A 144,179-nucleotide genomic window follows, 5' to 3' on the forward strand; every position below is an offset into this window, starting at 1 on the left:
CTAGACCTCCCTTTCCTTTTGGCTGCCATTACCCAAACTAAGCTCATTTGTCCCCCCCAGTAGACCCATGATCTGCCTTTTGTTCGGGCCCCAACCTCCCATTCATGTCCCCCAGGAGAGCAGACAAAAGAGGAAAAGACACTGGCCTGAACCCTTTGCCCAGACAGACTGTGGTAAAGCAACCATAAAGAGATGCTGAGCTTGAATGGAGCTGCGCTGTGACGGCAAGCTCTTTAGCTTTAACTATAGTCTGTCTCTGTGATGATGTCCTCCCCTGTGCACACCATGAGAGCAGACCGCACTAAAGAAAACGCATGCCAAACGCAATCAAATGAAGAAATCCTCTTTATCAACACATATGCAGTAAATATAGAAAACCAAAGACAGAAACCTGCTTCATATACAGACAATACAAATACTGTACAAACAACACAAGTGTATGGGATCATCAAGTTATACATACTGGCCCCAAACAGCATTTCACCCATACGCAATCACTGGAAAAGGAGCCAATGTCAAATGGTTCATATATTTTTTGAGAACTACACACACCTCTAAATGACTCTTTGTATGATCAGAATTTGATCAACACTCAGTGTTGTATGTGTGTTGGTGTGTTAAGAGTCTAGGAAAATTGTTGCAAATAAATTATACAGAGTCAGACGGCTTGGCCGGCTGAAGACTCGATAGTTGTGTTGCCTGTGTTGGTTGTGTTGTCTGTTTGGTTGTGTTGCCTGTGTTGGTTGTGTTGTCTGTTTCGTTGTGTTGCCTGTGTTGGTTGTGTTGTCTGTTTGGTTGTGTTGCCTGTGTGGTTGTGTTGTCTGTTTGGTTGTGTTGCCTGTGTTGGTTATGTTGTCTGTTTGGTTGTGTTGCCTGTGTTGGTTGTGTTGTCTGTTCGGTTATGTTGCCTGTTTGGTTTTGTTGTCTGTGTTGGTTGTGTTGTCTGTTTGGTTATGTTGCCTGTGTGGTTGTGTTGTCTGTTTGGCTGTGTTGTCTGTGTTGGTTGTGTTGTCTGTTTGTTATGTTGCCTGTTTGGTTGTGTTGGTTGTGTTGCCTGTGTTGGTTGTGTTGTCTGTTCGGTTGTGTTGTCTGTGTTGGTTGTGTTGTCTGTTCGGTTGTGTTGTCTGTGTTGGTTGTGTTGTCTGTGTTGGTTGTGTTGTCTGTTTGTTATGTTGCCTGTGTGGTTGTGTTGTCTGTTTGGTTGTGTTGCCTGTGTTGGTTGTGTTGTCTGTTCGGTTGTGTTGTCTGTGTTGGTTGTGTTGTCTGTTCGGTTGTGTTGTCTGTGTTGGTTGTGTTGTCTGTGTTGGTTGTGTTGTCTGTGTTGGTTGTGTTGTCTGTTTGGTTATGTTGCCTGTGTGGTTGTGTTGTCTGTTTGGTTGTGTTGCCTGTGTTGGTTGTGTTGTCTGTTTGGTTGTGTTGTCTGTGTTGGTTGTGTTGTCTGTTTGGTTGTGTTGCCTGTGCTGGTTGTGTTGCCTGTTTGGTTGTGTTGGTTGTGTTGTCTATGTTGGTTGTGTTGTCTGTGTTTACGGTTAGCATACTTATTTATGCTGTTGTGTTGTAAAGTGTCAAAATGTATTATTCAACCTGCCCGTGCTGTTTCACAGTGGGTTGAGCTTTCAGGGCCACCATAGAAGAACAGGGATGAGTGTGTGAGCTCTGTGGTAATATGCTGAGGAAGCAAGATACAGGAATTTAAATTCTTTTTGCTAAGGTGCAACTTTCTTGTGATCCTTGTTGTCAGATTGAATCCTGCAGCTTATGCTTCTGTTATGGTTTGCAGTGCAAATCACATAATATTTAAACCGCAAGCCATATTATTGTAGCTTAGGCTTTATAGGCTTGTCGGAAAACTCTGAACTCCCCGACATGTTAATCTACATAGCAATAAAGTCTGACATATTCAGTAGCTGTGTATCTGTCTCCACCTGTGATGATAAATATGAGCTCGGGTTCAGCTAGGAGGCAACGGGTGGGATCTGCCATACTGTTCTATAGGGGCTCCTGTGCATGGCTTAAAATAGAAGAGATAAGAACCATGTCTTGGGAGCCATCCATGCTGTTACGTATTATTACAAAAAAATATGGTGCTGGCTGATATGTGTTATATGTAGAAATGAGGCGTGCAGCATTGTTAACTGAAAATGAGAGGTTTTTAAATGAGATATCAGCCATCAATTATTATTATTATTATTAAGATAATGTCATATATGTCAAAATAATGTTGGCATGGAAGTAAAAACCAACAACAAGAAGTAAATAACATCCTGGTGTAGCCCTTTCACGAAACATATTGCCCTATATTACAGTACCATGAAAGAAATTCCCCCCAATTAGCAGTGTTTAAAATGAATTCCCAGTCTAGTCAGGCATGACAAGTGGCTTAAAGTCTGCCCATAGGAAATAATAAACTCATGAGTGAAATAGTAAGCTGTTTTATAAATTAATGAAGTAAATTCTCCTCCCACATCAACAATTGCTCATCCTTCTCTACACCATTGTCACTTACGAATATCAGAAACAAACTGCCTGACCTGCCTTTTCTAATGAGATCTGACTACATTGATACACTGCTGCAGTTTGCTGTTTGTGTTGACATACGTCCAACACTTTCAATGGGAGAAATAAAAGCCAACAGAAACATTTCCCCAGCAGACAGTTAATGCTGCCTTATTTTCTGACCTCCGCATACCAGGCCAATTGCTACATAATGTGGGAACTTCATGCCTTAAAACACAGCAAATTTTAAGTCATTGTTGGCCCTCATATTAAAATTAGATTTTTAGTTCAATTAGAGTATCTTTACAAATTTCATGCGGGGACAGACATGCACTTGTCTCTCAGGTTGAGTTAAGCAGTTGCCTCACTTCAAGTAAAACACATTTTTTAATAAAAACATACTGTCTTAAGAGATGTATTTTTTGTCTGTCAGTGAATGATGTAGTGGAATTCATTATCTTCTCCACCTATTCCACTTTAATTTTTTAGGTTTCTTGGCCCTGTGTAACCCTGCAGGAAGACGGAGGAGCTGAAAGATGAGACTCTTGTAACCTGGGTGTCCCAGTGTAGCATTGCTTTCTCCCTGTCACTGCTGGTGAGGTCAGGTCTCAGGGGGTCATTTAAACCCAGGAGGTCCCCAGCTCTTACTAAGCAAAATTCCACTATGTGTTGTCTGGGAATGGACAGGACAGCTGTATTCATCTGTAACACTAGCACTAGGTCACTTCCACTTTCCACACCCCAAATATTTCCTGCCAGCACAGATCATGAATCATCTCTCTTCCAAATATACTTGTACTTGGGATTTTTTTTGATCATTTTTATTTTGTCACTAGTGTAACAGGACTTGCATTTTCATCTTTTGGCTTTTTTAAACATTTAACATGAGCCTCATGTAGCTTACTCAAGTTCCTGGTTATAAAATTCTCAGTCTTTTGTGGACAGCCAGTCAGCAGGAAATGGTTTTCTTGTCTTGACATGTCCTGTTAGACGTCTGTTTGTTTATCGAAGGATGATGGTGTTCAGTGGTTAAAAAGAGCCATTTATTAGAAAAAAAGACAAATATACATAATTGTGCAAGGGTGGAATAATATAGGGGTTAGTGTTTATATGTTTATATGTGGGCTGTAAATCAGTTTGCAGTCTGAAAGGGTTGCTTATATTCAATGTCCTCTTAGCATTAAATTTCATGTGTAGCAAACAGACCCTGAGAGTAAAAGTATCATATGTGAGTGGTCAGCTTGGATGACTGAAGCAGCTGTCAAATGCAAGCGGAGTCAGACAGAACAGGGTGCCAACTGTAGCAACACAAAAGGTGGCTGGAGAATGGTTCTAGGGTCAAAGGTCAGAGACCACAGTACAGATACAAGGTCCTGACACTGTGTTGAGGACATTTATTGGCCATATATATAGACGGGTGCAGCAGTTGTGACTGTGTGTGGCCTAAAACAGTATGAACAAAGAACTGAATACGCTATATATTTTTTATGACCACAGTGTGCAAAGCATGGCTGGCTGTAGTGTGGTTTGCAAGATATAGTCAGTTGCACAGGTTTTGTTTAGTTGTGGCAAAAAATAAATGAACAAATCTTTTTTTCTACTTTTTCCCCCCAGTCTCCAGTACATTTTTCATGAGCTGGTACATACTACTTTTGGGAAAGTAACCACAGCCTGGAATTTCATCATTTTAGGGGCAAGGCCACTTGGCCTATGGTGTTGTCACTATGGCAACACCAATATGGCAATATTTTATCAATATTTTCTAATTTGTTAATGCTAAGAACTCACTTTATCATAACCATCATCTATTTAACAATGAGTTGAACATTTGAAAGTTTACTGTTGGATGTCCTGCCACAACCACGCTGTGATTGGTTGGGTCACAAAAAGTGACATTCATAAGAGACATCGACTCCATGAAAAGTTGTGATTCAACAAAAGGAACCTGGAACCCAAATGTTGCTTATCATATCTCCATTGTCTTCTTTGTTTTTACTGCTTCAGCTGCAGAACCTAACTAATAGTTGAGCTGGTGTTGATGATCTTGCGGAGGGTGTGGGCTGGTGAAAAGTGGGCCCACAGAGCGTCCCGGTGCTCCCAGCGCCTGTCTGATTATGTTTTTTTGTCTTATTGGCCAAGTTTATCAAACTTTCTTACCTCAGCTCAGTCGAACTTTTCTTCCCAGTAGTTCAATCACAGCTTTGCGGCACTGGTACATCAGGATGAGTTTAATTAAGTCTCCTGGTTGATGCTAGATTTGTGTCATAAGTACCCTGGCAGTTCATACCAGGCTCTAACTCGAACCCGCGACTGACTATGTGTGCAGCATTTTACTTGATGTTGACCAGTACGAATTCAGAAACTCAACAAAAGACAAAGTCTAAAAACCGTATTGACAGGAAAGAAGCAGAGAAGAAAATCAGCTGGGGCAGTGTGGGCAGGGCATCAAGACCACTGTGGCTGCAGGGCACTTCATTTTGTTCAGTTTGGCATTATTCCCCATAAGGCCAAACTGAGGGTGTGCGACTGCCATGTCCTCCATTGCCTCTGTGAAATTCCTACCTTGGCCACAACCTTGCAATTCATCATGAGTTGATTGTTGAAAAAAAAGCTCTCATCTTCTCCTGCCAAGCAGACTTTTATATTTAATCAAGCTAACTACCAGCAATCAGTGGAATTATAACAACATTCACTCACTAGAGCACTGTGTGACTGGTTGTAATCAGTCCAGATGTTGACTGACATGTTACCACCTCGGCTCTTTCTGTAGCTGTATGCACTCGTTTGACATAGACTCAGTACTCCTTTGACCGGGGAATACTTTAATCTATAGATTGCTTTACTACCACTCAATATCAGCACATCTTGTTAACTTTTTCTTCACCTTTAAAGGGCACACCTATGACTCGAAAAAAACCCACACTCAAACGTTTGATATATTTACAGGTCTAGACAAGGTTTATACGTCAAGAGTCAAACACTAGTTTGGTTTCCAGCTGGCCCATGCCAGGCAAAGTCACTGTAACCTGCTGTTGTTCGCAAAGAAATAGGTCCAGAACATCACACACACATCACATATTATTCTCTTTATGTACAGGTAAAACAGCTTGAGAGGTGTTGGTAGGCACATTCTCCTCTGCCAGGTTAGCTGTTTCCTCTTCCTCAGGTCTTTATGTGAAGCTAAATCCAACCTGACTACAGTTCCGTACAGACATGGAATTGATATTAATCTTCTCATCTTACTCTTAGAAAGAAAGCAAATAAATTTGTTTCACAAAGTGGAGAGTGGCATTGGCAATGTGGGATTCTACTTCACTTCTTCCTCTTTCTAGTTTCTACACTCAGAGATTTTTCCCAGTGACCTTCAGATCTCAGGCCTGTTAGTCAGACCTTTAAATTACAAACCTTCTTAGATTAGACAATTTCTTTCACAAATATGATGCAAATAGCTGTGCAAACAGCTGCAGAACAGCAAAACAGAAATCCTTTTTTTTCTGTGGCTCCGTGTCTCATGAAAGCTATCGTAGGGCCCATCTTTTCCCTACGTTATGAATTATGGATCACTGCTAATAGCCTCTTTCTCCCTTGTTTAACTTATTGTGGCCACAGGCTTATCGCGGACAGCTGCTTCTACTTGGACTCCCTACCTCAGTGCTCATCACCTACATTATGCTTCCCATCACTGTGTTATTGTCTCATTATTGCATTACAGAAGAAGGGACTTCTGTCGCTTAGGGAGGAGGAGGCAGACTCGGTCTCCGTCCAAGTGACCCTCCCTAAGGACTTAACCTGCACTGTCCCACCTCGCTGCTGCATAATGGATGAAGGACAGACACTGGGAGGGAGGGGAGGAATGGGAGCGGGGCCCTTATTACCTTGTGATTCATTTTTAATGAGGTAAACAGGTCTTTCCAGGTCACCTGCAAGCTCACACACACCCATGGCGGGTGGTGTGTCTTCCCCATCAGCTGCCTTATTGCTGCCCGCTTTGACATCCTCCATGGCTGCAGGGGCTCCATAGTATAATTAGGTCTCACTGTCATTGACAGAACGTGTCTCACTTCCCACGGAGTCCCTTTCCTTTCCTTCAGCTTAGATGCCACCAATTATACAGTGGCAAGAAGACCTTATTATAAGTGCTCCAGGCAACCTTTGCCTCACTTTTCCTCTTGCTGCCACTAGATTAAGTTTTTCAGCAGTGAGTTATACATAGTGAATACCAGCGCCACAATTAAGTTACTGTATATTGTTTGATAATTGATTTCATTGCACTTTACTACTCATAAATTGAATTTTAAGGTTAAGGTTGTGTAGTGGAACCTGTGTTTGAAAATAGCCTGTCCTCCTGCAGTCCCTGATGTTTATGTAACATCAGTGCTATAATATTCAGTGCAGGTAGATGTTGTCTCTCTTTGCTTGGCATGTCATTGTAGCGTCTCTCTCTTTCTGTGTATATGTTAAATGACAGCCGATAAAACTCAACATTGTTGTGCTCTAATGGAAATAAAATGGGCTCCCTCAAGCAGACGTCTGGTTCCGGAGCGGCAGAAATTGGATGACAGGCGAGGATGCACGTACAGGGTGTCATCTGGGAAATCAAAACCCGCTCAGTTCACTTGCTCTGAAAGTCGGTGAACAGGTACGCCTTCGCAAACAGGGAGGTGGAGAACTCCCACAGCAATTCTCTGCGAAACCTGGCGAGGCTGTGAAGAAAGAAGAGAGAAAGAGAGCGAGAGAAGGTGAGAACAGGAACAGATGGAGAGACGCAGGGAATCTACATTTACAGTCATTTAAAAGAAGTGCTATACATAGCCAAGCTTTCAACCCATCATCTCATCTAAATGATATCATTACAGCTTGAAGTCATTAAAAAATATCTTTGCCCCCGGACTGTATAGATTTCCTTCCTCTCCCTGGGGAGCGGGGATGAAAATGAATTTAGGGCCCCTCAAGTCATTGAATTTTCCTTTTATCACCAGATAGCCGTGCTACATATGTGTCATTGTGCTGTATACAGGATTAGAGAGGATCTTTTCTGCCTGACTGGCTACCAGCTCTCAGCAACAAGATGAGGATCATTTCCCCTGCTAAGAAAAGCTCCACTCAGCTTGGATGAAACCCTCAGCACCCCGCGCCCCGCCCCCCTCCTGACGTTCGGTGTGGATCTTCACTAACATACCACCAATCTTTATAAACATGCATTTGATATTGCAAAATCATATTTCCCCAAAGGCTGTTTCACACAAGTTTGAAAAAGATATATTTATTGAGCTTCAAAATGACTTTTTTCCCTGGACGCTCGTCATTAGCAGTTAAGTTTGCAAAAGAAATGATACATCGAGCAAAAAAAGAAAACCCATATTTGTGAAGGTCTTTATCCCACCATCATCCCCACCAGCAAAGGCCTGTATGATCAGTCTGAGAGGTCATCTTCTGACTTAATGAGTGTCACGCCATCCTCCACTCTGGCTCTCATGGAAGATCTTTTGATGCAGATTTCTCTGTCCTTTGAAGTGTGCGTTTTTTCCCCTCAGAACGAGGGGTCGGTAGGAGCTGTGTGGCGCAGGGTCCTCCTGGGCTCTTGGTTCATGTGTTTATTTGAGGCTGATCTGCCTGTTTACATCATTTTCTTGAGAGCAGAACGGCTCGTAATTGCAACCAGTGTATGTTTGGTACCCTGAGCAAACTCTTTTCAAGAGATGGTTACTGACACGACTGTTTGATCAAGCGTGTCAGGTTTCTACTTGGTGGTGGTCGTCTGAGCATTTACAGCCACCATTCAGCTATTCCATCAACATAATCATCACAATCACATCACAATCATATCACAAACAAAATTTGTTGGACTTCTGAGGTGACTAAAGTCAGTGACAGTCTAACAAGTATGTGCTCTCCAGATTATAAATTAAACTAAAGGATTAAGACAAAAGTCCTGATCCTTAAAAGGTGTATTTGTACATCACTGCGTCTCATATTTGTCCTGACCAGGCCATAGACTGTGACTAATTTGTTGTGCACAGAGGATTAAATGAAAGTGGATGGGGAAACAGAGCTTACAAAGAAATGATACTATCAGCCATTTTCGGCTCTTTGTTTAATACTGCTAAGATGGTTTGCTATTGGTTATCAGTGTGAATGTGTGTCTATGCTGACTAAAGCTTAACTCGGCTATAACTAATCACGCAGATTTATTTCACCCTGGCAAGCAGATGCATCGTTCCATTGAAACAAATAGATTTTTTAAATGTGGCTGGGATACAATAAGGATACTGAGGTTATAATCCTTAAGCTTTCAGTCCTTGCTGCCCTTCATGAGTTCTGTAAGTGATTGGGAAGGTGGTGGCAGGGACCAACAACATCATTCCTGTTTCAATTCACCAGGTTATTAACTGCGAGGAAGACAGCCATGTCCTCCTAAGAGTTTTGTAAAAACAGAGGTTAAACTCAGCCAGGGAAGGCCAAAAAACTGTTGACATGCTTTTTGTTGAGATATTGTAAATCATTCACTATGACACATCACTATATAGAAGAGCAATTAGAGAAAGCAAATGCATAGCATGGGGATAGATGACAAAATGTTGACCATAAATGGTATCAAACATAGGGTTTGGTATAATGAATATTTTAAAATAAACACATATTGCCAGTCAGCGCCTGAGCTAACCAGCATGTTAGCCCTTAACTCGTCTGCTACAGTAGTTCACCAATAGTTCACTAGCCCTGCAAGTATTCACTGCATTGTCGACGCCACTTTCTGGTGTAACCGGGCTTTTATACAAAATGAGCAACATTTTCAGAAACTTCATTTTGGAACAATGTTTTCAAACTTAGTCCAGTACATCATTTTTACATTAATTCAGTGTTTACTGGGGTCTGCATCCTCATCAGTCTCACAAATGGAGCAAAGGCGGTCCCTGTTCACTCCCTTCTTTCAAGTTCTTAAATGCTATGTTAATGCAGACCCTGCATTCACTCATATCTTGCTTTCCATTGGCTTGCCTGCTGCAATTTGCTGCTAATGGTCGCCCCCCCCCCCCACTCCCCACTCTCTTTCTCTCAGTCACTCTCTCTCTCTCTTTCCAGCCTTGAGGCGTCCCGTTTCAGCTCCTTCTCTCTCAGTCACAATGCTGTTGAGAGGGTGAATGGGTGGGGGCATTTAAGAGAGCAGTAGGTGGGAGTGGAGTCTGACCGCAGAGGGTCTACTGTTTAAGAGAAAGGGAATTCTCTCTTTCACTCACTCTCTCCCTCTCTCTGCCACTCTCCATCTCTATACCTCTCTCACCCTCTCTCTCTCTCTTCTCACTGGCTGCACAACATCAGCCGGCTCTCTAGGTAGACTCGAGTAAACACTCTAAGAGAACAGAGAGAAGAGGGAAGATGACAGAGCTGTCAGCGCTCTGAGAGATACAGACTGGTGAGAACATTTGTCAGGGCTGGCTGATAAGACTCTCTGCAACACTGCTTCTGCTTCACTTTTCTAATCAGCGGAGAGGCTGTGAGCATTGTGTGTGAGGTAAGTCATCTTCCTTACCTGCATGGAGCTGGTGTGTTTGAATGGGAGCAGAATGAATGGGTGATTGCTTTACCTTTTTAAGACAATTTAAAAAACTGAATTGCAAAGCTCATCAACTTAATAACTTCAACCACATTCTCTTGGCTTTTTTTCCCCACTTGTATACGTTTTGACATTAAAACTTTCTGGAGAAGTCTTTTCGGTTTTAGTCGTTTTATCAAATGCACTGTAGGCCTACAACTAATGAACCAATTAGCAATTTTTCTGTAGGTTATTTATTGTTTAATGCGTGAAAATTGCAGACTTATATATCTAGTGGAGAGGGAAAAAAATCCTTTGAAAATTTAGAAAAATGCTAATCGCAAGTTCTGAGAGTGGCATCTTCAAATTACTTGCTTTGTCCAAATCCCCCAAATATTCAGTTGACAATGATCGAGACATGAGAAAACCTGCAAATCCTGCTATTTGAAAAGTGAAAACCAACCAACATTTGATTTTTTGCTTGATATATTGACTATTTGTTCATTAACATTGCTGTTGATTCATTTTCTGTCAATTAATCAACTAATTGGAGAGCTGAGGCACTGTTTGAGACCAAGCTGAATGCTATATTCTCACCTCCAGTGAAGAATGTGGGTGATGCAATGTTAGCAATAAAACGATTATTTCCACTCATCAAAGCAGCTTCTGTAATTTATCCTCATGTTTTACAAGTGAGGACTTCAGAGACTGGCTTAATTTTGCTCTTTACTGCATGCACCTGGGTGCCAATTATGTTTTACTGTGAAAGTCTTTCTTCTAGCTGTCTATTTTCTATTTATTACCAGAGCAGGTAAAAAGACTGATGTCTTCAGAGATGGAAGTCTATGGTGATCCACTGAATTATTCTGCTTGCATTAAGGCTGATGATGAGTTGTGGTTTGATGGGATAGCAGAGGAGAGATGGGTAGGGTTAGTGTGTGTGTGTCCGTATGTGTTTGTGCAGCTTGCCGGAGTAGGTCCAGCTGCACACTTTATGGTTGCCAGCAGACAGTAGACTTGTGTAACCCAGGAGATAGACAGCTGCTCTGTATTAGATGCTGCTGGTTGGTTCCTCTCCCAGATCTCCAGCATACATACTGCCGGCTGTAAACTGGCAGCTTCACTGACACACACACACACACACACACACACACACACACACACACGCACACACACACACAGTGACTGTTCACCTCCATGTGCTTCCCAGTCTCCTATCTCCAGATCAGCTTCATTTGTTTGTCAGTAGTGTCGCACAAAGAGATTGCAGAAAGAGAAACAGACAATATGAAGGAGAGGATGTTTGATGGATTAGTAAAGAAACTGGTCTTCAATGATATGGCTACTTGCTGCCAGTTGCTGTCATTTTTACCTCATCAATTTTGTATGATTTTTGCTTAGAAAAGTTAAGAATTCAAGTGAGACTGTGCAACTTTGGCAAAACAGCAGCCTCTGTGGTCACATGTGTATATTATGGGATAGTGGCAAAAGCTAAAATGTAGTGTTACAGTAAAGAAGGGTCAGTAAATGGACTCAGGAGTATCCGTTACTCAGCATTATTAGTCCACTAACATTAGAAAACATTAACCACCATAAGCTACTGGTCATACCATACCAAGTAAGGCTGTTGTACAAAATCCCCTGACTGTACTGAATTGAGAATGGGCATGTTTGGCTGCTGTTCAACTTTTCATTTGAAAATGGCAGTTTCTGCTTTCAAAATATACATAGTTTTTAGTATCAAATCTTATTCTTGCCAGTGTGAGCAAGCCTCCAAAAGTGCATCTAAATCAGCATGGCATTCTCCTCTGAAAGCTAATGAAGTTCTTTAAGGCAGGGCAAGGCAAGATTTATTGCAGGTTTCTCAGATATACATTCTTTCCCCTGAAGCTGTTTGTGGAAAATCGTATCCTTATGGTGCCTGATATCGGAACCCCTATGTACATCTTAGCAGGAGGAGCTTAGTGGGAGGGAGAGGGGTAAACGAGCTAGTCAGTGAGGAGAGAGAGAAGTGAATGGAGTGTATAAAGATATGAGGTGGGCTGTGATGGAGGAGACCCACAGGATACCAGGGCAGCATCTGCTGGACGGTAATTGTATATGATGAGATGTGGACACAATGTTTTACTGGCTGTGACTTCAGGTTCACTGCTGACTTGTCAACACATCTCAAATATCTAATGGTTTTTGTCTAATTTTGATTTAATTTTGCAGCTTAATGATATACAAAGATACTGACTAGTTATTCCTACCAGGCGCACTATCCAATGGTAGGTGGCAGCACAAGCACGGTGCATTAATGTTTCATGATGCTGTGGCTACGCATATGAGTAGCCATCGAATGTGACACTCGGCATAACGATGAGTGGGAAACAGGCCTTTGTTTGGACAGCTGTTAGCTCCCAACGCTCCATGCCCTACAAAGCTCCCTGAGAGGGTGACTGTCTTTAACCCCACTTAGCTCCTCCACTGGTAATTTAGAGCAAATAGTAATTGTGACTATTCCAGATTCAGGAGATAGGCAGATATGTTTTGGTTGAACTAAATAAACATCATCTTTAATTCAGGTTCATCCAGACTCCCATTGCTGCCTCATCTCCTGGCCTTCCCTTTGTCTCTCTTCTTCAACATTGTCTCTGGTTTCTGGTGAAATGTCTTTCTGGCTCTAGATATAGTGGTGTTCAATTAAGTTTTGCCAGATTTGGCATATCACCACCTGTGGTCCAGATGGTTCTCAATACCTTGAATCTAATCAACCAAAAGACATTTTCAGTACAGTGAGCATGAAGATCTAATGTTGAGAGAGGGATTCGCTAACATCCTAAACTAAGATGGCTAACATTATACTTGCTTAACATCAGCATGTTAGCATTGTCATTGTGAGCATGTTAGCCTGCTTCCATTTGCATGTACTTGAAAGCACTGCAGTGCCCAATAAGAAAAAGTATTGCACAGCCTCACAGAGCTGCTAGCATAGACTCTCACATAAAAACACCAGTATCCAACCTGTAAGACAAAGTATTATCTATTTGTCAACTAGGTACTTGGGATATCTGCTTATTTTAGGAAAATGGTTACAGTTCAGTTACAGATCCTGTTTTATTACTACGATTAGTGACTGAACGTGAAGGACTGCATCAAAGAGAAGTGTGCCTATTTCCCCCCACTGGCTTTGTGCTCAAATAAATATTTGTAAGGGTCAGCGTTTTCACCAATGTGTGCATTATGACTACATAAGTCTCCAGAGTTTTCCTCTGTCCCAATCAGGCCCAGTCAGATTAGTGATCTGCACAGAACATAGACCCCCCTCAAACAAATCCAGTGGTTTAAACATCCCAGATGGGACAGGAAAGGCGTGGAAGTCTTGGAGCGGTGGGAGCCAGGATTCCTTTGTATTGCCCGGCTCTCCATTGGTGGCATCCAATAGACGAACACATGTGGTAGACACTTCGCTCTGACACTTTGCCTCCACCAGTGACCTTGCACATTGGAATGCATGAGCCATAATGTTCTTGGAACAATATGGGGGCCCTTTTGAGGAGGGCAGACAATTTAAATTGGGGGAAATGGTAAAAAACAGGGGAAGCCAATGAAGAGCCGACCCCGGGGACCGGGGTCATTAGGCTCATACAAGTGTCTGAATGGAAGGCACTCCCAATTTGGACACGCAACACGCTTCAGGCTTTCATCACAGACAAGGACAAACAGATGTCCCGGCATCACAGCCAACATGCTCGCTTCCATTTCTACTGGAGAGAAAAAAGAATCCTTCCTATCCTGTTTGAATGGAAGTAACCAATAAACCTCCAGTGTAAAGTGCTGAAAAACGCAGTCTTTGAAAGGCCTTGCAAAGTTGTCTTACATGTTTACTCAGCATTCTTGGGACTTTATCAAAAAATCTTTCCCTCTAGTGTCTACATTCTTTCTAGTTACTAGACTACGATTCAAATGTCTAAAATATTCCACATGGAGAGGGGTATTTTCTATTCTCTACGTTAAAAATAGATTCCTTTGGTACAAAAAAACAAGCATCTAGACAGTTCTGGGTCACTAAGTATATTCGTTGTTCATGTTCTTTCAGTCTGTAGGTCAACTGATTCTTGCTGTCTGACAAATTTATAAATCCCTCTATGCTCTTCTGAGACTGTGCGCTCACCTTGCAGCTGATTAGCTGAGAGGGAAGGTGTTAGTTACATGGTAAGTTTAGACAAGTCCCAGAAGTTGACATCAATACCTTTGTGTAGCATTACCAGATTTTATTGTAATTGCAGTGCAGTGTGAAAGCTGAGGAGAGGAAGTAAGTAGAACGGAGGGCTACGCAATTACAAGTGTCTGCTGAAAACAGCAGGTGGAGCTGTAAAAGCTACGCATGAGGCTGCCAAGTCTCCACACCACACAGGGGTTAGGCTAATAAACAGTAGGTCACCAGCACCCAGCATGTTAAAAAGCTCATGAACAATGACTAGCATCCAACCTCTCCATCTGGACCCAGCAGCACAAGACAGAGGCACCGCAGGGAAAGAGCCATAAAGAATATTGATGGGCCTCACTGCGAGCCACGAGTCAAATCACAATGCAGTAAAAACTAAATTAAGATTTGACTGTCTGCTGTATGATTGACCCAGCGAGCGCTCTCGTTTGCACAACATTCGTTTTCCCCCTATCTTAGTGTCAAAGTCAGAAATTGGTTTTGGTTGAAGAAATAGACTTTTTGGGGCGGTATCAGTCAGTCATGTCAACTCTGGCTCCAAATCACTCTGGCGGTTCTGTTAGCGCGATAGGGCTCAGCCTTGGCAGAGTGCTCTCTCTGAGGATCCAGATAAGTGTTTCTGCCGGTATCTCAGATCCAGCCTCCCCGTCCGCCTTATCAGCCACAAACACACTAACCCCCACCACTCGCCCGCTATCTGTGTCATCGGATCCAGCGGGGTCACAGGGGAGAGCCAATGAGCGCAGCCTTGGTTTGATGAAACCAGTTGATGAAAACAGCGTATTACCCATTTCATTCCTGTTTAGCAAGTCAAATTGTTATTTCTTTTTCACCATACGGGAAGTAATGACAGAGAGTGTTGTAGTGAAAATATTGAAATGCTTAATTTATTTCACATCAGTGCCTTCAGTCATTGTTTGGTATGAGAAGGAATGGAAACATTTTATTCTTCAAAGGCAAAGAACCTTTAGGCAGAACATTTGTCAAGAGTTAAATATATAATTATAGTTATTACATACATAGACACTCATCAATACAACCACAGTGGCCTGTGTATCTAAGAGTCATCTAAGGTCCTCAGTGACAATAATACTCTAATTCTATTGGGTATCCCAAATAGACACAATTACAGAAAAGTGTGAATGGCTGCCAGTGCACTGCAAATATATAACAGTTTCCAACTAAGATTTCGAGAAAATAAAAAGACTTTAAAGCACGTAAGCGCCAAGGTTTTTGGCCACTGGGTAGCAAACCAATCTATGAAAACAAGATTGACATATTGCCAACTCATAAAAGGCATTATTTACATTCATTTAATTTGAATGATTAACCTGCCAATTTTTTTTCTCAGTTGCCTATACGACAGAAGCTGGAAGGTTTTCCACAGGAGCAGACTCAGAGGAGGCTTGTCTTTACCTAATTAGCTTTGTCCTAATATCATGGCCTGAAGACATCACTGCCATATGTGAACCAAATCCTGAGCTCAGCCTATTCTCACCTGCTTAGTTCCCTCACATAAAACTGATTGACTCTTACTCATGTTTTCTAACACTGCATCTTTTTAGCTATTAAGCAAGCAGTTGGCTTCTTTATTCTGCCGTCTGGGTTTTGTGTAGTTCAGCACAACAGTGAGGCCACATTGGCCATAAAAGGCAGAAAGAGAAAGACAGTGTGTGTCTACCAGAGCATGAGGTGATAAAATTTGAAAAACCTTTTCTGAGGAGCAGCAACAACTGTACCATCGATCGCACGTCAAGCAGTCAACTCAAGCTATGCCTCTTCCTGGAAATTCATTTCTGTGTTTGATGATTATAACTCACAGCAATAGTGCTGTCCTCAGCAACTCACTATCTCTCAGGCCATGACCTTGGTGGAGGTACAGGACCCAAATCAATATTCACCTACCCTAGCTCAGGACATATGTGGGAGGCTTCTTTTACCTTGCATGATTGTGATAAATATGTTCATCAGCAGATTTCAATTCTATTGGATTTATGGGTCTTTGGGATATGACATTGCTCTTTAAAGCGGGATTAGAAAAAGACGTTTATTTCATAATTCGCGACAACGCGGTGAGTGTCTGTGACTGAAGCCCATTTCCTGGTCATTTCCCCCAGTTCCAGTGTGGCAGTGTCTCAAGGTGAAAAGAGCCCCAGACAATAACCCTTCATTAAGTCCTTATACCACGACCCAGATTTGGATTCTGTACCAAAGAAGGCAAGCTGAGTTTTTGTCATGTGTGACCTACAAAACTAGGCAAGCTTGATAAATTCTTCAGAAATGAAAAGAAAGCATGTGCATCCTATCAGACCTGTTTAACATACAGTCCTGGGACTTGAGTTGTAGTTGTAGTCATTGAATATTTACAGCTTTTACGCACCAAGTGGGGCACTCTGCCTCATTATTCAGTTTGTTTGTTGTCAAGTTATCAGACGAATGCTGCATTGTCTGTTCACACTGCTGCCATTATCCACTGATAGTTAACAAATCTTTCTTATCCCTCATAAAATGCATTGACTGCACTTCCATGTTGATCTGCTTTTCAAATGCAGAACGGCAGATAACTGCTGCTGAATGCTTGCAGACTAATAGTTTTCTTTTCTGATTTTTCTAGGACCTGCCATATGGCAGAGTCTCAGCAAAGGTGAACTACAGTGACGATTAAGTTTGTCAGCATGGGGCCCTGGCTGAGTTTAAAAGAAATGATGCCTGCAGTCCCCCCAGACAGCGAATCTGCTTATCAATCTCTCAACCAATTGAAAGTAAAACTTGTGTCTAAAAATGTGAGACAGTAGGAGAAAAAGAACACAGGTAAAGTAATCATCCACTGAAGATTTATTTATTTCCATTGAAACAGCACTGTCCAAATGGAAACAAGAGCAATGTAATAGGCCACTATAATAAGATAGATCTTTGCATGCCATGTTGGGCTGGGGGTATACAGTAGCTTATGGGGATTTGTGCGGACTCTTATCTTTATCCCTTTGGTCTTCCTTTGTGTAAAATAAATGCATTCTCTTGATTGTCCTAAGGATTATGGTTCCAGACTTACTTACACAACATGGAAGCGAAAAGCAGAAGCACCACAGAGACATGCTGGAAAACACTTGTTCTTGCAAGGAAGGACAGAGTTACTGCTGCTTCAGCTAGTTGGATGTGCCATGTTTTTTAAATTAGACTAATGGGAAAATCAGGGATGGATCAGGGATAGAGGAGACTTACGTAAATCAGTGGATTGTAAACTTTGGATGGCACTCTTTCTTAGGGCCTATACAAATAAACAAGTGTACTAGGGATGATCCCAAATATTTGAAGATTCGATGCTTCTATGGGCGAAGCCTGATTTGACTGTCAATCTCACAGTCGCAGCTTCGCAGTGAAACGAGGATCATGCCATTTTGCTGATTTTGGGTGCTCAACGTCTGATTTTACATAAAAATAAAAATATAAGTTTTCTCCCAATGAGTTAATAAACAATAACAATATAAATATCAACGTATAATGCTGTAAAAAGGAAAAAAATATTTTAATAAAGGAAAAAAATATTTTAATAAAGGTTTAAGGTGTGGTGATGGCGCATAGATAAGATGCTTGCCTTTGGTGTGGGAGATCCGGGTTCAATTCCCACTGTGACCCATTCACCACTGTGTCCCTGAGCAAGACACTTAACCCCTAGTTTCTCCAGAGGCGTGCGACCTCTGACGTGTATAGCAATTGTAAGTCGCTTTGGATAAAAGCGTCAGCTAAATGAATAAATGTAATGTAAATTTAATGTGTAACCATAACTCTTAAGGAAGGAGGTCAGTGCGCATGTGTAGGCGCAGCATGTATGTGTGTAGTGTGTAGTGGCAGAAGAGGAACACTTGCTGATGAGATGGAGCACCAGCTTCACTGGTGTCGTGCAGAGACCATATATCACCATTGATGAACCACACAAAGAATATTATATCATTTTTAAACAGTTACTTGGAAACAACCCCTACCCGTCTTTTCGACCACTCAAAGCGCTTTTACACTACATCTGCATTCACCATTCATACACATTCAATCACTGAACCTAAGTGCTCAAACAGAAACTAACACACACTGGTGGAACAGCTACCAATGGCAGTTTGGGGTTCAGTATCTTGCCCAAGGACACTTTGACATGCAGCCTGGAGGAGCCGGGGATTGAACCGCCGACCTTCCGATTAACGCTCTACCTCCTGAGCCACAGTCTGCACAAGACAAGTGAATGGCAGGCATGCAAGAGAAGAGAAAGAGAAAGAGAAAATTATTAACAATATGCCTCAGTTTAGCTGGAAATGTACAGTGTAAGTTACACTGAAGTTACCCCCCAATAGCCGTGCACAAACACACGCAATCCGACTATCAGTCGACTATAGGCAAGACTTGACAATTCTGATTCAACTATGTAAATCCTTTGTCGGGGACAGCCCTAACATGTACATAATGAGAAGGTCCTTCCCAGAGAAAACATTTTAAACTGAACGAACATTTACAAAAAAAACCCATATATGACCGGAATATTCTTCTGCGGGCTGCACGTAAGTTTGGGGGTCTTTTGGAGACATCTGTATGGCTGTTTAATTGATTCAGATTTTTGGATATTTGTAGATATTGTTTTAGGAGTGGGGGCAGGGTTAGGGTCAGGGGTTGCGTTTTAGGGTTAGGGCACCCCTTCACTTTATTCCCGAAACAACAATACCATTAAATTAATTTAACATTCCTGACAGTGAGAGACCTAATCACTTTTGAAATGCACCCCAACTGGATCTTTAAATCCAGCTCTCCGCTGTGTGTTTTCATTGGACTCATTCACAACAGGGTAATTTAGATCAGTTGCACCAAATGTGTGCGTGCCAGCAGGTCTCCCCTGGAAAAATTCGACTTGCATTCAATGAAAAGGCGGACAACAAGCTTTGTTGCTGTTTGAGAAGCTAACTATAGAGTAAAACCAAGTGAGGGAATAACAAAGCAGCAGCAGTCAGATTGTATCAAGTCCATGTCTACAGTGCCAGCAACCAGCTGCATTAGCATAGTGCCAGGGCCACAGGGCGCTCATGAAGGAAGTCCAACCAGAGCAATCAGCTCTGTGTTTCTCAGGGTCACACTCAGCTTCTCTTACTGTGATTGTTCTGCTTCATATTAAACACTAGTAGATGGCAGCTAAGATCACAAAAAAAGATTTTTTCACCAACTGGAAGTCTCTTCTCTTCATCTATTTCTGAATAAAGCAGAGTTTTGCCAGAGCCACAGATCCTCACACAAAGACCGCTTTAGTCTCTCAGGGTTGCCTCGCTCAGAGGTCCATGTGGAGAGCAGCCAGCCTTCAAAGTGAGAAAGCCAACCATCCGCCCAGAACTAAAACCTTAGCAGAAACTCAAAGCAATTTTCTGGCTATTTTGTTGATTTAATCCCTAGTTTGTGATGCTTGAGCACAGCAGTGTGACTGTATTGGTGTGTGTGGACACATGCATGTGTGACATAGTGTGTTAGAGAGTGAGACGGGGGGGGGGGCCTGAGGGCCCAGATCCTCAGCGCTCCCATCAGCAAGCTACATTATCACTTTTACAGTCTTCCCATCACAGAGGCACTCATCCCTACCTGTCTAATCAGGGGTCTGGAGGGTTCGGGGAAAAGGGTGGGGGTGAAGGCGTGGGATCCCTCCAAGCTGAGCTCATCTGTCAGCTTGTCTAATCACACGTCATGCCAGGATGAGGAGACCAAGCACCGCTTCCTGGAATATTACCTGCTGACTGTCAGCCTCCCTGTTCCTGCACACATGAAAAGGACCTGCAAAGACATCCTGTGTTTTTGCTGCATTCATACCAGTGTGACTAAGTCAGATGTAGTGGAGAGAATTAAACTCCTTCATACATATTCCTGCAATCATGCATTTTCATGTTGGCTGCTAACAGCTTCTATTAACCTTTGGAGCAGCCAAGGCACACACTAGTTTTATTAGAGGTAGGAAATAATCGACATCAGCATCTTTGACCAGGTGTGGTAAAAAGTGCTATTATATAAACGCAGGCTGAGCCAGACACTGTAAAAAACAGGAAGTCTATTGCTGCGCACGGAATTTATATTCATAATTTTGTGCTCCCTTTCCCCTTTCTAGTACTGACGGGCCAAGAATTTTACTCTAAATCACTTGTCATCTTTCAGCATATGCATGACCTGAAACCTGATTAGTAGATAAACAACAAAATGCTTCAATCAGTCCTCTTTTTCACAAATAAAAACTAATGTTGGATGTAACAGACCCAGACTCGCATGTAGCAAACAGCATACTTTTAACCAACCTGTTTAATTGAATTCTAAGATTGAAGAGCAAGAAAAAAACAGCAGCTTTTAAGGTTGCTACAACCTCAGCACGTTCTTCCAGCAGTCCTTTTAAAAGAATCATGTCTAAGATGTATTTGGTGAAAGCAATAAGAATCATGTTATAGAAATAAAAGAAAACCCAGTGGCTGTCAGGAGAGCTATCTGGGAAAGCTGAACTGCCGGTTTGCTGGTAGCAGGGAAGTTTCTGCAGACCTCTGTGCTTTACGGGAAGTCGACAGATGGTTTAACCATACACCGGTATTAATCTGTCAGCTTGGGTTGTGGTCTGGACTGGGAGGCTGGAGGCTCCCCACCATGCAGATGTTGCTGTTTGTGGAAACCTGTCTCAACGTGGTCAGAAAGAGAAAGCTTTGGATCCCCAAGGTCACACGCCGTCCCTGCAGTAATTGCTGCTCTTGGTCCCCAGAGGAATTGTAAAAAGAATGACTCAATGTCGTCCTTTAAGTGTGTATCTCCTCCACTCACTGCACAGGGGCTAAAATGGGTGAGAAGCAGCATCAGGATTGGAAGTGGTCCTTTGTTGGGGCAACAGAAGAAGGTTAATTGCTTTTTAGTGGGATATTACAATGTTTCAGACCAGCTATGGTCCTGAGTGTGGATATATGTGTGTGTGTGGTGGGGCTATGTTCATACATCTATCCTGAATGGCAAGGGCAAAGCAGAAATGTGGATATCCAACAGAATTCTGTGTGGAATGCTCTGTGCTGTGTGTTCCTCATAAAGAAGAACAATATGACAAAGTTATGTGCCTGGAAAGTAAATTCTGTATATGAATCAAATTTCCTAATTTTCCCCTTCTGTCTGTACTTTCTTTTACTCTAGACTCAAGACAAGAATACCCATTTGATAGCTGAATAGACTCCATTCTGCACTCAGCTGCTACATCCTCAGAGCCTGCAGTGCCAGTGTGTCATCATGGGGGTGAAAGGCTTCCTCATAGGCTGCGCGACCATGGCCCTTCTCCTTGAGCTCTCCACCGCTGGCCTGGTCAAGAAGATCATCCGCCACCGTAGAGAGGCTCTGATGCCTAAGAAAACCCAAGAGAACCTCACCCTCCCCCACCCCGACCAGCCGGTAGTGTTCAACCACGTCTATAACATCAACGTCCCCTCCACGTCCCTCTGTTCTGTGGACCTCGACTCGCCCGGAGGCACCGAGCTCAAACACAAGACTGCCCCGATGGCAATGCAGAACACCGAGCACATAGAGCACACGGACGATGGCGACAATCAGATTGTTTTCACACACCGCATCAGTATCCCCAAGCAGGCATGCGGCTGCGACAACCAGATGCCAGACATCAAGGATATCCTGAACAGGCTGGAGATGCTGGAGTCAGAGCTGTCTAGTCTGAGAGAACAGTGCAGCAGTGGTGCAGGCTGCTGTGGAGCTCAAATTACAGGCAATTCTATACCTTTGTTACAATGGCAGTGTGTTCATAAATGTAAATGTATACATTTCTAAAGTGCTTCCAATAAACCGTGTTTGAGAGTAGAAAGGTCATGAAAACGGATTTTAAATGAGGGAACAAATATAACACAATTTTAAAAGCTGATCCCAGGTAATCAGTTTTGAAGAGTCCATTAACTGCAAATTGGCTTTTACATGACTGCCATCACTTTTCCAAATCATGGATAAGTTCATAGATTTATCTTCCCACTTAATGCAGTGAACATTGTCTTATTACTATTTATTGTCAGTTGCATTATTGTCAAATGGTGATGCACTTCTGTTGTCAATGCAAAATTCAGACTGTTACTTATGGGCTGTCAAAGCATCCTTGTGTGCACCAGCAAAGATATCTTGGAAACTTGCAACTGCAATATCACACACCAAAGTGTAACACATACATCACAAAGTGCAACAAGAGAAGACAGAGAAGAGTGCCACATCTAAATGCTATGGATTCACCCAGTTTGCATTAACAACGTCTTCCATTCAAATCTAATTCTCACCTTTGTTTAAATACTTGTTTGTCCTTTTGGTAGCTTTCAAGTTGCCTCGTGCAGCTCTTAGATAAGAGGCTACAGTTTATGTTTGCATTGCACATGTTGTTTTTGTCACAACAGGCTGGTTTCAAAATACTTCCTTTTCCTCTTTTGCCTTCCCCAGGTGAAGTGTCCACAAAGCCTTACTGTAATGGCCGTGGGAACTGGAGCACTGACACCTGCAGCTGCGTATGTGAGCCTGGATGGAAGGGCCCCAACTGCACCGAACCTGAGTGTCCTAACGACTGCCAGGACCAGGGCCGCTGTGTGGATGGCAAATGTGAATGCTTTGAGAGCTTCGGTGGGGATGACTGCAGTATTGAGCTCTGCCAGCTGGACTGTGGTGACTACGGGCACTGTATTGATGGGTCCTGCCTCTGTGAAGAGGGCTTCATAGGTGAGGACTGCACCCAGACCAAATGCCTAAACAACTGCCTGGGCCGTGGACGCTGCGTGGACGATGAGTGTGTTTGCGATGAGCCATGGACCGGCTTTGACTGCTCCGAACTCATCTGTCCGAACGACTGCTATGACCGCGGACGCTGCGTCAACGGCACCTGCTACTGTGAAGAGGGCTACACTGGAGAAGACTGCGGTGAGCTCACTTGTCCTGGCAACTGTAACAACCGCGGCATGTGTGTGAATGGCCAGTGTGTGTGCCAGACTGGCTACAGCGGAGAGGATTGCTCGAAGCTCACCTGTCCCAAGAACTGCAATGAGAGAGGTCATTGCTTCAACGGGAAGTGCATTTGTGATCCAGGATTTGAGGGTGAAGATTGCTCCATCCTGTCGTGCCCCGACAACTGCAGCAACAAGGGCCAGTGCATTAATGGAGAATGTGTATGCAACGTAGGATACCAAGGTGAAGACTGTAGCGAGCTCTCCTGCCCGAACAATTGCCAAGACCGTGGCCGCTGCATTGAGGGACAGTGCATATGCGACAAAGGCTACGCTGGGGAGGACTGCAGCATCAAGACCTGTCCAAAAGACTGCATGGGACGTGGCGAGTGTGTGGATGGCAAGTGCGTGTGCTTTGTCGGCTTCAAGGGCAAAGACTGCGGCGAGCTGACCTGCCCCAATGACTGCCTGGACCGTGGTCACTGTGTGAACGGACAATGTGTTTGTCATAAGGGTTTCGCTGGTGAGGACTGCAGTGAGAAGACATGTCCCAAGAACTGTCTTAACAGAGGTTACTGCGTTGATGGCAACTGTGTGTGTTATGAAGGTTTCACTGGGCCGGACTGCTCCATACTGACTTGCCCAGGAGACTGCCAGAACCAGGGTCAATGTGAGAACGGAGTGTGTGTTTGCGATGAGGGCTTCATCGGAGAGGACTGCTCTGACGGTAAGTATACATACTGTGCAGCTTTCGACAGGTTCATTACAGAGTTTCAATAGAATAAACTCTTAGACATGTGCTATTTAGGCCCTATGGTGTGCAGGATTTTATTTCATACTGGTTGTATCTTTGTGTCTTGTGTCTTTTTATTATACTACCAGTGTGTGCAGCAAAAGTTATCCCGTGACTGTGAAGTTGATATAGCTAATCTTTTGAAATGGTACGTTGTTAACATTGTGAAACAACAATTTGGTTAGGTTTAGGCACCAAATGTACTTGGTTACGTTTAGAAAAAGATCATGATGTGGGTTAAAATTACTACATTAAGTACATCAATTAACTCACACAAGTTCCGTAAGAAACCTTACTTGTGTAACTTATGCAACTTACATAACCTACGTAACTTAAATAAAACATTCAATGTTGACTTTTTTATTCACAAAGGAAACTCACATCAGTGTCCTGACTGAAAGTCCGGTTTCTGATTTTTTGTATTTATTTGTGATGAAATGACAAGTCATCATCTACTAATTAGATAACCTGCCATATTTACACCAGGACAATATTCCCAGTGTGTATCCAACAAGTGTGATTACAAAATAAAATACTGCATTAATATCATAATCCGTTAGTACGCCAAGAAGTAAAGATTTAAAAAATTGTTTTTATTTTAAAACAATCTTTACTTATTGCTTACTATATTTTCTTGTTGTCCCCGATATTAAATTATGATTTGGCAAACAAATCAAATTAGGAGATAATTCTGTGATGTTTCATAATTTATTGCCTATTCAATACAGGTGTCTCTGTATATTATATCATCAATCTATGGTTAAAACCTTACATCAGTCACATCCACATGAAATAAGAGTAGTTTGTCTTTTTTGTGTGTGCATATTTTGTTCTGTCTTCATCAGGCTACACCAATGAGCATGCCCAGTTAAATGCAGACTGCTCTACACTGTTAGCTTGTACATTTACATTAAGGCAGAAAGCAGGAGGAGTTTTTAAGCATGATATTCTATGTGTAGCTTTGAAAAAGCCTGACAAAGCGTCGATATCCTGTGTGGATGCTTGACTGCAGTAAATAAATAAATGAGAAAAAACTACTCAAGTAAGAAGTAGAGAGTTAAATTCTGTTTTATGAAATAGTTTGTAGTGGATACTTTCAGCCAAGCCAGAGGAAAAATTAGATAATGGGACAGATTTTTGAACTTTGACGGGTTATCGATCTTGCAGCCCCCTACAGATGCATTCAAACTAGTACAGTACAATTTACTAAAAAGTTACAAATGTTAAAGTGCATGTAACAGAGTAAATGTAACTTGTTACTAACCACCTCTGATCAGGAGATTATTTGGAGTCTTGCTCCTGGTGACCCCAATATAGTAGTCCAAATTTCTCTCTCAAGCTCAGAGCTTTTTTGCTGAAAACAGTTGAATGCTGCAGCTGGAAACAGGGTTTGTGAGAAAAGTGAGACGGAACCAAACATTAAAGTAGCTGGCTGTAAAAACACAAATAATTAACTAAAAGAGACTAGAAATATTCTGTAGAGCTGTGGGGTGCCGCAAAGTGGTTTGACTCATTGTTTCTATAAAAGTATTGGTTAGTGCAGCTTTTAAGTAAAAACAACATACACACTGCTTGATTTCAGATACAACCCTGGTTCAGAGATGAATGACAAAATCACTGAAAATCTTTAATAGCCTATATTATAAAACGACATCAGTCTTCAGTGACATTTACAAAAATGTCAGCATGGCTCTGAATCCTGTCCAGTCTTTAGGTTATATTTATATTTTCTATAAAATTGAGTTGACTTATTTCCACAGAAAATCAATTACAGGCAACCAACCTGATGATATCTTATCTCTTCTTTCAAAATGTCCCTTCAAATGTCAACTAAATGTATCAGCAAGTCAGTTTATTTGCCCATAGACACATTTCTTACCATAAAATAAGTGGAGAAAACTGCCATTACAATGTTACTAATATTTGAAAACTCTCAATGCAGATCACTGATTTTCAGTGTCTCTCCACAGTCTCACCACCTACAGACCTAACAGTGATGGAGGTCACCCCAGAGACGGTGGACCTGTCCTGGGTGAATGAGATGCGTGTGACCGAGTACCTGATCACCTACGTCCCCACAGCCACTGGAGGTCTGGAGCTGGACATGAAGGTGCCTGGGGACCTGAAGATGGCCACTATTAGGGAGCTTGAGCCTGGTGTGGAGTATCTGATCAGCGTCTATGCTGTGCTCAACAACAAAAAGAGTGTTCCTGTCAGTGCTAGGGTGGCTACACGTATGTCAAGTCCTCTCTGTAGCAGTTTACAAAATGCAGGGTATAAATGTAGATGCGATGTAGACGGAGTTTTGTTCTATGCCTCTCAGATCTGCCAGAGCCTGAAGGACTCAAGTTCAAGTCAGTACGGGAGACATCAGTGGAGGTGCAGTGGGACCCGTTGGACATTCCTTTCGATGGCTGGAACCTCATCTTCAGAAACACAGTGAGTCCTGCCATACAATATGTTAATGGGGCTTTTGTATTCCAGGAGGTGGTTGAACTCTAGAGCCCACCGCAGTCTCTGTCATTATCCACATTTTCCTCTGGTTGAAACCATATACGACCCACTGCAGACCCCCTACTTCAAATTCAGTAACTGCCTAATGTGCATACATGGGGATCAGGGTGGGTATCCTGTGGAAAACAGTTTAGCCAAGCCAGAATGCAAAAACACAGCAGTTAAAACTGGTAGCATGTCCTGACATCTCCAATGACCATACAGCACAGAGCGAATGTTACTTTGTTTAATGCTTTATTTTGCTTTTTAGAGTGCTCAGTGAAAGTTCTACTGGGATCTACTCAAAGCCACACTCTATTAATCTGAGTCCCCTGTCAACTCTTAAGTCTAAACGCCACCCAGAGCGCCATTATGTATGATTTGGCTGGTTTTTTTTCTCCCACTCCACACATTATGCCAGGACTAGTCTTTGTAGTGGTTGATGACTGGTGTTTTTTGGTGCTGGCAGAAAGAGGAGGATGGTGAGATTCGTAACCCCCTCAGCCGTCCAGAGACCACCTTTGAGCAGTCAGGCCTGGGCCCTGGCCAGGAGTACGAGGTCAAACTGGTGGTGGTAAAGAACAATAACCATGGACCGCCTGCCTCCAAGAACGTCATCACAAGTAAGTGTACTCATTCACGCTGCTAACTGGCTTATGGTTGTTTTGTTTTAGACTTACTGGAATGGTTTCAGTCCAGTAGGGTGTACATATACTCATTTTGCAATGGGTTCTCTAACTTAACCCTCCACTGCAACAACATATTGTCATATTGTGCCCTGTTGCCTCAGGGCACAATATGAAGTAGAGAGTTAAATTCTGTTTTATGAAATAGTTTGTAGTCGATATTTTCAGGTAAGCCAAAGGAAAAATTAGATAATGGGGACAGATTTTTGAACTTTGACGGGTTATCGATCTTGCAGCCCCAAACAGAGTACTGAAAACAGCCCTGAGTGATTAGCTCATTAGATTTCATTGCATTGTTGTGATTTAGCTGGGGTAGTGAAAAGAAACATGGAATTTCAGCCCTATTGGCAAGTTATGAGATATCTTCAGAACTCCATTAGGCTATAAAGCCTGAGGAACTCAGGGCTGGGCATCAATATAAAGAGAGAAAACAGGCCTGAATGACTTCACCTGCCAGACCAACCAAGAACCACCAGACTATTTTTAGATGTCTTTTAGGTGTCTTGATGGGGGGTGAGTGAGAGGCTAAACTGCTAAAGTTTGTATAAGTAAGGCCCAGTGGCTGAAACCTAAACCTGGACTCAAACTGTGCTGGTAAATTACTGCAATAACTCAGTGTAGAGCACATTAAGGGCCTGTTCTATAGTTTGATGGTTGGATCTCATATTCTGCATTATAATGGAAAATGCACCCTTACCAATAAATCTCACTTGAATTGAATAAGCTAAAAGATTACTTAATTGAAGGACTTTTTAATAAGAAAATTCTTTACAATTGTATGGCGGTAAAATGCTGACAACATGATAACAACCTTTTTGAAACATGAAAATGTTCTGTCACAAAATAAATAGCCTTAGAGAGGTACAATATGAGGTAGGGAAGGTTGTCACCGCTGATGAGAGAGAGGCTGCTAAATTGAATGTGCGTTTAAAGAATGAAGCTGGATCCAGGATGAACTTTGCTTAGCATTAAAACTTCTGTCATCACTATAAGATTGTAACCCCCTGAGAGTAGAGGGACTATACTGTAAAGTAGTATTTGGGGTAAGGAAGGTTAACCCTGGGTTTTCAGTCCTACGTCAGTGGTTCACTTCTTACTGGGATACATTGCCATGGTAACTTCTGCTAAAAGTCCAACCTGCTCCGGAGCAGGTTACGTTTGAGATAATAGGTCAACACTATAAAAACACAGCTTACTGATCAATCAAATGTCTTGGAAAATGGCATCTCCATCCATAGAAGATCCCGCAGACTGTTTAATAGGCTGCTGTAGGTGATGCGGAAATGCTTCCAAATAGCGATATCATCTTACAGATACACCAGAGACTGATTGAAGCACTAAAGCCTTGTACTTGTTACTGCTGACCTACTCACCACTCACGCTTTAATGTTTCTTTTTATGTTAGGCTGAATATTATGAGAATATATGTTGGTATATAAGTTAAGTTTATAAATTGGTTTATTGTAACATTTGGTTGTTTTTCTTTCCCATATTACAGAGGTTGGTCACGTACTGTGCACTTTTTGCAATTTGGCACTGATTTTTCTGTAAAGGTTGAGATACATTCTTTCCACCACTATTTAAGCACTTTTTATGGCATGAATGGATTTTTCCTTTTGTTACTTTATGAAGTTAATTTAGAGCAATGTTTGGAACTTTTTTGTTAAATAAAATTAAAAAATCAGATTTAATTAGAGGTTCTTGAAAGTAAATTGGAATGACCACTTGTTCAGTGCATGCAGCTTTTAATGTGGAAACACAGACACACAACCGCTGCAGCTGAAAGAGTAAGGCTAAAATTGTTATGCACGTCTTAAGAATACATCGAAGCAACCCATTCATTTAATGGAATACACAAATGTAATCTTAGTCAGATCTACTCATGGCCCATTGATGCAGCAGTGATATTATAAGCCTGTTAACTTACACATTCACACAGTGTACAGTTTTCTTCCTGCATGTCGCAGCTCCAGCTGTGTTGCTTTTAACCTGGATTATGTGTTGAACTTCTTCGTATTTGTCTAATATAGTTTTCTCTTCGTTTGTAAAATGTAACAAGAGTCGTGTGACCACGTCTGATTGTGATTGTTAGTGTTAGTGAAGCCAGATAACAAAAGCATATCCTGGGTATGTTGAACTTGTTTCGTAGTATTGGCTATTAGATTTCTTTAACTCTTAGGCTACATCCACACTCCAACATTCTTTACGAACATAATCATTCCTAATGTCTAGTCATCCAGCCAGGAGGCATTGGCAGCATGTTTTCATCTAGGCTAGTGTTTCGCTTTAAACACTGACTGGATCTTTTTCTTCTTTTAGCAACATATGGAAGCTTCTTGTTCCATTCTACTACATACCATCATATCATGTTATAATGAAATGTTTCACGCTTTAATGAGATGACATCATTTACACATTTCTGTTGTGGCAGCAGTGAGCTGCTGGAAAGAAATGCATGCTACTAGTGTGTCTGTGAAAAAGGATTTGCACACTGACATTGGTGACAAGTTAAATGCTTTCTGTAAAAATTCCTTTTAATGTATTTTGAAGAAATTTTGGAATACAAGAGAAAGTAAAGGAGAATGTTTCTTCTGTCCACTGCTTATGCATGTACACACACACACTTATGCCCATGTGTCAGCACTACAGTACTTGGATTAGAAGGTTCAGAATTCGTCAGTCAGGCTCTCTTAATGTCTTCCATTACACCGGTTTGCGGGTGCATACTGTGGGATTTGCATGCTGTGGGGGTAATTGTGGAAAGCGAGTCCTTTCGTCCTCCCCTCTCTCCTCCCCCTCCAACCCAACCGACCATGTGTGGGAGTCGCCAGTCAGTCAAGCAGTCAGGCTCAGAGGGACACCGGCCTCCCAGGAGAATGGTAGCGTGACACCAGAACGACACACTCGCAGCCTCCTCAGAAGATGAATCTGTGTTAAGCTCAAATAAAGATTCTTCATATTATCAGCGCTGCACAGAAGGTTGACTTTCCTAAAGTTGTTTGCGTGTGACAAATCAATTTCAGTGCCTGTGAAAATGCGCCCTTCATGGTGTGGGGATTTGATCTGTAAATAGTTTGAATAACCCCATAAATGCAAGAGGGTTGTCACAATTTTCATCACCTGCATTGCTGAAATGACTGTATTCATGCAATATATATATATATATAAACCTTGACATGTTCTGCCTTTACCCCACACCTAACTCATCGATTTGCTTCCTACCTACATTGCCTATGGTCAGAGTTCAACTTCATCGATGTGTTAAGAACAGAAATATCTTGACTCAAATGCAAGACTCAGCTGAGGTTAGTTCAAATACAAGATTCGTTAGGAGTCCAAAAAACACAGAGGAAACAACAGTGACTAAGAGCACTTGGCCGTGACGTTATACCACATTTGCAAGCTGAACGATCTGGTGAGGACTAGAGTGAAGGGTAGATGTCCTGCAGAGTTTTGATTAGTGGATGAGTCACAGGTGTCCGGGAGGTTGGTAGGAGAGGATGAGGAACAGGTGTGCAGGTGATTAGCAGCAGGAGCAGGATCGGAGTGCCACACCTGGACAGACAGACAGACAGACAGACACACACACACAGAAAACAAACGGGGCAGGGAAAACGACAGGAAAACACAGGAATGACAGAGAGGCAAAGCTGGACGATGACTCAACTAACACCAAAAGTGATATAACCAAAACAAAAGATGTCTACTGCTAAATTCTATCTGGAAAGAAATGAAGTGGAGACAGAGACACAAAATTGGACATCTACTGCGTTCAATCAGCATTCTAGCTGACCATGAGCATAAACAATCCTCTAATGAAAACTAGCAACGTGTGTCTCAGATGTTGACTGATCTCAAAAGTGAACAGGAATTCTAGTTTGATTTGGTAAATGATTACAGCGACGTAACCTGTTTAAATGACTATTGTTTTAAGACAGACTTGAAATGTTGTTATACTTTTAAACTTAAAAGACACACAGAATACTAAATAGCAGACCAGCCCGTTCTCATCTCAGGCCTCATATACCCACGCTGAGAAAAAGGGTATCAAAGCGTAGTTATTTGTGTATGAAACGTCTCCAGGCACGTCTGTATATGATGCCCTGGGGTCAAGATAGCTGGCGAAGTTTGTGTTTAAGGAGTTGATAGTCCCCTGAAGCGCCTTACCCTAACCTTATTAACCATCACAGAAGTTTGTGCCTAAACCTAAGTCAGTGAATAAATGCATGTCAACCTGCTAACCCTATAGCTGTGCACATCAGCTGGTAGGTTTGGCCTCCTTTGTGTTGCAATGCAAAAGCAAACTGCAGCGTTTCATAAGTATGCTGAAGGGTACCTTTTATGTAAAATAACTATGCTGTCTCAAAGTGTGGGTACATAACGCCTGAGATGAGAACGGGTTGGGCAGACAGCAACAGCAGCACCTCTTAATAACTGCTGAGTGGACACTTTTCAGTTCAAATGCTGCAAAGGCAGAATGCCTTTAAACGTAACTGCTCCACAAATTCAACAGTCTTTAGTTAAATACCTTTGATCATATGTGTATAGAAAGGCATTGGAATTTTAACAATATGGGTCCTTTAACATACTTTACAATTTTATCACATATCTCTCCAGTGATTGATGCCCCCAGCACAGTGGACGTGCGTGACGTGACGGACACCACAGCGCTGGTGACCTGGTTCCAGCCCGTGGCTGAGGTGGACGGGGTCAGCGTCTCATACGGGCCCAGCTCGGACACCGCTGATCGCAAAGTGGTAGAGCTGTCCTCCACTGACACCCAGTACCACCTGGGAAGCCTCACCCCCGACACCCAGTACGAGGTATCTCTGATTGCTCGGAAAGGAGAACGGACCAGTATTCCTGTCTACCAGTCTTTCCTCACAGGTACTGTCTGACTGAAATAACAATTTGATGTGCTGTGTTTTAGATCTACCTGAACTTTTTTTACATTAACTATTAACAACCTTCTTCCCAAATGAAAAACTTTCACAGGCATTAACTGTTTATTATAGCCATGTTTAATGAGCTGTGTGTCAGCTTTTGGGGGAGGGGGGATAGACCACACATACTTTACTTATGGCTATATGTTTATGAGGGAGGATATCCTGCTGATGTGTGTACGTGGATGTATGCATTTCTTGTAGGACCAAATTACCTCCGTATAGAATAATATGGAAAATGTCAATATTGTCTTCTATAAGGAACTGCTTCAGGTTTGGGCCTAGATTAGTTATTTAGGTGCATCTATCCTAAGTCCATTTCTGTGTTGTAGACCTGGATGCCCCCAGAGACCTTCAGATGGTGGAGCTGACGGACGAGAGCATCACTCTTGAGTGGAAGAACAGCCATGCTCAGGTGGACAACTACCGCATCAAGTATGGACCTTTGTCTGGAGGCGAGCACGGAGAGCTGCTCTTCCACCCAGGACCCAAGGATACAACCCAGGCCAAGATCACCGGTACCACACACAGACACACACACACACACACACACACACACACACACACACACACACACACACAGACACACACACACAGACATACAAACATCCATTGTCACCAAAAATTTGACATTACAAGCTGACTTAATGGTAGAGCTCTTGTACTGGGGACGGCACAGAGTGAATACTGCAGATAGATACGCCTACTACATAGTGAAAAATATTCTAATAAGGCACCCTTTATCTAGTGTTTTCTTAATGTTAATAAATTATGTATTTATTATGTATAAGCCATTAAAACATTTGGGTTGCCAGGTTCTGAAAAATCTAATATGCCACCACTTTCACTCTAATAAACCATCATTTAGTAGGGGTTTATAAGTTGTAACTAACAGGTTAGATCGAGTATCTTCAACCAAGTTGCCTTGACTATAACTATGACCTGGAGGACTAAGAATCTTCACAGACAAAATGGGTAATAAATAATTTACTAATTCTTTATAGATTATTTATGAGCCATTAATTAGAACAACCTTTACGTTGCCAGGTTGTGAAAAATGTATTTAGCTGGTGATCCTCTCAGCAAGACAAGTGTTGCTAATGGCTTATATCTTATCTAAAACACATTAGTAAAAAAAATATTGACCATAGCATTAGTTACAAGTTAAAGGATTTTGCAGTAGCTTACAGTTGAATTCATTTATGACCCAGCACCCACTCACCATGTCAGATCAATTAGGCTACGACTAGCACTGATCACAGTTACAGTAATAAACAACTATGTCCTCCTTAGCCAAATGGACGGGCTGTTTCACAGCGGACATATTCAGTGTTTTCATTCTTTTGTCTGCTTTGAGTTCACATTAGCACTTTACCACTTTGCATCCAAATGACACAGCTGAAAAGCGTCTGTGTGAAAAAAAATTATACAGTGTGAAGTGTTTATTCTCCTAATTCTTCGGGCAAGTGTTTGTGGCGCTCCCCGTTAAATGGTTAGTGTTATATTCAGCCTGCTCATTTCCAAAATGGGTTGCCTTTGTTTTGTGTTGTGAAATGTTTGCCCGTCTACAAAAGGCCCACTTTATTAGAAAACCACCCAGGGGGGTTTGGCATTCAGACTTTAAATGGAATAACACTGCTGCTTGTTTTACTGTGAGATCTTGTTCGAACAAGAAAAGCAGGCGCGTTTTCATCAGTCTGCACCGCTGACATTATAAAGCCATGCTTTGAGGCGGATGTGTTTTTTTTCTGTTTGTTTCTACACTGTGAGCTGCAGCATGGCAGGATTAGACACCATGAGAAACAAAAAAAAAGCTTCCAAAAACGGTCTAATAGTGTCTTTGTCTGGCCCAATTCTTTGTCCTTGGGAGGCCCATCCCATGGAAATAAAGCACTGTGTCCATTCAGCCGACGTCCCCCTCTGCTCCACACACACCTCAGCACTTCTTTCACACAGTTATTATCTGTAATTGCCTTCACGCTCGTGATTTTATTGATAATGAGTTTCCTGGGCATTAGGTGTAATTTCATGCTGCAATACTCTGTGTGTGATGACCTCTGTGGGAGTTAATAAAGGAATAAGAGGCGATCAGGCCAAGAGAGGGCTTAATTGTAGAGACCAAAGGGCCTCCAGAGCCTGCTGTATCATAGCAAGTAGTGTTTCTACTCTACTCTGCGACAAGAGCCCTATAGATCCATCAATGCAAATACCACACCGATGTTCCACAGTGAGCACAGGCTTACCATGAAATGCAATTAGGCTGCAATCTATTGTGCAATCAAGGCACATGAGAGCGTTTTTGTGTTTGCCATAGGCACTGGATCCATTAGCTGAAACAGCTGGCCACTTGACTACAGAACCTCCCCATCGTTCATTTGGTGACACCAGAGTGGATTTGTACAAACAAAACATGACACTGCTTTTTATTTTGCCCTGTTATGTAGGCCTGAGACCTGGCACAGAGTACGGGATGGGTGTGACGGCGGTGAAAGACGAGCGGGAGAGTCTGCCGACAACCACCAATGCAGTGACTGGTAAGATGCTCTCACATACAAATACCTACTATATAATCACATTATATTGTATGTATGTGCCTCCACTCTTTTTCACATTGTCCCCGTTTGACGTCAGTGCATATCTCCATACTAAACAGAATCTTTTTTGTGATTTATTTTATATTGATGTTGCTATGTAGACAAAAAGCATTCTTAAATCAGAAAATAATAAAAAACTAAATAATAATGTTTAGACCAACAATAATTCAATATTAATAATTAATTAATTAATAATTATACTAATTCTTATATCTTTTAACTTAGATATAATTTTTCCAAAGTTCTACTTGTCCTAAGTTCTATTCCCTCATGATGTGGTCAGACAAAAAGTGAAGCGAATTATTGCCTCATGTCATTCGCTCAAATTTGACCACTGGACCATTTTTATTTATTCGCCCCAACCAGCCAATGTACTGTACCAGATGTGCACACGGACGCACTGACCGTGTCTGTGGGAGTGTGCCTGTGTGCTTGAGTTCATCTCAGCCTCTGACTGATTTCAGAACTCACCAGAGACATTGGTTCTTTCTTTTCCTTCCATTTCCATTCAGTCTCTCTCATTTTTCTCTCTGTCTCTGTACGTTTATAAAGTAGATTCATAAAGCTTTTCTCCCAAGCTGAATCATTTTTAGCTGGTGCGGATGGATTTTCAACTTTGCCTCAAAAATTAGCTTTGCGTTCTGTCTTCTGAAAATACATTCACCATTTTGCTGTTGCAACAATCAAAGTTCACCCCAAGCATAAAGGGGTTAACTGTTAACTGTTTTTTTTTGTTTTATAATTGTATACACTCAATTCATTGTGTTTTCACTGTGTTTCATTTTATTAGAATATTCTGTCCATCAAACATTGTTTTGCCAGTTCTTTCTTCCCATATCTTTAGTTATTCAGTTTTACAGGTATGGTAATGCTTTCTTTGAACTCTTTATTTGAAATAAAACATGGACATAAAACAAATTACAAAAAAACAACAGTTTAATAAGATGGCTACTGTTTGAATTAATATTGTGTTACTGTATGAGAGTTACAGAGAAATTCATATAAAAATTATAAAGATAATGGCTGTAGTTGCTCTGTAGTATTAAAACTTAAACCTCTATTCTTAACCTCTCCTCTACCTCGTTAATTAGCCCTGGATGCTCCCAAGGACCTGACTGTTGCAGAGGTGACAGAGACCACCATGATGTTGGAGTGGAAACGCCCCCTGGCCAAACTGGACTCCTTCAGACTGGTTTACGTATCTGCTGATGGCCACAGGGCCGAGGACGTGGTCCCAGGCACCTCTGAGTCTCACACCCTGAGGGGCCTTACACCGGGCATGCTGTACACCATCAGTATCACTGCTGAGAGGGGCCGCAGGACCAGTGTACCCACCACCATCTCAGCACCCACAGGTCAGCACTGCCAAAAACACACCTTCCATCTTCAAAAGCAATGTTCTTGACATAGCAGCAGTTCCTAATTTGACATTATGGTGTCTGAAATGTCTGGGAGGAATCAGTGGAAGACAGAGGAAGCTTTTTTGGCACAAATGTCTGGAGGTTTATAGTTATCAGGTTGGCATTTATTCCAACATAAAAACACTGACATTTAAGATATTTTACTTTACTGTGGTATTACCCAGATAAGATTTTGGCTATTTTGTCAATTCATCCAACACCTTATTTACACTTATTTCCCAGTCACCTCTAGTGGGAGCCATGGAAATAGTTTTGGCTTTTCAGAAACACCCTGGTTATTCTTACGCAAAGATCTCGTCTCTGATAGTTTTCAGTGGAACTTCTTTCTGTTAAAGAAACTGCCCTATGGAAACCATTACAAATGTGTTTTGTGGGTTATCCAGAGTAGATTAAAAGTTAAAGCTGCACTTATATCTTTATATGGGTCATATGACTGCACATAATATGGAAGGGGGTCAATAAATTGTTTTAATTTTAATACAACTAAAACAGTTTGACTGTTTTGGTTCAGTCTCACTGGTCAATCTTGTTTCAATCCACACAGATAGCGGTCTTCAGCGAAAATGATAAACCTAATGTTCGCTATCCGCCCAGCACCGAACAGCAGACAGACAAAGTTAATAACTAGCTGGTGAACATAGTGGAGCATTTAGCAGCTAAAGAGCAAAATGGTTGGCCAAAACAAAGCTAGAAGGAGACTGGATATTGGACATCTTTCAGAAACTCCAAATTAATTATAATGCTGCTTTCTTTGTGTCTGATGGATTTTCAGTAGCTGTAAAATGTGTCTGAATGTAGCCCACTGTTTCAATGAAAGTTTCTAGCTGGTGGCACGGGGTTGAGAGAATAAGAGAAGTTCTCATTAACCACAGGTTAATTTTTTTTTGTCCTTCAGTAGGCCTACTGCAGCCAAACCGAGGCAATGAATTGAATTAATTGTTAGCTTCTCAATGTAAGTCACTCTGTCTGTACCCCCTGCCCCCAAGGCTCATTTATAGCATGTGGGATTATTTTTCTTTTTTCCCTGTTTTTTTCAACCAAAACAAGAAAAGACAAATGAGGTGATTGTGGCATATTTTTCGTGCTGCGGTCAGGTTGCCTCCAAGCCAAACATTTCACAAGTAAATCTCCCAGTTATGCAACGAGCTACCATTAAATACATGGCTAAGGGCAAAAATCGATATGGCATGAGGGAAACATTGGTAAGTATTGGAATAACTGTCTTTTGTTGCATTTTTTGGGTTGTACACTGACAAGAAGAACAGAATACAGATTTCTGTGTGTGTGTATGTGTGTGTGTGTGTGTGTGTGTGTGTGTGTGTGTGTGTGTGTGTGTGTGTGTGTGTGTGTGTGTGTGTGTGTGTATGTGTATGTGTGTGTGTGTGTGTGTGTGTGTGTGTGTGTGTGTGTGTGTTTGGATGTGGGTGGGTGAGTGTGCACGTGCATGTGTGAGCTCCTTATGTCCACTTGTCTGTGTGGTCATGTGTGGCATGTATGATTGAGAGACTGAGTGGCTTAAAAGACTGAGATAAAGTGAAACTGAGGGTGTGTGTGTGTGTGTGTGTGTGTGTGTGTGTGTGTGTGGGAGGCTGGGGGTTTGTATGGACATGTGTGCGCTCAACACAATGTTCATTCATGTGATAATTGTTGGCGTGAGCCCCGCTCCCCTCTGGTTTTGTGCGATTTGACCACGATGAACTGTGGGTCTGTCAGATAAAAGGCCACATGCTGGGACCTCTGTTAAAACATTGTCTCCGAAATCAGCACCCCTCTAATCCACAGCCCGGCCGATCTGCAGCCTTTATCATCTCCAGACACGAAGTACAAACACAGATCGCGTTCGTTTTACAGGAGGGATTGAAGAAAAGAGGAGGGGTGGAGTGAGGTGAGATGAGGTCTGGATGGAGGTTGGGGGTTATTCTTGTGCCTGACAATCATCAAAAGGATTACAAGAATTTTTTTTGAGTGTTTCAGAGAAGCCACTTAAGTGACCTGCTGAGAATCAATACTAAGCCAAAACGTGCTTATAAAAAACGCGATTTTATAAGCAGAATGAAAGATGTAGAAACAAACCGATGTATATAAAACATGGAAATCAGGAGACAAAAGCCAGGATTATCATAATTTAAATTCATCAGCTGACTGGAAGAGAACAACAGACTGGAAGAGTTGCGCTCAGGGAACAATGATAATATGGGAATGATAACATCTTCAGTAGTGGTCCCAACATTCAATGTCCATATTTGTATAAATGAAAAAGTTTAACAAACATGTTTGACTGCCATTGTACATTACATTGTTAAAAACTCTGCAAAGTGTATATACACCAGTTCCAGCAACAGTCAGTTTGTACATTTGTATATTGCTTTTTGGCACTATGTTGGGGTGTCTTACTTCATATTCCGCTGATTCTCTGCAAAGAAAAACTGGGAACACAAAGCATGAAAATGTCCTGCATGCCTTGACATGATCTGTGCAGCAGTGTATGAAAGCACAGACATTGTCTGGGTTAGAGGCTTGATCTCATTCTTAAGATGAGTGTGCTTGTAATGCTGTAGTGTGATATGAATGAGTGTGTATCAAATGGCAGATATCAGAATGAAAAGGTGATATCTCAGGAGACCATTTGATGTAGTCATGACACACATCTTCAACTGCATGTGACAACCAGAAATGAAGCTCAGCTTAAAGGTTGGTAAAATGGACATTTTACCTTCACTTTAGCTAACTAAAAACGATCATATTTATTTTTATTAAGCTAGCTTTAACAAGAATGTTTCTACGTTTCCCTTTACCCAAATGAGAACTTCTTAAAATGTAAGAGGTCTCTTCAAAAGAATTACAGCAAAATAGAATGTTTGTCTTAAAGGTTACAACCCTATTTAACATTTTTAAGCAGTGTACAAACATTGAATAAATGATTTATAACACAGTATAATGTAGTTATTGTAGTAAAAAAAGCTATATTTGATATTTGACATATTTGATGTTTTACTATATTGTCATTCATTATCCGCAGCCTCCACTTACAAATATATTAACACCTAAATCTGCATACAATTACATTCTAATGGTTATAAACCATTTATTAAATGTTTTATGTGCTTATAAACGCTAAATGGGAGTATTGCTGTTCTTAGTACTCCTGTTTATCTAAAGTTTGCAGCTATGAACACAACGCTGACTCAAATACTCCCAGAAACTGATCAGACACATCATACAGTAATTGCATTTTGCTTGTCCGTGGCTCTCTTAAACGATGATCAGCTAATTCCAGTAAACCCCCGCCTACCCCAACCCATTCCTATTGTCTACCATCCCATTTGCGCTCCACTCTGCCACACAGTGAAAAGAGGATAATGGGAGCCTTGATGTTTACCTGCACCATCTATCTCCATCTCTTTCTAATCTGCTATCTGAATGCTTGCACACTCAGTGGACTCCTATTACAGGCTGCTGTGTGTGGCTCTGCATGGCCTCTCCATAGGTTTGAAGTGGACAGCGTACTTCTGCCATTCTGGCCGGGCTACGCTGCACCTTCAATTGTTAATGGCTCATTCACAGTCATTAATGCACACAAGCTGCATCAGCATGTCTGCCCGCTGCTTTCTGTCTTTAAGTCTTCCCATATGGTGATATAGAGGAGATGACTATAGGCAGCCATTGATAATGAGATTATTTTATCTCTCTGGCCTTTTGTAGTGGAAATAAGGGAATATTTCCACTCCAGACAAAGTAAAGGTCTTTTGTCTTTTTTTCTCTTGACAGGAAAATGAAGTGATTCAAATACAAATGAGAGGTCATCAATGTTGCCCCCTTTTTTTTGCAGCTGATATTGTCTAGGAAGACTCATCCACCTTTGAGCAGTAGCTCAGTCTTGTTTTCACAGTGTACATTGCTGTCAACAAGAAATAGAACCCAAGGATTTTCTGCATATCTGTGTTTGTATGTTGTAAGGTTGGACCGATATATGGAGCCAATTCTGGATTTTTCAACTGGCTTTCAAAAACCTGCATTGGTCTAACCTTTTGTCTTCATTCTGTATGTCTGTCCGAGTCCTGTAACTCCATGTTGATGTGTTTGTCATCACCCAGAGGAGGAGAAGCCTTTGGTGACCAACGTCACCATCAGCGACTTATCATGGGACAGCTTCCTCCTGTCCTGGTCTGCTGAGGACGGGGTGTTCGAGGCCTTTTTGATCGAGGTTACTGATGCGGAGACGGGCGCTGAGTGGCAAAACCACACGGTGCCCGCCGATGCTCGCAGCCTCACCATCTCTGGCCTCTTCCCCACCACCTGGTACAGGGCCAATCTGTACGGGGTGTACAGGGGGGCCGTCTTAGACCCTGTCTATGCAGACACCATCACAGGTATCAACCGCCGCCAACGCTAGGGCTTCGCTTTTTCCTTTGCTTCCTTCTTCTTCAACTGAACACAGTGAATTAATTTTTCCGTGTGGACTTTTCAAATTACAGTTGCTTGCAGTTGTCAAATGGTGTTTGTCAATTCATATAGTTCTGGTGTGGCTGTTCAGTACTGTGTCACGTTGTATTACAATGACTCTGATCGGTGTAATAGAAACACCTTGTTTCTACACTGTCAGACTTAAATTGGCACTGTCGATTTTCCAATGCCCTTCAAAAAAAGTCACTCTTAATTAATCTTACTAATGCGCCACTTTCATTGGCTTCAACAGAGATTTAATTGCTTTGTCAAGAATGTTCAAGAAAAAAAGTTGTCCCGCAAAAGTGGAAGCAACATTATTTACTGAGCCGGGCATTTTTTGCAGACCTTAATTTGACAGATCTTTGTGACTGTGTAACTGTAGGGATGGAGGCTTGTTATACTCATCCCCATAGACATATTTTAATAACCTTCAGCATTGGAAGTACATTTCAAAAAGGTGTATATAAAGACAATCTACCTATCAGCCACTGTGATGGAAATTATTCTTCATGGGGTAAACAAAATCTCCTTGACATTCAGTTGGCTTGCACAGTTCCAATCCACAAAAATCACCCCCTCATCAGCCATCCATCATGCACATACCCTGCCTTTGATGCAGGAAATGGGCTAACACTTTACAGCAGCACCCACACAAAACCCATTCAGTCTATATTAGTCCAGCCCCAGATCCGTGTTTGATCCATCTTTAAGCTGTCAGTCCGCCTGTTGGTACTAGTCCAGCCTTGAAACAGCACCTGGTCTGTTATGTGAACTGGCGGAAACACATAAAAAAGCTCAGCGTGCTGTTTAACAGGGGCACAACAGGTGCGCTGGATTCCCCACCCACTACACCAATCACAGTCATTACCAGTGATTAACATGCTGTGAATTACAGTACGTGCCTAATAAGTGGGTTGTAAACAGTGAAACCAAAATCTGCTAATGATGGCTTATAATGGCCTCTGAGCACCTTTACTGGTAAAGCATAACCAAAACAAAATACCTTTTAAGGACATACATCCTCACCATCACTCTATAAAACCATTTTGAGTACTAGAAGGTCAAAATGAATAGGTTTGGGCTGGTTGACAATTTTTTCATGTCAGCATCTAATCCGCCATCATCATTCAGTATTTCACTGATGAGGATCAGTCAAGTGGAAGAAAGATGGGAGGACTGACAGAGGACAAAAAAAACCCTGAGGCGCTTTTGTCACTTTGTGAGAGGCCTCTCTTCTGTATGCATCCCCAGTTCCCCCAAGCCTGGACCACTCTTCATTCTCATGCTGCCATTGCCCCTGGGCTCTGGTGCTAGGGTGCCAGGGGCTTCTGGGGCCACGCAGAATATGGCATGCGCTCAACATGGCCCATTGTCTGCATGCTAATGGCTGGTGAAACCGTCTTAACATTTTTCATTAGCATCACTTAATCCATAAAACATTCCAACTTGTGAATACAAGCGCTGACTAATTTGATTATGTTATGCACGGTGGTCATCGTCAGTCTACCAGAGGAAGACTTCATAGGGAAAATAAAGTTCTTCTCTAAAAAGGGAGTGAGGAAACTTTGATTAACAGAGGGGGAGTTTTATACAACAACTGACTGATGGAAACACAAAGAGATGTGGACAGCGCCCAGAACAAGTTAGACTCAGTTGTGATTCATATCACCACAAGCTGCTCTTGTAAAGTTATCAGGCAAGACTGGAACCAGCTCTGAGCTTCTGTTTGCAGACCCCCTTTTCAGCAGGTTAGCTGGCGCCGGTGCATACCTCCTCCAATAACAGGCTCCCTTTTGTGAGCGGGATTGTGTTCCCTCAGGTCTTGGGGGTGTGGAGGGATATGGGGTAGAAGCGTAGAAGTGGTAATGGTGGGAGGGTGAAATCAGTAGCAAGCTAGCACATGTTAGCTGATGGATGTGGCCCTCCCTCTCTTCCACTGACCAGCTAAAGCTGCCCTGCGGCTAATGAAGAGTGACAGCTCCCTGGGATTTGTCTGCTCTGCTTCTCATTTCCACCGCTTCTTCTCACAACAAATGCCTCATGCGTTTTCCCTCACAATAAAAAAAGGGGTTTCAGGCTAGTTCAAGGACCCCTGAGAGCCTCACATTTGGTGTAGTGTTTTAATGAGCAGTGGCGCTCGGCTTTATTGAGGCTTTCCTGAGCCCACTTATATCTGCTTCTATCCAGGCTACTTTAAAAGCTCTGTCCGGTCCCTATATCCATCTGTGTTGCTACCATAAGTTCCTCCAGCTAATTAGCTTCAGCGGACTCATCCTCTGGAGAAACAGAGCTTTTTCTCCAGCAGCTGTAGACTCCTGCTGTCTCTCAGCCTCTCTTCCTATCACTGTCATTACTAGCTGCTGCTAATGACTGCTTAACTACCAGCTTTAACAACACCACATGCACACACTCTCATCTGTATGCACATAGTTATATGTCTGCACTGTACTGTATTTGAGCACTATTCTAAGAAAAGCAGCTGTTGTTTGACAAAACCTCTTTATTTTGAAATTGCTAGGAATTGCACAAGAATGAGATGGTCAGACCAGAGTTTGAATGAATCTGAAGAATAATGTAATTTATTCAATTTGATTTACTTTAAGTGCAGAAAAATCAATTAATTCCAAAGTCAACATATTCTCACTCGCAACTTGTCATATATGGACACTTGGTCAAGACCACTTGGTGTGGCTTCTTAACGCCCTGGGTACCAGTTTGCATTGTTATAGGGCTCCACAGTCAAGTTAGCGACAAAAAGTATGCAATGGTCAACTTTCAAAATAAAACTAGTTGTTAATGTTGTGAAACGGCGCAATGTGATTTGGTATAGGCTAGTATAAACAAATCTCCCCACATTTGCTTTGTACTGTTAAATCATTTCTTGCAGGCAGGATAGTAATACAAGTTGCATTAGCTGGTGAAGTAATGTAGAAAGCCATATTATTTTGCACCATGATTTGCAGTATTGTTAGTTTATCTATATAATAAGATGAAAGCCAACTCGGTTTTGTCTGTTCCAAAGTGGAGGTCTCCCCACGACTCAAGTCTTTCTGATGTTGACTGTGTTTTCAACTGAAGTCAATTTGATTCTTGTTTGGCCTGACAGGTTTCAGCACATAAAACTTTAGTGTTGGTTTTTATCCTTAAATGGAGTAGTGTTGGAGTCTATGTTGTGCTCCATCTTGTTAGCTGTGGTGTTGTTGCTGTGTGTACAGAACCAGAGGAGGGGGCAAGAGGCTCAGGAGTGTGTATACTGGAAAATCCGAATTGAAGTCTTCACAAAGAATTAGGCATACTGACCATCAGATGTAACAAAGAAACCCGGCAAGTGGATAATTTTTATGTGGGATTCCAATCCCTTCACACACAGCCAATAAAAAAGTGATTCACTTCATTAAAAAAACTACATATAGCCCCTTTAAAATAACAGCGTTACTAACGTAACTAACTAACTTCCACACTTAAGTCAAGATTGAAAGTCTGGTTTCTGGCGCACCTGTCCACCCTAACCACCTTACTCAGACTTTTCTGTTAAGTATTCCACACCTTCATTAAGCATTAAAGAAATGACAGTACAGGGTTTCCCCCGGCGCACCACAAACTAACGCCAGAGGGCCTTGATCATATGTCCATATGTGACGACTTGGAATCGAGTACGCTATTGTAGCTATTTTAGCTGTGTGGCACTGTCTGCTTTTATTTAATATCCTCTGTTGGAGAGTATAAATGGCTCTACAAAAGGGGAATGTTTTGCAGATAGTTAAGAGACAGTAGTCAATGGTACTAACTATTAGCGCTGGTTAGTTCGGCGAGCTGTATTTCCAATCTTGAATACGTTAACACTAGAACCGCCAGGGTTCGCTGAATACCTATAACCACCAAAGTGGGTAAAATGCATTAAAATGCATTTATTTTGTTATTATTTCTACTACATTACATGTGTCAAACACACTTTGGCAAACATTCAGCACCTTGCCTTTGCATTTCCAGCAAACAGCATCCTCACATTTCAGGCATTCAAATTGTTTTTTCTTTTGACTCCATCAGGCATCCAAACAATTGCATACAAAAGTTTAAAAGTCCAAATGTAGGGCTACAGGCGGTTCCACTGCAGCATTAGTTTTGATGATCATGTAACACACAAGTTACAAATCTATATAGTCCTGCTGTACTGGCTGATGAAAATGAATGCATGCAGTGTTCAGATGCTGATTCAACCCAGGACACATCGTTCAGTCCTGAAACCTCCCCACCATGAGACTCTCCTTCACTCACTGCGTTGAGAAAGTCTAATGCCTGTTTTTTAGTAGACAAAAGGCGTTGCTTCTCTACAGGGGTAAATTTTACTTACTGGCACTTATGAGTATTAAAACCCATGTTTGAAATCTGGCTTTATCTTGCCTTTTTTTAACAATAGGGGGAGCTACATAGCATACTTTGAGGAAAAGCCAAAGACGGGGGACTTGAATATTAGAGGCTACTGAAACAAAGTTACATACAATGGAAAAACAGCCATGGGTAAATCAGACAAAACGATTTACAGCACACAGACACAGGCCTTTAAAGTTTATATTTTTACTAGCGATTCTGCTGACTCACTTGAGTGACAAGCTAATGTCAATGTAAGATTTGGAGTCTGAAAACTGCTTTATGCTTCCTCTCATTACTTCTCAGATGGTTTGGTGTCATGTTTAGCGAGCACACAGCTCATTAACTTTCTCCATTTTGCGGTACTGTGAACAATAGCCTGGTGTTTTGGGTATGTAGCGAATTAGGTAGACACAAAAAACAACCCTGCTGGAGTACAAGGCACAGCCTGTGGCCCTCACACTTGCATTTTTAAATCAAACAGATCATTACAGATCAAACATAAGTTTATTTTATATGTTTTTTCTATATTTCTAAATTTTGAAGAAAAAGCAGCAGCCTACATGTATTGCATTACTGAAATTTTGTGAAAATGAATTCCGGTCAGTCACAAGCTGAATGACTGAATCAGTTTTTCATCATACTAACCACAGTGGCTTTGATAGGTCAGTTAACTAAGCCTAAATGATACTGGATACTTCTGTCAGGCTCAACAACCTACCCACTGTCAGCTCATTTCTTCCTTCTGTGTGTTTTTGCAGTAAAACTCTCATCTTGCCGCTCTGCAAACTCAAGCTTTTTATTTGTTGACTGATGCTGAATTTCCATATAACAATGCTCGCATTTGCACATGGAGTGATACGCTCTCTTTCGCTGCCATGTTCCTAGAATGTCAAAGCACACATTCTTAAATTTCCACAGAGGAGGAAAACTGACTTTCCCCTGTCACTCAGAGGCCGAACCAGAGGTGCAGGCTGTCCTAGTCTCTGACATCACCCCTGAGAGCTTTAGGCTGGACTGGATGGCTGAAGAAGACGCCTTGGACACCTTTGTCATAATGGTCAGCCCGGATGAGAGCCCAGGCCAACCAAGAGAGCTGGTGCTGGGTGGCGAGGAGCGAAGCACAGCCATTACAGATCTTACAGAGGACACCAAGTACAAAATTGAAATCTTTGGGCTCATTTTTGGAAGACGCTCCAAGTCTGTAATCGAGGGGGTGAGAACAGGTACACAGTGAAAGGATAGAAACGAGAAATCAGAACTGTGAACCGAAACTCTGCACTGATCTGATCAGCATAGTCAATGTTCGTCATGCCTTGTCAATTTGGTCTTTTATGGTAACAGCATGACAACATGGTCATTAATACCTGTGTTCTAACATTTGTCTTTTATATCACATGTATTTTTGTCTACTAACCTAGTAACAAAGTGTCGTGGTATTTGTCCAGGGCACGTAACGCTGCAATTTGACAAAATAATAAAGGTTATCTTTAGAAGTTATTTAGAAGCTCTGGCTTCATTGTGTGCCTTGTGTCGGCGGCTGTGTTGGGGTGTTCAGTGTTTCAACCTGCCTGTCAGTGCTCCTGAGTGGTTCCAGTAGAGGGCCTTTTGTCACAATCCAAGTCTACAGCAATATCCGAGAACACACACTCTGGGTTCAGACAGACCACATGGCACCTTACGGGGCTTCTGATCTCATGGCTCCAGACTGCTGCTGGATCAGAATTATGATCCAGAATGGGTTTACGGATATGAACCTTCTATTAAAAGTGGCTCTTGCCAGTCTGATATGATGGATATGAAGTAACTATATTGATGATGCATTATTATTGTACAGTATTGTCCTGGTTGTCATGGAGAATTTAGTGTCCCATGCTAAATGCTGTTTCACATGTTTACTCATCCTTTAATGAATATTTAATTCATAAATGAATGGTCCAGTTGAAAGATACTGAATATTTGCACAAAATCAGCATAGCAGCTTTAATTCAAAACAATTAAAAATGCCTTGAAAACTCATATTGGTTGACCCCCACTCAGGACATTTACTCAGCTCTTTACTCTGCTTCTTTCATTATGTGGTTTACGTCCGGTCATCTACCAAATGTTGTCTCTGACTGTCTGACTGCCTGGCCCCATGTGTCGGAGTCGCTCTTTGTAAAGTGATGGTGGTAGTGGTGGTGGGGGGGGCGCAGTTGTCTGTGTCACATAGAATGGGTGTCTATGGCTGTGTCCTCTGTCCTCCCTGGGGGTAAGGCTTTACTCTTGGGCGCATGTTTCACTTTTGTGTTGCCATGAAATGGGGGCAAGTTAATCTCCTCAGGTCTGTCACGCAAGATACTGTGGCTCGCTGTTCGCTGGGAAGGGTCTCTCCGTGAGCCCGGGCCTCCCCAGGCCCCCTTTGTCTGTCTACCTCTCTGTCTTTTACGCACTCTCTCTTTTGCTCCATTCTGAAACCAGTGCCTTTCAGTGGTGGATCTGCCCTGGCCACAATAACCTAATTCCTGTGTGTCTTTTCTTGTATTCTTGAAAATACTCACTAGTATATGTCTTTTTTGTGGGTTTATTGGTGTTCAGTAACACACATACTCTATGTTCTGTTTTTCAGTCTTCACTAGTCTAAGCAGTTCTCATATTGACTAAACCTTCTGCTTTTTGTTTGTTTTGCCCCCACCTGCTGTTTCTGTCTTGTTTGTGTCAGACATGGGCTCACCCAAGGGCATCCGCTTCTCTGATGTCACCGACACGTCCTCTACCGTTCACTGGGTGGTTCCAAGAGCTCGGGTGGACAGCTACAGGGTCACTTATGTGCCTGCTCATGGAGGTCAGTGTGAATAATTCGCTACAGAGTCAGGGAAGATCTGACCACAGCACTGTCACGATTCAGGAAAATCCCCCAAAGTTAAACTAATCTGGGGGGAAAAATGAAGAAAGGGAGCATTTATAACATGGGGATTTAGCCCCAAACAAGCTCAAAGCTCTAATAGTTTTAACCTCAACTACATCCCTACTTACATCAAGAAAAAGAGATTTCAAGGTTCAAGGTTATGAATGACTTTATAGCCAGTATGGACGTTCTCGCTGCTCTATCAATCAGTTTAATCCTCCATCATCTGCAGTGCAAACTCTTTTTTCCAATGATTGACTGATTCTGCCCCCTAGTGACTTGTTACAGGTATTTCTACTGAAAGAGGCAAAAAAAAAAACATGATGGCATTGACATTAATGGATATCACCCTTTAATGTGCGAAACCTAAAAAGTCATCACTTGCCAGGTAACAGGGAAAGGTACCACACAAAACAATTGTGAAATACAGATGAAACCGGAAGGAAGTGGAGTAAAATAACTTTTAAATATCAATTTATATCCATGTATGCGCCCCCTTTTTTGAAGATACAAAAGTAATCATAATAGAAGTTAATTTGCAGATGTAGAGAACACAGGACAGTGACATAAAAAGGCAGCTGAAAACATTAACCTGAAATCAATATGAACTTCATTTCGTAAATTATTATTTATATTCTGAAATTGATATTTCAAATTGATATTTTATTTTCAATATGAAGCTATAAAGCCGGCCATTTCCAACCAACCAAAAACTGAGATGTCTCCTCAATCTCAGACCCAATGTAAATGATTTTTGACCTGATGATGACCGACACATGTGCTTTGTGTGTTTCAAGAAACTTTGCTCGGAGGTTATCAAAACCGTATTTGGCCTAAAAACGACAAAACTGATCAAATGACCTAAAATAACTACATTTGAGTAAAAACAACACATTATTAGGCTTACTTTTGTGTTAAAATGGGAAAATGTTTAAATATTTTACATTTTAAATTATACTCTCTTCACTGTAACTCCAAAAATATAACAACAAATATTTGTTTTGACTCACAGGTAATGCTAAGACGCTGACAGTGGACGGCTCCGAGTCTCAAACTGTGCTGCCCAACCTGACCCCTGGGGTCACCTATGAGGTCACTGTTATTGCTGTCAAGGGCCAAAGGGAGAGTGAGCCTGGATCAGACAGCGTCACCACAGGTAAGACTTATCTGAGACTTATCCCACCCCCCCCCCCCCACACACACACACACACTCATCCTCTTAAGGCTCGATATAAAAATTTATTTTTGCTTGTATAGCAGCTGTTGAATAAAAATTACATTCACAACAATCATTAAGATCAATCCAAATAATAGCCTATATGCAGCATTGATAAGAAAAAACAAAATATGAATAGAATTGATGGGTTGTTGTACAAGTAACAATTACAAAAGCAACTACTTAGCTAAAGTGAATCACTAACAATGTTTGATTCATGTGTTCATCATTTGTGTTCAAGCAGCAGCATGTCTTAAGGTGGAGAGTTGTCGCTTCCTTCTACAACACAACACAATAGCTGTGTCCATAGAGAGATATTTGAGTGCGATCTACTCATGCTGACTGAGTGTGTGTGTGTGTGTGTCTGTGTGTGTGTTTCTTACAGCTCTGGATAAGCCCCGTGGACTCACGGCAGTTAACATTACAGACACTGAAGCTCTGCTGCTCTGGCAGCCCGCCATCGCTACTGTGGACGGCTATGTCATCACCTACAGTGCAGACTCAGGTATCTAGTATTTACACACACATACACACAATCTAACACAGATAATACATATAGATATATATAAATAAGCATACATACTGTACATAAGACAGCAATTTGATTTTACAATAGTTCTCCCACCATCCACAGTTGAATCATGATTGAGATGTTGAAAAACAGTGATGATCATTATATGACCATGGCTGCCTTTCAGTGAAGAAGAAATGAGAATTGCTTCCTGCCCCAACAAATTTGTTGAGATGTGCAAAGACAAGTTTTCTTAGATGTTTCCAGAAAGTTTTCAAAGGGAAGGGAACAATTTCATATCTGAGTTAGAGGTCCGTGCACCATCCAATGATTCTATTAATCCATTCAGTCTGGTAAAACTAAATAATGGGTCAGATTTTAGTTTTTTGTTGGCTTTATTAAAGGAAAATTACCCTGTCTTTTCTTGGGCAAAATGGGTAATCTAATAATCAAGAACTGAATCAAGGCCTAGCCTGATATGAACATAGTGCACATTGTAACATTTCATGCAGTGTGCAAGGTTTCCTGCATAAAACCCCACCATCCTCCTCACTGATATGTTCTTAAGCATTGGAGTTTAGACAGTTATAGTAAGAGGAGACAATAATGCCTTCTGTAGCCTATAACTTGGGATATTTCTGGTCTAATAATGCCTATATGATTATCATGCAGGCTACAGGCCGTCTATCAACACTGGTGAACCGGATAATAAAGGTTAATATGTGTCATTAACACTACATCACCTCAGAAATCATTAAAATGTCTGATAATATTCCACTTACTCTCGTGAGGTGCTGTGCAGTGATCATTTTTAGTGAATGCGCACCGTGAAGAAGAGTCAGAAATCCACAAATCTGAAAGAAAATCCACCCAGAAAAAAATAGGTTCTCTATCTAATAGTTCACAGTAGTCCTCTTCTGATGCTCACAAAAAACGTAAAAATAAATTCTGACCTTTTATTCCTTTTTTCGTTAGCCAGACTGAATGGTCCAGTCCAAACCAAATTTGCTTCCTGTTGTACACCCAGCCTCTTATCCTGCATGTTCAGCCTTCATGTGCTAACTTAAGGCCTGCTTGTTTGTATCTTCCCAGTGGCCCCAGTGATGGAACGTGTGTCAGGAAACGTGGTGGAGTTTGAGATGAGCTCTTTGACGCCGGCAACACATTACACTGTGAAGGTCTATGCTGTGAGGGACTTGGCTAAGAGTGCAGCCACTACAACTGAGTTTACCACTGGTGAGCATTCTGGCTGAAAAGTTCATTTATTTATTTCCTGAGACTGATTGTTATCTTTGCTGATCTGAAACTAAATCAAAAATGGACATTTGCCAAGTAAACTAAAGTAGCATCTTTCATCTGAAATAAAAGTGCAACCAAGAGGAGGAACTCTGTAGATATACTGTTGTTTGTTTCTTGAATATAAACAGGATTAATAACTAAACATGAATGACATCACACAAAGGTCCTGGAACAGCTGAGACAAAGAACATCCGACAGAGAAACTAAAATATGAAATTGGCTGTTATGTTTTTAGATGTGGACGCTCCTCAGGACCTGGCAGCCAGTAACATCCAGACAGAGAACGGCATGCTGACTTGGAAGCCGCCTCGCGCTGACATCACTGGATACATCCTCAGCTTCGAGTCTGCAGACGGCACCGTCCGGGTGAGCAGACATCAGAACTCCACAGACGCTGGTCTAACTGGTATTACATTAAATTTATAAAATGGGGTTTGGGAATAAAATGTTTGAACATGTTTCCTCCTTCAGGAGGTGGTCCTCAGTCCCACTGCTGTCTCCTATAACATGGCTCAGCTCAGCGCCTCCACGGAGTATTCAGTCAAGCTGCAGGCCATTGCTGGTCCTAAGAGAAGCAGAGTCATCACCACTGTCTTCACCACCAGTGAGTGGACTTATATACACACTGGGCAGGTTGTCTGTTGCAAGATATGTCAAAAAGTATCAAACAGATTTTAGTAGGTGTATTTTATAATGATAATGCAGTGGAAGGGCAAATGACCCCATTTCAAATGACTCCTGAACTATGTAAAACTCCACGAGAAACAAGATCCTCAAAGATGAGCAAACTTTAAGGGCCCTATCTTTGTGCAGTAGAGAAATGCTAACTCTACTTTGGTAGAAGTAGGGACCTTATTGTTAGGGCAGCCCAGAAGTCCAATGGTAGCACTGGTGCCTCACATCAAATAGCTCCTGGATTGGTCCCAGGGCTGGTTGCCTACAAGTATTTTTAGTCTAGTTTAGCTAATTTGACAAGATAAAAAAACACATTGCATGTGAAGAAATTGTTAAGGATAACACGAGAAAGTCCTGGACTTATTTCCATCGTGGTCCTTGATGTTCCATCTGCCATAGCAAGGTGTGCACAGGCGTCAGAAGAACAACGCACATTACAATGGCTGCTTGAACTGGCAGCAATTGTAACTCTTAAAATTGTTCTGATTACACAGTATAAATTACATAGTCAACGACTATTTACTATACCTCATTAGAGGTGGTTCAATGTCCTCCCACAGTCCAAAAATATTAGCATTTTGGGTTAAGTGGAAACTTACCAAATTACTAGCAGGTGTGAATTTGAGTGAGATTGTGTTCATTTACCCACAATGTTATCCTGGTGATCGGCTGGTGACGTGTCCAGCTTCACGTGCCTGCAGCCATAAAAATACCAAAAGTGATCTGCCACTCTTTCTGTATCCTACGCACTGTGCGCTTTATGCAGTCCACCATTATTCACAAAACCAGTAAGAGTCACCAGACAACCTAGACATCCTTTATTATCCTCCTTGTTATGGAGTCTGTTTAGTCCACTTTGTTGATTGTTCCACAAATCATGCGTGTGTTTAGCTGGTGTGCTGTACAGATACCCCAAGGACTGCTCCCAAGCCTTATTGAATGGCGACACCTCATCAGACCTGTACACCATCTATCTGGGCGGAGATGAGAGCCAGCCAATCCAGGTCTACTGTGACATGAGCACTGATGGAGGCGGATGGATTGTAAGTCACTGGCTAACAGGGACACACACACACACACACACACACACACACATATATATAGTATATGTATGTATTAATATTTATGTATTAATATTTAAAGCTGCACTATTTTTACATTATGGGACAAATGACTATTTGTGATGTGAAAGGTATCACTTGTAGTGACGAACCCACAAACAATGATCCCTCAAATTATCAGCTACTCTCAGCTCTATAGAGAGTTTTAGCGTCTTTCAGTGTAATGTTTACTGCTGGTCCCTCTCTACCCAATTACACATAAAAAATAACAATATAATATAATACTAATAATTTATTTTAGCTTTAATATTAGTTAAGAATGAAATCATGGAGAAATTATTGAGATTATTGAGATTGATAATTGCATTTCTCTGGTGATGAGACTATATTCTGCTGTGCATCTATGTGCCAGTTGAGTTTTGATATCCATGATATATATTTTTTGAAAATGTCATTTTGCTTTGAAAACCCATATATAACAGTTATGATTGTCAGATATTTCACATAAACCTAATTTGCATTGGGAATGTCTGGCAATCAGTAAAATCACACAATATTCATTTCTTATTGTCTTTCTCTTTGCAGGTTTTCCTCAGACGCCAGAGTGGTAGACTGGAGTTTTTCCGCAACTGGAAGAATTACACAGCTGGCTTCGGTGACATGAATGATGAATTCTGGCTGGGTAATTTCTAGCAAACATCAGAGCACAACACAGTATTCCATGATTGTATGATTTATACAAATGAACAGCATCCAGCATCACCCATTACTCATGTGATATGTTTTGGGTAATTATCAGGTAATGTGTTCCAAAATTTATTAAGCCCCGTAGATTTTGATCAGACTCTACAAAAGAAGTTGATATTAAATCAAAAATATTCAATAATGGAATAAAAAGCTTGAATCCAAATAGATGTATGAGCCCTCAAATAGTATTTATCCTTAATTCCTTACTTATTTAAATGTAAAATAATGCATTATCTGATAATAATATCTTATCACTGAATTGTTATTGCTGTCCAAACATCTATATAATCTTCTCTGTCACTCAGGTCTTTCCAACTTGCATAAGATCACAGCTGGAGGACAATACGAGCTGCGAGTTGACCTGAGAGATAAGGGAGAAACAGCCTACGCTCAGTACGACAAATTTTCTGTTTCTGAACCTCGAACTCGCTACAAAGTCCATGTAGGAGGATACAGTGGAACAGCAGGTAACGCTGACTTCTGGAGCCTGCAGCCAAACATGTACACAATGCTTTTACTTTCTGACTTCGCTATTCTGTCTGTGGCACTCATCCCCGTTGGTTCCTACTGAAGGAATATAAAATTGTTTTCACAAATAAATACATACAGCTCATAAATATATAGTTTCATATTTATATTTCATATATACTGTAGTTTTGAGCAAACCTTACTCTAACAGGAGGAATAGTGCATTTGTTGGGGACTATTTTCAGCACTTAGCAGTTTGTGTACACACAGCCATACCTCCACACAGCCCTGTGGGAAGGAGCCACCTTGCAAGATTTTGTGTGAATGCAGCCGCAGCCACGCTTCATCCTGTCCTCTCCAGCTCAGCCACTCCTCAGTCAAAGAGACACACAGACCTGCAGCTCTTTATAAACCTATAGTCTCACATAGCCTGTCCTAACTTGTCTCCAAACGTTGTTTTACAGACAGAGAGCAGAGAACAGTAACTTGGTTGCTACATTTTAATTGTCCAAACCTCAGACCCAGCTCGCTGCCAAAAGGCGGATGCCCAGAAAGTCCAGAACACAGCAAAATAAAAATAAAATTATAAAAATACAGGCAGAGGGCACACACCTCCACACACTTCTAGTGGGTCATAAGTGATGTTTGAGAGGAAACATTTTTGCACAAGTCTATACATTGTTTTTTTTTTGTAGGAAAATCCATTATGCCTTTAAACTGTGTGTGTTATGTTATATACATAAACACAGTTTACAAAACTGTATAAATAAAATGTTAAACTAAAGCTGAAAATACTGAGATATACTTGTGCCTTGAAGTTCTGTTATCTTAGTTTATAAATTATGAAAATTTTGTCAATGTTGTCCAATTTGGTCTATTGTTTATATTATTTGTATAAATTTTATAAAGGTAGTAGTTGAAAAGAATGATATCTAGATCAAATTATGTTCAAATGGACTAGAATACAATACTGTAGTGGCCAGGTAGTGCACAGTTTGTACCTGAAATGTTCATCTACACTTAAAGTGTAACAGTTCAGAAACTGAGCTGCAGTTTAATTAGTTGACTCTCTCTGTGTTGTGTGTCTCTGTAGGCGACTCAATGACCTACCACCATGGCCGTCCGTTCTCCACTTACGACCATGACAACGACATTGCTGTCACCAACTGTGCCCTGTCCTATAAGGGAGCCTTCTGGTATAAAAACTGCCACCGTGTGAATCTCATGGGTCGATATGGAGATAACAGTCATAGCAAGGTACAGTATGGCTGCATAAAGCACAGCTCATGATGCAGTTACTGTATGTCATAACATGGATTGCAAATTAGGATCCCAAGGGGCTTCCTGGGTCACTGACTGTCCTTGATGGAGGTCCAGTGAGATGATATTTCAGGATTTCTGAAGAGGGTTCAGCTGTTTTTGAAGGGGTTCCAGGGGTCCCTAATGGGGTTTCACTGGCTTATGATTAGAATCCCTTAGTCCTTCAGTAGTTTTAGAGAGTCTTTGATGGTGTTATTATTCCTTTTGAAGATTCTGAGGATCTGTCATGTGGTTCTAGGGGTCGCTAGGAAACATCGAGGTCAAGAAGAAACTGTACTAGCAGGGTTTACCTTGTTTTGATTAGACCTACTTTGATTAAAGCATGATATGGTCTTATCACGTACATTTGTCTTATGTGGTGGTGATATCAAGGGGGGAATCATATGCTGAACCATAAATCCAAACCTGCACTGTAGGTATTTATTGTGGGCCTGCTGTTAACCCCTTGTGTCAAGTAATCCATCTTAACAATACCTTAAACATAGTTAATTTGTCATAACCACACCTTTTCCCAAACCATATCCATAACATAGTTGCCATATAGAGATACTTTAGAAAATAGGGCTGGACGATATGGCCAAAAATGTTACCATGATAAGAAGTTATAAATCTTTCGATATTGATAATTATCACCAGAAGTATCAAATCATTTAAAGGCTGATTTTTGCTCCTGAGTGAAAGTTGAAGAAACCTGATGGTTAGTTGGGGATTAAACTCTTTTGTTGTTGATCCATATAGAGGACTTGTATAATGTTACAAGGGAACAGCATTGTTTGTGTATTTCACTGTAGAGCTAGTTAGCCTAATTGCATGATATTAAACCTAAAATGGAAAATTAATTACATGTGAATTAATTAATTAATTACATGTTTTTGTTCTAACTTAACCCTTGAATTGTTTGAAAGTTTACTACAGAAAAAATGTACTTGGACAAGGGGTAAGATTGGGGCTATACTTTAGTGTTTGTATTTTCCACTACTACTTTCTACTAATGTGATTTGTCCATCTCCTCTCCAGGGTGTGAACTGGTTCCACTGGAAAGGTCACGAGCACTCAATCGAGTTTGCCGAGATGAAGATTAGGCCATCCAATTTCAGAAACCTAGAGGGAAGGAGGAAACGATCATAAATGATCCACCACCACCACCACCACCACCACCAACAACAACAACAATAACAACAACAACAACACTGCTACAACTCTGTCTGGACTCCCCATAAACCACCTCGACCCCTACACCCACACACCCTGCAGCGACCAAAGCCACTGCCAAGAGCCCCGCTGCCTCCACACAAAACCAACACACCTTCCCTCCTCCCATTTGCTCACAGATCAGCCTCAACTCCATAGCCCCCCTTTCCCCGTTATATGGTTGTAGAGATGCTGCCAGTGCGGAAATTGATGTGCATGTTACAAACTGGACTCTAACAACTGGATTCTACTCACGCACCAAAGAGAGCAAAAACAAACCCATCTCACTTGATTCTGATCCTTTCTCTTGTGTTGCAGCATTTGTGGGGAGGCAAGTGTGCAGCTTGGGCATTATGTTGTGTACAGTAATTAATACAGTTTCCTATTTCACATCCAAGCCACGTTTGGGGTTTTACAGAACAGACAGGCTGATCATAGTACAATGTGGTCTTGTTTAGGTTCAGAGCCTCTTTGCAAAAACCGACAATACAGTGATAATTCAACTGGATTGTCATAGAAATTCTATTCCTTGTACAATACTGTACATGTATACATCTGATTTAAACATATGAATAGGAATATTCCTCAGATGGCACTGCTCAGATGTCAGATATCTCCATCTAACCTGCCATTTGTTTGTCTTTGTGCGACTTAACTCGTGTCAGTGTCACTTTATCCTCCCCAGGTTCCCTTATATCCCGCCACGCAAGCCAACATCTGATGTGATAAAGACGGAAATGAAAACAGAAAAAAAAATTGTATGGAAAAGTATTTTACCCACCACATCCCATGTCCATGTGGATGTTTCCATTCATTATGTGAGCCCCTAAAGGCATCATGCTACAGCCACAGTATTGTGTTTTAAAAGCTAAAAAGAGAGAAAAGAAAAGCTGATGTGTTTTTATTTGTTTTGTTTCTCTTAAGAATCCGAGGCAGGACCTGTTATTCAGTATATAATGAAATGCGGTGATTTTTTTTCTTTGTTTTTGCAAAATGTGAATACAGTACATATATGTGGAACAAGAGAATGTTATGTGTTGTTGACACAAAAGATGTTGATGCTCAAAACATAAAAAAAGGTCAATTCCAATTGAATTCTATTTGACATAGTAAGGTCTCTATGCTTATGTTAATAACAGGCCAAATTTAGTTAAACTAGTTACTGTTTCTACCCTCCCAACCCCTAAACACCCATCACCTGCTACAGCAGCATACTAAACCACTGACCTTTTAAAGAATGCCTGTGTAAATTAAGTTTGTTTTTATTGTTTTGTTTGTTTATAACTGGGTGACAGGTGTTTCTCTGTAAACTGTATTACAATAAAACAGTTTGTTTAAAGGGAAGATGTTCATGTATTTTTATTTTTCAATGTCAGCGATAAAGAAAAGCTGACAAAAATTCCTGACTCAAGGTCCGCTTTCTACCTACTTCCAATCACAGCTCATGGTCTTCCTCACTGGACAGAGTTTGCTCAGCTGTCATGGATATTCTTCATGTCACAGTTCAAGTAAAGTGATGCATCATACTAAGTAGTTGCTTAGTAATCTCTCATCGCTTCACGATTCCCCGACTATTAGTTACCCTTTTTGTGCCCCACCAAGTGAAGTAAATCATGCCCTACAAAACTAAGTAACTTACTATTACACTGAGCAAATTTAAACTAGCTCCTTAATAACAAAACAGAGACAGTCTTTAAATAATCATTTTGATGCCACATATTACTATTCACATGCATGTCATATTTTGTAGCATTAGTGATGCTAACCCAATAAAAGTATGTAGTGTAAGCTTTAGGATTTGACCATGGAGTTCTGTGCAAAGGGATTAACTGCGTTCACAAAGTGTAGTGTATTGACTATTATAATATTTATAAAAATGTTTAATACCTAGCCAATATAATATAGGCAATAGTATAAATACTCACTGGAAGGCTTAGAGAAAAATTACAATACTTTATCCATAAGCTTAAGTGTCACACTCAACCTAAACCCAGCCTATTATTATTATTATTATTATTATTATTATTATTATTAATAATAGCATTATATTAATTATATTATTATTGATTGTTAATTTTTGTTTTGTTTACCACAAACTCAATCATGGACAAACAGAAGTCACCAGTGGTGTTTTGTTGGATGTGACCGCTCTACGTTAAGGCCCGACTGCCGTCATCAATAGCTATAAAATCCACCAATCACAGTGCTGCTCTCTAACATCGTGCTCAGCCAGTGGACACGGCTCTCTTTCCCGCTGGGTCTTATTTAAGTGCTGGGTTTGGCTCAGTCGGACACCACGCCCCTCGGCGTCTTTGGCAGATTTCTATTTCCTGCTTCGCCCTGCTTGCAGTGGCTTCTTCCCCCGGACAGAAATGCTGTGTGACAACCTGACTTCGCGGTTTTACAGTTTCATTTCGGACTTATACCACGACTACCGAGTGAACGGCAGACTTTGAGACAATGAGGATAACTTATTCCTGGAGGTTAGTGAAGTTACTCACTGTTTCAGCTGTGCTCGTCCTGTCTGCTCAGATCTTAGTGAGTAGAGTTACAGCGAGGGAGCATCCGCCAAAGCCAAGTCCTCTTCCTGTGGAGGCGTACAGGGTAATATCACCTGAAACATACCAGTATATTCTCAATCAGCCTGCTGTATGCAAGGACAGAAGCCCCTTCCTTGTTTTTATGGTCCCAGTTGCCCCTGTAGAGACTGCAGCAAGGGATGCGGTCAGGAAAACATGGGGTACTCCAGGTCAGGACACCCTGACTCTGTTTTTTGTGGGGCTCCCTGAGGGGGTGCAGGTGTCAAGCATCCAGGACAAGCTGGAGGAGGAGAGTAGGAAACATGCAGACATCATTCAGATGAATTTCCAGGACAGTTACCAGAACCTGACAATCAAGACCATGGTGATGATGAACTGGCTGGCGACCCACTGCCCAAACGCCTCCTATGCCATGAAGGTGGACGCTGACATCTTTGTGAATGTTTTCTACCTCATCAGACGATTGAGGAGCTCCCCCAGGCAGGGCTTCATCACAGGGTCAGTGATAAGTGATGGCAGGCCAAGGAGGGACAGCAACAGCAAATGGCATGTGTCAGAGGAGCTGTACCCCGAGGACAGCTTCCCCCCTTATGTGTCTGGAGCTGGGTACGTCTTCTCTGCAGACCTGGCCGCCAGGATTTCCTGGGCATCCAGGTTTATCCGGATGATCCCCCTGGAGGACGTCTACGTGGGGTTGTGTTTGCGTGTGCTGGGCGTCCGGCCGGTGTACTCCCGCAGCCTGCTGACATTCAGGAACCTGTTTGAAATTGGAAAGTTGGAGTACGACAGGTGCATTTTTGCCAAACTGGTCATTGTCAATGGGTTTAAACCACCACAGCTGCTGGAAATTTGGCAGGACTTCTCCAAAGGCCACACTAGCTGCTAACAGCAAAGATAACCAAATATGAGAGCTTGAAACGAGATTTCATATAATGAAATTGGTAGCCTGCTGTAAAGGAAAAAAAGCCATTAGACACACAGCCATCAGGGTGTTAAGCTTAAAGTCTGATGGAGTAGTGGGATTAGTTGTTAGAAGGTGGAAATTATATTATCAAAGAATTTAACAAACGGAGAACTTTACAGAGATCTAGAAGAATGTGTTCTGAAATAAAATTAGAAATCATTAAGTTAAAAAATGAATGGCAGCAATTTTGATAATAGATGAATTCTTTAAGTCAGTGGTTCCCAACATTCTTAGGCATCGCAAGACAGGAAATAGACTAAAAGAGTTTTGACAAGTCACAGTAGGAAAAACACAGGTGTAGGTAATAAAATCAACAATGGCTGAATTCCGTTTAGCTGCTTCAGTTTCTGGCTCCTGGCATTGTGCATGCTGGCTCACTGTATAGAACTGAGCCATCAAAAAGCTAATTAGTAACACCTGTGCTTTTCCTACTTAAAACATAGCTATGCAAATTTGATTTATTTGTTGTGACTTTTCTCTAATATTGTAAATTCCCATTGTATTCTGTGGTATTATATTTTAGGTGTACCCATCTTAGAAGGCTGCTGTAGAAATGAAGTTACAAGACATTAATCGATTATCAAATAGTTATACGATACTATAGATGAATTGTTTCAGCTGTAATTGATAATGAAGATAGCTGTTACCTGCAGCCTTACGAGAATGTATGTTACGACCTCTGTCACAAGCCGTTTGCATTAAATGGATTTTAGCCCAAGAAGAAGCAGCAGTGTTTTAGAGACACAATGTTTACTGTAGCCAGTCTAGTGTTTCAGCTGCTTTATCCAAAATGCTGGAAAAATCACAGAATTTTTACTACTGTTGGTCTGTCTGTATTTATTTTACTCTCAAGCCAAAGACTATTTTAAAATACATCCATTTCACTACCATTGGGATTATTCTTCGGTTAGTGTCTGATGGGTTCAGGGTCCACGTGTACAGTAAATTACATGGGGCCTCATTACCCTGTAAACACTGTTTAAAAAAATAAAAATAAAAAAAAATAAACATGAAATATTGACATGATGCGTTGCACTGCTACTATACAAAATGTAACTTTATAAAATAACCTGCAGCTTATTTGCCAGGTTACTGTGCCTATTTATTTACAGTATGTAGCAAATGACAGTGTGCCTATTTATGGATGTGTTGTAGTTGCACATGGCCATCAGCAGGTGGCAGTATGTGCCAGCAGATGAGCAGATGTGGTTATTCTTTACAGTGCAAAAGGATGTTGCTGGTGATTCAGTGCCTAATTCAGTTGGACTATGACAGTGAGAATTGTGGAGGAAATAAGTAACTTTCTCTCAGAAAAGCATTTAATTGTGTTTTTCTGTATTTACCAAAATGCCTAATCTATTTATACCTCATGAATGGATACTGAAGCTGTAGTTTCTGCATAATAATGACAAAATGTGCTGAATCCAGTTATTTTTAACTGTTTATCAGTGTGTCTGTCCCTTACAATGTCTCAGTGTTTGTTGTTGGTTTTTTTGAAAGGAAAGTTTCCATCACTGTTTTATTACTGCTATTATTGTCTTGCTATTACTACTGCTGCTGCTGCCTTTGTGTCCCTGCAGAGTTTTAGTTTGCCTTGCTGGAATAAATGATGTTTCCATCCAAACAAAAAGCCTCGGGCAAATATTGTACTTTGTACAATTTTATTTGTTTGACCAGTTTTACATTTAATGATGTATTCATCAAATGCATACAGTAGCGCAGCATTGAAATGCTTATTTTTGAAACTCAGGGCATTATAAAGAACATGCTTTATCAAGAAAAAATAGAAACCAAGGACAAAAGGAAAGTACAGTATATACAGTGCATTAGGAAGTAGGTTGACGACTACAGGTGTTAAGTAGTTAAGTAAGTATTAAATATGACGTTAGCAGATAATTGTTATTATTACATTCAAATGTAGCAGCTTTCTAAGCAAGGTGAGTGAGGTGGAGCTGATTAGAATTATGTTAAACAGTTTGATGTTATAAAGAGTCTGTCCTTTTCTCAGGACAGTGTGTTCATGCACAGACTGGGCTTGACTGACAGCTCTCTCCTTCCTGTTTGTTTTGTTGTGGGACAAGTTAAAACTTCCCTTCTCACACTTTGCTAACTGCAGTCTGTAAATTCAAATCTGTAGAGTCAAAGAAATACATTACACACAATGTTGTTAAAATATGAAGAACCTAGCATGTTCCTCATGTTTTCACTGAACTATAGGGATGCTTCCAAGGGCCAGGTCCAACCTTACCAGGATCCTGACAATAGAGATAAATTACATTTTTCGTGACTTTTGTTTTGCACAGGCATACATGTAGGTTCAAAATGATATAGGAGAATGGACCTGTATTATCGTTTTCAAATATAATAGAAAGCACAGCTCAACAAAAATATAGCCATAATGATGTTGAGAAAAGAAAACTTCACCAATGTTACTAGTACGTGAAGTCTGGTGTGTGTACTTGTGTCCTGTAATGTACTTAATCAAAAATGGACCACTATGGGACATGAGAATGCAGAGAAAATGAGAGTATGGAAATTTTCAGAATGATGCAATTTCTAGAGGTGAGTGTGAATTGTAGTGTAACATGTAGATATAATTGTTAGCTATTAACTGGTACACTGCTGTTATACAGTATTTCAAAAGGTGTTCAGAAAGTCCTTTCTTTCCATTCCTAATTGATTGCTGATTTGAAAAAGTTGCATATTGAATTAACAGACTGGATGATGGTGAACTAGAGACAGCAAAAGGTAGAATTACATGTTGTGTTATGACTGGCCTGCTGGCTGATGCCTGCAGCAGAGCCGGCTGCTGCTTCATGATTCACCAGTGTGGCTGAGCCTCAGCAGATGGCAGCCTCACAACTAGACAACGCTCTGCAGAAACCAATCCTAGGCTAAGGTCTGCAAGTGTTTTTCTTGTTCTGGGTTGGCAGCAAACCAAACTAAGTCTTTATCACTGGGAGGAGAAGACAGATACTTTTTGTTGTGCCAGGGTTAGCCCTTTTATCAAAATTCTGTAACAGAAAAGAAAGGTGAGTCCAGCCCTTAGAAACTGATTTCATACTAGGTTTGGTAACACTGATATATATATATATTTTTTTTTTACATTAAACTGTCTGCAGGGCTTTCTTTAGTGGTTGCAAACCTGGAGGCTGGGATCCCTCAAGGGGCCCAAAGAAAGATTTGAGGTGTCACAAGATATTTCTCTCACACTCACATTTATTATTATTTTTGTATATGTGTCTGAATATGTACCTCTTCTGGACCTTCAGATGAAAGAATCGGACAATGAAAATCATTGTTTGAACTGAACATGTATCTTGTGTTGTGGGGTCACATCTAGATATTACTTTACTTAAGAGCTCACAAGCCAAACAAAGTATTGCCTTAAAGAATGATAAATGCATATTCTTATGCAATGTTAGTATACAATATACAACATTTGCTGGTAAACCATTGACAGCATGCTCGGGAGGACTTCCTTACAAGCACGCCTGCTCTTACATAGTCAGATCAACCTCTAGCTGAACAGCCTAAATTTGTAAAATTCTATATTGTTTTGTTCCTCTTTCCATTTCACCATGTTAAAGCTCTTCTCCATTTGGCTGTTATTTGTGTACCGTCTGTTCGAGTCTATTCATTTCCCACACGACTGAGTGGGAGTTTGTGCTTTGGGCCAGAGCTCCACATTGTTCAAAACACTCCCACCTCTGTGCTGTGCTGTATCTAGATACTTCTGATCAGCACAAACAGCTTTCAGATGAGACGTCATATTGTCATTGTAAGGCAATATACACAAATGTTTTAACTGTAGACTGAATGCTGTTATTGTAAGCTAAATTTCTCAAGTGTGTTTTGGGGGGCTGAAGGGGTCTTGAAAGGTATCAAAGAAAAAATAAAGATCATCAAATAAAGAACATCTGCTATCCGCAAAAAATGTAATATCACGAAATTCTACATCAGTCCAGCACTGTTCTCCTGACACGACACAGACTCTGCCAAGCCGCCTGTGTGCTGCTCAGCTCCGCCCGGCCTCCTCTCCTCGTGGGTGGAGTTACATCCACCGACGCGCTGGTGAGGCTGGTTTCTTAGACAACCCATAAAACATGTATTTGCATTAGCGGGGCTTGTTTTACCACAGACCGCATCCACAGCGAAGTGAGCTGCTGCAAACTGACTGCCTGGATCCTGCAAGAGACTCGTTAGCAGTTAGAGGGAAAGTGTTAAGACAGCGGGGACTTCTGCACAGACAACACACTACAACGGAACTATGATGCACAGTACTTCACAGAGAACATAAACCTGAGCTGCCTTTTACTCACAACGACGCTGGGACTGAATCCAAGTAAGTAGACTATTTGCCTTGTTATCATGTGAGTTTGTAGAAAGTTTAGAACTAAAGTGCAATGCCTGCTTTATAGAAAATTGTAGGAAGAAATATGGGAGCATATATTATTCCACAGAATGTTGTTTTGTCGACAAGCATGCCACAAATCACTAATGAATTGAATAGAGAAGCTGTAAAAGCAAGCAAATTACATGACTAACTTAAGGTACAAAAAGCTTAACGCTATAGTAGTGCAAACGTATATATATTCAAACTCTCAGGCAGTGGTTCCCAACCTTGGGACAGGACTCCCCAAAGGGGTCAAGTATGGAGGGTCAACAGCTTTAAAGACAGAAAAAGTGTAGCCTATATTTCGAAGTTGGCAATCCAGACCCCTGAAATTGAGCTATTTTCTCTCTTTAGCTTAAATAGTTTTTTTTTTTTTTATGGCTGCTCTAATCAATACTGTTTGCGCAAGGCAGCTGTTCTCAGTGATAAGTGTTAAAAATCCTCTTTATGGCACCTGGCCTGGCATTAAACCAAAGTTAGTGACTTGCGGGTGGAACATTTAGCAGCTAAAAAAGCTAAAGAGCCAGATATTTCCCCCCAGGAGTTGGTGGAAATCGAAACAGGGCTAAAAGGAGCGTAAATATAAATAAAGACTTATTCATCAGGTGACCAGAAACACAACTTCAAATGTGGATGTTGCTCTGTGTCTGCTGGATGTGGAATAGGCAACTACTGGCTGACACATTGCCACATGAACAACAAAGTGACAATATGTCAGTGTTGTATTTACAGATCCCAAACAAGCCGCCAAAAAAAGTAAATGAATACCTGTTTAAATAAATTTGTGTTTAACTGACAAATAGCAAACATGGGGCAGGGTAGTATTCCAGTGCAGAAATAAATTGGATGTGGGAATGTGTGTGTGGGCGTTCTTTAGTGGTCCACAGCTCCTTTTTGGCACAAGGTCCTCTAATGGGTTAATCCATCCCTATCTTTGTCACAAAACGTCTTAGACTTTTTTGTAATACTTGTTTTTTTCTTGTAAAAGTACTGGATACTTGGCCTCTTCAGACTTCTAAGATACCTCTAAAAACAATCTGAGAGGGAAAATAACTATTTGGTTGGGAACTTATTCCATAGTGCAATCCCTGTGGGGTAATTTTATTGTGCTGTGTGAGTTAACAGGGAGATCAATTTGTGGATTTGCATTGTGTTCCTTTGAAGACATCAACTTAGTTTGATTGCACAAACCTTAGTGAGAGATCAATGTCTCATGCAAAGTATTATTACCGTCGTCTTGTCTGTCGTCAGGAAATAAACTCAACTGTGATGTTTTTGAAACAAACAGTGTCTGATGTCTGGCATTTCATGTCGTCATGTTGGTTTTCTATGTTGCTTGCTTGACATGTGTATGTATGTGTTATTTTTGTGAAAAGTCCTGTGTCTGCGCTTTTTCTCATTTGCTGTTGCATGTATGTGGTTCCTCCTCAGTTTCTGCATAGAGACCTCTGGGTTTGTTCCACCATCAACGAGATGCATATGAATAGCTTATTAAATCAATGGAGTAAGTATTGAGAGTTTCTAATACTTTTTCATCTCTTCTGCGTAGGGTTTACATTACATTTCTGACATTAAATGCATATATTTCATGGATTGTGTATTTACCAGGAGGGGATTTTGATTTCTTATCTGTATGTCACATTCAAAAGGAAGTGGCAAAGTAAAATAATCTGACATTGAACTGAGAAACCACAACTTAATCACTTGTCTTGAGCGTGATCTGCGTATGTGGTGCTGTGTTGCTTGATGTCAGTGTCTCACATCGATTACAGCAGTTGCTGTATGTGTTCAATCATTATGTCTTCTCTGTGTTATTGTGTCTTAGATGGACTGGGGCTTTAAGCGGATGAATCTGCCGTACTGTAATCATGTTTAGCTGTGCATTGCTCTGAAATAGAAAGACCTTTGCTCAGAATCCTGCCCTTCTAAACATGCTCAAAGATGGTGTGTCAGAGAAGTGTCCTATTACCTGCCCTCCACGTTGAACACATCCTGTACAGGCTATAGGTTTTCTTTCTTTATGCTTGAGCTCAAGTAAAAGAATATTTTAAAGCAGTAGATAAATATGAAACCCCAAAGTCTTCAATATTAAATAAAAAAGACTATGATAAAATGAAATAAATAATAATATTAATCAATTGTGTAAAATGTATAAATGAACCAACAGTTTGTGAAATAATTGATTAAAAAATCAATTCATTATTATGAAATGTTGTTTCTCTTTTCATTTTCATAATTACAGTTTTATTGGATATTATTTTAATTTCATTATAGACATTTTTATTTCAGAAGTCTGTTTTTTGGGGGGCATTTTTCCAATAATCTGTTTATTTCATAATGTCAGGTTTAATAATCAAACATTTTATTTCATAATGTTTTCACGACAGTGATGTTGTCACTGCCCTCACACTTTTCAGCCAGTCATGTACCCCCTGCCCCTCTTAAACTAGCAAGCTCAATAACTGCTACCTATTTTGACTAGTTTGTTCCTGTTAGCTGACAATGCTAAAGTTATTCATTATTACCCAAGTAGAGGCTGCTGCTGTAAACAAACACTGTACACATACACAGTAACCAATCCTTTAAACCTTGGCTTAACAAGGCTGCCCATGCACACTTTATTTAAATAATCTACTAATTTTATAATTACCTATTTAATTATTTATTTAATAATGAACACTTTGGGGATCCACAGATAAATGCTAGATAGTTCTTTTTTCTCATATAATAATTTTCCTGTGCTCAAGGGAATGTTCTCTTGCTGTTTAATTTAGAACACAGCAGTAGTACAAAAGGTATAAAATTCAGTGCTGACCCCAAGCTAAAGCAGACACCTGCCTCTAAGAATTTACATTTACATGTAAGAACACATGTAACAAAACAAAACAAGTAATATTTTTTGCCACTTGTGCACACAAAGGACAGTGAACAATGCACATATAAGTTTTTCTAGTGCTCTAAGGCACTTTTTATTTATTATGTGAAATGGTCCAGATCAGTAGTACATGATATTGTTTAGCCATTTAGCCTGGGTCAAATTAAGTACATTCAAAGTATGTAAAATTGTAAGTAACTGGTGTAACTTTTTTAATTAAATTCACACAACTGTTACATGCCTGGGAAGCTCAGTGACAAGATTCATGTTTGCACTGGCTTTGTAGTTTGCAGCAGGCCTTTGAAAACAGTTCCTAGCAAGCCATCTGTGTTGTTGATGTAAATCCCTCACCAAAGACAGGCAGTTGTTGTGAGAGTCTGTGCATTGGAGGGATGCAGAAGGGAGGGAATCCTAATGAACCCTCAACGCACTTCTGCTTTTGATGCTGATGCGCAGATTTCACAGGAAATCCTTCAGGCTACGGATCACAGTGATCATCACCTTTGTCATGTGCTCTCAGCCCTAAGCAGATGGTAAACGCAAATAATCTCACCATGAAATATAGACAAATCCTTCACTTCTTAGCATCTTTGTGATGTCTCACCATCAGTTTTTTCCATGAGTGATTTGGGTGTAACCCGCTACAGACACCACATCACCCCACCCTTAGTGGTGCGGTGGCTGGCAGTATGCTGCTATAGGCTAGTGCATTCTTATCGACAGACTGCACTCATCAAATACATTTTATACTGTAGCGTAAAGGAATAGTTCAATAGTTTGGAAATACACTTATTCTTTCTGAAAGTGAAATGAGAAGATAAATATTAATGTTTGTAATAAATGTTCTTTTAGCAGCTCCTGGTTTAACAAGAATCTACAGCCATGCTAGCCGATCTATGAGGCAGTAACCTACGTAAGCATAGCTGTGCATTGAGCTAAATTCTAACATTAGCAACATGCTCACAATCACATTGCTAACATGTTTGCAGGTATGATGTTTACCATATTCATCAACTTAGTTGTGTGTATTAGCCATAGACTTGGACTGATTTGTCACCCATAGGTTTCTGAAGATTGTGAAGAGCAGTGTGGGTTGCTCTGGTTGTTGGCTGACTTGCTTAATACTCGGCCAATCCAAAATTGGGCAAAGTTGTTGGAGCGTCGTAAGAGCTGAGACTGGATGCAGCAGCTAGTCAACTGTGATGGCACCCTGCTGTCATTCAAAGTTAGCCCAATATACAAGTATCTATATATATATATGTATATATACAATTATACAAGAAGACGAAAAACAATGTAGTGACGAAACGTAGCGCCGTTTGTCTGTTTTCAACTACTGTAAAAACATGGCGACGCAACATGTAAGGGGGACCAGCAGTTATGTAGATAGAAATGGCTCATTCTAAGGTAATAGAAACAGTTCATTATGTAAGGTCTTTATGCACCACTGAAAACATAGTTATGGATATTATATTGCATTTCTGTCAATAAATCCTCAGAAATATTACACAATGGAACTTTAACTTAATAAACAATTGCAACTGCTATTTGGAAAACTTCTGGATAATTCTGAGAAAACTTCCAGTAGCTGATAACTTAAAATGGATATTAACAATCTTTGCATCACTCATTTAAATCTTGTTGAGGTTTAATTTAGGCTATCATGGAAACTAAAACTCTACTGGAATCCATAATAATAATAATAATAATACCTGGCTTCAGCTACTACCACCACTACTACTGTGCTACTTGTCATGGACTTTGACTTTGCCATGCTTCAAATGCTGCATTCAGGAATGCTGGTTATCTTTCGCTTTGCAGACATTTTGTCTGCATAGCATGAACTTGACAAACATTGAGGGTTGGCTCAAATACTGGATGGGTTCAGTGTTGTGTTGGTGGTGGGAGGTAGTAGAAAGGGACAGAGATACATTGTGTTGTTTCCACATTTTGTATGACCTCCATCACTGTTTCCAGCCCACTCACCCTTCTCTCTCTCAAGTGGCATGTTGTTCTCAAACAGGATTCTTCTTCGCAGGAAAAAATAGAGCGAAGCATCTCATTCTGCCAACGTTTCCACAGGCGGTCAGGGAGTCACTCTGTTGTGGAATAAAATCAACACTCTTTGTTTGGGTGTTATGCAAAACCACAGAGGGAGATACTGGCTAATGTGGGGAGTCTCTCAAATGGCCTGAATGCATTTAGAAAAAGTCCAATTATTTAGGTTGTTTACAACCAATGATCTACTTAAAGTTTTTAGTGATGATGTGCCATTCCTTTAGACAGCATATAACTTCAAGGGCTGTAGATGTTTGTTGATGTTTTTTGTGATGTAATTGCTACTAGGTGATCCAAAAAATGGACTTTGCCATGTTTCATTTCATGACATGTCTGCATGATCGCCATCACTGTGACTTTAAGAGCCAGCTGGTCTTACTAGAGCTGAACACTAAGATGTCATCTTAATATACAGTAGTTCTTAGGATAATCTGCTGTATGTTGGTATTTCCAGTGCTATTCTGGTAGCTCAGCATAAAAGTTAAATCCATGTCATGTATTTTATTATTATTATTTTTACTTGTGAGCATTAATGCAAATATGCCTCTAATAATACCTTTAAATAGAGATCCACACTTTTTGTTTTGTTCTATCTGTGCTGTTAAATTATTAGGAAGGGAGGTTGAATGTTAATGTTTCCCACCAATATTCATTTAATTAAGACAATGAGTATCTACCAAATCACACATCACAAGTGGAATTAGCACTTGCCAAAAGTATGGCAAACACAACACATTTATGTGATGATTTACCAAACAATCCAGCCACTCTGACTTTTGCAATGTTGGTCTGACCACACTGAAATATTTCAACAACTATTGGATGGACTTCCATGAACGTTTGCACACACATTAATGGTCTCCAGAGGATGAAGCACACTGACAATGGTGATTGCCTGACTTCTAGTGTCACCAGCAGGTCAAAGTTTTCAGTTTTATAAAAAGATGGATAGGTACAAAATTTTTTATAAATATTCATGGCTTCCAGAACATGTATCTTAATGACTTTAGTGTACTTATGAGGTTGACATTTGTCATTTTAAGTTACATATCTCGACCTCTATTGGATGGATTGTCGTGATTTTTGGTCAAGTTATTCCTCAGGCTGTCTGCGTTTTTGTCTAAGATCTTTTACCCTTTGACAGTGTGTTTTCAGTTCCTAAAAATGTCTTGCTCAGCATTCGGTTGTATTAAAAGTTTTCTTCAGGTATGTACAGTTGGTTTTAAGCCTGTTTTTTGCTAGCCATAATTAGCATCTCAATTAATATCACAGTTAACATGAATTACGAATGCACCTCACTAACAGTGAGGTAGCTCCACCCTCTCATCCGAACACGGTCACTTCTAGTTCCAAAAAAACAGCAAAAATGCCAAATTTGAGGCTTCACAATGGTAGCAGACAAACCATTGGGTGACGTCACAGTTATGGCTATGTGACCTTCTTTTGTACAGTCTGTGGGCAGTCCCTTAACTTTTCATCTAGCACCATCATCAGGTTAACATTTCAGTTTCATCTGTGATAAGATTCTTGCAAAACCAACATTCCCATCAGCCTCAGCTGTACCATTTTTTAAAATAACCTCCACCATTTAATATTTTTGAACAGACCGTCAACACATCACTTCTCATCATCCTTAAGTCAATGTGTCCACAGCTGTGACGTCTTCATCTTTGTGGTTTGGTGTCTGGGATGTAACAGTAACCACATTACCAGTTCACCATGGTATTGGGAGGTGTACCGCAGGGCAGAGCATGTTTCCATCATCATGATGGTTATGAATTAAGTGTTGTGCAATCAAGCAATAAATATTATGTACTATTAGTTTGTTTGGTTTGACACTTAAATGTTCCAGTATAAAGACAGTGTGAGTTAGCGGGTGTGGCTCATGAGTTGACCACAGAAATAGTTTCTGCTTTCTGCAATTGGTGTTTCCCACAGCTTTTCCCTGTGTTCCCCACCTTCCATCCCCCTTTCTCCCTTCTCTTACAGGTGTTGTCCTTTCTCTGTGCTGTCTGTTTGTGCCCCCCCATCCCCGTGTCTGCCCCCCTGTCCGGACCGGTGACAAATCAATACATAATTAAATAAATAATAAAACAGACAAAGGAGTATTTTAAGGACTGGTTTAGAAAAAAAACAAAAAAAAAAAAAAAAGTTTCTCCAAGTGAACCGTTGTTAAACAGCTTTCATGAACTGGTTGAATCCCTGCTATGAACTTGAATCAGTGACATTTATATATACTATAATTTCATGAACTGAAAAGATTTGGAAGAAACTGATATTGTTGTTTCAAATTGGAACATTACTAAGGCCAAATGTTTCTTTTGTATTTAATTTCTCTGTAAACATCTACAGGTCAAAGCAAGATGCTAAACTAAAATTGCCCCCCTCACATCTGCAGCATTTTAAGTTAGGATTATTTACGGCAGCAGGCTCAGTCCCAGCCTTGGTCTGTCACTGCAGGCCGATAGACTCAAGAAATATTGACCTTTTGGTTCTTTGAGAATGACATATCAATAACTACTAGAGATGCACTGATTGCAATTTTCTTGGCTGATTCTGATTTCCGATTTTTTTTTAATAGTCTGACCTGCCGATACCGATTCCAGCCAATTGCAATTTTCTTTCTCACTAATAACTACAATTGACACCATACATAAACACTGTTGGATGTTTTCTTTCTTTCTTTTCCGTTAGCACCAGCACAAGCATTGGCTTATTCCTGGGGTCCATTCAATTGTCTATTCATAAGAAAAATGAATAAATAATTTCTAGCAGTATAACATGGCTCAGTGTTTCCCACAGAGTGACATTGTAACTGTGGCAGGGACTATTTCTAGTAGGTTATTCCTTATCTCGCCATTTTAGTTCTACCTAATTCTTCACCTTGCTCACCTTGCTTTTGCCTTCAGACACACACGTACACACCTACATCTGTCTTTCACAGACCGGCTTGCCCCGCCTGCCTCTGTTTCACTCCATGTATGTGTCTGCATTATGTTTAATAAAGTCGCCCAAAATACACCACTTGCGTGTAGGATTTTTTCACCAGTAATGCGTTTTTACAGCGGCAGGTGAGCTGAGTGTGGAGGAGGCTTTTTGTTAAAGAATTAGCCTACTGAAACAATCAAAACCAACATGGGAACGAATGACATCGGCACCAACAGGTGTGTTCGCTGATGCTTTAACTGGTCTGTTCTTCTAAAATCAGATAACGTCTCTTCCTGTTTCTCTGCAAAGTGCTGAAATTGGTCACTAATATAGCCTAGTGTGGTGGCCGTTAATATACCTGGATATGTCCAAGTAATATTACAAATTGCATGTCTTCTTCACTCACGGTGAAGAACGACTAGCCTGTCCTACAGAAAAACGGCTGTGTAGTTTGATTGTTCACCCATATTTACACTTGTTTTTAGTCCGCAACCTCTAGTGACTATATATATATATACTCTATGACTGTAGCAATGGAAAAAGTTAGGTGATGTAGTATAAAAAGCGAGAAAGTCCACTTAAGGAGGTGGAAGAGTTGGACGGGGTGGATGCATGGGTCAAACAAACTCTGGGCTATCACACAGGAGGCCGGCGTTTGAGTCCCATTTGAAACCAAGTCAATGGTGACTTATTTAGATTTACGTTAAGCTAAGTTAAATAGCGTTATTGACTTATGTCATGTGAGTTAGGTCAAGTGATTATAGTGACTTACTTAACGTACTTTTTGAAACCTAAACCATGATGTTTTTCCTAACACAACATAAACCATGTGTCAATGTCACTTGACTAATGTAACATACCTAAGGTTCAGAATGCCTGTTGCTGGAATGGTTCTTTAAAGCTCCAGTGTGTAATATTTTTGAGGATCTATTGACACAAATGCAATATAAGATCCATTACTATGCTTTTCTAGTGGTGTGTAAAGACCTTACATCAGAAACCATTATGTTTTTATTACCTTAGAATGAGCCATTTATATCTACATAACCGCGGGACCCCCTTCCATGGACGTCGCCACATTGCGTCATCATGTTTCTACTGTAGCTGAAAACGTACAAACAGCGCTACAGAGCGCGTTTCGTCACTACGTTCTTCTTGTTCTACTTCTGGTAGAATTCAAGCAGTGCAGACACTCATCACTATGTCGAATATGTACGTTAGAAGAAGAAGTAATAATATACAGCAGTGGACGGCAAATAAGTTTTACATTGGAATTGCAATATTTTCAACGATTAGATGGTGGATGAGAATATAAGCCATAATACTGACTTGCATCCACATGTTGTTTGGTTAGCTCAGTCAGTATGTGCAGAACTTGTAACACAAGGGTTGAGTTTAGTGTTTAATCCCACCATTTAGGGGAATCACGTTCTCTGACCGCTCTTTCAGAGGTGTGTCAAACAGGCTACAGACTCTTTTAATGTAAAAAAAGTAAAGTAAGTAATTCAAAGTAAAACCTCAGTTCAACTTCAAATACAGCATTGCAGTAAACAAGCTTCTTGCGCTTTTATTTTGTCTGCAAAACCACTAAAGAGAAAATTTATTTATTATTGAGATGTCTTCACTATAAATATGAATATGTTACTGCTAGAAGCCAGGGAGCTTAGCTTAGCTTAAAGACTGAAAACAGTGGGTGACAGCTAGCCTGGCTCTGTTAAAAGGTAACAAAATCTAACTACCTGCACCTCTAAAGTTTACTATCTTACACGTTATATCTTGTTTTATGCCATTTCCACTCTTTATGCTAACTAAGCTAACAGGCTGCTGGCAGTAGCTTCATATATTAACCACACAGACACAAGAGTGGTATCTTCTTATCTAACTCAAGAAAGCAAGAAAGCGAAAAAGCATATTTATCGGACCACAAAGCTTTGATTTGTTCATCCTAAACAAATAGTCAGTTTTCTTCTATAAGAATGTTTCTATACGATGGGAACAAGGTTTGCTAGAAGATAGCAAACCTTGTTCCCATCCTATACACCACATCATAGCCAACTTTGGTGCATGTTTGTGCACACCCAAAATATCTCATAGCACTGTTTTGCACTGATTTTGAAAGATTTCTGAGGCACCCAACTCTTGCTAAATTAAAAAAGTACAGAATCAAGTACAGAACACACACAGGACTGAAAGCCATTTACAGTCTACATGTTTGTTTTTAATCTATTTGAATAGTGAGTTTAGAGGACGTTCAATGAGGCTTGTTACATCATGCTCTATTCATTATCTGAAATTAGGTTTTGCTTCCTCACCTCTGAATTACAGAGTATTACGATTAAGAATTAAAATTATGAGTTATCATAACGCTATTGTCATTATTATTCATTGCATACTGTTTACAGGACCAAGTCAGTATTGCATTATTGGGAATGGATGATCTAAATTAGTTCTTCCGGCATCCTCAGGCTTATAGCACAGAGAATGAGGATTGCTATTTTTAAAGCTTTCAGCCAAATTGGTAATGCAGTATGATTTTTGGATGACATCAGCATGGAGGTCTAGCATACCAAATGGCTTCACCTACGTAATGTTGTGTGTCATTGATATGTGGCCTGTTGAAACTGTTGCATCATATCCAAGCACATTTCAGTGCATTTGCTTCCGAACATTGCTGCTGTCTTTCAAATTCACGACACTAGATTAAAACTTAAACTAATTAAAAAGTTTTAGGGGCTTACATTGTATTATTGTATATTAGTTGATGATGTGTAAGACACTATATTAGATGAAATTTTGAAAAATGATGCCACTGCTGTCACTGTCACTGCCACTGTAGTTAAAACAAAATTGCACAAACTGAACAGATTGGTAACACTTTAACACTTTAAAATACAATAAAGTAATTATATAAAATATGTATGACGACCATATGAAAATATTTAAGCATAAGAAATATAAAAACTGGCAGTGGTAAACCGTACATTTAGTCAAGTACTGTATTTACAGCTACAGTTACTATTTACAGATATGTAACGTAGTTGACAGTTAACCCATCTCAATCAACAACAAAATTAGTTTAACTTTAATAAATCAGTGAAAATAATGCAATAATATAATATGTAATATATAACTTTCTTTAAGGGGCCATTCTACATAATATCTACTTTTACTTTTGATAATAATAAAATGAGTATGTTTAATTTGAAAGCTATTCCTCATAGTGATGAACCCACAAAGAATTATGACCTACAGTTTCCCTCACTTTATTGTTTTGGTTCACTCTCACCACTCTCATCTACAAGTTCCAGCAGCACCAAGTAGCTGCTGTGAGTGAGAAAGTGTGGTAAACACACTACATGCCCAGCAGCAAACAGCTAACAGACAAAGTTAGCGACTAGCTGGTAAACATAGTGTAGCATTTAGCAGCTAAAGAGCTAGATATTTTTCTTTTATTTGTCAGGGGACTAGAAACCAGAAAGCTCCGAATGAGTGAATGCTGCTCCATGTCTGTATTATAAAGTATGTCCCTCATTGTGTAAATACATAGTTCATGTTCTGCAACAGTGGCATAACTCGTCATTGCTGCGTCCACCACAAAGTGTGGTTGACGCCAGTGAGGAGCCTCAGCTATGTGTGGTCTAGCCTTGTCCATCCGTCATTGATCTGATGTCGACCCATCTGACATATCACTGATCCCTGCCTGCCATCTCAGCCTTCAAAAACCTGCAGACGAAGGCAGAGCTCCAAGGCTGCTGTGGCTCCGAGATGAGCGTCACTTCACTTTGGAAAATCCATGAACCAATTAACAGCTACTGTGGCTTGGCTCAGGCCAGTTTAAATGCCCAACTTTAATGCATGAGGCAGCATTTAAAAATGTCATGACTAGAGGGCTGTTTAAGGCAGATTAATGCTCTGCTGTGGTGTAGATACCCGCATCGTTTACATACTTAACGCCTGAAATCACTAGGGCTCGGAGGATGCTGTTATCCACACCCTGAGTCCAAATAGAATGACAGTTCGAGACTTAGTTGGCATTCTTTTCCTGTTTTGCTGTTGAGGGCAGCTGGAAATCCCCATCTTTGTGTGTGCACTTGCACATTTTAAGGGGTCTCAGCCAGTCTATGTCCCCTGGGATGTTAGATTGTCATCAAGTTCATTAACACCTATTTGGTGTAAGAACGAGCAGATTGAGCAATCTTTCACATGGTGTGACTTGTATCATTCTGGCTTCATGTGTGAACTCTTCAGTGAGTCACAAACTTGACGTCATCCAGTGACGTGAATCTCCCTGTTTGGGAGGTGGCACGGCCCTTCACGGCTGCTCAGAAATCATTGGTCTAAGTGTATAAACACACACAAACACACATGCTCTCTGCTTTAAGCTAACATCACATCCCAGTCTGATCTTTAGGACATTCCTCAGAGAGGAGCCTTGTGTTAAGAGGCGGAGCTCTGGGGAGAAATCTCGCTTTGGTGTTAACTGACTTGTACTGCGAAACTTTCATGAGCAAGATTCCTTATCAGCTGGGAGGACGTCAGTGTGGCTTTGACTAGCCCTAATTTTCTCGTTGATGGTGTGTGTGGTCAGACGCAGGTCAGGTTCACAGCGGGTTGTGATAACAGCACTTCACACAAGACAGACGTATTTCCTGCATGTTGCTTGTGTAACTTTCCGATTCAACACGAAGCTTCAGCTGTAGAAGAATTACGCCTTGGCTCACGTGTCAGAACTGACGACACAATGGTCAAATTAATTGTAGTTGGTAGAACATACTGTTTTAAATCCTTACAGTAGTCTAGAGCCGTTGATTGTTGTCTTAATACTTACTTGCTCGTAAGATCACGACAAGCACTAAACCCAAATAGCAGTCTTCAAAATGTTCTGAATGACGTAACAGATGTTAATGATGTTAATCTTATTTTCAGATAGTTGAACATATTAAAGCTGCATAAATCTTGTGTTAACCAGAAATTGGAATGACTATGTATAATATGAAAGGGGTCTCTTGTGTCGAATCCAAACAAAATTATGACCCAACTTTTTAGTTCTCCTCAACTCTACTGAGCGTTTTAGCATCATTTAGCTCTTTTATTTAGGTTTTATAGCCACAACCTTATTTTATTTAGTTCAGTCTCAGTGCTCTCATCAACATTGCCTAGCACCAAATGGCAGACAGACAAAGTTAGCAACTAGCTGGTAACATCAGAGGGGCATTTAGCAGCTAAAGGGTCAGGTATGTTTCTCAGGAGTTGGTAGAAACAAAAAAGAAAGCCAAATAAAGAGTTAATATTAGACTACGTACTGTAATCATACTATTGTTGCTCTTCTGCTGCATGTGCAAATAGGAAGCTGTCTGCTGACATGTTTGCCATATCTACTTTATAATGTGATAATGGTATGATGTTGTGTAGAAAAAATACATTAATGTAGGTTTATATGTTAGTAAACTGTTAAGGCTGGATCAATTTATCAAGTAATCTTTTCAAATGACCATAAAGATGTGGTGGCTTGTTTCTCAAGACTTTCCCACCCTGTCTGCGGCACTTCCAAGACCATTGGTTCCTGCTTCAGTTGCAGATCTTTAAATACAAATATATAGATTTGTTTTTTTAAAGGCCAGGTAATGTCCTTAAAGAGAGAATCTTCTCATGGGATTATTTTCAAATATATGGAATATTTCCACCCTTGTCCTTTAAAACAACGGTTCCCAAACAAGCCATTGCATTACAGCATATGTGACGAGGGGCAAAAGTGAGAAGACAACTAAACTTTTTTCCCAGTAGACAAATGCATGCATGTTACAGTAATTAATTAACTGCTGCATTGATTTGTGTGCATAAGGCTTTTCCTACAATGACATGTAAATATGTTCTATGAATCTGATAAATCTGGGGACGATAATGAAAGCTAGCAAGATTCAGGTTGGCAAGATTTATCCAGACACCAAAACAACATGTAAAGAAGAGCAATGGCCATCAAGCACCAGTCAAATCTAAAATATGTTTTGTCATACTGTCTGGCTGCCAAGTTTACTGCCAGTATGTAAGAGACGTTTGTTAGTTTCCCCAATATTGTTACCAGTTGATGAAAATTCCTTCCTTCCAAAGTGACAAACAAAAGAAGGTTTGGGAAACACAGCTTTAAAATAAATATAAACCTACTGAGAGGCAGAAAGGAAGGAGAGATGAAGGATTGAGACAGTAGAAAGTAGACAGTAGAGGGATGGAGAGAGTGACAGCTAGATGATAGGGCTGCGCTGTAAGCGTTTCTCTCTGGCAGTGCTGAAAGTGTAGTGATTGTTTAGTGTGGAGCCGAATGAACAAAAGCAGCATGAATAGCCGGGGTTGATTCCGCCGGCTTGATTGACAAAACCCTGCCAATTGTGTTAGCGTGTCAGTGTGTGCTTTCCACCAGCGTCATCCTAAAGGCAAGAGAGGCTGTTGTCGTGGAAAAAACAAACTCTGACCTTCAGTGTTGTCACACCAGTACTCTGTAGCTAAAATTAGGTTAGGACTACCCCGTTTGTGAGGAGCAAAGAGAAATGAAATATCTCACTGTGGGAAGTGGAGTTTATTGCACATAGATGTTTAAACCCAGCCAAATTCTACTCACTCCACAACAAGTGTGGCCCTTTATGTTATGTGACAAAGGGATTGGTGCATGTATGTAGATTATATTTTATGTTAAGGTTTTTTATTTATTTTAGTTATATAAAGTTGCTATTTATTCTAGTTTTATTCTTATAGTTAACACAAGGTTGTAAAATGAAATGAAAGTTTGTAGTCCCTTTATGTAGTCCCGCGGTGCGCGCTGTAATTAGTTGATAGGCACCTGTTGGTGAGCCGTGGGTGTGTTGGCACGCTGCGTGTCCGTAAAGACAGCCCGGGGTCAGGGCGGCGTCTGGTTGCAGCGTAGCAGGTGGCGACCGCGGTTATGAGGAGAGCCCCATGAACCCGTTAGGAGTAGGCTAACTTAGTCGGGGAAACCCAGGTAGGGATCAGCTGCGTAGTTGGTGGGATTTGAACATGTTTTCTATTATCTTTTATACATACATGTGTACAAAATAATACAAATGCAAAAGCTGTATAGAGTTATGTTTTGTTTAGTTCGGGTTGCAGGTAGTGAGTCACTGCACTGGTGGTTTTCTTCTCCTTGTTTTGTTCTGTTCTGATGGTCTGGCTTAGTGCTCATCCTGCTGTGGGATAAACTTGCTGCTTGCCCATTGATTGTGAGCTCCCCTCGCGCTGGGTTAACGTGTCTGCTGGTCATTATCTTTACTGCATGTCAGCTAGTGTATTTTATGGGCTCATTGATCTCAGCCAACCTGTTTCTTTGTGCTTCACATTGTTTTAATATCTATTTTTTGATTGCTAAATGTTTAGATTTTAATATAACTGCTTTCCAGTCATACTTGCCTCCAGGGTGGTGGGGACCTGTTGTTTGTGGCTCCAAGGGGGGCCTCCACTATCTTCTAATTTGTATTTCACCTCCATTTATTTTATTTCACCTATTTAACCAAGAATGATAGAGCTGGAGACTGATGTAATGAATTTCTTGGGACGACTGGGTAGTAGGATTAGGGTAGTTTAGCTCTTAGGGTTTTCTGTATGTATGTAGGTCAGTAATTATACTGCATGTGCTTCATTTATTTGTAGTATTTACAGTGTATGTATATGTATATGTAGACAATGTGTTAATACTTCAAATATTTGCTTAGTGTTTGGGCCCCTATGTACAAGCTTCAGATAGCTTAAAAAAGTAAATCTGCATTATTTCTAATGATTGTACTTGCATTTTAATGTTTTGTGAAAAAACTAACCTGGACTGAACTAAACTAAACTGACCTTGGCATCATGCAGCGACAAAGACTAAAACTTAAACTAATAAAAACTAAACTGAAACTAAGCATTGTTAAGAAATAAAAAAATAAACTAAACCAGCAAACAAAACAAAAAGTCAAAACAAAATAAAAATAAAAACTAATGAAAAAACCCAAACTAGGTGTGGATCCATTGATGTGTTTTTAATAGTTTTTTGACAACAATGGACCTCTGTGGCACAATTGAAGAAGATATATCAGGCTTTGGAAACACACAATACTTGTTAGTAGGATACATTCATTGTTGGTCTTATTAAGCTTGGTGTATTGTAGATGTGTGAATTTCAACAGCAACAGTATTACACACTACATATATTTCATCACGACATACAGTATATAACGTGAAGTGATCTTAAAAGTGTGCAGTAATGTAGTGGATATTTAGATTATATTTGCATATTTACTTTAATCAGTCTGTTTCATTCTATCAACACAATGTGGGCTGGATTTACTAACACCCCGAATAAAGAGTACTAAGTTGCGTGTACATTGTAGAACCTGTTATGGGTGATTAACTAAGAATTATTGCGTAGATGACAACAGGTGCAAACACAATGGAGGTGGCAGTATTTAAATATGGGTTTTACGTGTTTTAATGGTTTCCGCCATGGAGAGTCGGGAGGGAAAGCAGCCACTGCGTAAAAACCTTGGTTTGTTTCATTCAGTCTGTCCAGAGTATGTGGAAATTGTATGTACCTGCCCATCCTGCCTAAGATTGCACTAAGTACTAGCAGAAACAGCTAAAGAATGCTGGAATGACCAGGACAGGGTGCGAACTACGGGGGAGCCAGGCAGAATAAGACTTGAGCTCCCCTAAAAACATGAATTGTGAAATTTTGGGGAGTCTCTAAGATATTGACAGTATTTCCATATTTCTGTATCATCATGGATCATGTGTAAAATCAGCTTCTTCACCCAGCTACAGGGAACGATCACCGACCGTCCGCACCGTGTCCAGTAGCTCCGAATAAATAAAATAAAATAAAATACTTTTTTTCCCATTGGATATAGAATAACTTTTATTATTTTTAATCTTCTTTCATTATGCCTGTATCTCCTTACAACGATAACAGCAGCCATCTCTGCGCAACACGGTTTGCACCTTCCTTTCATATATCAACATATTAAATACAGATGCTGTTGCACTCACATGAAATTGCTTGTAGGCTTGGTAAATCACATTGCGTGTAGTAAATAAATGTATTTGCACGTTACCCTCCCATTACTTTTCACAATAAAATTGAAACGCCCCAGATTTCATATTCTTTAAGGAAAAAGTACTAAATGAACAACAAGTGCTATCTTGCACTTTTGAAAGACGTCATTCTGTGTGCACACTGTTAGTAGATCAGCTTAAGTGTTAATTTGCTGGTGTTATCAAGTTTGCACACGTTTTTACTCACGCAAACTTTTAGTAAATCTGGCCCTATGTGTTTTGTGTTTCCCCGTGTCAGAGATGAGATACCTTCTCTTGAGGACAAACCTCTGTTAACCACTCTGGAAAGTGTCTGTGACCATTCCTGTTATCCATCAGTCCTGCCTCTATTTTAAGCCTCACATTATTCACGTCTTTGTTTCACTCTGTAAAGTGGAGGCACTCTCCGCTCTACATGCAGCTAATAAGTGGGAGAATGAAATTAGACCTTTTCTGAGCCTCTCTTTCATCCAGGGTCGCTTTTATACTATTAAAACGGGCCAAAATTGCCCTTTTGGTTGTTAAACCGTCTTTAGTGTTGCCGTGATCAGAATACAGATATAAATGTAGATGTAGATATACATAATATAGTGTGTTCTGGTCCTATGGCTTTTTCTTCTTGACAGTCCAGTGCCTGTCATGTCATAGAATCATGAGCTGTCAGATTTTAAACTTGAGTGAATTAAAGGCAGTCTCACTAAAACATGATGGTCCACATAGCCCTTCATCAGATTAAATGTGTTTCACCTCTTTATCTCCCCTCACTTTGAAAGGTTTGTTTCACAAAATTAGTGGTACTAGTAAGGCTGTTGCTTTTTCACAAGCAAAGTTGTAACTAAATTGAAGTAACATGTAATTTGTTTAAATTAAATCAAATCCAAGCCATGCAGTCTTAAAACACATTGGAGAATTAAAGTTCTCTTCATCTAGTTGCCTCCGCTGCCTTGATAGAGTGACAAGCTAATGTTACTACTGTACAAGGCAGTAAGTTAGCATTTTATTTAAGTCATCAGTGAATATGAAGTCAAACAAACTTTATCCATGGTTTTCCATCTATAGTGCTGTGTCCTGAATGCTTCCACACATTATGTCAGATGTTTTGGTCACTAAGTTTTTTTCCATTTTGCATTGGTGTATAGGACATCAATATGCTAGTTTTCTGCTGTTATGAAGAGTGCATTTGGTATATGTTGCAGTGAAAACAGTGTGTAGCGGTTGACTGGTTGAAGTAGCTTGCAAGCAACGCTTCATTAACTAGGTCATTTCTGCTGATTTTAAATGTAATTTAAAAATTTGAATTTATCTCCATTATATTAAAGTACAGAGATCCTGCTGTAGACGCAGAAACTCTGACATGCCAGCTGTGGCTTTTGGCATAATCCTTCCGTAAAATAAAGCAGTGTGAAAGCTGCTATGTAAACCGGCATTAGCCGGCGAGCTAACAGTCAGCCTTTCTGATGTTCACTGTGTTTTTACCCAACATCAGAAAGCTAGAACTTTATAAAACTCTTACAACTCCGACAACCACATTACGCATATCAACTATATTTTGTAGAAACCTGCATGGTGACGATAGAGAAGACAACAATCAATACACACATATCCTGTGTTGTCTCAGTGAGAAGTACAGTACTTACTGTATTGGAATCCTGAAAAGAATGAGAAAGAAAAAGTTAATTGGGGAATCTTATCTCGGAGAATATAAGCCCCATGCCCGCGAGCCTACCCTGCCCTCGCTGTTGCAGAGCGCAGCGGCTCACATTGTACTGTAGCTTATTTAAAGTTGATTAATGTGACACTGCACTCCGTTGGGTCCACAGCAACACCCCCGCCACGTGTGAGGTTGATTGGATGAGCGGTTCTTGACGTAATCGAAATACAAACAGACAGAGATTTCTGCCTTCATTAGAGAGATGATGGAGGTAGATATCTTAGAGAGAGACAGCCCAAGAAAGGAAGTTCATACCAACTGCAGTGCTATGCACTGGGAGTGTCACTTTTTAGTTTAAATATGAGCTCATTTTAAACATGGGGCAAAGTGTTCAGTATTCATTGATCTGTTGAGACAAATGAGGCAAATCAAAACAAAATGTTCTGCAAGTTTTAGGTGAGCCAGCCATTTAAGATTGTTCCTCTACCTGTTTCTACATCTTGCATTGTTGTCTTGAAAAAAGTAAATAATTCCAGCACATACAAATATAACCTTTTAGCAGCTTCAGCCTAACCTGTGTCTACTTTCCTAGCGGACATCTCCAGCATGTGTGATGTGGACGTGTCCTCTGAGCCCACCAGTCCCACCCTGTATGGTGAGTCTTCTGACAAGTACTACCATGTGGACCGGTGGCAGAAGCTCCGCACCGCCGTACGCAAACTGGAGTTCTGGGAAAACTTTACAGCTGAGCTTATTGGGAGTGGCTTCTTCTCCAAAGTCTATAAGGTATTGCTTTTGTCCTCCCCCTTCTTTGCCTTGTTGCTGGCCTACGTGTGAGCTGCATTCAAAGGTTGCTTTGTTGCAGCCACTAATTGGGACATTCTTGTCATTCCGTGATTGGCCCACCAGCTTTGGAGACCATGGAGGCGTAATACTCATCCTCAGCTGAGACCTTACATAACTCCTAATGTGACATCAGGGCTGGAGTGGAGCTACAGGAAGAGCTGATTTTCATATATTTAGGCTTTGTCCCTGATGAAATGAGGTAGAAAGAGGCCACAGGATGGATGAGGGATTGTGGATGTCAGAGCTTTGATGTGTCGACACTGAGTGAGATTGAGAAAGTTAGCTTTAGCTCTCTGATTTTGGACTGATGTTCAAATTTAATCAACATAGGAAACCCAAACAGTTTATTGATTACCTAAAAACGCTTTCAGAAGAAAAAAACTGTCACATTGTCTCCATCGGTTTGCCTCCCCATCACTACTGATACAACTACCACTGCTATTACTGCTTCTACCTCCACTGTTTCTGCTACTAACGGACACCAACGTTCTTCAGGTGATGCACAGCACCACTCGGAAGGTGATGGTGGTGAAGATCTACAAAAACGACGTGGACCAAGACAGCATCGTACGAGAGATCAGCCTGCTGCAGAAACTCTCCCACCCCAACATCGTCAGGTGACAGTCCACTCATGTCCCACTTCTTACTGAAATCTCTGTGGTTGCTCCAATGGGTTAAATTCTACCAAAGCAAAAGAAGCTGCATGAGGATTGCCCTCACAACACATTCAGTCTCTCTTCTCCGTCTGTACAGACTCCACACCCTCCCACACATCACATTCACACTTTAACGCCCCCCCTCCCCTACATCTCATCTCAACTTCACAATCTGTGGTTTGCTATGGCTACCATAGTTATAGAGAGTTTATTGGAAATACCTTTTTAACATACTATTACTTACTTATACTATATTATGTTGATAATGACTGAAACAAGACTTTAAAGTGCACATTCATCTAAATCCGTGCAACACTTTGAATTGTGATCAGTGTTTAAAAGATGAAAATATGCATTATGGACAATATAAATCCTAAATTCCTTTCCGTAATATTTCAAAATCTATTAGCAGACTCCTAAACTTTTTTGAGATGTGTAATCCATCACAGTCAACATTAAGTCTATATGGATTTTTGTCCATATAGACAACTGTTTTTAATCCATGTAGTAACATTATTGCTGCACAGTGATGCATCACTGCTGGACTCCATGGCTGCTGACACTATGGCATGTCAGGACAGACTTGACTCTGATGGATTGTACAACTAATGCAAGTTTCAAGAGCCATTTGATTTTCATGCCTCGTGAAAAATGATAACCTTTCAAAGCTCATAGTAGAGAACCCGATAATAACCATTTGTGCACCAAATACATTGAGAACCGACAGACAACGATGGTTATATTTAATTGATTTAATCAAAGTCACTGCTAGGGGCAATTCAGTAGTCTCTGGGTATTGTTATGGACATGCCTCTACTAAATTCTTTGGCCTCGTATAGTGAACATGTCAGAAGCACTTGCTTATTTACACGTCCAGCAGACACAGAGCAGCATTAGCATTCACTTGGAGTCATGTTTGTCCACCTGATCAAATAAGTCCAATACTCTCTATCATTTTAACTGTGTTTTAGTCTTCACCAACTCCTGAGTAAAGTATCATCACTACGTCTTTAGTCATTTGATCCATTGTTTGTATAAAACCTTTGATTAGAGAAACTTGAAAAATTCCATAAAAAATGTGTGTGTGTGTGTGTGTGTAGTGCAACCAAAAACTCATATAACTTGCCCGTACAGTATTGCTTACTATATTTAACATGACTCAAGCACAGCCTGACTGTGGCTGACAGTAAGAGCTGCAGCTGCAGTCAACACAAATGAAATGAAGTCTTGGTGCTATTTAACACTGACCCTGTCAGCTACAGCAGTTACATAAGGTGTGAGGCCAGGCAGACATAATGTTTGCCTAAGCAATCTTATTTTAGTCATTTAGCAAGGTCGCAGCGGTAAGGTTATCAGAGTGCAGCTTATCTGCTTAAAGTACAGCAGGCTGTGATGAAAGCAAGGTTCATACTGTTAGTACCTGGTACACACCAAACAGAGTGACCAGCTGTTTTAGGAAATTACCAAGCCTTTTTTTTAAATTGCATCTTCGTAACCAGTTTTTAAAGTTTTTCAGTGCTAGATGAAAAGTGAAGGTATTACCAAAAATTCATCCTGAGCACATGAAACATCAAAGTCATCAAATTTCATGGCAATCCATCAAGTAGTAGTTGAAATTAATTAAATATAGAGACTATATAATTATACATGATAGATTTACTTTGGGAACTAAACTAATAAGGAAATTGTAATAAACATATTTCCTCTTATTCTAGATATCTGGGAATATGTGTCAAAGAAGACAAACTCTATCCGATCTTAGAGGTGAGTCCCATTATTTCTTTCTTTTTTTTTGCACATTGTGAGTCATCGTTACTGTGTATGTTCACAGGCTGGCTTCCTTCTGCGTGTGGAAAAACACAACAAATTGCACTGATATGAGTTGATAATGAAATGGTGAGCGAGTTAAATCAGGCGTTTATTGTGTAACCAGACTGGATTTCATTGTTTCAGAGTAATGTCAGACTGCATTTGAGAGGAATTATACTTTCACATAATCTAACATTATCGTATTGTTCACCTGTATGAACTTCAAATTAGCATATGAAATTACTACAGCAAATGCATTGCTACTATTTTACTTCTAAATTTGAATGAATCTATATATTTGTTCTCATTTTATGAGTCTTTCATTTTGACACTATATCTCGTACACTGTATATGTTGGCTGTTTCAGTATGTAAATGGTGGATGTCTGGAGGAGCTTCTGGTCAGGAAAGACGTTCCCCTGTGCTGGAGAGAGAAGGTGGACCTGGCCTGTGATATAAGCAGAGGAATGATCTACCTGCACTACAAGAACATTTACCACAGAGACCTCAACTCAAAGGTAAGACCCTCCATCTGTGCCCCACCCTGCCCTGTTATTTAGCTGCTGCAACAGTTCTGTGTGTCCACAGGGATTTTCCAGCTGCTATCACCAGGGTGCGATTTGCCGGGTTGGATGCGTGGGATTTCCCCCTTTCTGGTTTATATATCCCTGCCTCTGCTGAATAATTTTTATCCCAAAATTTATTCAATGCTATATATCAATGCTACTTCTCTAGTGATGCAAATGATCACAAAACTCGGATTGATCCGTGGTTTTGTTAGGGTTACATTTATTTTAAAATGCGCTTCATTAGCTCTGACCCAGCTGGCTCTCTCTGTCTGTTGGTAATCACCACTGTGTCTTGCTTAATCTCACACCCACGGAACTATCTGATTGGTTAGAAGTCTAGAACAATAGCCTATCAACAGTCACGAGACATTTGCTCCGGTGAGCAGCGGAGCTGTGTGTCGAAGGGAAGGCTGCAGATAGAAAGACTAAAGCTGCAATGAACATCACAATCTGATGATCTGTTTCTTTGATGACGAACAGCCCAGTGTCCCTGTTACACCAGTGCACATGCCCGAACAAACAGCTACGGGGTTTCACAAAGTGACAATCTTGAAAGTGACGCCATTTAAATCAGTCGCTCTTCCCTCACCCACTCACTGCACCTCAGAGTTAAACACAGTTTGCATCTGTCTTTTCTATCTTTTCACTGCAACTATGCATCACAATATCACGTTATGTATTTACTACTTTAATAATTAACAATGGAAGAAGTGTTCTTTTTCTATAAATAACTTAGATAAACTTTGCAATCAATCCACAGTTCACCTGCGGGTGCGGCGAGGCGCACCCTGGCTATCACAGCTACCCCTGCAGAGACCTCACAGGAGATGCACTGTTAGTTAATACTTGTACGCCATAGCTCAACAGCTAAAATATCAGGGTCATAGTCAAAGAACTTCTTAGAGCTAAAATTCCCAAAACAAAGTGCACCATCAGAACCTTTACTCATCTGTGGTGTCCGGCCGGACCTTTGTTGCATGTCATTCCCATTCATCTCTTTCTCACCGCATTTCTTGTCATCTCTCTTCTGTCACTATCTAACTATCGAATAAATGCATAAAAATACCCACCCAAAAAATAATAAAAATAATCCAGTGGAGTCATGTCATATGTTATGATATTAATTCCCTTTTTTTTTTAGCATTTCCTTGTCGATAAAATTTTTAAAGTTTGTTTTATTTACAATATTAGGTTTTGATCAAGTTTATAACATCTTGAGACCTTTTATGGCAGACACACAGCAAATAATAAACATTAAAATTAAGAGTGAATATTTAAATGTAAATGAAAAATAAATAAAAAGAATAGGAAAATATGATTGATATGATAAACATAATTACATTATAGTATCACTTTGATAATAAATTAAACAGTCAATTACATAATATTTAGTTAGCATAACATTTCAAATATTTATTTCATGTATCCATATGCATATACATATACTCTGTGTAACTTGATGCCCAAGACGAATGACTGTGATTTCTTGATCCGAGATAGTTAGAGGGTGCCATTATGCTAATGATAGCTTTATCAGGATTTGGGTGCAAAATGTAGCTACTCAACATGTGAAGACCCATATGAGGTAGGAGCAAGCTAAAAAAATAAGTAAGTCATCAATAAGTCAGTAAATTTAACTTAAATACAGTTTTTGTGGTGCCCTGCATGAGGTGACAGATAAAGAAATTAAGCAGAGCACTTTGGGCACTGAATCACAAACCCGATTTTATGTATCAAAGTCTCTTTACAGTTGTTGGGTTGTATTCATAGACTGTATATAAGAAGTGGACGTAGTCATCGTCGTCACCCGTTGGTTTGTGGACTTCCGTTTTGAAGCCGATAGGGCGCCGCCATGTTGAGTTTTTGCCACAAGCCGCACCGGATGTGAACAACAGGCTTAAAACTAAATTTACTCACCAGAGAAAGTGAACAGCCAACTCCTAATAAGCTTTTTCAATGCTGCTGGTTAAATTTACACAGTGAGTCACTCTAGCCTGATTGACAGGTCGCCATGGTAACAACTTGTCAATCCTAGATAATCCCGCCCTGAAGCATACTCTGCTTTCTGGTCTATTTTTTTCTAAATGGGACCATAATTTTCTAAATGAACATCATGCTGTGTTGAAGAAAGCTTGAAACTGAGAGCATAAACTCATTAGGAAAGTGTTTACTGAGGTAATAAATCAGCTGAGAAGTAGGGTCTGCAGCTCTATATTCCCTTCCACTTAAAGGTCCAGCGTGTAATATTTAGGAGGATCTATTGACAGAAATACAATATAATATCCATAACTATGTTTTCAGTGGTGTATAAAGATCTTATATAATGAGCCGTTATGTTTTTATTATGTTTAGAATCTACATATTATTATATATGTATTATCTACATATACCGCGGGTCCTCTTATATGGACGTCGCCATGTTGCACTGCCATGTTTCTACAGTAGCCTGTTGGAATAATTAGAATCTTTTTTTTCCTTAAATCTTTATTGCAAAAAGAGAAATAAAGTGTACATGGGACATGAAGACGTATACAGAACTTTGATTCATGCAAAATCACATATTGTATATACATATTTTTCAAACATGTCATTTGTAGTATGGTCCATGTAGCGTGAATTAGATATCTGTGTGTTGTTTATACGCTTTGATAATGCTAATCCAACACATCTTTGTAGTAGCGTCCATGTTGATTCGACATTCTGACTTAAGAGCACATGAACACACACTGAAGTCAGAAGAATGACTTCACAACACGGGAAATTAGACCATCCAAGGAGCATCTGAATGTACCGTGAGCCTCTGGCTGCAATTTGAAACCCTCAACACTAGATGCCACTAAAACGTACACACTGAAACTTTAAGATAAATGCCATAAATGGCAGATCTAAAACATCACATCCAGATGTAAAGCAACCTCACCTGTTTTTTGCATCTGCATACATGCTGAGTACATGCAGAGTTTATGTAGAAGGTAGAAGGTAGGTTTATTTGTCACATTACAACAGGTTGTAAAGTGAAATTAAGTTTGTAACTCCCTTCTGCTACATAGCAGACAATATACAGTTATACAAAAGCAGCCATAAATGGTAGACAGAAATAAACTGTATTCAGCAGAGCAATGCTGAGGAGGAATTTGAGTTTAGAAGTGTGGTAAACATAGACTTAGAAATCCACAAGGCCCAAGAGAAGAAAAAACAGGTCTCTGGCCTGAGTCCCTCCCAGGACATGTTTTTTCCCCCACAAATGTAATTTGCGGTTTGTTTTTAGTCCCCAAATTCTTTGGGCTTGTCCCATAATAAAATCAAATGAGTGCCAGAGTGTACACAGTCAAATTAGACAAAGTGTATTAGACAAAGAAAAAGTATTACACTTCTCTACAGCAACACAGTTACCTGATACAGGGTGTATGGGTGTGGTAAACCTCAACCATCAGACAAAATAAATTGGTGATGTCAAAAGTCCAATACACATTATTATATTTTATGTTTATGATTCCTTTTTTCATGATGAAACTGTTTGTTCCACCTTCCTTCATGTAATTATAACTGCCCCTTAACTTATATGTAATTTGTTCCTGGTTTAAATTTTCCTCATTATTTCTTACCATAACCTCAATTTAGTTTTAAACCTGCAGTGCATAACTTTTGTTTCCACTTAAGGCAGTGAGAGTTTGAGAAAACATTGTCTCTGTTTTTCCACCATACTCCTAGCTGCTGACATAACCTACTATGTCACTCTGGTTGAATTCAAGTGGATTTATTGGCAAGGGTGCAAACAATACAACATTGCCAAAGCATATCAACATAAACTATACAATCGTAATAAACAACTAACAGTTTTCAATAGTAAACATTCTCTCCCATGGACCTCGCAATGATGGATTGCGGAGCTCTCTACATTTTGTTCCACCTTCAGTTCTGGAAAACCAGTCATTGCTGGTTGACTTAAAATGCATCACTACCGCACAAGAGTGGGAATGTTGCTACAGACGCCAGTTAAAAACACAGCATTGAGTAAACTTGTTGGGCAAAGGCTTAAATGTAACAAAATACTGATCTATTTTCTGACCCCTGCCTAATATCATACTCAGAGGTCCTAGAGTGCCTTTAAACAAGGAGCGTGTTTTGTGCACACTTAAGTACATTAACATTTATTTGGAATTATGTTTTTGGTACCACGTGGTAAGTTTTAAGTCCAAACTTTACTCTCCTTCAGTTCCGTATTTGGTCTCTACCAACTCCTGATGGAAATATATAGCTCTTCAGCTGCTAAATGCTCCACTATGCTAGCCTCTTACAGTGTCAGTCTGATGTACTGTACTGGGCAGTTAGCGTACAGCGGGGTTTTTTTGCCTGTTGCAGCTGAAATTGATGCTATAAAGTTGTGGGCCAGACAAACAAACAATGACTAAACAATGAGCTGAAACTCAAAGATCTGTAGAGCCAATTGTCATTACCGCTGTATCACATAGTCACATTGTATACATATATATAAATTATAGCCACTTTAATTTCTCTTCGCTTTAATCCTCTCTAAATTATTGATGTCTCTCCAGAAACTGGATATTATTTGCTGATAGTAGTAGATAGTAAAGCATATTTATAGTGCATCTTCGTCCCATCTTTATTTAGCTTTGTTCATAGTTTTTCCAAAGACATTGAATAAGTGTAAGTGGATCGTTAATCAACTTCCCTCTAAATTTAAAATTGTGTAAACAGTTTCTAATATTGAGATATGTTAAAAAGAATGTAAGTGTGGTAGTCCATATTTACTACAGTCCCTTAAAGCCAACTTTTAAATCAGTTGAAAATGTTTTTAAAGAGCATATTTAAATTCTTTTGAGACCTGTTTTGAAAGACCTGCGATGGATTGGCGACCTGTCCACGGTGTACCCCACCTTTCGCTTGATGTCAGCTGGGATTGCCTCCAGCCCCCTGCAACTGTGGGCAGGATAAGCGGTTGACGATGGGTGGATGGACCTATTTTGAAAGCATTTCAACAGTGATTTGGAGTAAAATCTGGGTCCTTGCTTATTTCTCTTGAAATAGATTTTTCTTTCTTTCTTTCTTTTTTCATTCACATTCTCATGCGTGGGTACGCCTGTATGTCTGTGAATCCCCTGGTTGCTAGGCTTCACAAAAGAAATAGTCAGTAATGCAAAGTGACAAAGAACTTGACAGTCACTCTATTGTTAATTGATTGTTGCTAACATGGTGCTGTTGCTACACGTAAAACTTGTTGACACTGAAATACACACAGGATTTGTCTGAGAATGGGGGCCTCTTCCTCTGCACCAAACCCTCTCACCACCCACGTCACCCTGAGGCAACTCATTTGGCTCTGTCCCAATTCACTTTATTCACACAGCTGCCGTAGTTGATTTACGTCACACTCTGGCTACACAACCTGGATTGATCCACACATAATTAATTCATTAATTGAAAGGATTTATTGAAAGGATAGCCCCCTAATGAATCAAATGGCACTGTGGTAGAAAGAGTGGTTGAAGGGTTAGGGCATCTCCATAGTCCAATGGAGACAGTATGGTGGATTGTATAATGGTTTTTAATAAGAATTTCAATTTTTTTATGACGATGTTAAACGTGGGTTTTGTAGCACAATATGCAGTTTTGTCAATTTTTTTAGTACTTAGATCTCCATTTAGAGCATGGATAAGTTTGGGAACATCACTGCACTATTGTGAAATGCACACATTTTTGGAACAAGCTTTAAATGAAACAGAAAGGCCTGGTTTGTAGTTGACACACAAGATGGTATCATCCACATAAAATTGAAATTAAAGTTCTGATATAATATTATTTATGTAGAGAGAAAATCAAATGACCATGTCTAATGTAAAATGGGTTGTTCATGCAGAGCCAGTGGGTGTCTCACTCTCAAAAGGGTCAGAGTTGGCAACCATAGATAAGGCCCAAGCAGTTGAATAAGTACTTACTACCTGAAACAAGTTTTATTCATTGTAGCCTTAACAAGGCTAAGAGTCTACAGTAGAGGTCTTCACTGGTCCACCTGAACCCTAGGTATGTGTCAGGCTGCTAACATTGCATTAGTTAAGACACAGATATTATTTTGAAAACTAGTAAATTAATGTTAACCTGGTAGTAGCAGTCATCTGCGAAATCAGCGCTGGGTCTGCGTCTCCCGGCTGGGAGGTCTGACATTGCTTGGTTCTTCATAAGTCCGGGTCCCAACTTTCACGTAATAGACTTACGTTCGGATCCAACATATCTCAGCTCTGCATGGGACACTGACCCAGTAAAGTCTAAAGACAAATTAAAATTTTGACTTGATGATGGTAAATCCTAAAATATTCAGATTAAAAGAAAACTTAATTTCAGGCTTCTTGAGGGCTTAATGTTGGGGTCCTGGCTCACAACACTACAAAGTGTCCAAAAATCATTCAATCATCACTACTCCCTACTCCCTATCTAGGGAGTCCTATGTAGAGGACTATAAAGTGAGCTCACTGGCAAACTTAAAACAACACTTTCAGACACAACTCATGTCATTCTCTCTGTGCCGTTAATTACGTCATTGCTGTCGCACAATTAAAACATGCAAGATCAACGCCAGCCGGTGGACCATCCATAATAAATAACTTGTTGAAATAAATACATGATATTATACTGAGCGTATCTTCCCAAATTAAGAAATACAATGTCCTTTGTGGCCATTTGTGTTGCAATATGCTGCTCTCATCATATTATTATTAGATAATGAATTAATTATACACATTATCTTTGTGCCACAACTCTAGGATTTGTCTAGGAACAACAAACTATACTCCATAATAATAATAAAACATATAAAACAGCTTTTAGAGCTTTGTGGAAATGGCACCCAATAATTATAATTTTTTCTTTGTTCTCATTCAAATATTTCGGATTAGAAGGAGAAACAGAATTGCAAGACAGAGTAAACTGAGGCATGCTGCTCTCAAATCGTAAGTGAAAAGATGAAGATGATGCTTCACCTTTATGTTTATATTTACAATAGATATACCATAAAACTTAAATTAATAGCCGAGTCCCAAATAGCTGCCTATCCCGTTAACTGGCCTGGTGTGGAAACACATTTTGACAAATAAACGCAGGTTATTAATTATTAAACGCCTGGTCTGTTTTTTATAGAAGTTCTTTCAATGTATAAAACCTTAAACCTTAAACCTCCGGGTCACCTGCTTTAGTTGCTTAGATCGCTAATACATAAATTAATGTTTAAACATATGATCAATATGTCAGTATGGACATGCTGCACAAGTTGTGAATCCTGTCATGTGAAGTGCATCGCTCTCTGTCACCTAACTTCTGCCACACTTTTCTCATCCTGCACCCTGTTGTTTTCCTTTCGTTGCTGCCTTCAAAATAAAAGTGCATAAAGCCTAGTTCACACTACACGATTTTAAGCCTGATTTGCCAGAGCTTGGTGACCGTCGGGCTGCGATCAGGGGTAAATCAGTGATCGATCGGCGGTCGCCATTCGCTATGTGTGAACTACTCAAGATATCTAGCATGCCACATATCTGAAAGAGTCGGCTGATTCGACATCCACATCCAGCCAATTAGAGCAGGCAGCTACTTTTTCTCTGCAAAACACTTTTTACTCACCTCCAGCTCTCTCTGTAGCACAGAGTGTAGCTAATCGATTCTTTCTCCCATAGTTTTTGTCTTAATAACAAACAACAGCTTTCTCGTGTGTAGGTTTGCGTCATTTCCCGTTTCACATTTCACATGTGTTTTGTTGACAAAACGTGGCTTTGAGACCAGCGTCGGGTGACACAGCCGCTGTCAGCTCGCATAGTGTGTGACCCCCTGTCATCGATCAGTCACGTAGTGTGAACGCCACAACGACTTCAAGACTCCCGTCACAAGACGGAAAGTCGTGTAGTCTACACGAGCCTTAAGCTGTGTGTCGGAGCTAGATCAAATGAATGACGTGTATTTGATATTATTGGATAATTTTTATAAGTAACTGTTTGAAATAAATAAACTGTTTCATAGGAGCCTATTTCAGCTTTGTGCAAAGGGAATTAAAGGCCTGTCCCATATATAGACAGGGTCAATTCAGTGATTTTAGCAAATAAAAGCCCGGGCTATTAATGTTAAGTTTTACGGCATACACACATAATTTCTGAATTCACTCTCAAAGTCAGACTACACCGCCCTCCTGAGGAAACTTCACATCACATACAGTAAACTTTTACAACAGAGTGTGATTGTATTGTCACATAGCTTCTTCTCACATATTTAATTTAATGACACTGTGTTATCAGTTTAAATCTCTTTATTTACAGTGTGAACAACCCTCTCAGTATTGGGCACTTAACCACAAAGTGCCTGCCTTGGCCTTATATTTTGATGGCCAAAGTGACCTGCGATTTCAGACTTGCAGTAGCCCATCTCTTTGACATCCTGCACTTTCCATTTGACCATGGCTGGGGTCATGACCTAGAGGTTCTAGTGTTCCTGTTTCGGCTGGCAAGTGCGACTTCTTGAGAGTGTTTGACATCCCACATTTCCACATAAATAATATCCTTCACAGGGTCGCAGACAAAATAATGAGGTTCCAGAACAGAGCTTTGAACACTTAGCTGGATCAGCACCATTCGTCAGGGTTGTGGGCAGTATTGATGGCTGTCATGTAAGAATCAAGCCCAGAAGTACAGATCCTCAGTGGTACTTCAGCAGAAAATTGTTTTATTCTGTTCAAATGCAAGGAGTGTGGCTCAGTCCATGATGCCAGAGTTCTTAAAAACAGCTCTTATATGTTCAATGACTGTAGACACTGCAAGGCTATTGTATTCTGGGATGGTGGGGATCTTTGTCATGACCCATCACATTCATAACACCTTACAGGGACCCAGTAAAGAGTGCAGATGCAGTAAGGTTCAACAGGCACCATGCAAAGGCCCATTCTGTGGTTGAAAGGGAATTTGGCATTATGAAGACCAGGGGGCGATCAATATTTTTCAAGGCTCTGGAAGTGCACCCTGCATTTGTAGTGAAGGTCATTGCTTGTTGTGCCATTTTGCACGTCTGCATCAGAGATGGAGACACACTTGAGCCTGTGGAAGAGGCACTGGGGCCAGGTGACAGAGGTGGTCAGCTGTGTTCAGGGCTGGACTGTTATCATACTTGTAAAGTTTGGTACAGATTTGAGCATGTACACTGAAGTTACAACAACTTCCGGTTTCATGGTGATGCCACGCCACGGACAGGCCCTTTGACGAAAACTCACAGATAGCACAACTTTTTATCGTCAATGCCTTTAGATAAATCTATATACCAACGGTTCATCATGCTGTTGCCTTTTTGAAGGTGGCCCTGGCTCCTTTGACCCTGATAAACTCCCTGGCACTGGAGCCTGACTCTCTGGCTCATATGGCAATGAATCAAGGGATGCTGATTCGGAAAAGGAAGGCTTCTCCCTGCAGGCTGAGGCAATGAGGTGTGGAGGCTGAATAGATGCCCTGCAACTCATTGCCTCATCCATGAGAGAGAACCTCTTCCATTTTGCAGCAGTGGTCTCCTGAGTTCCTGCACACATTGCAAAAATTCAGACAGCACTACAAAATGGCATAGTGGATTATATGTGAGTAGTGAGTTATTTCGGACAAAGCCTGCACCTCTGAAATACAAGCTGAGCTGCTGCTGTCAGCCCTGAAACCTCCCAGCAGTTACTGTTCGCCTTCCATCCTCAACTTCTTTCCGAAGCTTAAGAATCCCGGCTGCCTCTTTGTTAAAGGGTCCTCCTGCAAAGACGAAGGTCCAGTTCAAACAGCAGACAAAGTTAGCGGATAGTTGTTAAAGAAAGTCAAACAACTGGCAGGTGAAGAGCCAAGGCTAAAAGGAGATTAAATGTTGGACTTAAATGCTAATGTTGTCATGTGTTTCAAACAAGCAATTAATGCACCTGGACAACATGAAGTACATGAATGCAAACATTAGCTACAAATGGGCAAACAACCATTTACATTTACAGAATTCTCATCATAAAAATAGAAGTTTGTACTTTGTTTATTTTAAAGACCAAGTCAGATTTATCCCAGCCTAAACGATGGGAGAACACTGTTTAACACATTATATCTGGGAGTAGAAAGTTTAACTCGGATTAAGTCATCCAGTTAATTGGCTGGAAATGTCAGGCTTCTGACGCCAGTGTTTTAGGATGTCCAAAAGGCAAATTACATTCCAAAGCCCGCTCAACCAATGCACTCATTGTGAATACGCCTCAGTAATTCTGCAAGTTAACTTGACTCAGAGTTTAGGCTCCCAGAAAAGTTGACATCCCTTTTAATTTGTGCTTACAAGATGCTTTTTTCCCCCTCTGTACCTACTAAAGCTTTCCATTTTTGCTCCCTAAACTGTTGATTTCCTTGGAAGAGAGGGCCAGGGCTAAATTTAGAGGTGAAGTCTGGGACTGAAGTTTTTCCCAGGAGAGCCTCGTAATGACAGGCTACTGGATGGAAAAAGCATCCGGCACAATGGGAGCCAGATGCTGAGACGTCAATTTCACACACATCCAGTCATACACACACCCACACCCACACAGACCCTTACAAACAGAAATGGAAACTCACTAGATATATACATGCAAGCACACAAATTGCATATACATATTTGCATTTTCTATCAGGCACATTTGCTTTGTACAGTCACCAACCCACCCCTTAGACATACAGATTTGTACACATGCATCAACATCACACATTCATTACACACACTACATATACACACACTTCATGCCACCCACTGTTGTTATGCAACTACAGCTCTCCCACTGTCTGCCTCTCATCACACCTCCAGTTCCCAGCCTTTAAAATTAATGAACAATGATTTGTCTTTTTCCACTTTTTATTAAATCATCCAGTCAGTGTGATGGAGCCTATCTGCTACAGCACCACACAGGCAGTCACACAGAGTCTGTTGTGTACCGAGTCTCTTCACATGGGGTCCGGGGTGAATTATTTAGTGAGCTGGAAAGGTGCTGACAACAGATCTTATTGAGTCTATTGATAAGTGGAGAGACTAAGAGAGACTGTTTGTCTGGCAGCTGAATGTTCTCTTTCCAGGGAACACATGCTTACTCAATGGAAGCATATTCAAAGATCAAGACTTTTTTAAATGAAAGACAAAGTAGACAAAAGAAACTGTTGACGCCGCCTGCTTCTTTGGAGATCAATGTTACACTTCCCTCTGCTGGCAGAATATCACATTGCAGTTGTATTAACTTGTGTTACTATTATTCTTATTCTTGTATTCTGTTTGTTTCTCAAAGAACTGCCTGATCCGGGTGACATCTCGGGGTCGGGAGGCCCTGGTGACTGACTTCGGCCTGGCCAGGGAAGTGGTGGAGCTGCCAGTCAAAGACCCTGGCAGGAAGCTCTCACTAGTGGGCTCAGCCTTTTGGATGGCCCCAGAGATGCTCAGAGGGGAGCCATATGACCGCAAGGTAACAAAGTGCTGTTTATACCATATACACTCCTGTTTCTACTACACATAGTGCTTTTTAGCTGGAAACAGAAGGATTTAAGCTCACATAATTTGTTGCAAACTTTGAAAACATGGGAGTTAGAGTTGTACTACTATACTAAATGTACTTCTATTGTAATTTTAAATAAAATGCATATACAGCATTGCTTTCAAATAGTCATGTAAGCAGGTATCAGTCTCAGAATATAATAATTATTTTCATTAATTTATCTATGAATGGTTTGGTCTTTAAGATGTTAAGAAATTGTGAAAAATACCTGTTTTACAAAGCCCAAGGTGGTATCTCAGAGCTTTTTTTTTTTGACCAAAACCCAAAATATCAATTCACTATCACATAGGATAGAGAAAAGCAGAAAACCCTCACGAGTCAGAAGCTTTGTAATGTTTGGTGCTTCAAAAATGATTAATCGATTATGAAAGTCGTTGCTCATTTAATCAATTTACACATTTTGTCAGCTCTGTCTGATGCTCTGGTATATTATTCTTTTAAAAGTATAGTTTTGGGCAGTTTATTGCTTTTAAAAAACACTAATACGTTTGGGATTTGTTTGCTATCAGCCGAAATGATTGCATCACATTTTACTTGTTCCAGGTGGATGTATTCTCCTTTGGCATTGTGCTCTGTGAAATCCTGGCCAGGATCCCTGCAGACCCAGAGATACTACCCAGAACACAGGTAGAGCTCAATAAGAAACCCATTGTCACATAAGGCTGTTCCCAAAGGGAGAACAATCATATACAAGCACAATCTTGAAATGGATTTCGTATCGGTGGTTGGAAATATATTTACCTGACACTAAGGTTGCACTGTTTATATTAAATTAATTGTTTTGCATAGAGAATGTCAGACACTCCTCATCACAGTTCTCCAGACCTCATGGTGATGTGAAGTACTTGCTACAGTTCAAAACCTAAATAATCATATAGCATAGAGGAAAAAAGCAAATTGTCAAATTTTAGAAGCTGTAACCATGAGTATTTTCATTTTTGATTGATGATAAAATACTTATGAATACTCAAAACGTCGTTCACTAGGCTTATTCCAAAGTTCAAATATATGCTCTACAAGACATCTAAAGGTCTCGTATTAACACCATGAATCTTGTTGGTCTATTCAGTACACACACAAAAATGTAAAAATTATTATTTGTGGTTTTAGGGGGAGTGAGAACAGACTCAAAGTCAACTTGCCGGCCATTACAACCAATTTTGCTTGTGCACAGGTTAAGGCAACAAGGTTCAATGTGTTAATACAGCAAGTGAGCTTTGGGGTGAGCCGGGCTAGCTGTTTCCAGCCATTATGCTAAGCTTAGCATAGAGTACTTAACCCATATTGCTTGATTATTACTTGATTTAAGGACATGGATAAAGTAAAATGTATGATTATTCAATATTGGCATGAAGTATCAGCCATTAGCAGTTTTAATGTAAAGTATTGACCTAAAAAAAACCTGAGTCAGTGTGAGTCAGTTAGTGAAACGCTATCTTATGTATCATGTATGAGCCAACACAAATTAGTGTTCCTCTTCCAAACAGCATGTGAATAGCAACATATGTTATGTTAATATGTGTTGTTATCAAGTTATCCCAAGGTGTGAAAAAGATAAACGTTCATTGTTCCAGTTATAGTAAATGGATTTGTTGCACATGACACGTCTTTGGTAAGTGTAGTGAATGTGTATAATAGTGTGCCCATTCTGCAGTGACTGTTGATGTTAATATATTTCAGGACTATGGTCTGGATGTGAATGCATTCAGGGAGCTGGTGATTGGCTGTCCTCAGCGTCTCCTGGAGTTGGCAGCCAGCTGCTGTATGGTAGGTAGATGGAAGAGTGTACATATAAAAATACAGTAGTAATTCAAGAACATGGTTACAAAATGAATCATGAATTAAAAGTTCAATTTCTTTTGTGAATCATGTCAATAGTAGTCATAATGTTTCTTTACCTACACTGTGTTACATGATCATTTAATATTTCATTGAATTAGCATTATGTGTTGTCATTAGGATTGCCTCAAAACATTTTGAGTACATTATAATTTCATAAAACACTATTTTGACATTAGAGAATACATTAGCTTAGAATTGTAGTTTTAAATGTGAGGTTGTATAAAGTTTGAGTCTCAAACCCGAAAAATGATAACTGATTAATAAGGGTTTTTTTTCAAACTTGGGAAAGCTCCTTCCTGAACCTCAGAAGACATCTCAGGTGTACTACTCATGACAAGTAGCTCTTAAGATGAAGGCCACTTATGTGTGGCTGTTGCACATTCCATTAAAAGAAAACCATACAGATATTGTTTAATGTTTATCTGGTTAATATATATCCTGTGTTCCATCTCACAAATTTGTTAAAGCCAGGTCTGAGTGTAAATTACATATTACAGTAGCTTTTATAATCATAATAATAATGAGGATAATCCGATTCTGCTTATCATGCTAATGTGTGATTCACCACTTAGAAACAAAGAGGGGTTTTGTATATCAGGCCTGTCTGCATCATATATAAGGCACCCAATGACCTACAGGGATAAACTCCTAAAACCTGTAATGAATGATCTCCAGGAGGGAACATCCTAGGACTCTAAGTTAATTGTTCATATATGAAGTTAATTTGTTAACTTAGGTTCGGGAGCTGTTCTAGGTACCGTCTGGGGGGCTTGATATAAGCTTGGGCGAAAACACTTCTGAGACAGAACCCCCACACTGAGTCTCTATGCCCGGTCTCCCATACACCCTCTCAGACCAGCCTATCAGACGACTTCCTTCTTCCACCATCACCATTCCCCTCTACATGCATTAATCCATCCTCCATAATCCATGCATTCCATATTCGCATGTACCTCTAAATCACACATTGTTGTGCCGTGGTCCTTGCTAGTGAAACATCTAGAGATATCATCATTATATGCACAAATAATGATTTTATGGAAAGTGCAAACATAAAACAAATCAAAAGGAACAAAATATTTCTTAGAGACTATACATTTGTGTTCATTTGTGGGTCCCCCGGAGGACACAGGGTATATTTCACACAGTGTAATTGTTTAAACTACCCACCTGTGTATGAAGTGTATATCAACTGACAGTACCACTGCATTGGCAAGTTGCAACATTAAAATCCTCCTTAGACATGAATGCAACAATGTTAACAACTGATTAAAGTAACAATATAATAATAGTTGAAATAGTAAAAGTAATTTTTATTTCTTAAGTAAGAGTTTGAATGCAGGGAAGTACTTTCACATTGTGGTATTGCTACTTTTACTTAAGTAAAAAATCTGAATACTACTGCCACCACTGAGTGATACCAATGAAATATTGATCAATAAGTCAAGCCCCCAGAAGTAGACATAGCCTCACAGAGCCACTCTCTTCTCCTCTGATCTAAGCTGGAGTCCTTCCGACGGCCAGCGTTCACAGAGTTGCTGGATGAGTTGGGAGAAGTTGCTGAGAGTCTGGAGCCGCCACCAAAATCTGATCTGACCACGAGCTGAGTCTCCCGTCATCCAGCAACAGGACCGGAGTGTCTGGGATTATTCGCCAATGTCTGAACAGGACTACACATGACCATGGCTGAACTTGTCTTAATTGAGGTGGTGCAGATATACTAGATGTGTTTTTGGAGAGCAGTGGAAATTTTCCTGACTTCTCATTGGACACTTTACTTTGACACACTTGTGTACAGATGAAGTTTGACTCGTAGGAGTGAATATACAGTATGGTCTGTTTTGTTTTTTTTGTTTTTTTTTTTTTGCAGCACGTCTTTCTTGACTGAAAGGTCTTATCCCCATTTCCTGTTCTTTGTGTGTGGTTTGTTTGTAACTGACGATACAGATGATCAAGTCTGTTGATGTATTTTCGGCCTCTTCTATCTGCTCACCCATCCCTTTTGATTCTGCAGGCCTGGAATCTGTTTCAGCGCTTCTCCAACAGGAAATTGCATTTGACTGAGCAAGAATGGTCTGCCCTCTAACAAACAGATCTCCGGATATCATTTCCTATAAGATGGGACACAAAACCAGTTTTGAAAGCAGAACAGTCATTGTTTCACATAACAGATACATGACTAATACATCAGGAGTTTAAGAGATTTTAAGTTGACATAAGAATTGTCAGGCATGCATGTTCGAGTTTGCAGTCATATTAAATAAAGTTGCTCTCATTTTAAGCTATTTATTATTTCCATAAAATTATATTTTTCTTGATTAACGCTGAAAACCTTCAACATATCAGCATTTTCAGAAACAAAGAAAACATTTATTCAGTATAATGACTTTGCATTTTTTAGTTTTCAGTGATGTGAATTTAATGTCCAAATCTCTTTTTGCTTTGTTCTGTTTTGTTGTTATTTTAATAAGGTAGTGAGTGTGTAAATATTTAAGCTTTTCTGTTTTGCTCACATTCTTTTGTAATTCTGCCACCTTCTGGAGGATTGAAAGCTCCACATTCTTTTACGTTGGCCGGCATTTACTACTTTCTGGTCTGTGTGTGGTCTCAGTGATTTCTCAGGCAGCTACAACAACTCTCATAAAAGCCACACTTGGTTTCTGTCCTTAAATTTATTCTGCCTTTTTTTTAAAGGAAACAGTTCTGTAACAGTAAGTTAGATCTCAAACTTCAGAGATACTGGTTTAGTTGTCTTGCACATACATGCAAGTGATAAAACGGTGAAAAAAAGAATAATCAAATACAGGTGAACGCAACAGAGAGATGGAGATGCCTGAAAATTCAACATGCTTTTTAGGCTCAGTGATTGTATGAAGATAAATCTGCTTTTCAGAAGTTGCTGTTTCAGTTTTCACATTCATCATGAAAAACTAATGGAACCTTTTTCATTTAATCAGCTTACATACATTTTGAAAAATAAAGTTTCAGTTCTATTTCATATAAATATCTGTGTAATTTATTATGAGCCTTTCTTCGTTCAGTTATCTGACATCAATAATAAAGCTGTGTATAAATAGCATTGTAAAAAGCTCATTTTGGAGTTGATTTATGTAATGCTTCTCTGTTTGCACACTTCAATAGAATTAAACACAGGAGCTCCATTGGTCCCCCCTTGACCCCTACAACTAGTGGTCACAATCTGACCAGGAGATGTTATTATCAGACTATAATGATGTTGCACTTATTTTCAACTGTAAAAAAATAAATGTTATTATTAATATTATTTACATTATTTTGCATAGTTGATAGGTAAGAACCTGTGGGGGCAAACCAAATAGTGACATGCTTACTGTTCTTTTATCCAATAAGAACATTAGTGATGTATTAATGAGCAAATGCTATTTCTGCTCCACAAATTAGCCTCATTATGGTCAGCCATGGGAACACCTGCTGAACACTGAGGCCAGAACCAACACTTATCCGCTCTAACCCAGACTCCATCCATCATGTCTGGAAGTATTCCAGCTTTGGACTCTGCTGGATAATAGACAACAACAACTCTTAAAGGTCCAGTGTGTAACATTTAGGAGCATCTTAATGGGAGTGGAGTACTTGAGAGACGAAGGAATAATCTATTGCGTTTGGGTGATTCAGGAGCCAAGCAGCACCAAAATGCCATGCCATGACCGATAAAGGGTCACTGAAAAACATGCACAAAATGACCAAGCTAACATGCAGATGATGTTTGCCATGTTCATCAGTGTGCTAATATTTGTTATTCACCACTGAACATGCAGTATGTAGCAGAGAGGGGTAGGAGAGTGTCAGAGTGGGCCTCTTGCTTTTGGGTTGAAGGGGAATGACAAATATTTCATGCATGGAGGAGAACAGAGGAGTGGGAAGTTTAGAGAGAATAAGAAAGTTTGCTGAATTTATCCAGTTTTGAGGCATCCTGGCCTTGGAGTGAAATTAAAGTGCATATAGAAGTGCTGGAGAAGCAGTGGTACCAAGAGCTGGCCAGACTTTGTGAACTTAAAGAGCAACAAAGGACTGTTGGAAACTGTGCTGAACCCTGGAGTGGGTGGGGACAACCATGTTAACATGCTCTTCAACCTGCTCGGTTACAGCCTGGAGCTTCCTTGTCCTGGTGGAAGTCTTCCTCCTTTTAACTCTCATGGCTACTCTATCCTCCTGCCCAGCTATAGGCAGGACTTTACCTTCTGCCCCATTTCAACTGAACTACACACATCCACACACACCTACACCCGTATTCCCCTCTCAATGGAACTCAGTTAAACTGGACTAACCCCACACACCTACACACTCGCCTCTCTCACACCAGAACTCAAGGAACTGAACTGGACTGCTACCTTTTGAGTTCAATGGACTTAACTGCCTGATTTCCCCCGAAACACACACACACACATCTGAACACCCACACATCCACACACACCACTCAACCCCCTCCTCCTCAAGTTGGAGGACTTGTCAGCTTTCTTTATCATTTGAATTGTGGACAGTTAATTTTGGGTATATGCATGATATATTTTGAAAAGTTCTTTATTGCTTTAAGGGAAATGTAAGATTTTGTGTTTGTATACTAACCATATGGTGGATTATTGTTTGACTTTGAATACAATACGATTTATTTGGAGTGATTGAATAAGTGTTTGGTGGCTTTCTTTTATTGGTGTATGTTTGTAGCGAAGGTAGCTGGTTATCTAATATCCTACTAATCGATCAGGGGATCACCAGAGTTAGAAAGATTCATCATCTGGGGACCATGAATGTAGGCACAAAATTTCTAGTCAATCCATTCAGTGCTTGTCAGGCTGGCCCAAAGATGTGGACCGACCAAACAACCGGCTGACATCCCCAGAGCCACGCTGCCAGCATGGCATAAGGTTTAGCCCTCCTCTCCAATAATTTTTGCACAGTCCCTTAACAGATATTGGACTTTAGTGGTGCAAATTCCTTAACAATTAAAATACCAAAGACCAAATACACAGTCAACCTGTTTATTTAGGGCTCCTTTGGTTCTGGTGCCCCATACAGTTTCTTGCTTTGCCTGGTATGTTATCCAGTCATGACAAAGTCTATTAGAGCCATTAAGATGTGTGTTCAGGTTTATCTATAAAGTAAATTTCATCAATATCATTTGAACCATATTCGTTTACTCTTAAATATTTTGTAAGTTGGGATCTAAGAAACATCTGTTGCAGTGGCTGTGGGCAAACTGCTTTCATGTCTAGTTTCTGGAGCACTTCGTACCTTGCTGGGAGCTGTTGACTATGTTAATTACACGTCTTTGAAGCAAAGCTTTTTAGCATATCAGTGTAGAAACATAATGGAAATATTTCCAATTAATGGACCAAAGTGAATGGACCCTTTGAGCTATTATGTAACACCTAGTTGTTAAGACTTTCTCCTGCCGCTGTGGTAGTTTTAGTGCCATAAAGGCAACGCATACATCGAACACATCAAATGATCATGAAAGATTCAGTGGCTCCTTTCAGGGTTTACACAACCCACACCTTCTGCCCTCCACCTCTCCCACAACATCAGAATATACAGAATAGCCTTGATGAGGATGATTTATGCAGACACTGATCTGTTCTCCTGCGGGTGTGTTCCGTCTGTTGATGATAATGATAATCGGCTGTGTAGCTCTCTGACTGTGTAAGGTCAGACAGGGCAAGAAGGGAAAGTTTCAAATAGGAGCTATTGCACATTACTACTAATGTGTTAGGACTATGTTATATGTGTTATATGGCTATAAAACTACGATATCATCACTTTGTAATGTAGTCCGACTACTTTAGCATTCTTTTCCTTGGTTCTCTGTGGGAAGGAATGCCAAATGGGAGCCACTGGTGGACAATTTGTCAGAGCTAAAGCAAAGTTTGTTGGGAACAGCCATGTTCTGTACTTTTGAGGTAAGCAATTAAGAAATAAAACTTACTACCCAGGAATGGGGGGAAAATTATTTTACAGTGTTATCTGTCTCATGTACTATGAGAATTTTGTAACAGTTTTAGCAAATAGGACCAAAAGTTATTTCTAAAATAATTTCCTACTGCTGTTTTTGATCCAGTATAGTGGATACAAAGTAAAGACGCAATTAATAATAAAGTGCCTTTAAAGCCCAAATGCAATAAAATATTGCCAGGAAAGTGAGGTGCAGGTCCTGTATGTGATGCGAAGTATTTTTGGTATTGAGCTGAGCTTTTGTAGTGGGTATGAAAATGTTTTTAAAGCCTGAATCTGTGACCTGTAAATAAACCTTACAGGAACAGTGGAGGGCCTTTCAGAATCTTTCCACTCTGCTGCCTGCCTTCAGACAGTGATGAGTCAGTGGAGATTGTTTTTGTTGTCCAAAAATGTCCAGCTTTAAAGAGAAAAATCTGCTACAGCATTTGAGTGTATTTACTGTATGTAAAATATGTGTATAAACAAGTTGAAACATATCAACTAAATCTTTAATACTCTACCAGTAATCATCAAAATTGTGTGAGGGGTTGTATTTGTAAAAGTAGAAACTGACAATGCTTCTGTTTTGTTTTATTTTTTTATTATTATTTTATAAAATACAATATTTACCCTAGTGGATACTGACATTTCCAAGAGAATCTACTTAAAATAAACAATTACAAAACACAATATTACAACATACCTACAACATATACAACAACTAAACTAAACAATACAATATTTAATCTCAAAAGGTGAAACCTGTATGTTTTCCCAGTGAATTACAAAATGACTTAAGTCTAATATCTCTCAGGTGTCAAGTGCCCAATGTACAAATCCAAAATGCCTCCCTCTTACGGAGCTACTTCTCTACATATACCCATCTCTTTGACGTTTTTTGACCTCAGCAGGCTCTTTGAAAATTGCTGAGTTCCGCTTTAGACCAAACCACCTGGGGAAAACAGTGGTGTTCCTGGTGTCAGTCTAAACTAATTCTGATCATGTATTAAAAATGATCTCAACAGAAAGTGCAGTCTGTCTTCCTAGAATCCCTGCAACACTAAGGTGGAGGTTTACCTTCCCAGAAGTTGCACTATTAATAATTATAAGAATTTCATTCAATCAGTCATTGTCTTTTTAAATATAATACCTTCTATTCTGAAAACAGAAGGTTTGTGTTGCTTACTTTATATCTAATGGTCATGATGATAACTGTGTGTCCATGATGTGGCGGCTGTGGCTCAGGAGGTGGAGCGGGTTGGCTGTTAATCGGAAGGTCAGCAGTTCAATCCTGGTTCCCCCAGGCTGCATGTCAAAGTGTCCTTGGGCAAAATACTGAACCCCAAATTGCCCCTGGCGGCTGTTCCGCCGCAGATGTAGTGTAAAAGCGCTTTGAGTGTTCAAAAAGACTAGAAAGGCGCTATACAGAGCATTTATCATGCATCTTTTTTGTATCATCCTAAGACCTTTGATTCTGTGTGCATTTTTAATTTCTCTTGGCTATTTGGGATAAGTAGGAAGGTATAAAAAACTAAACATTGACTTTGAACAGGAAGTACTTTTTGAAAAGCTCTGCATTGCTTTGCTCTTCTCTGCTTTGCTCTTCTCTGCTTTGCTCTTCACTGCTTTGCTCTTCTCTGCCATAGGCTAACGTATATAGCACTTAGAGCACAATATAGTCCTGCTTTTGAAAAAAAAAAAAGTCAAATCTTTATCATGTCAAACAACACATGTTAGTAAGTTTGAACCATAAAATTTTATTAGGATTTATTTCTTTATTTCTTTTCCATTTTGCTGTCTGTTCCGACTGTAGAAGGTATTTGTTGATATTGACGCCATCTTGTTTTTCCACGAATGAGTGTATTTTGGTAACTGGCAACTGTCCACTAAGGAGGAGTATACAGTAGGTCTCAGTAAAGCAGAATTAAGTATACAGTGCAGGGAGCCCAAAATCTAATGTCCACACATGAGGACACAGGGTCTCAGGAGGTGTAAATACTGTCATTATTACTCTTCTTAAATGTTTGACTACTGAACTATGTACACAAAATTGCCTCTTAATACCTAGATGCCTGAATTTATTTACAAGAAAAAAAAGAAAAAAAAAGATCTGTTTTCACTTGCTTTCAGGTTGTTGTTAAATTAAGTGGAAATTGTTAACTTGTCTATCGAACTTAGAAAATATATAAATTCAGGTATGATGTAGGTATGATGCAAATTCGGGACAACAGGCATAAACAAGAAACCAATGCTTGCAAAAGGTTCCTAGGTACGTATCGAATATGCAAAAAAAGGCATTTGAGGAATGCAAACGTTATCTTAGCTGCAGTCTGAAAGGAAGAGGTGTGATGTGAATTTGCGACAATCGGCGTTAAGGGGTTAAACCCATCTCACCAGTCAGCAATCAGCAGGCAAGTCATTACAAACTCATGCTGAGCAGCCAGACATTGTTCAAAAATATGGTTTAATTGGGGGGAAAACGTGCATAAAATAATACACAAAACACTTTGAATATTTGAAAACATGGAGTATTATGTTTGAATATTTCACTCCTATAGCCTCAAAGAGGAGCTGGAACATGTCTTTACAGAATATGTGATACCGTGATAGACTGTAGAATAAGATGATTTTAACAACAATTAAGCTTCTCAAGGGGGAAAAAATGTATATTGCTAAGAGGGTAAATTCAACTACTAAACTCTGCTACTCTAAACAAAGTAAAACTCTCATACACTGTAATCTGTGCATACAGTGTATGGCAATACATTGAACTAACTGTCCACAGAGTGGCAGTGTTTGCTCAACCAAGACTCTCTGCCACTTATTCCACAACTTGAATTGCCCTGGATGGATGCTTCGGGAGAAATGTGTTAGCAGCACACTATCTCAACACTAAAAACACACACTGCAAACAACATTTGAAGATGAGCTGACCGCTGTGTCTAAATGCCTAACTTGTCTAAAACCATTTAACTTACTGCCTTTAATGGTGCCTAATTGTTATATCTTCATATCTTATTCCTGGACCTTTCAAAGAGCACCAAGCAGCACAATTTGTTTCATGCCAGATTTTCTGCAAAACAGCAGGTTTCCCACCAAACCCAACGGCCCTCTATGAAAATTGCAGCGCCAAGCTTCTTACTTGTTTGTGGTAATCATGTCTTTACTACTTACTGTAGTAGTATTGTTATGGTGGTTTGGAGTGGTTGAAAAAATATGAAAATGCTGCAAAATGTGTTATGATTCTAAAGACAGAGGGAAAGAATGACAGCAACATTAAACTCAAAAAAGATTAAAGCTGCACTAATCAATATTTTTAATCAACAATGGATCAAATGTGTAATGTGAAAAGTATAGCTCATAGTGAAAAACCCAGAGAGAATGACAACCTGCAACCACCTTAACCTTTATGGAACTTTGCTGTTTTGGTTTTCTCATCAACCTCCTGCAGCAGCAGGTACTGTGCACTACCTACCCAGCACCAAACAGCAGGCAGAAAAATTTAGAAACTAGCTGGTGAACACAGTGGAACATTTAGCAGCTAAAGAGTCGGATATTTCTCTAAGAAACCTCACACCTGTAAGGACAGTGAATACATTCATCAGATGGCCAGAAACACAATTTTAAATGAATGCTAATGTTGCTTTGTGAGTCATAGCTAACTTTTTCGCTAACATGTTCGCCACATCAACTGAATATGTCAGCGTGGTGTTTACCACTTGAAATGTTAGTCCTTCCACCTAATAAAAACTGTAATCTTTAAAATCTACCAACTTTTTAAAATGTGTTTCAGCTCATTGTTTAGCTGTCTGGCCTGCTGCTCTCATAGCATCGTTTTTGACCTCAGCAGGCAGCTTTAGCAAAACAGCTCTAAAAACCAATTGGACACTACTTGCTCAGCACCAAACAGCAGGCAGACACAGTTAGAGACAAGCTGATGAACATAATGGAGCATTTAGCAACTAAAGAGACAGATATTTCAGACAAATGCATGATAATGTTGGTCATAACTGCTGGATGTGTAATAAAAAAACTGTTCGCCAAGTCAGAAAAGATATGTTATCGCAGAATTCAAAAATATGACTCCTTATAAAACCCTTTTTTGTAATTACAGGCCTACAGTTACTTTATATTTGCTGATAATCACAACTAACCTCTTACAGGGTGAATAAATGTTTATGTTGAGTGTATGTCTCTCCTTGATTGTAAGACATGAGCACAGATTTAGCCTTCATGGCGTCTGTCCTAGTTAGTACCTACAAAGAGGTGTATAAGGTGTACAAAGCAAATATATGTGCATGTGTGTTTCTGTGTGTACATGTCTGTGTGTGTGTGTAGGACATGTATGCACCACCTTCTTGACACATGGATTTAAATGTGATGAGCCCACACCTGGCGAGATAATGAGTTTCTTGACTTGTGGGCGAGACTATGAGGATTAATCTCTCCTCTGTCTCACTGAGCTCATGCAAAAAACCAGTGTCCACACGCAATATATAAGGGTCTCTGTGTGTATGTTTGTGAGGACAAGTGAGTACAGAACCGGTCTTTGAGCTATTTATGCATGCATGCCTGTATATGAGTATATATATTAATATGCCTTAGTGAATGCTTTTCTGCACCTACTAGGCTGTTAATGTGTGTCACACGGGCCTGGAATTGAAGTTAGATTGCCATATAAAAGGCACTGTTAAGATTTTTTACGAGTCTTCCTGCTCTGGGAGGATATCAGCGCGGTAATCACTGCAAGCCAGACAGAACATCTTCCAGTTTAATGTTGTGTGTAGAATGGAGGCGATAACTGGAGTCTTGGTGGGAGGATGATTTCACTCCTTGAGGAGTCAGGTGTGTTCAGTCTGACCTTCAGCTTACACCTCAAAAACCCACTCTGTACACAAAGTTTAGAGTAATTACAGAGATGAGACAGAGACCTACATCCTCTTGAATCACATTCATACAACAAGTTAAACAAAATTCTGAAAAAGACTTTTCTGATTAGGATCTGGAAGGCGTCTTTGAAAGGCAAATCATGCACAAAAAAACAGGTTACCAGGACAAATTAGGTTAAAGCAGGAAATCAGCTAATGATGTTCTGCAATGGCCTGGTATTATACTTTGGTTTACAAGCTGCTGGTAAATTTCCCTCTACCTTTTAACTTTGGTTTTTTAAACTATAGCTGGCCTTTTGCAGCTTTTTGTTGTTGTTTATTTCAAGAATCACTGGAACCTCTGGAAGATTAAAAGTCCTACAAATGAATTGTAAATGGTAAAAAAAATATATGGGCTGATTTTCTGTTTGTTCTCTTGTAACAAACATTTTTTATAAGAATCACTTCAACCTGCATTCATTGATTTTTTTTTTTGGCCACCTGGGGGCAGTGCAACAATCTGTGCACACAACACTGACATATCTCAGGTTATTATGTGTTAGCAAACAGTTACTTATTTATGCATCCAAACATGGATTTACATTAGCATCCATTTTAAGTTGTGTTTCAGGTTACCTGTTGAATGTAAGTCCACAGTCACTCTCCCTTTAGCTCTATTCTAGTCTTCTCTATCTCCTAGGAATATCTGACCCTTTAGCTGCTAAATGCTCTGCTTCACCAGCTAGTCACCAACTCTGTCTATAGCACAGATTGAGTTTTTTTTGTGAACAGTGAGACTGAACCAAAACAGTAAAGCTGCGTGCCTTAAAATCAAAACCATGAGCTGAAAAACACTAAAATGCTCCTTAGAGGGTGATACTATTCTGAGGGTTTGTCACTAGAAATGACCCTCTTTGATTTAAAAGTGAATACAACAGTATTGATTAGCACAGCTTTAAAGTATGTTATTAATTAAAGAGATGGGACGAGGATATGTACTGAGTGGGACATATTGCAGTTTAAAAATTAACTTGTCGGTGCTCTCTGGTAGACAAACTATGAAATGGTGACACTACAATTACTACAATTTCTTGTCACTTATCGTCAATCATACAGTATATGCAGATACTGATAATGTGTTATGTGCTAATATAGTTTGATAATATCAGTCTGCAGGTGTATCTTTATTATTTATTAAAACACCGAATACAGCCAAAGCTAATCTGCATGAGTTTTATCATCTAAGCTGTAATACCACAGACCTGACAGAACCAATGCAATAAGCCACAGTGATTCAAATTTCACAAAGGGTTAAAAACAAGACAAACCTTTCCTGCCCTTTAAGATATCTATTTAAGATAGCTCACACTATCATATCATGTCAAATCTCATGTGGTCCATTTGTAACTCAGGAAGTTCCTAAACTGATCCATTCCAAGCTTTGATGTATACCACAGCTGATACAGTTTACACCAACCCCCAGTGCAACAAGGTGCAGAGGACAGGAAACCTTCAAGAATCCGTTCAACACACTCTCTTTTATGAAGAGGGAGCAGCAAACAAACAATCAGAGCTGACCTGTTTCCAGCTGTGTTCTGACTTACATCACAAACAGGAGCTCAAAAGGAAAATACATACCACTTTGCTTTCACTGTCGCAGTCAAAGCCCTTTGTAAACTCTGTTTTTAACTGCTGTATGAAGTCGGATATTAGAATTAAACATTTTTAAGTGTTTGGTATTTAAATGACATGTTTAGTAGAACATACAATGAGCAACACTACAATTTGCTTGCATTCCTTCTGAATCATGTCTTTTTATTTATTTATTTTTGTCTCTGTGCAACGCACTTTGCACTTTAATCTCTTACGGACTTCAAAATGACAAATTGATGTAGTCTTTGCACCTTTGCTAATATATACCTGGCTCTTTCATCATATAAATGAACAACGTGCCTTGGTCAGAAGAGCAGCCTGGAAATGTCAGACCCCAGGCATGGAAAAAGCAGGCCAAGGGGATACTGCGGAAATCAGCGTGGCAACAGATCAGCCCCAATAGCGGCGTTTGTTTTGTAATTGAGGGTTTTTGAATAGCTTTCATTTTCAGGTCAAAGTCAAGAGTCACACATTGCTATGTGTGTGTGTGTGTGTGTGTGTGTGTGTGACTGAAGTAGGCCAGGAGTAGACTCTCTGGTCTGCAGAGAGGGGACGAGCAAAGGTGACCTAATATCAAAGAATGAAGCACAAATTGATTTTGGAGGATGGATTTTTGGAAGGACATTTGTGTCAGGCTGAGGTGACTCACAAGCCAGCAGTGTGTGCATTTTTGTGTAACCCTAACCCCCATTGGAAAGACCCAGACCAATCCACTATGAGAACCAACTCCCTATCCATATAAATTGGCAAGCGCCAAGCGCACCTGGCATGTGGTCCCAAACCTCCAAACTCTTGCGCTTTTTTCCACAGGGATGCAGTATCTGATTGGAATCTCTATGAGCTGTCAGAAATGTCCTTCTTTTTTCTCTACACTTGATACATAATTGCTTTGTTATAATAATAATATTCTACAACAATAATCTATAATAAGAAGGGGCCTGCGACCCCCTCAGCAGCCCTAAAACCAGGCTTTATAAAAAACACGACTTGATAATGAAAACAAAAATGTGTGACATAGAAAGGGAACATGGATGTGGATAGAAGTGTGGACGTGATAGAAAAACTTTCTTTGATCATATAGCCTAATGTCCTTGTCTGTTTACTGAAAACCTGTGCCAATCAGCTAGTTGATGTAATTACTGACATATTCAGCATATCACTGTCTCAGGAGAGGGTTCCCACCTGCTTCAAGACAGCCACCATCGTTCCTGTACCTAAAAAGTCTGCAGTGTCCAGTCTGAACGACTACCGCCCCGTGGCACTCACCCCCATTCTGATGAAGTGCTTTTAGAAACTGGTTCTTCAGCATCCCAAAATCCCAGCCAGCCTGGACCCTCACCAGTTTGCTTTCAGAACCAACAGATCCACAGAGGACGCTGTCTCCACTGCCCTCCACTCAGCCCTCACACACCTTGAGAAAAACAACACCCACATCAGAATGCTGTTTGTGGATTTCAGCTCAGCATTCAACACAATCTCCCCAAGAAACTGTGTGCTCAGTCCCCTCCTGTTCACGCTGTACACCCACAACTGTATTCCCCAACATGGAGAGAACTCTGTTGTGAAGTTTGCGGACAACACCACCATTATCGGACGGATTTCAAACAATTAGCCTTTATATCAGGAGGAAATTCATAATCTTACAAAGTGGTGCACAACCTACTGCTCAACGTCAGCAAAACTAAGGCGCTGATCGTTGATTTCAGGAAACAGGAGATAAAGACACACACTCCTGTCTGCATCAGTGGAGCTGTGGAGCAGGTGCCAAGTTCTTGTCAGCTTTGACAGAGGAGCAAAAGAAAGCATCCTGACTGAAAACATCTTTAACTGGCAGAGGGCCCTGCAGCGGGTGATTAAAACTGCTGAGATCACTGGTACCATCTCCTAACCATAGTGAGGTGAGGTGCCTACACAGAGTCCAAAGGATACTAAGGGACGGTACATATAAAGACGTCACGTATCTCTAGAACTTATTTCCACCACTTCTCAGCGCACACACCTGAAATCATCAAAGTGTCAGCTCAGTCAGAGATAATGAACAGAATCTGTTGTGCGTGAACTCCTTAAAGTGAGGTTTTTGCAGGATCTGACCAACATGCTCAGGGAGAGTCATTGCTTTTGAACCCCTCAGCAGACCAGTCATTCGATTAATGGCTCAGTGGCCCCACGAGGGCCAGGGCTATTCATTGGTCTCCCTGCAAATGGCTGACCCTTAAAGTGCTGAGAGAAGTGGAAGGCAGAGTGGATGTGTTTGACTGTGAAGGCGTGCCGTTAATGGATAGTTGGAAGGAGATATCTTTAAAGCATCTATAAAGCTTATAATAGCTGGAGGGAAGAAGTGGAGTGCAAACAGGAAGTTTGGCCAATCCTGGAGGTTGTACAGTAAAGATGACACCACCCGCCCCCTAATCCCCAACCCCCACCAAAAGAGCTTCATCAGTATTCTGGGAAAGCTCTCCCTCTGCTTTCAGTAGGTGTAAAAGGGGGTTGTACATTACTGTTGTTTTCTGTAATTGGAGTGTGCCTGCTGACGGAGGATTTACTGGTGTGCCAGAAGCGGACGATTGAAGATAGATCAGGGCTGGCAGAGCAGCAGCATATTGTTGTTGGGCCTCGGTGACAGAGCTGTTTGTTATATGCTGTCCACTATCCAAAGCTGGCTTGATGCCGGCATGAGTACTCCAGCACAGGAAATGTGAGCGAACAGTGATTAAATGCAAGCATGAAGGATTTAAAAGCGGTTGCAGCAGTAAGAAGATTGTGGGAGAATGAGAGTGATGATAAGAGTTTTTGAAGGGGATATTTGTAGGTTGTCCATCAGTTATGGTTGGGGCTTGTATATGCTTATACACAGAACATAAATAACCCACAATGCCACTATCTTAAGGTGTTAACAAAGGGGAGATTGACTCTTAAGTAGACATCACTCTCATGCATTCAGTCTCTTCTTGAGAGCAAACAGAGATTGTAGTAGGATGTCACCCAGTAAATACCAACTCCATGGACACAAACAGCAGCTGTTGTCATTTTACTAGGACAAAGGGACATTGTCTGATTCGGTTGCTATTTCAGCACATAAACACTTCAAAGGTGCCATGTTATGACATCATGAATGCAGTCATTTAAAGCTCTACCAGCTAAGGTACAGTTTGTGTTATATTGTAATTGAGTGTTAGTTAAGTTTCCCTTTAAAAGGACCACAGCACATGAGTGGACAGCCTTTTTCAAAATCTTGGATTCAATTCTGTGACAAAAGATTCACATACAATGCCAACATTTTTTTCAGTTCTCACTTGCAAGGCAAATGTAATCACACCATCATCAAGGTAAGGCGAAGATTGTGGTTGACACTAATTTGAGTTTTGTGACTAGACGCCTTTTCAATACCCTGACCGTAACACCCTTTTATCACTTTATTGCCTACTGCAAATTAGGCACATCACTTACTGCATTAGCACTAAATGTAAATTGTGAGATGTCGAATACTCCAGCCCCCCGCGACCCTGTACGCAGGATAAGCGGTTGACGATGGATGGATGGATGGAATACTCCACGGTGATGTGTCGTAATTCCTAGGGATAATGGGCTGGCCTGGAGCAGAAGTAACGTTTGTGCCTATGATGAGGGTGTGCACTGCACTCATACTGGTTGTTCAGGGAGTCAACTAGGGATGTATCGGTATCAAATCTTTGAATAATCATATTTCACAATATCGCAAGCACAAAACAGATGTTTGGAAAACCCTCTTCCAGTGACAGGTCACATCTGTCACATAATTTTCTTTAGATTGCTGTAACAACCTTTAATATTAGTGGTCTTTTTCGTGATTGTAGTTTTGAAACACAACTTCTGCTTTTATTACATGTTATCCACGTGTTACATTGTAATTAATGTAAGCTAATTTTAGTATCAGCCGTAGCAGGAGAATTAGATTAATTACTGCTACAGCTTTTAGAAAATGTGTCAGTTCGACTCAAAGGAATGTCAGGGAGAGGACATGGAAGTCCCCTGGGTGTACTTAACACACACATCCATACACAAAGACATGTAGAACATACATAAACAGGCACAACAGCCTACATGCAGGCAGATACCTGGAAAGTTTAACTTTGTGAGCAAATATACTTTGACAGAAATGGATACTGCCCAGATTGTACTGAATCATCCTCACAAGAAATTACCTACCACAGAAGGGGGAAAACAAAAGTGTCTCTGCAGTCTTTTTGAGAAATCAGTCTTGGTTTTTCATGATAATGAAAATAGAATATATACTGACTAATTTGTGCTTTCAGAATATCATAGCAATAAATATTTTGTTACATTTGACAGTTACATTTTAAATCTGAACTGCATAGTTAGATTGTTGTTTTGAGGCTCTGAGCAGGCAACAAAAACAAGCTAACTGTTCAGGCCACCTAAGGGGAGATACAGAAGATAATGTTAAATAACAGCTATCAGAATAAACACGGTATTATATTAGCATCAAAATATAACATCATCACCTTGTTACACTAGAAAGTAATTAAGTGCATTTACTCAAGTACGTGCAAGTACATATTTGAGCTAGGGAAGACCTGGTATGATTGTAACACATCTTGCTTCAGCAACTATAATTCACTGAATTTTTAGCTAGAGTTTTCTAACTTTTATACAAAGTACCCACATTTATTACAATTTGTTACTACAAATGGCACCAATTCAGTCCTCAAAGAGAATATCAGACCTCATGAGTTGATGTCAATTACATGGTGTTCCTTTGTTACAATCTACCCTACTACCAGGGTAGGTTGTAAAACATGCTGGGGTAAGTTGTAAAAATTAGACAAAAGAGGCAAAAATGCCACACCATATGCTTCAAAAACAGGTATAGTGAAATAAAAGAACAGAAGAAAGTTTCTCTCCCTGCATGTGAGAGAGGACAACAAACAGCGGCAGCTGCTGAGCCATTTATCATAAACTTTGGCTTTAAAACTTCATACAACAAGACCCAAACAAAGACGCACTGAATGCAAATATGTGGTGAGTGAACATGTTTAGCTCAGCATTGGCCATCTAGCGTTAGCTTGCGACTTGCCTCAGCTACGAGAGGTTTACTCCGACTGTCATTCGTTATGAAAAGATGAATGAGCGTTTGTTTGCAACCGTTGGCTGGAAAGAGGTTACAGGTTTTTTGTTGATCATGTAAACTTACAGTTTTATTTAGTTATAACATTACACTGGTTTGAGAGTCTGCAGGATGTGTTGACTTACAGTAGTTTAAGCTGTCACTGATTGCATTGCACATTACATGGTTGTGCTCTGTAAGTTAAAAACATGTTACAGCTTTATTGTTGATTATGTAACCTTACAGTATTATTTAGTTAACACTGGGTTTGAAACTCAACAGGGTTTGTTGACTTACAGTAGTTTATAAGCTTATAATAAGTCATTAATTGTAGACGCATTGTACATTAGGCTACATGGTTGTGCTCTGTAAGTTAAAAATTAGAAGAAAAAAAAGACAGATTTATTGTTGGTTAGAAAGAATGTGCCGGTACTCACAGCTACACAGTACCGGCACATTTTGAATGAATGCTTGTAACCCTGGAGTGCAGGCACTGTAACAGTATTAACATCAAAGTCCCTATAGGGGATGAGTGTAACACTTTTTAAAGAAGCCCTACAACCCACCCCACCGGTCAGCCATTGTTTAGCTAGCTGTATTTGCATAATGGTTTGAAATTAGCAGGGGAAACATGCATCACATGTTGCCTAAGAAAGTACAATTCACTCTAATATAAGTCATACAATTTTCATGCAACTTTTTGCTTCTACTTGACTACAATTCATTGGGAAACAGTGTACTTTTTACTCCATTACATTGATCTGACAGCTTTACTTTGAACATCATTTAAAAAATATTTCAACCATAAAACTTCAACTGAAAGCCTAGCCTTGTGTGGCTACACATTTTGACAAAGAAATGCAGGTCTCAATTAGACTCTGGGTCTGATTTTTATTAGGCCTGGGCAAGTTAACGCATTATAATCGCATTAAGGCATTAATTAAGAGACCGAACATAGACTGTTTATTCTGCTCTCTAATAAAAGAAAATTTCTTCTGCTGATAACTGTTCAGAAAAAAAACAAGAAAACACTTTCTGAGCAACAGGTTATGTTATGATCGTGGCTCTGGACTCTGATGGTAACTTGTTTTAACAAGCTAGATAAAAGGTAATGCCCTGGCAGTGGCAAATAGCTTTGGTTTATATTTTGATATTGATTACATTAATGTTTAAGTTGAGAATATTTTATTGCTACTATGTAATGGGAATACTGCTGGTAAAAAAGCACTTAAAGTGTTTGCAAACCACATTATTGCACTAGCCACAGTGCAATAAGTGGTGGAAACTATTGCAGTACATTTAAATTAAAAGTGTGCAATACACAACTTTTGTCACAGCCAGTGCTGTAACTCTGTGGATTTGTGGTTTTGTTTTTGTATTTTGGGCAGTCACAGCTGTTCTGCATCGGCTCATTATGGGCACTACAAGACCTGCTGGTTTTCCTGCTCCTTGTCCCCAGATTATTCCTAACTATTCACGGTGGAGTACTTCAGGCTTATCTCTCGTTTCCTTGCTCAAATCACTCGTCTCTTGATTTTTTCTGAGTGCTTTTCGAGTTTCCTGCCGAGAGGCTGCCAGCCGACGGAGAAGTTGCCTGTTCTCTCCGCACTGCCTGTGGATCGCCCTTTTCTGTCCGGAACACTTGCCATCGCAGCTTGCCTCACCCCTGCTCGTACCCTCTCCCAAGAAGTACCTTTTTGTTATTAAGAGGAACATTAACCCCTCTGCCGTTTGTCTCAGGTTGCCTGCATCTATGAAGATTCATTCTGCTTTCCATGTTTCCATGATTTTAACTGTGCTCTCCTCTCCTCTGAGTCCCCCAGCCGTGCCGCCTTCTCCTCCCCAGATTACTGATGACCACCCTGCGTTCACTGTCAGGCGTATTATGGATGTTCGAGTGCTTCTGAAGACTTTGTTGAGAGACTTTTATGTGGCTCAACCAGAGAAGCCTGGGAGGGCGCCAAGAGGCGCCCGTTGAGGGGAGGGTACTGTCACAGCCAGTGCTGTGACTCTGTGGATCTGTGGTTTTGTTTTTGTATTATGGTGTGTGTGTGTGTGTGTGTGTGTGTTGTAGGGCCCAACTAAGGATTTACATAGTCGAATCAGAATCATCAAGTCCTGCCTATAGTTGAATCATGTGTGATTTTTTTGTGTGCGGCGATAGCGAGCGTGGGGGGGTGTTACAAACTGTAGCTCCACTTTAATCGTGAGAAGCTGCAGAGCTGCAGTCTCTTTTCATTCAACTTACAAAGTAAATTTCCAGCTAAACTGAGGCACTCTTTCTCTCTCTCGCCTGTCATTCACTGGTCTTGTGCAGAGTTTTACGTGCATTACTTCTGCCGACAACTGCATGCACGTCGCGGTTCTCATGGGTCTATTTCAAGTTGCCGGCTATTTAAAAACAATAAAATATTCTTAAATAATAATAAATAATGCGAAAGTCCCGCGAGGTGCGGACAACTTGGCACAACACCAGTGAAGCTGGAGCTCCGTCTCTTCAGCAAGTGTTACCTCTTCTGCCACTACATACACGCTACGCCTACACATGCGCACTGACGACCCAGGGTTAGGATTACAATTTTGGATTTATTCATGCACTTTAAAAACATTTATTGAAAGTTTTATTCTTCTTACATATTTATTTACAGCATTAAACATTGAAATGTATATTGTAATAGGCTGTATATTAACTTATTGGGAGAAAACTGGTAGTTCTATGTAAAATCAGACATTGAGCACCCCCATATCATCAACATGGCACGATCCTTGTTTCACTGCGAAGCTTTGACTGTGAGATTGACCCAATTGATCGAATCAGGCTCCGCCCATCGAAGCATCGAATCTTCAACTATTCGGGGTCAGCCCTAGTGTGTTGTGTGCGTTCCCGAGGCCTGGAGGCAGTCCCCAGGTTTGGTGGAGTCACAGCTGTTCTGCATCGGCTCATTACGGGCACTACAAGACCTGTTGGTATCTTGCTCCTCGTTGCCAGATTATTCCTAACCGTTCATGGTGGAGTATTTCAGGCTTATCTCTCATTTCCTTCCTCAAGTCACAGGTCTCTTGATTTTTCTGAGTGTTTTTGACTAACTGTTTTTTTTCCCTGTGTCTAGTTAGTTTCAAATTTCCTGCCGAGAGGCTGCCTACTGACGCAAGAGTTACCTGTTCTGTCCACACTGCCTGTGGATTGCCTTTTTCCGCCCAGAACAGCAGATCGCTGCCTGCCTCGCCACTACTTTTTGTTGTTTATTAAAAACCACGTGAACCTTCCTCTGCCTCTGGTTGTGTTTGTGTCTGCACTTGGGTTCAGCCTTAAGCGAAACGGAAAAACTTTAGAATTCATTATTAAATTTTTCGCACAACATTTTTTAATTGTTGTTGTTTTTATAGCCCACTGGATTGCCCACTTGAGCAGTTAGATTTCACATACAGAACATATGTACATCAATATAACACAACATTAATTTCACGTAAACCTTTTGCCAATAAGGATTCAGCGATCAAAAAGAATCAAAAATGTTTTTTCATAAAAATGTATCAAAGTTGAAATAACTATAGTAAGCTTTGGCTTTTATCCTTTCTAAGGTAGGTTACTGCTACTTTGATACAGGGCTTTCTTTCTCTTTCTGTCTCTCAGTGTGCATGAGGTTGGTCTGTTGTGCTAGATTTTTATACAAGCAATAGTCACACTGGCTTAAACAACAATTTCATCTTTGCTGAGCAAAAGTTTTGTGGGAAAGGAATTAATAACCTGTCCCATATAGACCCCTGTCCCAGATATAGGCAGGGTGAGTTCAGTGATTGTAGCAAATAAAACCCAGCCTGTTAATTTAACTTAAATGTTTTATACAAAAGATTATCAATTTATATACAGACATTAACTGATAAAACTGTTTTGCATGGTGCAGTGCTGAGGATGAATTAAAGAATCTCAGAGTCTGAGGGGAAAAAGCTGCTCTGCAGTCTGTTGGTGCGGCAGCAGAAACTTCCATATCTCATCCCAGAAGGCAGCCGGGTGAAAAGGCTGTTGCTGTGGGTACTGTCTTATAGTATCCTTGAGGCTGCATAGGCACTCACCTATGTCACTGATGCTCAGTAGATGGGTACCAATGATCTTCTGAGCAGTTTTAATCAACCACTGCACCTAAATAGGTGTTCTTTAGCATTTCGTATATTGTGACTTTCTTTATTAAGGTCACAATATACAAAATGTGGTTCATCAAATAAGTTCTAATCCTAAATTTAAAGTTTGTGAGAGAGGAGGATTGTGTTGCAATGTGAAGGTACTCAGTGGTGTACATGGTCCAACAACACTACACGTGAATCAAAAGATGAACGTTACATTAACTAGACTACATACAGTATGTCAAAGATGCCACCAGTGTTTGAGGAAATTAGAAAATGAAACACAAATATCGATTTTGATGAGTTTCTTTACACCTTCAGTGATGTAGGAAAATGGGTTTTCAATGTAGTGAGTTCCACAGGTGATAATTTGAGTGGGACCAGGTAAATTGAGTGGGTACCCAATAAAATGTCGCTTTACATATTGTAGTGTTAAACATGCTTAGGGATGGGTATCATTAGGTTTTTATTTATACTATTACTCTTATAGACAGTTTGGCTGTTTATCAATTATATATAATAATATATATAATATTGATAAAGATCACCAGCTCCTTTCTTCTATTACCCAGACATTTTGTGTTCTTGCCTGCTTCGTTTTTGTTGTGTTTTTGGACTTTCTGCCTTGGTTATTGAATGAATGAATGAATGAATGTTACTTGTGTTTGAGCACTTAGGCTCAGTGTATGAATGTGTATGACAGCGCTTTGAGTGGTCGGAAGACTAGAAAAAGGCGCTATACAAATACAGAGCATTTACATTCAGTTCAGCACACAATCCTGGCTCTTCTTTAAGGCTATTCCTGACCAATGTATTTCTGTATTTTTCGACGCTGCTCTGTTCTGTACACCGGGGGGGGTTGGTGCAGCTATCTCTGCCCTGGGCTTTCCTCATTGGCACCTGGAAGGGCAGAGAGGTGTGCTCTCCTTGTCCTGTGGCTTTTCACGTAGGAATGTGGAGAGCCATGAGCAGGGGCGTTCCAGAACAGAGCCACACTGCCAAAAATAACTACTCCAAGCAAATCAAGTATTTGATAAAGTGTTCCTGACTGAACTAAAGTTGGCTGCTGTGGTTGGTGGAAGTAGATATTTATGCACGCTGGCATCCAGGTTCCCCTGTTAAGGCTGGCTGACCAGGTTGCTGGAGCTAGATGGCAGGACGCTGATGACCCACTGTCATTTGTCATGTATGATGTAGGCTGCTGGTGCTGTTGCTGAAACCCTGAAGAGACGTGGAGGCCCCAGAATTCCGGTATTGGGTGCTCCAACTGAAGGTAATTGTGAGAGATGATGGTGAGAGGTGGTTGCTGATTACTTATTTGACATACTGAAATGAGATTGTTTTGCTGTATTGTCTGTTCTGTAAAAAGGAATCCATTTATCTTTTTGCAATTTTGAAGAGTGGCTACAGTCCAGTAGGACACGAAGGCTGGTTGTTGGGGGAACTTGCTGGAGCATGTTAACGCTGTGATCAGCGGCCTGTTGCGACGCAAAGGACTGGTGAATTGTTCTTGAATGTTGAGGAGAAATGAGCCATGTGAGAGATGGAAGAAGTTAGAGCTGGACTCACCTGCTTCCTTGGTCTCGGTTCTGGCGCAGAACTTGAGAGCTAAGAAGAGGAGATGGGTTAGGTGTGGTCCTGCTCCTGAACTCCCGATTTCTCCAGTAAAGGATCTTTGTAAGGTTGGTGGCAGCCCAAACAATACCAAACTACTTATTTTATTGACAATACCAATTGATTTTATTCTCTTACTGCAAACTAAATAAATATGACTTGCAGTTTCGTGCTTTCTCTTCCCTCTCCTCTCTCCTTCTGTCACTTTCTGCAGATATTTCTGCCTAGGGAGCTGTAGAGACTGAATCTATAATTGCAAGCCAACCTACTTCCCCCATGTTATTATTATTAGTCTTGTAACTTTTAGCATTAAAATAATTGATATCTTTATCATTATTTATTATCTATTATTATTTGTACTACATCTTTACATCTCTTTGTGGAACTTGCATTGTGCTACTGTGTGTTGTCTTTCCTCCAGCTCTCTCTCTAACCCTCTCCCTCTCTCTCTCAACCCAGCCGGTCGAGGCAAGTGGCAGCCCACCCAGAGCCTAGTTCAGAGTTCTGCCAAGGGTTTCTGCCTGCCTGTAGTTGGGTCTCTGTAATTAATATTATAAAGAGTATGGTCTAGACCTGCTTTATGTGAAAAGTGCCCTTCTGTTGTGATTTTGTGCTATATGAGTGAACAGCTGTGGCTCAGGAGGTAGTGCAGGTCATCTACTAATCAGAAGTTAAGTGGTTCAAACCACTGCTCCTCCAGTCTGCATGCAAGTGTCATTGGGCAAGATACTGCTCCAGATGGCTGTGCCTGTAAGATGCAGTTGGCATCTTACAGAGCAGCAATTGCCATCAGTGTATAAATGTTTGTAAATGGGGTGATTGTGAGATGCAGTATAAAGCACTTTGAGTGGTTGGAAGACTGGAAAGGCGCTGTACATGTACAGTCCATTTACCAGATAAATAAAATGGAATTGAATATGATTTTTCCAAATAAATCTTTTGTCAGTAAGTATCATATAATTACAAGTTTTTTTCAATTTAAACCATTTAGAAATGTCCTATAATTCAAAGTGTTTTTTTTAACGATTATCAGCAAAACATAGATGAAGTTGCATTCACTAAGTTATTAATGTATATGAGGAACAAAGGGGGTCCCTTGTTGGACACCACAAGTAATCTGCATCCTTGGGGCGGCTGTGGCTCAGGAGATAGAGCGGGTTGCCCGTTAATCGGAAGGTCGGCGGGTTCCTCGGCTCCTCCAGGCCTCATGTCGAAGTGTCCTTGGGCAATTGCCTCTGGTGGCCGCCAGTGTATGAATGTGTGTGAATGTTAGTTCCTGTTTGAGCACTTAGGCTCAGTGAATGAATGTGTGTGAATGGTGAATGCAGATGTAGTGTAAAAGCGCTTTGAGTGGTCGAAAAGACTAGAAAGGCGCTATACAAATACGGAGCATTTGCATCTATCAGAAATCCATCCATTAACTCTTACAATTTGAGAGCCATTGAAGCCATAAATATAAAATATTGACTATAAAAATATAGTCAAATTGTCAGACAGGTGAATGCAGCAAAGGAAGAATCCAAACACAAACATCTGAGAAAGACAGGGACAGCTCAATGATTTATTGACAAAAGTAATGGCTTACCAATTCCAAAAACAGGTGACTGAGAATCCTCAGACAAATTGGACTGAGGCAGGGAAAAGGTGCAGGCAGGCAGGTACAGATTCCAGGGTACAGGGTACATGGGAATGGGCTGACAAGGAAATGTGAGAGAAGATAGGGAAGGTCAGGTAACTGAAGAGCAAGAGGGAGTTGCTGGACGTGGGAGTGAGAGAGGAGAAAAAGTCTGAGGGCATCTGGTGGACAGGCAGATCATGTTTATAGAAGCATATTGTGACACAAAATACATTCACTATTGTTTGAAGCAATGTAAATTTGATCAACTAGCTGAATAAAGCCATGTCTCTTCTCTTTATTATACACCAACCTTTCGAGTACTTTGGAAAAACATTGAGCGATAGAAATAGGGCAATAATTACTAAATGATATCAGATCCAAATATTTAAAGAGGGACGGCTTTTGAGGTCAATGGGAGCAATTCTACTAAAAAGGATTTGGTAAATACTTGAGTTTAGGGCTGACCCCGAATAGTCAGGGGCTGCGTTCGAAAAGTCTTTTTGCTTAGGAAGGTTCCTAACTGAGTGAAGTGAACCGTAAGTATTTCAGTGGCAGCCATGATAAGAGCTGTTCGAATTCTCTAAAACTAAACTATAACTCATTTGAAAGCCTTGTTCTTAGTCTTTCACACCCAAGTTGTAAATCACTGCAACCAATTCATTTCGTTATAGTGTACCGAGCACCTGGTCCGTACTCTGAATTCTCTAAATTTGCGGAATTTTTGTTAACTTTAGTCCTTAAAACGGACAATAATATAATAACATTCATGTGGACGTTGAGAATGACAGCTTCAGAACTGAGTTTATCTCTCTGTTAGATTCCATTGGCTTCTCTCAGAGTGTTCATGAACCGACTCACTGTTTTAACCACACCCTCGACCTTGTTTTGGTATATGGTATTGAAATTGAACATTTAATACTGTTCCCACAGAATCCCTCTTTATCCGACCACTGTTTGATAACTTTTGAGTTTGTATTGCTGAACTACACGCCATTGGGCAAAAATTTCTATACAAGACGTCTGTCTGATAGTGCTGTAGCTAAATTTAAGGATGCGATTCCATCAGCTCTAAATTCATTTTCAAGTCACAAAGTAATGGAAGACTCCTACGCTAGTTTCAGTCCCTCCCAAATCGATCATCTTGTTGATAGTGCTGCAGGCTCGCTGCAAATGACACTGGTCTCTGTAGCCCCTCTAATAAAGAAAATATTAAAACAAAGACGATTAGCTCCATGGTATAATACTGAAACTCGCAAATTAAAGCAAATATCGTGGAAACTTGAGAGGAATTGGCGTTCCACCAAACTGGAAAATTCTCGTTTAATTTGGCAAGATATTCTTAAAACTTATAGGAAGGCCCTCCGTAATGCCAGAGCAGTGTACTACTCATCATTAATAGAGGAAAATAGGAACAACCCCAGGTTTCTTTTCAGCACTGTAGCCGGGCTGACAGAGAGTCACAGCTCTATTGAGCCAAGTATTCCCATAGCTCTCAGTAGTTACGATTTCATGAGCTTCTTTAATGATAAAATTCTAACTATTAGAAACAAAATTCACCAAGACCTGCCCTCAACTGACACCAACCTTTGAAACAGCTGTAGAACCAGATATATGTTTAGACTGTTTTGCTTCCCTCAATCTTTACCAACTAACGTCAATAATTTCTTCATCTAAACCATCAACCTGCCTCTTAGACCCCATCCCGACTAGGTTGCTAAAAGATATTTTACCCTTAGTCAGTACCTCTATACTAGATATGATCAATCTATCTTTATCAACAGGCTATGTACCACAGTACTTTAAAGTAGCTGTAATTAAACCTCTTCTGAAAAAGCCCAAACTTGATCCGGATGTTTTAGCCAACTATAGACCTATATCTAACCATCCATTTCTCTCTAAGGTCCTGGATAAAGCAGTTGCTAAACAGCTGTGTGACTTTCTACAGAGCAATAGTTTATTTGAGGATTTTCAGTCAGGATTTAGAGCTCATCATAGCACAGAGACAGCACTGGTGATGACCTCCTCATTGCATCAGACAAAGGACTTGTCTCTGTACTGGTTTTATTAGATCTTAGTGCTGCATTTGATACCATTGACCATCAGATCCTATTGCAGAGACTGGAACATTTCATTGGCATTAAAGGAACCGCTCTAAGCTGGTTTAAGTCCTATTTATCAGATCGATTTCAGTTTGTACATGTTAACGATGAGTCCTCCATGCATGCCAAAGTTATTCATGGAGTTCCACGTGGATCTGTCCTCGGACCAATCCTCTTCACTTTAAATATGCTTCCTTTAGGCAATATTATCAGGAAATATTCCATAAACTTTCATTGTTATGCAGATGATACTCAGTTATATCTGTCGATCAAGCCAGATGAAACTCATCAGTTAGCTAAACTTCAAATGTGCCTTCAGGATGTTAAAACCTGAATGACCTGTAATTTTCTAATGTTAAACTCAGATAAAACTGAAGTTATTGTTCTGAGGCCTAAGCACCTCCGTGACACATTATCTAAAGATATAGTTTCCCTTGATGGCATCGCCCTGGCCTCCAGCTCCACTGTGAGGAATCTTGGAGTTATCCTAGATCATGACATGTCGTTTAAGTCTCACATTAAGCAAATTTCAAGGGCCGCCTTTTTTCACCTACGTAATATTGCGAAAATCAGGAACATCCTGTCTAAAAATGATGCAGAAAAGCTAGTCCATGCATTTGTTACTTCTAGGCTGGATTACTGCAATTCTTTATTATCAGGCTGCTCGAAAAAGTCCATTAAGACTCTTCAGCTGATCCAGAATGCTGCAGCACGTGTTCTGACAGAAACCTGGAAAAGAGATCATATTTCTCCTGTCTTAGCTTTTCTGCATTGTTTTCCAGTAAAATACAGAATAGAATTTATAATCATTCTTCTTACCTACAAAGCTCTTAATGGTCAGGCACCATCTTATCTTAAAGAGCTCATAGTACCTTACTACCCCACCAGAGCACTGCGCTCCCAGAATGCAGGGTTACTTGTGGTTCCTAGAGTCTCCAAAAGTAGACTAGGAGCCAGAGCGTTCAGCTATCAAGCTCCTCTCCTGTGGAACCAGGTTCCAGTTTGGGTTCAGGAGGCAGACACCATCTCCACATTTAAGAGTAGGCTTAAGACTTTCTCTTTGATAAAGCTTATAGTTAGGGCTGGCTCAGGTCACTCCTGAACCATCCCTTAGTTATGCTGCTATAGGCCTAGACTGCCGGGGGATTTCCCACGATGCACTGAGCTCCTCTCTCCTCTACTTTCTCTCCCTCTGTATGCAACCTCATCCCATTATTGCATGTTACTAACACAACTTCTCCCCTTTCCGGTAGTCTTGTGCTTTCTCGTCCCTCTCCTCTCTCCTCCTATCACTTCCTGCAGGTGTTTCTGGCTCTGGAGCAGTGGAGTCTGGATCTGTGGCTGTGGGTCACCTGCTGCCACCATGTTCCTGTTCGACACCCTCTGCTCCAACTATTGTTACTAGTCCTATTGTTATTATAATCATTAACATTACAATTGTTATCATTAACACTACTATACATATCTATACCATTTTTCATTTAGTCTATAGCAACATCACCGTTACTGTCTGTACCTCTGTGTGTATATTATGTAGGCTGCCTCCCTCTCTCTCCTTCCATCCCTCTCTTTTTATCTCTGTTCCTCTCTTGCCCTCTCTCTCTCCCTCTCTCTCCTTCACCCCAACCGGTTGAGGCAGATGGCCGCCCACCCTGAGCCATGGTTCTGCTCGAGGTTTCTGCCTCTTAAAAGGAAGTTTTTCCTTGCCTCTGTCGCCTAGTGCTTGCTCTTGGTGGGAATTGTTGGGCATACAGTATGGTCTAGACCTGCTCTTTTATGAAAAGCGCTGTGAGATAACTGTTGTTATAAAATAAATAAATAAATAAAATTGAATTGAATTGAATTAAGGAAAGGTGCCTCACTGCTTCCTTTCATATCTCCTTTAGCATAGGGTACACCTGACCATCCTTTACAAAAGGAAAGGAGAGAATGCCGTCCCACAATTCCTTGTGGCAGCAACATTTAAAGCGGCGCACGTTCTCAAACTAACGATAAAATCCACCAACCACATTTAGCACGATCCTTGCAATACAGACGCACATTACGATACTTTAATAAGACTCACAATTACCTTCTTTCTTTTGGTTTGTTTTCTTTTGGCTTTTTTGTATCTAATACTGTTTCAACACTGTTTTATGTTTCGGGTTGTTGAAATAAGCCATTAAGTGTTTTCTACAATAAAAAACACGGATAAAGGAGGTTGATCACCATGTAAATTACCATTGGCTATTAAGCCTTTTCTCTCTTATGCCATAACATGCTAATATGCATATATCTTAAACTGTCAACAATAACTGAGACCCATTCCAGCTGTTACTGGTCTTGTAAAGTGATCAAAATGAGGATAATGTTGCAGTGTGTAGCCTCACGTTATGTACTGCAGCCTTCAGCTAATTAATACTTCAGTCACAGATGCTGACACCCTCGACTTAATAAAGGCAAAGATCAAGCTGGATAACCTCTACAGTGGCCGTTTCCCACACACTGGTGAGTGTGAACAAGCATTCTCAATGTGACAACCCTGTCCGTTATTTGACTGGTAATCTGCCTTTTTGCTATCTTGGTTATTAAGTAATATATGTGTTGTCCACCTTTAGATGGCCTGCATTACAACAACACGGGGCGCAGTGTCAAAGATGTGCTTTTTGTAGTCCATCTTCAGAACATTGTAGTTTCATCACGGCAGGTCACGTCAGTAAAATCCGCAGTCGCATAATTACGTCGCTTAGAAAAGAGCAGTCGGATTCTCTTAGACCCACCGTCCTCTTTTCCTAAGTCCTTATGGATTCTCCTTCACATCTTTCCTTGACCTCATGACGTTTTCCATCAAGGTCAAGGAAAGGTGGTTAGGAAAGGAGATTTTCTTGACTTTTCGGATGCAGCCCAAGATTCAATGCTTTTACGGGCAGAGCCTGATTCGACTGTCAATCTCATAGTCCAAGCTTCGCAACGACACAAGGCTCATGCCATTTTGGTGATATGGGGGTGCTCGTCTGATTTTACATAGAACTTGTCACGATCCTGTCATAAGTTTCTCTTAGTTTATTTATTTGTCAGCTCTGTACCTGTCATTAAGGTCTGTGTTTTGGTGTTCAGTCCTGTCTTGTGTCTGTGGTTGCCTTAATTCCTGTCTTATCCTAGTTTCAGTCCTGCCTTTCCCCGTTATGATGTTTTCTACTCCCTGCCTCTGTGTTCTAGTTCTCTGTTCTCGTTTAGGTTTTGTCTGTTATGATCCCTGTGTTATAGTTGGTCGGTGTTTGTCTGTTTACATGGGTTTCTGTTACTGTCTGGGGTTAGATTCTTGTCTGATATTTTGTAACATGTTTTCTGTCTGTTCCCCCAGTAATCCCTCTGCCTCACTTTCTCCCTCTGTTTTCCCCTGTTGTCTCTCTGCCTGCCTGTGCCTCGTTAGTCCTGATCCCTGTCATCTGTTTTGCTCCCACCATGCTCATTAATCCCTGTGTATATATGTTTGGTGTTTCTGTTTAGTCCCCGTCCGGTCATTGTCGTATGATGTGTGTTCTACCTGTTTTACCATGTTGGATGTTGCCAGTTTAGAGTACCTCTGAGTTGTTTTGCCTGGCGTCTGAATCTCTGCTTGCAGTGTCGTGCCTTTGGGCTCCTACCTGCCCTACCCTCGACCATGACAGAACTACCAGGTTTCTCCCAATAAGTTAATATACAGCATATTTCATTAAACATTTCAACGTTTAATGCTGTAAATAAAACATGTAAAAAGAACAAAACTTTCAATAAATGTTTTTAAAGTGCGTAAATAAATCCAAATTTGTAACCCTGTGTAATTTCACAATTAATTTAAAGAAAACCCAAACAATTTTTTGAAAGTTAAATTGTCGTGACGGCTGTCTAATTATTTTTTTTTTAGCTCAGTCTGTCCCTTTGTCCCTGTCTCCATCTATTTCTCACTTCCTCCGGGGCCATGCATTTCTGAGGAACTTTCCAGCATAGCACAACACTTTTATCTCATGAGTCTTTCGGGGCATGTAACCAGCTCACTTTCTCTTTGCCAGGTCGTCAGGTTGTCAATGTTGTTCGCTTGCACAGCTACAGTATTTGTGCCTATGCCTGTGTTCTTTTTCCTACTCCTTGTTTTCTGCTTGAGATGTGTGTGTTTTTACCTGCTGCCTGTTTATGGCCTGCCTGCCTTGACTTTGTTGCTTGATTGGACCATCTTCTTGTATTGACTGTAAGCCGGTAATTTGAACATTGATTTAGTAAAGTCTTTTTTCCTGTGCTGCCTCAGTATCTGCATTTGTGTTGTCAGTCCTATTGCCCCATAAACACAAAAAAACAGTTAAATTAATAAAAGTTCTCATCAATAACAGAAATTTACCTTTTAATTATTACAGACAGGGTGATCTATACTGGAACAGTAATTGGGTGGAATTTAATATTTAGCATAATATATAGCATTTGGAAATACAACCCAATTGACCTAACCTTTTTTCTGGGATGCTTTTTTAAACAAAATAAATGAATATACAGTAGCCTATATTTATTCCTGTTTGCAACAGATTCCCTGTCAAACAAATATATATTGGGACAAAAATCTAAATAGGCTATAAGGTGGGAAGATGAGACTTTGGAGTTCCGATGCCCTCTCTCTCTCTCTAACGCATGACTCATGAGCTGACCTTGTGTAATAAATTAGCTGAAGTTTAGCTAAGGCAATATCTCATGGCCATACAACCTAATGTACTGATGGAGACACAACAGGTGAACACAGTAACATTTGTGTCTAATAACATCATCACAATCGCTACATTGATATGCAAATTAGGCATTATTTTCCTCAGAAATGTGCTGCGTAAATATGCAGATTAGCTTGTTTTCGTTAATATAGAATAAATCTACAGATGCAAATAGACAGAGGGTAATAGGCTTAAAACCAACACCATGTAAAGGTGTATTCTTGAGGTTTTATTTCCAATAGAGTAAAAGAAGACATGGAAGCAAAATAGACCAAAGTCTCAAAATTGACCACTCCATGAAAAAGTGCCTTAAAGAGTAACTTCATAGTTTTGATGGTAGGCTCCTCATCTAATAACTCTCCATTCTATTAGTTTGTTGTATGCTGATAGATCCTTATATAATATAGACAGCCCTCCCTCAAATGTGAAACTAAGTACATGTCACCATCAATAATTGTGTGTGTGTGTGTGTGTGTGTGTGTGTGTGGGGGGGGGGGGGGGTAAATGTAATATAATAGCAACAATAATAAAGTATTTGATCAATACATTAATGTATTCAGGCAGTTCAGTATTCTATTGCTTGGCTGTGTGAAGCTGAAGGTTATCTTTACTCATTTGGCATCTTGCTTGTGAAACAAAAAGTAAAAGTATTTAAATAACATTTATTTTAATTCTGCCTGCAGCCCAATGCCACAGTTTAGTGTGAAGATGTATGTTAAGTATTATGTATTCCAAAACACCAAAATAATTGAAACGATTTATTGCCTTGTGAAAAATAAACAAAGTATTAATGAAACTAAGTCATATATATACTTGAAACCAGTAGCATAGAAAACACGCACATTGTGGCATAGTTTGCTTTGCTGTCTCCTGCTCCTGTGATAAACTAAACTAAATTATGTTATGTAATCTGCTTCTGAAATATTAATTGGGTCCTTGATTAAGCAACCGCCCGCTACTTTTGGTGCTGATGAATAGGATGCTGGTGCCAAACGAGCAGATAAATAATCTTCAATAGAGTGTCCCTACAAGTGTTCTCTCTCCTGAGTGGATCTGAATTCATTTTGGCAGTTATTTGTAAGTTTTTCATCCTCTTCAGACCTACATCATTATGAAGCATCGGCTTTAAGAGAATTTGATTTAGATGGTCATATAAATGCTATAAAATTAGTTTTTGAACCTGAAAATGTTGTTCAAGGAGACCTAACTGAACAATGTAAGTTCTGAGTTGGTAGGACTTAAGTTGGACTGATGAACCTGCAGTCTGACTGCTGGAGATTCAAGCTGTGACCCATCAGATTTTGTCACACTAGAGATTATACTTAAGTATTCAATATAAAACCCCTTCAGACCCAGCTACAGTAAGGTATGAAAACATGAGGGTTATTTCACAAAACCTAGATTTTAGCAGTGACTCAGTTTCATAAAAACAGAAGCACGTAAGTTACCACAAACATTTGTTCTGTGCAGCTAGCCTGCTCCAGACCATTCTAAAAGCAGACTTCTTAGCCTGGTGCCTTATCTGTTCAGTCAGCAGTCACTCAGATTCTTACAGTTATTCCATGTTCCCCAAATTCCACTGCTGATGCTGTTAAAAATCATAGGATGTCCTTTAAGGATCTCCCAAAGCAGGGAGAGTTCTTCTTTATAAGCTTCAGTGTCATTTTCATGAAGGAACACTCCCTTACGTATGGGGCAGGACGTGGAGCTTTGTATAGTATTATTGGATTGTGAATTACCGTAAAACTTCAATTAATAGCCGAGTCCCAAATAGCCGCCTACCTCATTTACTGGCCTGGTGTGGGAAAACATTTTTACAAATACAGGTCTGCCTTAATTAAACCCCTGGTCTGTTTTTTATAAAAGTTCTTTGGTTGTATAAAACCTCCTAAACCCCGCGGGGTCGCCGCTTTAGCTGCTTCTAAGCTGCTTAGATCATTAATACAAATATTAATGTTTAAACATATGTTCAATATGTCCATATGGACATGCTGAGCATCGTTAGATCGGATAGATTCTCCACAATACCACTGTTAATTTAATTTAACGGACACAACAATGTTGATGATTGCGTGGCATTTGGGCGTTTTGGTTGTTCGCTGCGGGGGGGTGGGAGCACTGGTCTATGTTGTGTGTGCACCGCGGTTGGCCCGTGCGCTGCTCTTGCTCGGGTTACGCCTCTTGCGTTCCGTCGGCATTGCGTTGTCAACTGGCATTTGGATGGTCGTTTTATTTTTTATTTATTTATTTTGGGTCTGTTGGTTGGGTCAGAGTCTTCCGCGTTTGTATCGCGGTGCATCTGGGAGTCTTTTATTTATTAATTTATTAATTAATTTTTTTCTTTCTCCCACCCCTATTGGCTACTGGGGTTCTTGCCTGCCTGTTACAGTCGTGGCGTCCCACTCTCACTAACAACTACATTCTTTAACAGGCTTATGCGCACACATGTACACACAAATACACACATACAGACACATTCACCCACACGCACACAGACACACACAGTCTCACACATAGACAAACAAATTTAGGTTGTCCCTGGTAGAATTATTCCTGATGCTTTCCTTTCAGTTACTTATTTAAATTAATTGTTATTATTCCAGCTCTCGTGGCTGTGCTGCTTATTTAGTGTGCGTGAATGTTTCTTGTTTTCATTTTTGTCTTAGTTGTGTTACTATGTCAGCTGTTTATTGCTGCTGTTCGGCTGGTTGTCTTTTACTATTATTATTATTATTGTTGTTTGTTTTTGTTTGTGTTTGTTTGTTTGTTCTTCTCCGCCTCAAGCCCCCCTCCCCGTTCTCTTGCAGGTTTCATTGCTTTCTGCAATTGGTGTTTCCCTCTGCTATTCCCTGTTGTCCCCACCTTCCATCCCCCTTCTCTTACAGGTCTTGTCCTTGTCCCCCCCCCATCCGGCCCGGTGACAAATCAATACATAATTAAATAAATAATAAAACAGACAAAGGAGTGTATGTATTTGTATTACTGTTTTAGCCTGCAGTTACAATGGTATACTTGGCACTGAAAGAATTTCCACACATCTTTATTACCTTCCCTAACCACAGAAGAATGTGCTACATTAAAAACAAACTCTCCTGGTAACATGGATAGTAGATTACATGGTGTAAAGAGTGTTCTCACATCTTTCCTGTTTTGATGTGAGACAAGGTTATGCCTGTCAGCCTTGTCTACTTACTCCCTTTACAGACCCCCAGACATCAGAAGAGCACATATAGAATGTTGCCCATGCAAGAACAAGGGCCTAAATAGAAATGGCATTCAGCCTTTTCAAGTCCTATTTCACCCGAGACAGGGCTTGTGACATCCTTGTTGCCTGCGCTGTCCTTCATAACAAAAAAAAAAATTATTATTATTATTAAAAATTATTCTGTAGTGTACATCATTGCATGGGGCTGAGAAACACTTCCAAAAACCAGAAACGCTGCTGCCTTCTGTGGGCCCAAGCTCATTTAAGATGGACTGAGGCAAAGTGGAAGACTGTCCTGTGGTCTGACAAGTCAAAATTTTAAAATCTGTTTGGAAATCATGGACGCCGCGTCCTCTGTGCTAAAGAGGAGTGGGACCATCTGGCTTGTAAGTGCACAGTGGAAAAGCCTGCATCCGTGATGGTATGGGGGCGCATTAATGCACATGGCATGGGTAACTGTTGTGGTGGCAGCCCGGCTGACGGTGAGTGTCCTGGTTTTTTTTTCTCCTTTTTATCAGTTATTCTGCTTTTTCCTTGGTTTTCTGTTCCCTGCCTGCCTCCCTGTGTTTTCTCCCCTGTGTGCTCTCTCTCTCTCTGCTCCTGAGCCCAGCCAACGACCAGCACCTGCACCTCATCAGCCACCTCAGCAGCCTGCCACACCTGCCAGTAATCAACCTCATCCCTGCCTGTATTTCAACCCCGGTTCTCCACACCACTCTTGCTTGATCGTCGTTGCTCCATACCCGGTGCCGCCTCCACGTTCAGGCTCTTGTGTTTCTTGTTTTCTCACATTTTCCCTGTTTTGTCTCCATTATCTCTAACCCTGTCTCTGTCTGTTTCCCTCCCAGGTTCACTCACCCTCGTCCTCCGTTCAGTCGGCTGGGCTCATCTATCGGTCCTCTCCACCTCGGACTTCCCCCACGGCGTCCTCCCTGTTCTCCCTCGCCTCTTCGCTTCCTTGGCCCCAGTGTTCCCCGGCTCCCTGGTCCCAGTCTCCTCGGTTCCCTGTGCCTGTTTCCCCGGCATCCACCGCTCCCTCCACTCCAATCCCTCTACCCCTTTTTCCCTCAATAAACCTCCTTCCCTCTGAACGTTGCATTTGGGGCCTCTGTCCCCACACCACATGTAACAGGTAACCTGCACATTTGTGAAGGCACCATTAATGCTAACTGATATATACAGGTTTTGGAGCAACATATTCTGCCAGTAGACAATATCTTCTTCAGGGACAGCCTTGCTTATTTCAGCAAGACAATGCCAAACCACATTCTGCATGTATTCCAACAGCATGGCTCCGTAGTACAAGAGTCTTGGTGTTAAACTGTTATGCAGCTGAAATCCTGCATCAAGCAAGAATCTCCATAAGACCTGCCATTGTTTTTGTGATCTTTCATTTTCACCACTTCCAACTCTTCTAATGTGTGCTGTTCTGTACAACACATCATTTAGCACAGTAGGAATTGTGCTTGGTGAATGTCCTTCAGGTAATACCCACTACATTGCCGGACTGATTCTCAAGCTGTCCAGTGTCAGGGTTATAAAAATATCTTCTACGAGCACCACAAGATTGACATGATACATGATATACATGTGTACAACTGTACCATATACAACGGTTTGTGCAAATGACAAGTGACTCTGTGAATTTCAAATTGTGACTGTTTCAATTCAAAGCATAGGTTAGTAAAATATGTATATTTAAACTACTTATACATCCTGTCAGTCTGCCACTGTTTTATTACAACTGATTAATTATTTTACACATGCTTTTATTCATTGTAAGCTTCAATTTTTTGCTGCTCACTGGGTGTAAGTATGCGTCCTCATGCTCTGAAAAAAGCTGTGAACAGATTACTTACACCTGGCTTTACTTAGTTGTGCGTCCTTAACTTGGCGTGGCCAATGTGAAACATATCAAGCCAGGATGCTAGGTCACACAGCCCTTTTTCTGTCCTGGATTTCTGAATTCTGCTTTTGTGAAATGGCCCTCAGATAGACAATATTAAATATTCATTTCTAAATATGCAGACCTCACTGGGTATAATACTATACTAAATTCATCAAATTAAATGTCAATTTGCAGATTTGTTTGTTGTATAGAACACAGGATTATTGGTTGTCATAGGCCGTGTACAACCATGCCTACTGCATGAGATGTAATCAGATGAAATGTGTCAACTGAGATGTTTGACTTGATGGCAGACAAGTACAACACATTTGCTGTGTTTTAAAGTCTTTAACATCTTTAAAATAGAATATAAATATAAAGGCAAAGTGCTTAAAAGGCTTCTCCAGTACTTTTCTTATTTTAAAATAACAGCACCTACGTAAAATACACTGTTGGTCTATCCACATTAACACAACCATTAATGGCAAAATCCATTTAAACTGGAAAAACAGTTATTAGTGTAGTGTGATAAATGCATTATCTGTAAAGAAAAACTGGGAACACAACACTGACATATCACCTTTTAAGTTGACAAGACAAACATATTAGCAAACAGCTGCTAATTTTCACATCAGACAGTTAAGGAGCCACATTATTCATTTGGAATCGTGTTTCCACCTGATGAATGTAAGTCCAATATTGACTATTTTTTTAGCTCTGTTTTTGGTCTCTGCCAATTCCAAAGGGAAATATCTGTCCCTTTAGCTGCTAAATGCTATCATCATTCATTTAAAATGGTTATTGATGCTTCTGAATAACACTACCATATCAAAACAACTTTAATGATGCACTAATTGAAGGTTAATTTGTCTGTGTATTTTCAAAGGTCAGCTAGAAGTGAAAGACAGATGGATGTTTGTTGCTGCTGCTTAGATTACCACGGGCTGTGCTGCAAATGTGAAACTTGTCAGAGCTGCATACTCTGCAGACAGACACAGTTCCAGCCCTATTCCCCAAATTCCACTGCTGATGCTGTTAAAAATCATCTCCCAAAGCAGGGAGAGTTCTTCTTTATAAGCTTCAGTGTCATTTTCATGAAGGAACACTCCCTTACGTATGGGGCAGGACGTGGAGCTTTGTATAGTATTATTGGATTGTGAATTACCGTAAAACTTCAATTAATAGCCGAGTCCCAAATAGCCACCTACCTCATTTACTGGCCTGGTGTGGGAAAACATTTTTACAAATACAGGCCTGCCTTAATTAAACCCCTGGTCTGTTTTTTATAAAAGTTCTTTGGATGTATAAAACCTCCTAAACCCCGCGGGGTCGCCGCTTTAGCTGCTTCTAAGCTGCATATGTTCAATATGTCCATATGGACATGCTGAGCATCGTTAGATCGGTTAGATTCAATACCACTGTTAATGTAATTTAACGGAAACAACAATGTTGATGATTGCGTGGCATTTGGGCGTTTTGGTTGTTCGTTGCGCGGCGGTGGGGTGCTGGGTGGGGGGGGGGGAGTACTGGTCTATGTTGTGTGTGCGCTGCGGTTGGCCCGGGCGCTGCTCTTGCGCGGGTTACGCCTCTTGCGGTCCGCTGGCATTGCGTTGTCAACTGGCATTTGGATGGTCGTTTTTATTTTTTATTTTTCTATTTTTTGGGGCGTCTGTTGGTCTGGCGACCTGTCCAGGGTGTACCCCGCCTTGCGCCAAATGTCAGCTGGGATTGGCTCCAGCCCCCCCGCGACCGTGTACACAGGATAAGCGGTTGACGATGGATGGAAGGATGAATGATTTGTCACCGGGCGTTTGTATTGCGGTGCATCTGGGAGTCTTTTATTTATTAATTTATTAATTTATTTTTTTCTTTCTCCCACCCCTATTGGCTACTGGGATTCTTGCCTGCCTGTTGCTTGGGTGGGTATGGCACAGTCGTGGCGTCCCACTCTCACTGACAACTACATTCTTTAACAGGCTTATGCGCACACATGTACACAAATACACACATACAGACACATTCACCCACACGCACACAGACACACACAGTCTCACACATAGACAAACAAATTTGGGTTGTCCCTGGTAGAATTATTCCTGATGCTTTCCTTTCAGTTACTTATTTAAAGTAATTGTTATTATTCCAGCTCTCGTGGCTGTGCTGCTTATTTAGTGTGCGTGAATGTTGTTTTAATTTTTCTCTTAGTTGAATAAATAATAAAACAGACAAAGAAGTACATTTATACTCTCTTGTTAAAGTAAAATCTGTAGCTGGTATCCAGCTCATCATACTCTATACCAGGCTGCTGGGCAGGACAGGTTTAAAAAAAAAAAAAAAAATCGAAACAACAAGACCTAAAGTCTAATTCTTCTAGATTTACCGGTGTAACCTGCATGGTTACAAGAGATGAAAAGGAGAAAAAAGTGCTGACTCACGTTAACTTTGAAGCGCTCGTTAAGTTCGAATGTGTACATTCCTTGATTATTTATATTCCTTTAGTCTGTAAGGGTCCTACTGATTAAAAAAATCAAAACAGGTTTTCAGAGAAATTTCTCCAAGTTTTGAAGACCATCGCTCTCTGCTAACTTCTCTCTTCCTGCACCGTGTTGTTTTCGTGAGGTTGCTGCCTTCAAAATAAAAGCGCATAAGCCGTCTGTTGGAGCAAGATCAAATAAATGTATTGACGTGTATTTCATATTATTTGATCCTTTTTACTACTTGATAATTTATTAGTATTACTTTGTTTGAAATAAATAAACTGTTTCATAGTTGTTTCACTTTTGTGTAAAAAGGAATCCATATGGCCTGTCCCAAATAAAGACAGGGTCAATTCAGTGATTTTAGCAAATAAAAGCCTGGGCTATTATTCAAAGTTTTACGGTATGCTGATTTACAGTACTCATGAACACAGATTCATTTTAATTTCCCTGTTTCTCTGGCAAGTCCATATACTGTAGTTTCGAAAAGACATAACTTTCCCAGTAACAAATAGAGCAACACACATGGCTTCTTCTTATACCCCAGAATCCTAAAAACACTAGTTTCACAAATACACACTCTCCCCACAATTTCCATCCATCGTCAACCGCTTATCCTGTGTACAGGGTCACAGGGGGGACTGGATCCAATGATAGCTGACATCGGGCGAAAGGTCACCAGTCCATCGCAGGGCCACACATAGACAAACAACCACTCACACCTAAGGACAATTTGAGAGACACCAATTAACCTAGCCTGCATGTCTTTGGATGGTGGGAGAAAGCCAGAGCACCCAGAGAGAACCCACACGGACACGGAAAGGCCGGGGCAACCAGGGTTTGAACCCACAACCTTCTTGTTGTGCTAACCATTGCACTACCCACTGCTACCATCCCCTCAGTCACGACTGTTTCATAGCCCATTCCACCTGTGTCACAGTAGAGGTCATTTTATTTGGTATCACTGAATGGACAGAAAAAAAGAAGGTCTAGAAAACAGGAGGAGTGTGGAGAAGTACTGTAAGGCAAAGGTAAATTAACTCTTAGTGCTTACTGACTGACGCAATTTGTTGAAAATCACCAAGAAACCACCATGAGTCAAAACCCAGTCAAGTCTGAACACACAGACACTCTAACTTTCAGTGTGACTTCCACTTGAAAGAGATTAAAGAAAGAGACTATCTTTACTGTCCATTGCAGATAAACATTCATAAATCCACTGATGTTCTCTTCAGTATCAAAGTAATCCAGTTACAGTAGCCTCTTCGCTAACAAGGACCACGCCAATGTTAGATTTAATGGTGGTTTATTATAATGAATAGTTATGGAAGGAGGGGTTGAGAGGGGAGGGATGAAAAGGGGTCGAGGAGAGAGGGATGAAGGGGTCGAGAAGGTTGTTTAGGGTTTGGTGGGGCGGACCGACTAGGAACCCGAGGGGTCGAGACTCAGGGTGGGGGCTCGTCTCGATAAGCAGCTTGGTCTTATGAACCCCTAAAAGAATGACGGATTGAACAGAAATTGGTTCAAAGAACGTCTGTATGGTTGTTGCAGACGTAGCTATGGTAGGCGTGGGAAGAGAGACAGATGAGAATTCGGCAGTGTGGTCTAGTGCCTGATACGGAATTAGTGATCGGGGTACGGGTCCGAAGAATCTTGAATTATGGGATAGGCAGAGATGGCGACCAGGAGCGTGAGACGGCTCTGCCTGACTCAGTGGTGAAGGGGGGCGTTCCAGAGCGGTCTGGTAATGTAGTGTGTGGTTGTCTGTGTGTGCCAGGATGGCTGGACCTCGTGCCCCCCAAAAAATGGCAGCGGTTCGAAAGGGTGGTGGAAGGAGCAGGGTGATGACTGTTCTGGTGGCTGCTCGGATGCTAGCATCGCCGCCGCCCTCTGTGTAGTGTGATGTCTTCGGATCGGGCTAAGTGTTTTTTGTAAAGAAAGGGATGCCTTCCAAGAAGAAGGAAGTCGCGTCACGATCACTTGTTTAACCAGTGCCGTTGGGTACCATGTGATCATGGACGGACTGCGCTGCGGCGGATAGTAGCGGTAAGTGGGAAAGGACGGATCGCCTTGTGGGATGATGCGGATGCGGGAGTTTAGGTGTCCAATGGAGAGAGAGAAATGGTGCTTTGTATAACAGTGCGACGGGGGGAGATAGTTTGGGATGTATGGAGAAATTTGCGCTCGGGAAGGAGGCTTGAAAGGGAGTGGATTAACCTCTTGGTACTGGACCTACCTGATTTTCGCTGTTCTGGCTGTTTTACGTCCAAAGACGGCAGTCCTTTGTGTCAACGGGGACCATTTGGCGGGCCCCCATCTTAGTGAGGTCGGCTTATCTGATAGGTTTGGTTTCTGTCGTCAGATTGAAGTAGAGAAGAAGAGTTTGCTTTAGCAGAGGCGGCTTTATTGGCTTCTGCTGGCGACCTGTAAGCTGCGCAGACTATCGTGTCGATTTGTTTCTTCGATGCGAAGAAAAAGAGCCCACTTAGATCCCTGTAGGATGTTCTGTTCTCAAGCTGTGGTCTGTAAGCATGGAAGTGCTTTTGGTTGTAGGGATATTCACTTTTTTTTTTCTTTCCTCAATATTCCAATGTTTTGGAAGCTTTCTGTTATTGGAACGTGGTTGTATAGAGAGAAATGTTTTGAAGACGAAGTAAAGTAGACCGTTCTGGGAATGCTCAAAGAAGGAAATCCGGGTGTATGGGCAACGCCAGGGAGTGCTGGTAATGACGGACTGGCCAAATGAGCATTGGCCGGCAAGAAGGTGTCAGACAGATGTCTGGCTGGAACCAGGAGTGGAGGTGAACGAACTAGCGAATTTAAGGCGTCGATAGATGTGGTCTGGGGTATCTGTGCGGCCATAACCGTACTGGGTGGGGTCATGGGGGTGGCAGGTTCTGGTGTTAACTATGCAGGGCCCTCATGTGAGAGGGGGCAGCGGAGGTACTGGCAAGGCAGCTGGGGGGGATGCCTATACGCAGGGTCCGGAGTTGGCACTATGGCCCTGGGTGCCCCGAGGTGCCCTGATTAACCCCCTGGAGTCTGCAATCGCGCCGGTGTGGCCAGGTCAAAGTGTGATATCTGAATTTTACCTTTTAATATTGATATTTGCAGTTTACATTTGCACCCTTCGATATGCTAGATTGAGCAAACATGTTTAATGTGGTAGCTATATGAAGGCAACGTAAAAGTATTTGAAGCTAGGCTAAAATAGCACAAGACTCCCAAGGTTTAATTGCTGGAGGTGGAAGCGGCATGCAGCCTGGGAAGCAAGATGGACGTGATATGTAAAACCCAGTGTCGCCGAATCATCTGAGTCCGAGATGATTGAAGATAGTCATCCGCCCTGCAATGGGGGAAAACTGAACAATTGTGTCACAACAGAGGGAAACTCGACGGCTGTAAATTCTCTGGAGCGAGAAGAAGCTGTACGAGCTGGGCGGGACCTAGCGGTGAAGAGAGCTCCCTCGGCCCGGCGGCAGGACCTGTGGAGGCAGGAAAGAGAGCGATGTCAATGAAAGCACCTGATAGAATCAACTGCCTGAGTGAAGGCGAGACCGGTGAGGGCGCCTGGCCGAGGGAGGGTAAAATGGGGGGTTAGCAGAGAAAACGGGTTAGACAGTTTATATATGTGAGCTCTTGTAACTGGATTTTAGAAGCACAGGTGGATGGAATGAGTAAAGTACGGGTGGTTGATTGGAGGAATTGAATGAGCGCAGGTGGTAGAATTAGTGAGGGAGGCGTGGTCCTGTTCCTGAACCTCAGTTTACATAACTCCATTAAATTCTTTGTGACATAGCAAACAGGAACTACTAAAAGCTAATTTGGCATGATATTTCACAGTGCAAATTTGCCAAAATATAAATAAATATCTGCAGCTCAAGGGGTAGCCCACAGCAACTCACTTTCTGCGTTTATCCCCCGAAGCATTGTCAGAACTGAAGTTCCAAAACTTAAAATATAATTATCCCAAATAGAAGACTTTTTTTCCTCCCTCGGCCAGGCGCCCTCTTTTTTTCAGACAGCCGTGCCTGCTGCTCTGATCTGTTGAAGTTCTATTTTTTGAATGGGCAGAAGAGCCGTGCAACTTTCCAACATGGTTTTCATATCCCTGGAACACTGATGCTCTCCTCTATTCATTCAAATAAAACTTTTAATAATGGCAACTAACGTGCCAGTTAATGTTATTTCTGAGAGGCACTGCTTATTCTGAAATTAAAAATATATGGCATGCCTGGCTTATGCTAAAAGCCTGTAAATAACGGGAACTGCCAGCATGTAGCCCCAGCTTGTGGAGTTGAGGTCTGCCAGGTCAACTCAGCAGCAAGAAATAACATCCACCTGTCAAAACCCACCCCAGTAGACAATTATGTAATTAAACGAGCTATAACCTTTCTGCCAAACTGCTCAGATACAGGTGATTAATTCCTTTGACAAATCTGCTCACACTTGATGATGAGAGGTCTAGATCAGGACAGGTGGTACACTACAATTTATAAAAAATATTAACTTCAGAATTTCTGACAACACTTTGCCTCCCCTCTCCTCATGGGGGCGTGACTTCCTCTCCTCCTCAGAGATGCAAAAACTAAGAGAGCCTTCTGTAACTCTTGAAGGCTAGAGGTATGTTCTAAATAACTACATTCAACAGAAACAGTAAAAAATAGTCAAATCACTTGGAAGCAGGACCACTCACAGAACTGTGGGTAGTGGTTGACATGGGCAGTTTTGTGATTTTACAAGAATGATTTTGAGCCAACTG

At 40.6% G+C, this 144,179-nt stretch overlaps 3 protein-coding genes across 6 annotated transcripts; all 3 read left to right on the forward strand.

The window, feature by feature from the left end:
* The first annotated feature begins 9,612 nt into the window (after nt 1-9,612).
* tnc (tenascin C) lies at nt 9,613-57,660 on the forward strand. 3 transcript variants are annotated; one of them, XM_038704296.1, is made up of 23 exons: nt 9,613-10,009; nt 21,414-21,993; nt 22,704-23,924; nt 25,961-26,224; nt 26,314-26,429; nt 26,953-27,106; nt 31,787-32,056; nt 32,445-32,630; nt 34,557-34,646; nt 35,798-36,061; nt 40,222-40,497; nt 45,895-46,167; nt 47,643-47,765; nt 48,841-48,984; nt 49,430-49,549; nt 50,648-50,791; nt 51,090-51,220; nt 51,326-51,458; nt 52,421-52,572; nt 53,176-53,272; nt 53,643-53,804; nt 54,899-55,062; nt 56,143-57,660. In XM_038704296.1, exons 2-23 carry the CDS (start codon nt 21,507-21,509, stop codon nt 56,251-56,253), a joined length of 5,082 nt encoding a protein of 1,693 aa, XP_038560224.1. In that variant the 5' UTR covers nt 9,613-10,009; nt 21,414-21,506; the 3' UTR covers nt 56,254-57,660. The 3 variants fall into 3 exon arrangements, with proteins under 3 accessions (XP_038560224.1, XP_038560221.1, XP_038560222.1); XM_038704293.1 differs by lacking the exon at nt 45,895-46,167 and having other exon boundaries at nt 9,614-10,009; XM_038704294.1 differs by lacking the exons at nt 40,222-40,497; nt 45,895-46,167 and having other exon boundaries at nt 9,614-10,009.
* A 966-nt stretch (nt 57,661-58,626) lies between these two features.
* LOC119892161 (beta-1,3-galactosyltransferase 2-like) lies at nt 58,627-61,444 on the forward strand. Its single transcript, XM_038704292.1, has one exon. It carries the CDS (start codon nt 58,777-58,779, stop codon nt 59,740-59,742), a length of 966 nt encoding a protein of 321 aa, XP_038560220.1. The 5' UTR covers nt 58,627-58,776; the 3' UTR covers nt 59,743-61,444.
* Nucleotides 61,445-63,935: 2,491 nt separating this feature from the next.
* On the forward strand, nt 63,936-103,091 carry zgc:162952 (PKc_LIMK_like_unk domain-containing protein). 2 transcript variants are annotated; one of them, XM_038704251.1, is made up of 10 exons: nt 63,936-64,165; nt 65,648-65,720; nt 83,396-83,589; nt 84,145-84,266; nt 86,021-86,069; nt 86,482-86,631; nt 97,982-98,155; nt 98,789-98,872; nt 99,926-100,012; nt 101,590-103,091. In XM_038704251.1, exons 2-10 carry the CDS (start codon nt 65,690-65,692, stop codon nt 101,692-101,694), a joined length of 996 nt encoding a protein of 331 aa, XP_038560179.1. In that variant the 5' UTR covers nt 63,936-64,165; nt 65,648-65,689; the 3' UTR covers nt 101,695-103,091. The 2 variants fall into 2 exon arrangements, with proteins under 2 accessions (XP_038560179.1, XP_038560180.1); XM_038704252.1 differs by lacking the exon at nt 65,648-65,720.
* Nucleotides 103,092-144,179: the final 41,088 nt, after the last annotated feature.

The sequence above is a fragment of the Micropterus salmoides genome, unplaced genomic scaffold (genome assembly GCF_014851395.1).
Source record: "Micropterus salmoides isolate LMB-PRFRI ecotype aquatic unplaced genomic scaffold, ASM1485139v1 Ms_hic_scaffold_7, whole genome shotgun sequence".
In the NCBI taxonomy this organism is placed as follows: domain Eukaryota; kingdom Metazoa; phylum Chordata; class Actinopteri; order Centrarchiformes; family Centrarchidae; genus Micropterus; species Micropterus salmoides.

Excerpts from the sequence above, each read along its gene's own strand:
- tnc (XM_038704296.1), top strand. The coding sequence starts at position 21,507 with ATGGGGGTGAAAGGCTTCCTCATAGGCTGCGCGACCATGGCCCTTCTC. Across the intron at positions 34,647-35,797 it reads AACCACCAATGCAGTGACTG|CCCTGGATGCTCCCAAGGAC; the intron begins GTAAGATGCTCT and ends CTCGTTAATTAG. Across the intron at positions 40,498-45,894 it reads CTATGCAGACACCATCACAG|AGGCCGAACCAGAGGTGCAG; the intron begins GTATCAACCGCC and ends CCTGTCACTCAG.
- LOC119892161 (XM_038704292.1), top strand. The coding sequence starts at position 58,777 with ATGAGGATAACTTATTCCTGGAGGTTAGTGAAGTTACTCACTGTTTCA.
- zgc:162952 (XM_038704251.1), top strand. The coding sequence starts at position 65,690 with ATGCATATGAATAGCTTATTAAATCAATGGA. Across the intron at positions 86,070-86,481 it reads AACTCTATCCGATCTTAGAG|TATGTAAATGGTGGATGTCT; the intron begins GTGAGTCCCATT and ends TGGCTGTTTCAG. Across the intron at positions 100,013-101,589 it reads TGGCAGCCAGCTGCTGTATG|CTGGAGTCCTTCCGACGGCC; the intron begins GTAGGTAGATGG and ends CTCTGATCTAAG.